This window comes from Nyctibius grandis, chromosome 2 (genome assembly GCF_013368605.1).
Source record: "Nyctibius grandis isolate bNycGra1 chromosome 2, bNycGra1.pri, whole genome shotgun sequence".
Lineage (NCBI taxonomy): Eukaryota > Metazoa > Chordata > Aves > Nyctibiiformes > Nyctibiidae > Nyctibius > Nyctibius grandis.
The window spans coordinates 23,041,093-23,157,782 of record NC_090659.1 but is presented as its reverse complement, the minus strand read 5'-3'; the positions used below and the strand labels follow the sequence as shown (position 1 = coordinate 23,157,782).

The 116,690-nt window shown below is 42.0% G+C and overlaps 2 protein-coding genes across 2 annotated transcripts; both read right to left on the bottom strand.

The window, feature by feature from the left end:
* Positions 1 to 4,088: 4,088 nt before the first annotated feature.
* On the bottom strand, positions 4,089 to 60,925 carry PCP4 (Purkinje cell protein 4). The gene is made up of 3 exons (XM_068395452.1): positions 60,837 to 60,925; positions 41,057 to 41,108; positions 4,089 to 4,489 (listed from the first exon to the last, which is right to left on the bottom strand). Exons 1-3 carry the CDS (start codon positions 60,843 to 60,845, stop codon positions 4,362 to 4,364), a joined length of 189 nt encoding a protein of 62 aa, XP_068251553.1. The 5' UTR covers positions 60,846 to 60,925; the 3' UTR covers positions 4,089 to 4,361.
* Positions 60,926 to 83,435: 22,510 nt separating this feature from the next.
* IGSF5 (immunoglobulin superfamily member 5) lies at positions 83,436 to 113,980 on the bottom strand. The gene is made up of 8 exons (XM_068395594.1): positions 113,923 to 113,980; positions 105,464 to 105,784; positions 104,123 to 104,431; positions 98,900 to 99,031; positions 98,361 to 98,385; positions 94,490 to 94,602; positions 92,455 to 92,531; positions 83,436 to 83,504 (listed from the first exon to the last, which is right to left on the bottom strand). Exons 1-8 carry the CDS (start codon positions 113,978 to 113,980, stop codon positions 83,436 to 83,438), a joined length of 1,104 nt encoding a protein of 367 aa, XP_068251695.1.
* Between the last annotated feature and the right edge of the window lie 2,710 nt (positions 113,981 to 116,690).

Sequence of the window (116,690 nt, the reverse complement as noted above, 5' to 3'; positions counted from 1 at the left end):
TCCTCTCCTTGTGGGTCTCAGTGAGCCTTCTGTAAAACTAAGGAGCAAAGAACAGGATTTTTCATATAGAAGCACTGATATAACAATTTGTCACCTCAGGTTTCGTCATCCCTCTCTTCAGGTGATTTTTAAGAACGTCGCACAACATAGATGCCATTTGAGTCCCACTGGCAACACCTCACTCCTGTGAGAACTGGAGATGCCATTCCACCCTTTCGGCTCCTGTCCCTTAACCAGTTGTTTTTCTGCAAGAGGACTTGACCATTTGTTCCCAAACCACTTAACTTCTCTAAGAGGCATTCACGAGAGTCCCATCAAAACTTCTTGAAAATCCAGGTGCACCTGGATTACCATTACCCACCTGTTCACTCCATCGGTGACCACCAGCAGATTTGTGAATCACAGCTGCTGTCAGGCTCGTGTTGGCATATCACAGTGTTATTACATCACATCATAGTTTCTCTCAAGCTACGTACTGAAGACAGTCTTTGTAAATCTCTGAATCCTCCCAGAGCCCTTTCTAAAATCTGTTATTAATTCATCATCACCTATTCCCCTGGAACCGAGGCCAGCATGAGCAATGGGTTGAACAAGGTGGCCACTGTGTATATGAGCCCCTCTACAAGACATGGGTGAACCTCATTCAGTCTTGGCGATCTGTTGCTACTAATTTTGCCAGGTTAATCCAAACTGTCTTCTATTGACATTTCAGCTTGGCGATGAATTCCTCAGGTTGATGTACTACAAAAAAGACCCCTGTTGTGGGAGCCTCCGCTCTGAGCGATAATGCAAGATTCATTTCTACTTTCTGGAAGACCTCCGCTTTTCCATATCCCCACAATTCTCCAGTAGGCTATCAGCCTGAGGAGTGTTTGAAAAAAGTTTTATTTATAACTCTGTACCTTCAGTGAGCCACAGGTTGGCTTTGGCTTGCCTTTCTGTGTTTAACTTAATAGAAATCACATCCTTTGCTGTTTTCCTCATTTGGGCATTCTTGTGCTTTCTGATGGAGTTTCCTTTGCTGTTTACCTCTACAGGCTATTTTACAGTTCAGGCAACAATGTGAACAAAGGATTTCTAAGGCTCAATTGTTCTGATCGTTCAACTGTAGGTTATTCTCTTTTGGGACAATGTGACAGCAATTTGGAGCAGAAGCGGTATGGATGTGTCTAGGGAGAGTGTGGGTGTATGTGGTGGGAGTGATAATTCTGTTTCCTGCCAAACCTACTGCTCTGAACGATCTTTCATGTTACCTATGGGAACTTTTGGTTTATCAGCAGAGACATCCACCTAATTTAAATTTTGCTTTCCATGACTTGGTTACTTTCAGCTAGGTAGCGCCAGTTAACTGCAGAGCTCAGTGGGTGTCTGGAAGTTAAAAAACCCATATAACACCTGGAATGTTTAAGTGTCCTCTTTCGCCCATCTTAGTGAAGTGCCTGGTTGAATCAAACTCCTTTCCTCACCTCAGCAATATTCAGATAGGTCTTTGAAAAGTATGAGTCAGTGGTAAGAAAGGAAATTAAAAACTGCCACCTTGGATATGAACAAAGGATCAATGAAAAGCAAGACCTAGGAGCGAGAAAGCTCTCCTCTCCTGGGAATATGAACTGAACCTATGATGCAAACACATTTTCATAAAAAGGAAATTGTCTGACAGGGGCAGCCACAATTAATCCAAATTTCATGCCAGTTCACTATTTCCTCATTATGTTTCACTGTATATTAAGCCTGTATTTGTAAGATGCACTCTGAACTCCACATTAAATAGCCCTGCTGCTGAAAGAGCCATAATTTATTTACTAACAGCCCTTGTTGCTGTGCTTCAATAATGTAATCGCTTTCTCTGTGTCCCAACCATAGGATTATTCCTGTTGTGTAGGAAATTTAAGTCCAAGGAATGTCAGATCGAATATAAAAGCCTAGTGCTTACCCATAGTTTTTATTCAATTAAGTAGCCATTACAGAGCTCATGCCATTTCAAACAACATAATGCAGAACACAAATGCAGTCCTTTATTACAGATATACGTTCATCTAAACAAAATGGCACCAACACAATCCAGACCCATTACAATTTTAAAATTATTATGCTAAGGTGATTATTATATGGTGAGCAGTCTCTGTGAAAGACAAGTGGGGAATCCGTGGCCTCCACAAACAACACTCTGAGCACAGCAGCAGTGCTACTTGAGGTTTATTTGTGAAATTCCTAAATGCAGAGAAACAGTGCTGTTAAAATATGCTCCTAGAGTGAAAGCAGTGAGCTGCAGCTTGGAGAACTCTGACTTTGCCACCGATGTGCAGGTAGGGTACGTTGTAAGGTAGGGTACATGTGCAGGTAGGTAAGACATGCGTAGGGTCAGGACCTGACACAGACAGAGGTGCCTAAGGCAGGGTCTGGGCAGCACCTAGATGTTTATCCCCAAACTAACACTTCAAAAGCCCTGTCCATTCCCACTCAGTCTTGCTGTGCTTATTAAGCACTTCACACATCATCTCTGCACATGCCTTTTTCATTACCCACAGGATCCATAAGGCTTCCTCTGCTCAGTATCTCTGGGGGTTCCTCCTAACCAGCACAGTCCCAGACCTCCTATCACCCACCATCAGGTTTGGGCTCCTCACTAAATTGTTGCCCAGCACCGTAAGTGCCTTAATCTGCCTAAGGCTGAGGGCTTTCCCTTTGCAGTCCCATAGCTTGCCTTTCAGGCACAGCTCTGCACCCCTTCAGTATTGCTGCTATGGTGGGCTCTCATGAGAAGCGATTGCCATCAGCGTGAGAGATCCTTCCTTTTCCTCTATTCCTACCCCTTGGTCACAGCTTTCTCTTTACCTGAGGGGACTAATGATATACGTGTCCTTTGCCCTGGTGATCAGAATACTCCTGCAGGAGGTGGGAGAGGAGGAAATGAATCACAGAGCTGGGAATTATACCTGGATCTCTCACACCTGAAGGAGCCCCAACTCCAGGCTGTTCAGTTAGAAGTAGGCAAGCTGTCACCATTTGGCACACCCACCTCTGTCAGCCTGGAGGTGAGGCTCACGCTGCCTTCTTGGAGAACCACTGCAAACACCAGTCCTTCAGAAAACGCTTCTGTCTCTGATTTCCCTAGAGACAAAGATGCCTACTGTAACCCCTAAATCTGTTGATGGAGCCAAGAAGAGGATGACATTTTTCTTACACACCTCTGTGTAGTGCGTATCCCACTTGCTCAGTCTAAATAGCTCCTTTTTCTGAGTACAAGGTACTTGTTTAAACCTTTTCTGAACCTTCCTCATGCACTATACAGGCAGCCAATTCCTGATCAGATCTGAAGGCAAGAAAGATCCTTACTTTGATCCAGCATGAAACAGGTCTGTTACTGTTTTACAACAGGGAGAAAATAAAAATACTTCCCAATTTAAGACAGATGTTGTGGCTGCTTTTTGTTAATCAAAAACTGGGTTAATACAGTGATAAAGTAAGGGGCTTATATAAAGTTGAATACAGAACAGTGCAAATGGAGACAGGGAGACTGTTATGATTTACTCACCAAATACTGAAAATAATATGAAAAGAGAGAGATGGCATAGAAATAGTTACTGATTATGTAGAGAGCGAAAAGCTGCATCAAAAAAAAAGAGCGTAGAGAGTCAGTTTCTATTTTTACAAATAATTTTTAAAAACCTTCCAAAGGTTTCTGGAATTTGTACTTTGTGTCTGATTTATTATTTTTTTTCATAACAGTCAATGTGGTCCAAGCTCAGTAATTCTGAACGTTATCAAGCAAAAAGGAAGGACGGGGGCAATTTCCCCACTTAAGCCACTTCATTGGCATAATTGCAAGACAAAAATAAACTACTCACTGCTTCTTACCCTCTTCCCCTCATGCCAGCTTCTATCTGCAACTTTTTACTTTCAGCTCATTACGAGAAAGTAATTTTATCGTCACATTTGGCTGGCAGCTGGAATTCACTAAATGAGGTAAGCAGGGTTGAGATGCATGCTGTCATGTCTCAGCAAAAACCTTGTAACATGGTGCTGTTATGTCTCTAAGCTTTACGTGAAGAGGAAAACAGGCATCTGGGCTGGGTTCATTTGTAACGCTGTGGTTGCTGGATTAATATGAAAAGACAGATGAAGTCAGACACTTTAATTACTTCACCCTAACTTTTTATTACAACATCAAGTAAAATGGTGAGTTACAGAGAATAATGGGCGTGAAACATCTGGGACAAAGTCACACACAAGCTCATGGTTTGTTATCTGCCAATGGGGTTTTAAATATTGATAATTTCTGTACATGCATCTTTGTGTTATTTTTGATTTTCTTGATAAATCATTTCAGCATTACTTTGTTTTAAGCTGTGAGGTAGCTACTAAGACTGAGACCCCGCTTTTTTCTTCTGGAATTTTCTGAACTGGGACTGTATCGCCACGGCCGCCCGCTCTGTCTCTGGAGCGTCCATGTCTATGTCAAATTCCTCTTGAACCTTCTTCTGCCCATCTGCTCAAAGAAAACAAAACAAAACATCAACAGCTTTTTCAAACAGTGATAATCACTGGACAGCACAGGTGAAAATCCCAGCCCCTCTCTCCTTCACAGACACAGCCAGGACGATGGAGAGCATATTCATAAAAAAACCTGGGACCAGTTTCGGCAAACATGGCTGATCAAATCCCCCACCCCCTCCCAACGACAGAGCCTGTGACAGCCCGTTGGTAGCTAGGCACCGAGGAGTGACATCCAAATGGTGCTCGGCAGTCACCGGGCATCACTCTGACGTCTGCGCAAGTCCCGTCCTGCCCGGGGAGCCAACAGCGAGGGGCAGAGGGACCCTCCTGTGCCACCCTGCAGGTAGAAGTTACTCATATCCCCATGTTTACTCTAAAACGAAGGCACCTTAAAATATCTTAAAGTAGGGATTAAGACCTTTTTCCTATCACACCTTGTTGCTATTATCTCTTCCTGCATTAGAGGAAGAGATAATACTTCCTAAGGCAAATTTCCATCCTTTTCATTTGTTTCTGGCCTCATCCCTTTCAACACATACCGCTCTTCCCCTTTGGATAATTTATGTTCAATCTCTCTGTCACTGTGCTGCTTCCCTCACATCTCTCTGAGCTCTCTGTTGTTGCCATTCAGCCTTGATCCTTGGCTTTTTGCCTTCCTTTATTCCCAGTCCTCAACTTTTGGTTCAACTGCATTCGGCCTCCGCATGGACAACCCAGCTGACTTGGCTGAATCTTGCTTCATCCACCTATGTGTTAAAAGTGCAGCCCTGGGAAAACTCCTGCCCCCATTGCAAAGATAACCCTAATCTGCCTGGACTAACAAAGTGAGAACACACATTCACTCCACTAACCTCATCATACCACTGAGTTTCTTTTCTCTATAAACTCGTTTGTTAAACTCCCTTATGCAATTGTTGTATCCCAGTCCTGCAGTGAACGTCATGACAGGAGTCTGCAGACAGCTCTACTTAAAACAGCTGTGGGAGTTCACCCATTTTGAACCACTTTGCTTTTTATTCTTGAGATTAATACCTCTGGGATGCTTATCCCCAAGTACTGTTAATGCAAATCAAGGGAAACATTTTCAATTTATTATTAAAATGAAAAGAAACTTATTCCCCACTCTCTCTCTCCTTTCCAGCAGAAAACAGGGATACCATTTCATGATTTTAGCATGAGTCTTGCAGTATTTCTTGCCTTTACTTCTTGTTCTTATTCAGAACTCAATTTTTGTGTCCATTTTCCATGACCAGAATCCACTCTAAACCGGGCAAATATTTAAAGGGAAGGTTTTGGCATATTCCATACTAATTTTATTTTAACTACAATAACCAAAGAAATGCAGCTATGTTAACATAAAAGAAGTGTTCACTTAATATTTTGTTTTACTTAGAAGAACATTTCAGAAGAAAGATGAAAATGTAAGAAGAAAGAGAAAGTCTGGGGAGGAAGAATAGCTTGAGAGCTTACCAAAACTTTGATTATACAGTATAATGAAAAGTTAGGTTATCAAAATGAAGATTTTATGGAAGAAAATGAATCATACTAACATTACATCACACTTCCACAGCCATTAAATACAAAAATCTGCACAGTTTGTGTAACTATTCAAGCAACACAACCACCTTAAGCACAGAAATACAATTATTGCCTTATTTTTCATGGGAAAAGGGAGGTGAAGGTCAGAAGTGACTTCCTTATGCTCACAGGTTGTTGACACAGCAAAGGAGAAACTGAACTCTCCCATTAAAGCCATGTTATACACTGAAACTTAGAGTGGCTCGTTAAAGAAACAGAAATGCCTGTACCAGTCCCTAAACTAACAACTATTAACACAACAACACGTTGTGAAAATTTTCCTGTTGCCAGATACCGTCTCCTCCACGTTGCTGTGTACACACCAGAGAAACAGATTATTTGTTTAATCAAATTTCAAAAGGAATTTTCATTTTCATAATGACTTAGTACCATTTTGTTGGTATTTTTGGGGGCTGTTTTTGATCTGGTATTTATGGGTTAAAGTGAACTAAGACAAGAAATCACAACATTTTATATGGAAACAAACCAAAAAAAGGACTTTAAATCATCCTGTAAAAACCTACGAATTTTCAGTCAGAACACGTAAATATAGACTTTTCATTTGAAATTTTTGAGTGAAAAAAAATCAATAGCCTGCTCAGCTAGCTCTAAGAGTAACCACTTTGTGATGTCAGTAATAAGAAAATAAAAACTGTTTTACTTGTCCATATATCAGAATCTCTCCTCTATTGATAGGGTCCTATTAACTTATTCTAAAGAGAAGAGTATCACTTATGAAGAAATACCCTTATTTCTTATGGAGAAATATTTTATCAAATTGTTTATACTAGTAATGTAATAAGCATTTAATCAGCTTTGAAATTGATGAGACTAATGTCTCCTTATTGCTTGATGGTTTTCATTTTTGTTGTAACATTCTGAGTTTTAGGTTCCTCCCTAGCCACTCACTAGACACAGCTGTCAGTCTCAACAGTAGAAAACAATAGTGGAGTTTAAGCATCGATTTTAGCTTTTCAGTATATAAATTACTGTCCCTTGGAAATGTCAATAGGGAAAGTTAGATAGATGGATGAGTAGACACAATTGGTTTCATACCTCCTGATGAAATCTGGCTCGTACAACTCATTTCCTACTTGCAGTAGTGACTCAGCAATCTTACATTAAGATTTTATAGACTTAAGAAAACACAGCATTTAGTATAATTTTTCTCTAGAATTTCCAGGCCAGTTAACCTTTGCTTGATGTATATCATCATCACTGCCTTAAAATCAATTGTACTACAATAATTTACCATACCTTAAGATCTGCCTGACTTCCTTTTATTTTTTGACCCATTCTTGTTGAAATCAAAACCAAAATTCCTTATGAACTCTTTCTGTATTTCTTTTTCCTACCACTAAGGAGAAACGGCAGGATGAGAAGTTTTCAGTCATGATTAGACTTGCAGATTAAGAAATTAGAAGTGTTCAAAAGGGCCAAGACATTTATATGAGTAATGAAGAAATTCACTGTTAGCTTACAGATGGTATAGAAATACATATATAAGGATTACACATATATGTATAATGTACATTATAAAACAAGTATATCATCTATATATAATGTATATGAGGTGTTTTCTTTCTCCCTATGCCCATCTTTCTCTTTCTATATACATATATGGTATATCCACATTTGAATATATAGAGAATATATGTAGAAATACACACACATATTTGCTTGAAGCGTTTTAAGTCCTGTGTTAAACTCAAAAGAGCTGGATGGGGTATTTCCTAAATTCTGGGAGTGGATTTTCTTGGAAATCTCCCCAAAATATTTTCTATTGATGACTGTCACAACACAGATACTTTAACAGATGGATTGTGAGTCTGGAGGGAGAATGAAGTGGTGTGCCTTCTCTGGCTTTGTCTATACTAAGGGAAAAAGATTATAGCTTTTACCTTGAGTTCCTTTACTAAAAGTAGCCTAATGATTTAAAATATATCACACCCCGCTAACTACACTGTTTTTGTTTTACTGGTTGGTTAAAGAGCTTGAGTTTCAACCCCCTGTGGCAGGGGGGTTGGAACTAGATGATCTTTAAGGTCCCTTCCAACCCAAACCATTCTATGATTCTATGAGTCTATGAATTAAGAATTGACCCTCTTAATTATAGTGAAAATCCAGCTTGTGTTCGGGACCTGCACAGACTAGAGATGACCTCACTGCACCAATATGAGTGACCGAAAGCGCTGAAAGCGTTTTTGTACCCTTCCTACTATATATGCACCACACTAGCTTTTACCTGTCAGTAGTTGCTCACATATCTCAAACATAGAATCTCAGAATCATAGAATCATTTTGGTTGGAAAAGACCTTTAAGATCATCAAGTCCAACTGTTAACCTAGCACTGCCAAGTCCACCACTAAACCATGTTCCTAAGCGTGACATCTACACGCCTTTTGAAATTTATGCTGAAAAGTGAAAGCAACCCCATAGAAATGTCCCTCTTTCATTGTCTCCCACTCCTACTTCTCCTTTCACACGGGATCACTAGCTTGGAAGCGATCTGAAAACCCAGGAAATTTTCACTCTCAACAGGCCAGAGCATAGATAAGCACTTGCACAGGCTTTACTCTTGGACTTGCCTTTTTCTTTCCTACTGGTGGGGGCCAACCATTCTGTTTGATAACAAGCCACCTCTTTCTAAGCTACTTTTATGTAGCAATAAAGGTAGATCTGGATTTCCTTCCCATCCTCACTCACACACACACACTTTTGTTGATATCTACACTTTCTAGAGTATGTAGATGTTTCTTCCACATGGATATGTGAGGACCCCTGGACTACCACAGGCCCACATGAGGAAACTAGAAGGAACAAGACTGTTATCAGTAGAATTCAATTCACAACCTACTTGTGATTTTGAGGGATCCAGAAACAAAAAAGGTGGCCTGCACTTTCTGCTTTCCGAGGGGATTTGGTTTCATTAGCACCATAAAAAAAATAAAATCCCTAACCTTTCTCACTACACTCAGCTGTTTCAAGGCTTTCCCTAAGAGATTTCTTCATACTCAGTCCAAATTCCCTCTCCTAGATCGTGACTCCCACACTCTTCTTCTGAACATGCCATAACAAGCCAGGGGAGTCAGTACGTGTCCCTGCTGAGTCCTGATCACCTTCAACAGGGGAGGTGAATGGAACAGTCCCATGCCAACAGTCATGGGTTGGCCATAACAGAAGTAGTACCTGATGAGTTTTTCAAAATCATGTGTTTAGTGTGGACTGACTCTGCTCATGTGTCAATTCAGGCAAATCTGAGTTGTGGTGAAACAAACTCCTTGGAGCACATCAAGTGCTTGATGAGTCCCACCATCATAAGGAGCACCCCATGTTCCAGCAGCAGTCTGGCACTACATACTACTTTGCAGGACTAAAGACTGAGTCAACTTGCAGGGTGCAGATTTTACTTCAGTATATGCAATAGTCATCCCAGCAGAAGAGCCTGAAACAGCATGTAATTTTCCAAATCTAACATCCTGAAAGCTCATTTCACATCCTTGCAATTGAAAAAGATCTATTTATTCCAGTTCCAAATGAAACATTAGAATGCTGTCTCCGTCATCTGCTACAGTGCCTCATAATCCATTGCAAACACTGGATGGATAATGAAGCTGCCTGTAGCAAGGAAAACAATCAAATCTTACACACAAATCTACCCAGCAAACTCAAGAAATATGGTGAAAGTGTAATTATTCACAAATATGCCTTCAGCTATTTCTTTCATTTACTTTTCAACTACAAAGCAAAATGAATTGTGACAACACTGGAAAAAGAAAACACTGCTTATTCCATAAAGCAGTCTTTTGAGACCTTTGAACACAGGCTAAAGAGACTAGTCTTTTCTAAAAGTGTACATGGAAGGGTAAATCTGGTGGGACGGACTTGGGGGAAGAGGGGACTCACTCTTTATTCTCAGAATTACTCCGTCCTCCAGATGAAATAGAGATTACTTGTCACCTTCTGGAAGAACATTCAGCACAAAAACTTGCATGGTCCGGAGCCTCTAACTGGCATTTCACATCTTAAGTGCTATCCTCCGCCTCTGCTGACCCAGCCCACATCCAACAGGAATTATATAGGACTATACTGAAGATGGAATACACTCATAAAAATACTGTATTTTTCAGGGGCTAAACTGCAGCATTTGGAAAAAGGCTAAATGAACTGTGGGACAGAATCACAGTGTCCCATAACATGCCAGAAGCTGTATTTTGCCTCAGGCAGCATCATTACCTCCCACTGCTCAAAAGATCATTCAAGCTGTGACAATCTTTATGCTACTCTGATCCCAAGCTATTACACCAGTCTGTCCAATGAGGCAGAACAGTCCCTAATTAAAGAGGAGCAAAATGGGCAGGAATCTCACGGATGTTGACATTCATGTGGAACATTATCTTTATGCGATGGGAAGAGTCATTTTATCTGACTAGACTCCACAAAGCAACCAGCCAGCAAAACAAAACATATGGGTGCTTAGGTCTACAGAGGACAGATTTAACTCCTTACAAGTACCAGTTTTGAAAGCCAAGAGTTTATGTGACCATTCTTCCCACTCTGTATTCAATTGAGGGGTGAGGAAGTGAAAGACTTCCTCACCCCTCACTAAGGAGAGGTGGTGGAGTTGCTCTTTATGTGAGTGAGCAGCTAGAATGTATTGAGTTCTGTCCAGGGGCGGATCAGGAGCGAGTTGAGAGTTTGTGGGTGCGAATTAAGGGGCAGGCTGGCAGGAGTGATACTGTTGTGGGTGTCTATTACAGGCCACAGATCAGGATGAGGAGGGTGAGGAGGCCTTCTACAGGCAGCTGAGAGCAGTCTCGCAATTACAGGGCCTGGTTGTTGTGGGGGATTTCAACTACCCTGATATTTGCTGGGAGGCCTACTCAGCCAGCCATCCTCAGTCCAGGAGGTTCCTCCAGTGCATTGATGATAACTTTCTGATGCAAATGGTGGATGAGCCAGCTAGGAGAGGAGCGCTGCTGGATCTTATCCTCACTAACAAGGAGGGTCTGGTTGAAGCGGTGAAGGTTGAGGGCAGCCTTGGTTGTAGTGACCATGAGATGGTAGAGTTCAGGATCTCATGTGGCAGGAACAGAATAGCTAGCAGAATCACAATCCTGGACTTCAGGAGGGCCAACTTTGGCCTTTTCAAGCAATTGCTAGGGGAAATCCCATGGGACAGGGTACTAGACGGTAAGGGGGCCCAAGATAGTTGGTTAGCATTCAAGGACTGCTTCTTCCGAGCTCAAGATCAGAGCATCCCAGCAGGTAGGAAGTCAAGGAAGAGTACCAGGAGACCTGCATGGTTAAACAGGGAACTGCTGGGCAAACTCAAGTGGAAGAAGAGGGTGTACAGATCGTGGAAGGAGGGGCTGGCCACTTGGGAGGAATAGAAGTCTGTTGTCAGAGGATGTAGGGAGGCAACTAGGAAAGCTAAGGCCTCCTTGGAATTAAACCTTGCAAGAGAGGTCAAGGACAACAGAAAGGGCTTCTTCAAATACATTGCAGGTAAAACCAACACTAGAGGCAATGTAGGCCCACTGATGAATGAGGTGGGGGCCCTGGAGACAGAGGATAAAAAGAAGGTAGAGTTACTGAATGCCTTCTTTGCCTCTGTCTATACTGCTGGAGGCTGTCCTGAGGAGCCCCGGACCCCTGAGGCCCCAGAAGAAGTCAGGATAGAGGAGGAATCTGTCTTGGTTGATGAGGGCTGGGTCAGGGACCAATTAAGCAATCTGGATGTCCATAAATCCATGGGCCCTGATGGGATGCACCCACGGGTGCTGAGGGAGCTGGCGGAAGTCATTGCTAGGCCACTCTCCATCATCTTTGCTAAGTTGTGGGCAACGGGAGAGGTGCCTGAGGACTGGAGGAAAGCGAATGTCACTCCAGTCTTCAAAAAGGGCAAGAAGGAGGACCCGCGTAACTATAGACCGGTCAGCCTCACCTCCATCCCCGGAAAGGTGATGGAACAACTTGTCCTTGGTGCTGTCTCTAGGCACATCAAGGATAGGAGGATAATTAGGGGCACTCAGCATGGCTTCACCAAGGGGAAGTCATGCTTAACCAACTTGATAGCCTTTTATGAGGACGTAACCCGGTGGATAGATGATGGTAAAGCTGTGGATGTGGTCTATCTCCATTTCAGTAAAGCGTTTGACACTGTCTCCCACAGCATCCTCGCAGCTAAACTGAGGAAGTGTGGTCTGGATGATCGGGTAGTGAGGTGGATTGTGAACTGGCTGAACGAAAGAAGCCAGAGGGTGGTGGTCAATGGGACAGAGTCCAGTTGGAGGCCTGTGTCTAGCGGAGTCCCTCAGGGGTCGGTACTGGGACCAGTTCTATTCAATACATTCATTAATGACTTGGATGAGGGAATAGAGTGCACTGTCAGCAAGTTCGCTGATGACACAAAACTGGGAGGAGTAGCTGACACACCGGAAGGCTGCACAGCCATTCAGAGAGACCTGGACAGGCTGGAGAGTTGGGCGGGGAGAAACTTAATGAAATATAACAAGGGCAAGTGTAGAGTCCTGCATCTGGGCAAGAACAACCCCATGTACCAGTACAAGTTGTGGACAGAGCTGTTGGAGAGCAGCGGAGGGGAAAGGGACCTGGGGGTCCTAGTGGACAGCAGGATGACCATGAGCCAGCAGTGTGCCCTTGTGGCCAAGAAGGCCAATGGCATCCTGGGGTGTATTAGAAGGGGTGTGGTCAGCAGGTCAAGAGAGGTTCTCCTCCCCCTCTACTCTGCCCTGGTGAGGCCGCATCTGGAGTATTGTGTCCAGTTCTGGGCCCCTCAGTTCAAGAAGGACAGGGAACTGCTAGAGAGCGTCCAGCGCAGAGCCATGAAGATGATTAAGGGAGTGGAACATCTCCCTTATGAGGAGAGGCTGAGGGAGCTGGGTCTCTTTAGCTTAGAGAAGAGGAGACTGAGGGGTGACCTCATTAATGTTTTTAAATATGTAAAGGGCAAGTGTCATGAGGATGGAGCCAGGCTCTTCTCAGTGACATCCCTTGACAGGACAAGGGGCAATGGGTGCAAGCTGGAACACAGGAGGTTCCACATAAATATGAGGAAAAACTTCTTTACGGTGAGGGTGACCGAACACTGGAACAGGCTGCACAGAGAGGTTGTGGAGTCTCCTTCTCTGGAGACATTCAAAACCCGTCTGGACGCGTTCCTGTGTGATATGGTCTAGGCAATCCTGCTCCGGCAGGGGGATTGGACTAGATGATCTTTCGAGGTCCCTTCCAATCCCTAACATTCTGTGATTCTGTGATTCTGTGTAAAGACAGGGTCTCATCTTCTTCTAGGGGAGTCAGTCTAGCCTTTTCCTTCTGAAGGAAGGCTGAAGAAAGAAGACAGTCTACTTCTCAACAACAAAAACTCTCCAGTCAGCTGCCAGCACCACATTACTCAGCAGGCTGGCTCTGAGCCTTTGTTCTGGTCACCCTGCTGCTCCCCAGCAGACTCTCACTTCAGAAGGCAGCTGAAAAGATGGCAGTGCTGGGGGAGTGGGCATTGCCCAAGCCCAAGAGAAGAAAGGAAGGTAATACTGGCATGCAGGAGAGAGCCTTAATCTGACCTTGCCTCCTTTTATTTATTTCCTAGCCTTTTATTTTGCTGAATGAAATGTCAAGTAGAGGCCTCTCTGAGATCACCAGCTCAGCAACTATAGTTTGTTGCTCTCTGTGGTATCAGGAACAAACAACTCGCAGAGCCTTGAGCATTGCACTGGTTTTGTGACCTCACTAGCTTAGTGTATATGGCTTGCACCTGTGGTCTGGGGAGACAGGCTGCTGTGAGGACTTTGCCTCAGCACCCCTCCAGTGATGGGATGATCCAAAGAGAATTATTTATATGAGGAGCCTGTTATAGCACAGTGGGCTGATGGAAGCTCATTAGCACAGTACCTGTGCATTTTGAGGGACAGACTCCATGGTACTGCTGGTGTGATGCAATATTCCCATTGTCTAGAATGAACTTACTGCATCAGGATATTATTGGCTTTTCTGTTAGCTCTGTCTGGCTCCTGAGTTAGTGTCTAGGCACAAACCTCTTGGAGATTACTTTTTTCACATGCATGTTCCTGATGTCACTACACAAAACTATGAAATTTTGGTCTAACTTTCCTAGATTGACGCACTAATTTAAAGCCATTGGTTCTTGTGATATTACTGGTTAATTTCCAGTTTGGTGGTCATCTGCAAAAGACCTGAATCCCTGGGAGCCTTGTAATTACTTGCTTTACCAACACGCTAGCATAATGTTAACGCAGTGTCAGGCCTGCATGGAATTACCTCAGTGTGACAGTCTTGTGGTCCTGTGACCTCCTCAGCCACAAGACGCACAATCCCTTCAGTCCTCTGAGCAGTGACCATGGGACTATGCAAGACAGAAGCTCTGTCTTCTTCCCCTTCCTATTCATATCTGCACAATGGGGTATCACTTATCTGACTGCTACATAGATAATCCAACTCAGCTACTTCCTTTTTAAGGACAGAAATTTTCTCTAATTAGCTTAGGAATAACACAATAATTTTTCTTCCTACTCGTTAAAAATGCTGCAGGGTGAAATACTCATTTTGTGACAAGGACTACATCATTACATTTGTTCTTGTTTCTTCACTCCATAATGAACTCAGACATTCAAGGGCCACCTTCCAAAGTCAAGGGCTGCCTGTTCTGTTTGAGTGTCAGTAGGTAGGCACTCAATGGTGGGGGAGGTTATGGGTTTATACAAGGGTGTTCATTTTCCATGATCAGTTATTTGAAAGTGGTAGGTGCTGGAGAAGTGTAATATCCACATGGCAACCATCTCTGAAACTGAAGAGTAAACCCTGGAGCTCCGCAGTCTTCTGTGACTTCAAAAGCAAAATGTGAAGGCAAATAAAGGTTATCATTAGTGATCAGATTAAAAGTGACAGCTATTTTTATCTGAACCACACCAACTGACCCCTTAATATCAGTCAAAACAAGCCAGAAAAGAATTAACAACTTTCGATTCCACTGTAAATTACAATTTGGTATAAAGAAGATGACTTCATTAGGCAACCAGAATCCTTTCTTCTTCAAATTGACCTTTACTTTTGTAATGCAGTGTTGTTATCTTGAATTTGAAAAATTAGTTTTGCTGTAGAAAATAGTGGTTGCTCTTTTATAATTTTAAAAATGCTATTTCAGAATGAGGCTTTTGAAGTGTCTGGTTAATCTTTTTTTTCCTGGTTGTAATAATGTCAGAGAGCAGCAGTACTATTTCTGACATAAGATAAATGAAGTAGCACAAAATTATGTATACTGCGGTAACATAATGAAACAGAAAGGAATAGTAATAAAATTCTGTTTACAAAAATTGTATTTTCAACTAATTCGTAGCCAACTACAGATGAATTGATTTTGCTCAACAATTAATACAGAGATAAATATTGGTTTTCTTTAAATGCTAATATTATTTAGGCAATCATTCTTCATCTTCAAAATAATTAATGTATCACTTACAGACTTTTAAAATGGCTTGCAATGCATAACATGCATAGACAGGTACGTAAGTGTTAATGGGGATCTACAAGGTATTCTGGGCATGAAACTAGAGGCCATAATTCACATCCTTACATGGAGACCAAACTTTGTGGAAATTTAACTAGGAACATAGCAAATTAAAATGGCTATCTGAGCTGTACAATCTCATCTCTTACTGAGGCATGCTAGACTGACTGGCAAATGCAAAGGAAGCCTCTGGGAGCTAAAACAAAGTGGTGCTGGTGATCAAGTGCTGGCAGAGCCATGTCCCTCTGTCACTGCAGAATGATGCCCCATCAGCAGGGATAATACACTTAGCCCTGAGTCCCCTTCTCCAGGAGAGAGTGCCATCATCCTCCTTACAAATTCAGTCCAAAGTTATGGGAGTCTCTTTCTGCAGCTGCAGTCATGTGATCTCCAATGTCGCAGCCAAGTTTTAAAGGGGAATTTTATGATGTGATCTTAATTTCCTGTGCAATTTCCAGTTCGCACTTCCTCAGTAAACACTGTGCCTTTAAACAGCCTTGCTGTTCAGCTGTGAAAAGAGCTGCATTTCAGCAGCGCGTGAAGCAAGCCGCCCTCTTGCCTTGCTAGTCAACTGCATGATTAATACATGATCAGTTACTTTCCTATTATGGTAGCATTCAGGCACTCCAAGTCACAGCTGGGAACCCTAATGTGGTTACAAATGCAGAACAATAAATTCTCCCTCCTTCGCCATCCCTCAGTGCTATGACCTTTGCAAAAGTGTCTTCAGCAATAAAGTTTAAAATAACAACAGGAGAACTTCCTCAAGGCTACCTCCTAGCCTGTGCTACACCAGCACATTACCCAAGGCCACTGTATGGCTCAGGCACCATCCACAGCTTCTCTAGAGCATGTAATACTCGGCGCAGCCACTGGCATGGCTGGGACTGTTCCTGCCTGGCTACTCTGGCCACATAGTATGGCTGGGACCCTACCTTGCAGGCATGGTTGATGAGAACACCCTGCATTTTTGAGTGAATAAAGCGAGTTTAGCCCTATTGATGCAAGCCATGCTGTGCCACTTTGCATCAAAGTCAGAGAAAAGGCTTTAGCGTATTTTATTTTCTAATAGAGATGTAGCCTCTAGCACTTCAAAACACTTTGTAGCTCTAGACTGCTGGGGAACTGACTCAAAAAAAGTTGGCACTTGCTATTAATTATATGATGACCAACAGTACCTGAGAGCCCTTGCAAGGAAAATGCAAAAGCGAGATGTTCATCTTCCAACGTGATACTGCCTCGCTTTCCAGGAATGCTTCCCCACCTGCCCCTCTCTCTTTATAGTTTACAAGAGTAGCTGGGGAATAGCTCAGAGAAATGGTAGTGATGCACAATATGCCACACAGAAGTAGCAGAAAAGGGGGCTCAAATTCATGCACTGACACAGAGAGATCAGCTGGGGAAGATGGCATAGGTTACAGAGGAAAACCTGTCAATTAGAAAAAGGAGGGCAATCAAAAGAACTGCGGTATGGAGTCAGAAGTTGTTTCTCTTCACACACAAAATGAAGAAAATGAAGAGTGAGATTTTGCCCTGCTCATCTTCAAAGTGAAAAATAAGGAAAAATAAGGGCAGTTTCTAGGCGTCATTGTATACCAGCAGATCTCTGTTACAACTAATGAGAGCACTATTTTAAGTTTTCACAGTAACTTTAATAAAAACTGTTACATGAGAGCTTGGAAAGTCACAGTGAGAAGACATTCTCCTCTTGTAAAATACATCACCAGGTTTTAATTACAAAGTATTTAACCACACACTCAGTAGTGGACAGAGTAAGGTACAGGAACTGAGCTTTGCCATTCAACATTACACTCTTAAGCAAAGGAGTCATTTCAGTATCTTCTATGCCTTAACACATGCTATCAAAAAACAACTTGTAAATAAGATTATCTGTAAGAAGCATTTACTTTCCTGCATAGATTACATGCAAAAAAGAAACAACTTAAATTATGTCCAAACACTGCCACTTTTATTTGCATGAACATGGGCACCGTTCTGTGCTGGTAATAGGATAATTATTTTGGCACAATCCCACCATGAGAAAGCCACTGCTTTAATACAGGTATGTACCATGTTTTCTTAACATCTTGCACTAAGTGCCAGCTTGGGGGTGCTTGTGGAGGCAGCTGGGCTATTCTCAAAGTCTTGCAGACAGAAGTGGAGCTTGTAAGGTTAAAGATGCCCAAGGAAGCATCTGGAGTCCTTTGAAGACAGAACAAAATTGTCACGGGGTACCTGATCCTGCCCACAGACTTAGTTGAACAATTGTGTTCTAAGAGATTCTTTTGGGAGTGCATTTGGCAAAAGAAAGTTTGTCATCCCTCCATAAAACCAAACATATCCCATCAGCAGAGCCCCAGAGATGCAATGGATATAAACCCTAAGTTTCTGGAGCAGCTCCAAGGTAGTTCAGTCACAGTCTGAGGAAAGACCAGCATACTCTGACAGACATCGATTTACCGTGAGACTTGGCCGGCCAGTAGATTTTACTGCATTAACTGGCTTTGTAACTTCTGCTCCAGCATCCACAAGTGCAACCAGATGTAGTGCTGGATTGATGCAGTCTGGCCAGTAGTTTTACTGAATGTTCTGGATAGTGAAATTCTCTCACAAAAGGTACAGAACTTTAATGTCCCTGACTCCTGAAAGCAGTTACCCAGCTGTAGTTTTCCACCAGAAGGCAAAGAAATTCTGGTGTAAGAGTGTTCTAGGAAATTTCCACTGTTTTTTTTTTTTTTGCTTGGGCTGTTATCCAAACAGAATCATTAATTTGAGTTTACCATGTCTCCATTGAACAGAAAAACCCACATTATATGTTTATTTCCCCTGCAGGCTGGTTTGCTTAACTTTCTTAGGAAAAGAGAGGCACCTCAGGAGAATGCACGATAGCACTGAAATAGCAGTAACGTGGAGACAAATGAAGATCCTGTGGCAATATGGCTCTGAAATGGTTTAGTGGTAGACTTGGCAGTGCTAGGTTAATGGTTGGATTTGATGATCTTAAAGGTCCTTTCCAACAAACACAATTCTATGATTCTATATGCTGGAGGGTGTTGTCAGTGTATTCCAGGCTGTCTTGCCCAACAGCCATTTGGAAAGCCATGTTAACACGTTGTGCAGAAGCTTGTTAGGCTGAACATTTAAAAACTGGGTTCTAGACAAAAAGCTATGTCCAATTCCTGAGAAAAAAATCACCTAACCTAACTTAGAATCATAGAATCATTTAGGCTGGAAAAGATCTTTAAAATCATCAAGTCCAACCATAGAAAAAAAAAAAACCACTTGCAGGTGTTTACATCGGAGCTCAGCAGCAGCTCACTTCAGAAAGAAACTAATGGAGAAAAACAGGCAATCTGAGGGTGCAATTCATCTGATGTACTTTAGGCAGACGTTTTAGGATAGCATGAATCTCACCCTTGAATCCCCTTCCTATATTGGCTAGTTTCCTATTAGCTATAACGGGACCTCAGGGTGACTAGTTCAGATGTAGATATTGATACTTAATCAAATGAATAACATCCCCTGAGCCTGAGTGGTGCCTGAACTACACATTGTAGAATTTCATATGAACACACTTATCTGCTATTTCATGTGAAATTCTTTCTCATCAATAAATTATTTAGCCCTTATGAAAGGCAGCTAAGAAATCTTGCTTGCTTCAGGAAGGAAGAAAATAAAATAAAGAGAGGCATACCTTCTCTCACTACTCCATCTGTGTGCTTCCATCCCATTGCTAGCAAGGAGAGAACAGCTCACCTTCAATAGATGGTCAAAATGAACATTTGTTCCCTCTGCTGATATTGCTAGTGAAGCCACCAGTTGTGCAGTTGATCTGGATCTTCTCATGTTCCCTCAGGAGCTGACTGAACAGTCTGCCTACATTCCTCTTTTTATAGATATATAATTGAACAGTCAAAAAACCTGTATCAGCACCTCTTGCTAACCTTTCAATTTATTTCAAGCATAGTGAGTTTTTGTGCATGCATGTGTGTCTGCATGCTATGGAGAGAATATTTCATGCTCAAAAGCATTTTTTTAAGTGTACATCAGTAAGACTTCTTATATTTCCCTAATAAGGGATTACAGTTAACACCATGACAAGCAATATCAAATGCTTCACACAAACAAGCAGCCAAATGACAGTTGCTGTGAGAACTATAATTGAATTTGCAAGCTATTGCAAACACCTAATCTCTGCTCTGCTATTTAGCTAATAATGAATCAGGTGATGGCTGCTGCCATTCTGCTGAAGAGTGGAGATGCTCAAAGGAACCTTGTTGCACCTAGCACGTGTCAAAGGCAGCCATTACTTGACTGCAGGACTGAGACTACATAAAAGAGAGAAAATAAAATGGGTAAGTCAGATGTACTGGATGTGCTGGAGAAGACAAGTACCTTTTAAAAGGTATTGCTAGCCATGCTTCTCATTGCTGATCCAAGCCAAGGAAGGACCCCACTGACATGAGATTATAGTCTGCATGAAGTGCACAGAAAACCATAGTGACCACCTCCTAGTACAGTTCCCCAGCACAAATCCCCTCTCCTTCCTTCCTGAGTCCTGTGAAGCACCTGTGGGTAAGGAGGAGGCACGGCTCCTGCACTGTAATCTTAGCTGATGTGCACTCAATAGAGAATTCTTATTTTACAGGACAAGTACACACACATGGTCTTTAAATGCCAAAGCACACAAGTTACTGCTTCATCATTCCTTAATGGAAGAAATACAAACCCCCCATATGTCCTTGTCATCATCTTTTTTTCTTTCCCCTCCTCTTCTAGAAACTGAAGCTAAGCTTAATATGACTATTGGCTCTGAGACAGAATGTGAGCACAGTTCTGCTCTTCCACAAATTTACTCTCATGGAGTAATAGAAAAGATCTTATTGGCACATAGGACAATTTACTGTTTGGCATAAGGGAGTAAAAAAAGGCAATGAATAGATTCTCTAAAAGAGTGGGGAATGAATCCAGAAGGGCAAGGTGTCCTTCTCAGCAGCTTGTTCATTACTTGAGGACAATTACTATATTTTGAGGCTAAAGCCTGGAATTCTAACAAGTCAATAGCAAAGCTCTGTGGGATTTCTCATCCCTGACTTTAGTATCTGTATTTATTGAGTGAGGACTGATGTATAGGGCAATGTAATTTTCTAAGCCTTTTCAAAGTAGCAGAGATTAATGAGCAAGGTCCGGCACCAAAGGCAGGAGACAATGCTTCAATTCCTGCTTCTACATTTTTTTTCCTTTTCCTCATCTCATAAAAAAATAAAATTCCAAACCTTCTAGATCCCAGGCACTGACTGAGCAACATCCTCTTTTGAACTTGATGCTATTTCAGATAAAGGGTGGAGGGGTTGTTCTCCCATAAGAATGCAGTTACATGTTCTGACAAGCATCTAACAAGCACCTGACTGAAGTATAGATCATTAAGGCTGGGTTGCAGTAGGCTTATTCTCAGGTGTGTAGCAAGGAGAAGGAGCATCGACCTTTTTATAGACTATGTATTGATTAATCACAGCTACATATCTTTTTTTTAAAAAATGTTGGTAAAAGCAAGCATGGTTTTCCAATAAAGTCTCAGTGAAAGGAAAAGGTAGGCCAATATTCCTAGCTCTTTATCTATATCAGGAGGTTATGGAGCAGGAAAATGAAAATGGTCTCATCATCCTGACAGATGGTGCACTTAACAGACCCACACAGCACACTGAGGACACACAGAAAGGTTGTACATGCTTGAAGCGCAGTGCATTTCTGAGCTGCCAATGAAAGTGGTGGCTATGAATCACAGAATCACAGAATGTTAGGGATTGGAAGGGACCTCGAAAGATCATCTAGTCCAATCCCCCTGCCGGAGCAGGATTACCTAGACCATATCACACAGGAACGCGTCCAGGCGGGTTTTGAATGTCTCCAGAGAAGGAGACTCCACAACCTCTCTGTGCAGCCTGTTCCAGTGTTCGGTCACCCTCACCGTAAAGAAGTTTTTCCTCATATTTATGCGGAACCTCCTGTGTTCCGGCTTGCACCCATTGCCCCTTGTCCTGTCAAGGGATGTCACTGAGAAGAGCCTGGCTCCATCCTCATGACACTTGCCCTTTACATATTTATAAACATTAATGAGGTCACCCCTCAGTCTCCTCTTCTCCAAGCTAAAGAGACCCAGCTCCCTCAGCCTCTCCTCATAAAGGAGATGTTCCACCCCTTAATCATCTTTGTGGCTCTGCGCTGGACTCTCTCTAGCAGTTCCCTGTCCTTCTTGAACTGAGGGGCCCAGAACTGGACACAATACTCCAGATGCGGCCTCTCCAGGGCAGAGTAGAGGGGGAGGAGAACCTCTCTTGACCTGCTAACCACACCCCTTCTAATACACCCCAGGATGCCATTGGCCTTCTTGGCCACAAGGGCACACTGCTGGCTCATGGTCATCCTGCTGTCCACTAGGACCCCCAGGTCCCTTTCCCCTACGCTGCTCTCCAACAGCTCTGTCCACAACTTGTACTGGTACATGGGGTTGTTCTTGCCCAGATGCAGGACTCTACACTTGCCCTTGTTATATTTCATTAAGTTTCTCCCCGCCCAACTCTCCAGCCTGTCCAGGTCTCTCTGAATGGCTGTGCAGCCTTCCGGCGCGTCAGCCACTCCTCCCAGTTTTGTGTCATCAGCGAACTTGCTGACAGTGCACTCTATTCCCTCATCCAAGTCATTAATGAATGTATTGAATAGAACTGGTCCCAGTACCGACCCTTGAGGGACTCCGCTAGACACAGGCCTCCAACTGGACTCTGTCCCATTGACCACCACTCTCTGGCTTCTTTCCTTCAGCCAGTTCACAATCCACCTCACTACCCGATCATCCAGACCACGCTTCCTCAGTTTAGCTGCGAGGATGCTGTGGGAGACAGTGTCAAACGCTTTACTGAAATCAAGATAGACCACATCCACAGCTTTACCATCATCTATCCACCGGGTTATGTCCTCATAAAAGTACCGCACTCATGAAGTACCACACTGGCCCACCACCCAAGCTACCTTTCAGCTCTCAGAGATGTAACAAATTATTTTTGTCACTTGGAGCATTCCCTGCCTCATTCCTCTCTGGAAGGGTCTGTCATCCCTTTTCTCCTTCCCATCCTGGTCCAGCAGCACCTCCTTTTGCTTGGCAATCCCACCTGACAGGGTTCACGCATGACCCCCCCTACTGAAGTATCCTTAGTGCAGCCCCATTCACCTTTAAAATATACATGGCTTCAAGATTGAGGAAAAGGACAGCAAGACAGCAACAGTGAGCCATATGCAGCATGTTCCTCTCTATGTCTGTGACTGGCTTTGTGCCCCTGTACATCTCTGCTCTGTGCTGAAAAAACTTAGTGACAGTGAAAGAGAGAGAAACAGCATTAAGCTGTGCAGGGATTTTGGCAGGTGGTCACTACACGTTCATTCATTTGTCAGTTGTTTTTTTATTTTGGATTTTTAATTAAAAAATTAGGAGTGGGTGTTGATCATTTATCTCAAGCACAACTACAAAAAAAAAAACCACACAACTTCCAGGCAATGAACTAGGAAGTGCTAGCACAGCAAACATCAGGAAGGTTCAAAAAGAAATTCTTTGCTATAAATATATGGTAAATGCTTTGTATCCTTGCAGATTCACAAGGTCTCCCTGAAACTCGGAAGCTGTTGCAGTGGTTTGCTCCATATAAAATGTTTTAAATACAAAAAATGTAAAAACATTTTAAAACAAAACACAAGCTTTATTGATGTGATGTTGTCTGGAAGAAAAGAAGAGTTCCTATTCATTCTATCTTCATTTTCACCTCACTAAGTTTTCACCTGGTGCCTTTTAACAACTGCTATTTAAAAACAATTTTATCAGGAAGGATGGGCATTGATTTAGCTAAGTGCTGCAATAGCAATTAGAGAGTTATTAAACCCTGTGCCAGATATTCTAATTGACATCAAAATCTAACTGAGGCCAGGGAATAAAGGTTTTCCTCCTGCTTCAGTTGTATGTTTATTGCACACGTAAAAGCTATCTTAAAAGAATATTAAGGTTGCAAAGTTGAGCATGAAAAACACGACAAACCACACTGATACCACTACGCAATTAATTCAGTTAATTTTGCATAGACAACTTTAATTCCAGAAAATCCTGTTTCAAATTCTTGGCTTTGCAACTTTCATAGTCTTAGGAGCATGTTGCGTTTCCTAGATTTAAAGAAAAAAAATTATTCTGCTACAACATATGGACACCCACATGGTTCCTCAGCATGACTGCTTGGAACTGTTAGATCCACCACATAGACCTCTTCTTTTAATGAAGAGACTGATAGTGGTAGTAGGCTGTTGTCCTCTACTTGAATCAGCAGGAAATGGCATGAGTTGCGTATTTTGCCAGTGGGTTTCATACAGCTGACAGGAAAGGAACAATGAGACAATGGAAGGTATGGGCTGCAGGCTTGGGGACTTCATCGTTCATTAGTGCCTTCAGATATGGTAGCTATTTCTGTTCCACCTCACCTGTATAAACTCAGGGCTAGCCCCATGTCTTCCCCAGCCTAGATCCTCATCATGGTTCCCAGTAGACCTCAGCAATGCTGTTTCTTTATTTGGCTAGTCCTAGTTCCCAAAACTGTACCAGGGCATTCCCCAACCTCAGAACTCCACCCCAGCCCCTTTCCACACTAGCTGGCTCCTGGCATCCTCCAGTTCTTGCATCCCAATTCATATTCCTCCCTCTCAGTCCCAGTTTCCATTCAAAAGTATCAAAACCTCCCTAATACTTTGGGGTTCTAGTTTCCTGATGAGACTTACTGAACTCCTCTGTCATTCCACCCTTTGACCTTCCTGCTCCAGCTTTTGTGACCATCTGGTTCCAAGGAAGGAGGTACACTTCCTCCTAAGCAACTGTGGTGTCTTGGAAACACAGAAGGGGCACCGCCATGCTCTTAGTTTCAGTTCCTGGCCAAAGTGTAGCTTACAGAAGCATGTAGCAGCAATTAGGGAAAACTGTAATTTCCTTAAGCCTTGCAAAGACAGTGTTGGTTTAGTTGTTCTAGTGCTTACTATTTGTCTCAGTGATGTTGAGTTTTCATCAAAGAAAATAATTAACTGCTTCACTGAACACATGCAAGTGTAAGACTTGTCTTTCTAAACATTTATAACTTGGCCAATTTGAAGACAGAAAAGTTGCATCCCAGATGGCAAATCTTACATTTCTGTTCAAAATGACAAAGGCTCAAAACAGTCAAAAAAAAGGCCACCAGAAGTTGTTTTTAATTGCTAGACATGTTAGCATTTTGTTCAAGCCTCATTTTTGGAAACAACTGGAATGACTTTACTGAACCCTTCCAAAATAATTCTGCTTGAGGCAAGCAATCAACATGACAAATTTCAGCCTAAGAAATTGGATTTTGGCAAGGCTACATACAACTGAAAAGGAAGCTTTTAACCAGCAGAGTTCAGCAGCTCTGTTAATTGGCCTTGTCACTAGTCCAGATTGTAATAAACAAAATATGAGTATATAATATGAGCAAAAGAATGTAAACTAAATGAAATAAAAGTTATGGATAGCTGGAAAATCTTTAAAAGGGGTCAAAAACAGAGTGTAAATATTCCTGTGCTGGTGTTTTGAGAGTTGCCAATAATTTCTTGAAGTTATAACCTCAGAAAAAAAAACAAAACAAAACAAAACCAGAAAATAGTTGAGCCACTTAAAATGATTATACAGAAGACAAAAATTAATCAAAGCTCTCCCTTATACAGTCTGTGCTTGGAGATTTCTCTAGCACTTAACTCTGCTACTCATTTAAAACTGCTCTAGAAAACATTTTCCCCTCTGTGAATTTAAGCTTTGACAGGAACATTTTAAGTTCTATTTGGATTTACAGACATGTCAGATTGTCAATAAAGCTGATCAGAAACAGCATCTTAGCTGACACACATGGCTGACCAACCTCAGATCATTACTCCAGCCCATGCCTTCTAATCTATATAGATTCATTTTTCCTTCCCCTGTTCCTGAGGATTACAAGCCTCATGAGCTTATAAGGTTAGCACTTAGAAGAAGGACTAGAAATTTCATGCATTTCCTCTGAATCAGAAAACACAAGCTGGGTTAGTGCAATGAAGGATTTAATTTAGCACTTAAATCCCTAACCAACACCACAAGTGTTGGCATATGCAAAATGCACAGTAGGTTCTGCACACCCCAGAACTAGTCCTTTTTGCACTAAAACTCACTTCATTTTCTTCACTGTTTGAATTCTAGACCTGAATGTAAACAGAACCAATTAAATATTTTTTCTTTATCTTTTGCTCAGGAAACTCAGTATTTACTCCTTTCTTCATTCCTAAGCAAATAAAGCAGACAGAGTGAACAATTAAAAGCCTTCCTGTTTCCAATCCCACTATTTTAAAGACTGCTTTGTCTCTTTCTTAAATGTGATGCTCTTCTTCCAGATGTTTCTTTGCTGCCTATTCACCTGGCCCTTGCTTAAATCTAGTCTAGGAAACAGTAAATGTTTTGTGAGACTGGAGAGAAATGAAAGACTTTGTGTGAGGGTCAACCATGACTCCAAATCAGAGCATTAGTCAGTAACCTTCTTTTGGTGAATGTGTACTACTAAAGACCCAGAACAAAACTGTGCCTGGGAAAATAAGAAGAAGGAAAATCAGGCAGTTAGAGGGAGAAGTAGCACTTGACCTAGCTGTGCTGAAGAGACATGAAGTTCTCTCAGGGAGGAGAAAGAATGAGGAATAAAACAGAAACACAGCATGAGGGAGACAGTAAGAAAGCAAGCCAGAGAAGAAACTACTTGTGGAAAAGATGAAAGGAAAACTTCAGGTTTTATGAAGATGGGAAGAAAGTAAGGAATAACTTACTTGACCCATTGCAGCAGCCTGGCCTGCCTGGCAGAGAGGACCACTAGCTTGGAATCACCTGGGAGCATCCCACTGCATCACGTGCTTCATCGCACTCTCATGGGCACACTCACTTGTTACCTGTGAGAATAAGGGGTCTCACTGGCAGAAAACTATCTACTTATACAAGACAATGACTGGTTAAAAGTTTCAGTATAGTGAACGCCTCTTGGGCCTTGCATAAACCGGCAGAAATCACTGCCAGAATAGCTATGGCAATTTGCACCAACTGAGGATCTAAGTCTCTCTTTTCTGGTGCTTGCCTTAATCTGTGCAACCTCTTCTGACTAGAAATAACCAGAACAATTTTTTTTTTTTTTTAACCAAATCAGACTTTCTCCTGAAACAAGCCACTGGGGGGGCGGAAGACCTTTTTTAGAACTGCCTGAACTGAAAGTCTACATTGTTTTTTGTTTTGTTTTGTTTTGCTTTCTGGCACACTTGGTCAAGCTTATCAACTGTTTAGTCACACTCAGACAGCATCACTTACAACAACAAAAGGTATCCCTGACACTGAAAGAGGAGGCTGGCAGCTCTAGGCTGGATCACTCACTATCTCAGCAATTATACTGAAATGTTAAGCTGTGACAAACAAAAGTGGAAGCTGTACTCAGCCTCTTGCTGTTAGGCCAAAAACCTCACAAACACACAGCAGAATAGAAGCAGCTGCTCTCTATCTCAGCTCAGGTTAATTAGACGCTAGTTTCTATTCTGCAAGTTCAGTCAAGAGATCTGCCCCTAAATATGATTCATGGTACTACATAATCCTGCAGAAAACTACTTACAGGCACAGAAAATTACTGTGATGTCCTAAGAGTTGTGTGAAGCTTGAAACTAGGGTCAGATTTATTGTAGTTATGAAACCTTTCCATGCCAAATTTCAAGTAAATTTGGATTTATTCATACTTTGGAGAAGAAAACAACAACTTCTTAGTGATCTTGCATAGTACCCACTCCAAAAATAATGGCAGTTGTTGATGCGCTTACATTTAGGTTCATTAAAACCTGAAACTTGGAACTAAATGGAGTGGGAGTTACAAGCTCACACAAACAGATATACAAGGGAGAAACTACAAAGAAGCACCAGTATCCCTTGATGCAGCTTTCTTCACTGATTTTTTTGTGTGCAGCATCTTCTACTGCAAGAAGAAAAAGAACTAATAAAAGGAAGAAAATAAGTATTCTAATTCCAACTCACTCTGGACCTCAGCCAGTCCACCATGTAATAGAGAAAATGCTAATGTTAGCAGCAGTAATCTCCTTAAGATGATGAATAAAGACCAAAAATCTACACTAATTCTGCTGCATCTGAGAACAGCCTCTAGATTGCATTGTTCACAAGGTCTGCCTGTGGCATAGGAGGAATGGAGGGAATAGCCAAAAATTACAGTTTCTTTTTGATGTTCTTCCATAATGGAATGGTTTTTAGCTGAGAGACCTCCAGAGTACTCCATCTTATGACTCAGTCTCACTTTTTATTTATGTAGTCCCTCATTTAAAAAACATAAATACTGAAACAACAGTTGTGATACTTTTCTCTGGCATAGGGCCACAGTTTCAAAGAGGTCCAACAGTCAGTGCAGACTAGGTCCATCAAACCTCCTGCACATGGACAGAACATCTCCAAGTCTTGCACCTGGTCCCACTGGGCATATGACACAGGCCTGTCTGCCGGTGTGCTAAGCATATATAGTATTGCTTATGGATCCTTAATCTCTAGATTTCTTTCCGCTGGAGTCTAGCAGAGCTATTTCTTTCTCTTGAGTTTGACAGAGAAAGGAACTTAATCCAAAGTCTTAAGTTTGTCTGAGATGAGACAAAGCAGTGTTGGTGGATAGAATGATGACTCATGACTGATTGGCAAAGCCTGTGTCTGTGCCCTCTGCTGACAGCATCTATCACCTCTTGATAAAAGGTCCAAAACCACACATCTTCCATTTGTCTTCTTATCTTCTTGGCTAAAAGAAGCCAGGAATGCTTTTTTTCCACCTTCTCCTAAGCAGTACAACCCAAGAGGCAGACCTCACAAGAGAGATGCAGAGTTCAGTTATGAATAGATTCATTGTAAAGGTCACCAAGAAATTTCTGCTAGTGAAAAATACAGCTGTCTGCTTTATGAACAAAATCATTAGATGAGATCATAATACACCTGTGCTTTGCACTGTCTGCTAGTAATTAGTCTGCTGGCTGCTAGACCAAGAAGTAGCTGCTTCAGGATGCCAAACAGCCTTGAATCCAGCTGCCTCAGCTCTGTCTAGATGTCCTTCCCTGTGTGGATTCTGGCTCCTGGTTATTTGAGGTGAAAAAAAGGGGGGGTATTTGATTCTCATCTGTGCTGTATAAATAGCCATCTGTACAAGCCAGGATGGGGATATATGCACTCCCATCATACCCCAAGATGGGGCCCAAACATAACAGTATTACGTGTGCACCCACATCTTTTCTCAAAGTTACCACACCTGATAACCTACACTCAACTCAGTGAAATCAGTAAGGCCAGAAGAATAAACATATCTTCAAGCTTTATTAATCTCCCCCCTCCTACCCTTCTGTTTAGCTGTACCACATCTGCCACAAACAAAGAATCAGCCCAGAATTTTCTCCATAGCTAATTCTTGCTTCCTGTCAGAAACAGGTTAGAAACTCCCTTCAGTGTCTATAGAGACAGCCCCAAATTCTTAAGGTGCTACCAATTTTAATGAAAAATTATTTTATGAACACTGAAATAGAAAATCATTAGTAAAAATCATTTACATACAATAGTGCAGCATTGTTTAGCTGGAAAAAACAGTGCTTACCTAGAGCAGACAGAACGAACAGAACAAGCCCTTAAAAAACCTACAGAAGTAAAGGAAAGGGCTGCTCAAGGCTAATTTAAGCTTCAAACTACAGCATATCAAGGTCACAATGCATTGGAAGTTAATACACCACCATTATGCAATAAATCTAAAGATGGTCAGGTGAGGGACTCTGTCCTATACGTTGTGTTTGAAAGAGAGAGAGAGATAGTTGTTGCAACACATTCTCAGAAAGGAGCATTTCCGGAAAACCTATGAAAGTAGAGTAAAAATGCCCTTAGCAATCCAAAAGGCTAACTCTCAGCTGTCTGGCTATCAGTATGAGATCTGGAACTCAGATTAGAAACTGCAGAGCCAGGATAGTTACTGTTGGATTAGTACAGACACATAATGAATTCCAAAATCCTACAACAATGTATTGTTTTTCTGGCTATTAGCCTGGATTTTAATTAGTTTGCGCTAAAGAATACATTTGTACATGTCCATTTTTTACTGGCAGCTTTTAGAGGAGCTAGTAAATTGGTCACTGTGAAGTGCCAGTTTTCACTAAAACCTAACAAATAATTAATGCTTTCCCCATCTAGAGTCAGCCAGCAGTCTTGGGGGTTTTTAGGTATAAGTTAGAATGAAAGATGAGATACTCAAAATGCAGTTAGACTACTCATTCATCAACCGCAATTAAATAATGTTACTGTGAGACCCTGGAGAATCGCTGAGAGCTGAGTTCCAGTCTCTGGACTACCCACAATATCTCCCAGGAGTTGACAGAGCACCCTGCCCTGTTTTCCACTGTGACTCTTGAAATGCCTTTTCCATATCTGGTGCTATCCAAGTTTCTTCTTTTCTTGAGAACTCCTCCTTGGAAAATATATATTTTTCTCAGTCCTTCCTATTCGTAACCCACTGTGGTCTACGGAAAAAAAATAAACCAATACTAAGTGTGCTTAATCAAAGCAAATGCTTTCATCAGATCGAGCATCCTAGCGAACAAAGATCTCAAGCCAGGAAACATCTGGAAGTTTTCACATCCAGATTTCCATTGAGAAAATGGCTGGAAGAGCTGACATGAGGTGGCCAGGCTCAGCCAGATCTAAATAAGGATGGAGTTGCTTGAGATGGGATTAAGGAGAAATTAAATGTCCAGGTCCAATTCCAACATTCTAAAAAACTCTGTTGAGCATCCACTTAACTCCAGAGATACACAGGCTCTATAGGACTTATTTTAGTATTACCCACAAATTCCTCAGCCTTGATAGAGTTGAGCAAATCAGAAGCCATTTTATACCTAAATCAAACTAGGAGCTATAAACACCAAGCTCTCCAGAGAAGCTCATTGTGATAGGTATCACGTCACAGAAGAATACATTTCTCTCTGTTGACAATAAATGAAGCTTTAGGTCTCTCATGCACGTGTACACTAATACAGCCAGGCAAGAGGAATTTCACCCCTAACCTATATAGAGAGACAGAGTTTACTATTATTAATCCTAATAGCTCCTGTTCAGCATAGGAACCCAAGACACACATGGGCTAAAGTCCCACTTTGAAACACCCTTCTCTTGCATTGTACGAGCAACCTAGGCACTTTACATACAGTCCTGAAATCCACTTTGAGCACCAAGACAGAAGGTGAGGTGTTGTGCTGGTTCACTCAGGAAAAAAAGGAGAGATGATGATCTTTGGAAGAACAGGCTACAAAGATGTCGTGAGGCTATGCAAGGAGAAAATTAAAAGAGCCAAAGCCCAACTAGAACTTAATCTGGCTACTGCCATAAAAGACAATAAAAAATGTTTCTATAAGTACATCAGCAACAAAAGGAGGACTAAGAAGAATCTCTATATTTTATTGGATGTGGGGGGAAACATAGTGACAAATGATGAGGAAAAGGCTGAGGTGCTTAATGCCTTCTTTGCCTCAGTCTTTAGTAGTAAAACCAGTAGTTCTCTGGGTATTCAGCCTCTTGAGCTGGAAGACAGGGAGCAGAATGAAGCCCCCATAATCCAAGGGGAAATGGTTAGCGACTTGCTATGCCACTTAGACACGTACAAGTCTATGGGGCCAGATGGGATCCATCCAAGGGTACTGAGGGAGCTGGAGGAAGTGCTCACCAAGCCACTTTCCATCATTTATCAGCAGTCCTGGCTAACCAGGGAGGTCCCAGATGACTGGAAATTAGCAAATGTGACACCCATCTACAAGAAGGGCCGGAAGGAGGATACAGGGAACTACAGGCCTGTCAGTCTGACCTCAGTGCCAGGCAAGGTTATGGAGCAGATCATCTTGAATGCCATCACGTGACACGTACAGGACAACCAGGTGATCAGGCTCAGTCAGCACGGCCTTATGAAAGGGAGGTCCTGCTTGACTAACCTGATCTCCTTCTATGACAAGGTGACCCGCTTCCTGGATGAGGGAAAGCCTGTGGATGTTGTGTACCTAGACTTTAGTAAAGCCTTTGACACCATTTCCAACAGCATTCTCCTAGACAAACTGGCTGCTCATGGCTTGGACGGCCATACGCTTCGCTGGGTAAAAAACCGGCTGGATGACCAAGCCCAAAGAGCTCTGTTGAATGGAGTTAAATCCAGTTGGTGGCCAGTCACAAGTGGTGTTCCCCAGGGTGCAGTATTGGGGCTAGTTCTCTTCAATATCTTTATCAATCATCTGGATGAGGTGATCAAGTGCACTCTCAGTAAGTTTGCAGATGACACCAAGTTGGGTGGGAGTGTTGATCTGCTTGAGGGTAGGAAGGCTCTGCAGAGGGATCTCGACAGGCTGTATCAATGGGCCAAGGCCAACTGAATGAGGTTCAACAAGGCCAAGTGTCGGATCCTCCACTTGGGTCACAACAACCCCATGCAATGCTACAGGCTTGAGGAAGAGTGGCTGGAAAGCTGCCTGGCAGAAAAGGACCTGGGGGTGTTTATTGATGGCCAGTTGAATATGAGCCAGCAGTGTGCCCAGGTGGCCAAGAAGGCCAACAGCATCCTGGCTTGTACCAGAAATAGTGTGGCCAGCAGGACTAGGGAAGTGTTTGTCCCCCTGTACTCTGCACTGGTGAGGCCGCACCTTGAATACTGTGTTCAGTTTTGGGTCCCTCACTACAAAAGACATTGAGATGCTGGAGTGTGTCCGAAGAAGGGCAATGAAGGTGGTGAAGGGTCTAGAGCACAAGTCTTGTGAGGAGCAGCTGAGGGAACTGGAGCTGTTTAGTCTGGAGAAAAGGAGGCTCAGGGGAGACCTTATCGCTCTCTACAACTACCTGAGAGGAGGTTGTAGTGGAGTGGGTGTCAGTCTCTTCTCCCACATAACAAGCAATAGAACAATATGGAATGGCCTCAATTTGCACCAGGGGAGGTTTATATTAGATATTAGGAAAATCATCTTCACCGAAACGGTTGTCAAGCATTGGAAGAGGCTGCCCAGGGAAGTGGTTGAGACACCATCCCTGGAGGTATTTAAAAGACGAGTAGATGTGGTACTTAGGGACATGGCTTAGTGGTGGACTTGGCAGTGTTAGGTTAATGGTTGGACTTGACGATCTTAAAGGTCTTCTACAATCAAAATGATTCTATGATTATTCTATGATTCATGTTGTAGCATCTCATTCCTTTTTACACTCTTAACTGCTTTTTGTTCTGGTCACTACTTCAGCTAAGGACCAAAATTTAATCATGTCTGTAACACTCCTGCTGTTCTAAATTCTTGTGCCTGCTTACACAAGCAAGCCTGGTAACACCAAATTACAAGCTAATTTTGGAGCATCGAGCTAAGTACATTAATACAGCTATGTGCTATAAACTAAAATCTTAAAAACCTTCAGAAAAAAATGATTAATCATTTACCAAATAACTAACAGACAAGGAACTCATAAGTGGAAGAGCATTTTCATTTCATTTACAAAACCAAGTCTTCTGGAAAAGAAGAATAACAGAACAAAACAAAAGTCTATCATACGAAGTAAGGCAGATAGTGTGTACAGTCAAAAAAAGCAATGTTTCTGCAACAGTAAATCCTGGTAACCACTGTGTGCATTGATTATGTTCCTTTTCATTTTTCACTTCCACTAAATTAAAAAACAGGCTGCTGAGCTATATCCACCTCTTGTAGACTTTTAATCATCTGTTGTTAGAGTCTGGGAACATGTAGAGATAGATCTGCAGCTTATGCAAGTCAGTCCAGCTCCATGGACTTCCAGTGTAAATATGCTAGCTTACATATGCCATTGACTCTAGTCCTGATACAGCCCCAAACCATCCTTGATGATGGAGGGACAGATTCATTTCAGAGGTAACATTATTGGTTTTACTAGGGTTATCTAGGGACTGGCTTGACCCAGGTCCTTCATTTGGGTTCCTACCAGCAGCAAAGCAGATCTAAATGTTCCTCTTCTCAGAGTATTGATGACAGCATGGTTTCAAGTGAGTGCACATTTGTGGAAGCAAGCCAGTGCATGTCAGCTATGTGCCAACCCTGGAAAGAAGTCTCATTCTCCCTCGTGCATAGTCAGGCAGCACATGAATAATTACAGACTGATTTCCAAAAGAAATATGGCACTTGTCAAAGGCATAATTTCAGTTCTGCCTTTCCTCATTAACACTTGACCAGAACCCCAGCATATTTGAGTCATCTAAATGCAAAAACCACCAATGTCATCAAAGCTTTATTATTATTTTTTTCTTAATTTACAATGACTTTTTTCCTAATAACCTAGCCTGATCTTGACAGACCAGCTTCTCAGAAAGGATTAGGGCTCCTATCACCTTTCAGGTGCTCAAACACCCACTGAATTATGCACCTCCTAAGTGCCAGGATCCCAGTGCTGCAAGAAGCTAGATCCCAGTCACATTGTTGTTGAAAGGACAAAGAAACTGAGACAAAATCTTACCAAATAGGGAAGTAGCAGCTGTCAACTAAGGGCAGAAACTAGGAGTCAGAAAGGCCAAACCCAGAGTGTAACAGGCCACAGTCAATGCAAATATCAAAAAACCCAAGGAGAAAGTAGCATGTCAAGATCCTCATGGGTATCGTGAAGAGGCTTGGGTCTCAGACTTAAATGGTGCTCTTTCTACTTTTAGTTTTACAGACTCCATTCTTTCAGGCAATTTCACTGCTCTTCCATGTTCTCACTGAAACTGGTTTGCCTCACAATACAGTAATTTTTTTTTTCTTTTTGGGGGGGGGGGTCAGGGGGGGCAAGTGTGCACCATCTAACACCACAGGGCTGTGATCCTCTATTAACTAGTGAAACTAAGTTACAAGTGAGCATAATTCATGATGATTTCCTTCTGCTGCTTCTAAACTTAACACTGCAGGAATGCTGCAGCTGTACTAATTTCTACCTCCTGCAAAGGAGCAGACTGTATGACTGACCATATGTAAGTATATATTACACACACACACGTGTTCTTTTCTCACATTTTATAAATGCAGCTGAATTTTTGGGCACACTCAGTTCGAGAGCATCACATGTAAGCAGTCACACAAGCCTCTCAAGCTGTACGCAGGCATTGTGTGCAAAACAAAGATCCCATAAATTAAGTTATTCCTGTAGCAAGTTGGAAAGAAAGAGATGGACTGGGGCAAAAATTGTTATTGTTATCTCTATTTTTAAATACTTGGAAGACACTCAGTTACTGTAGTGGTGAGGACCATATAAGTACCTAGACAGACACATTTGTAACAGGAGTGTTAAGCGTGAGGGTTTTTCCATCTCAAAGGTGCCAGCTAGCTGGGACCTTTTGCTCTAAGGGGAAAAAAAAAAAGGAGAAATATTTTGAAATCATTTCATATTTTTAAGTCCTTAAAAAAGCAAGTTTAAAAGCTGAAATAGTTTTTCTATGGTTGTGCTGTTTTGCTTTGTTTTTCCCCCTGTGTGACTTCTGCATTTAATTTGCTCTCCTGGTACTCTTCCATCAGATAGGAAACCATTTTTTTCCCCTCCAGTGCAGGCCCAGGGAGGAAAAAACCCCAAAACAACATGCAAGAAAAAGCTGCATAATTAACATTATCAACACACACACAGACACCCTTCATGTGCATATGCTATATTCTTTGTGTCAGTAGATGGACTTATTTGGTACTCATGGGAGTAGTTATAAGTGATAGCCAAAATGAAAGCTTGCAGGGAATTCCAAAGACAGTACATTGACCAGACTATATGAGCACTGCTGGCTCTGCTAATTCATGAAACTTTTAATAAAATGCCTTTTTTTAAAAAAAAAAAAAAGATGCTTCTGCCTAAACATTTAAAAAAGAAAGCATCTCATTACCAGAAGTGCAGCAGTAATGCACAGTATCAAACCTGACTTGTCAGGTAACAGAAGAACAGTATCTGCTCTCTTACAAGTAATACTTAAGTTTAAATTAGGTGTATTCATTACTTTAAACTCCATCAGAGGATCCTCTCCATGAAACCAGATGGCCACTGCACATGTACCCCCCCCACACACAGACATGCTTGGGGGTAGGTGAAGTTTCAGTACAGAAGGTCTACTTTATCTCAAACACACATAAAAATTGTTGCTTTAAAAGTTTTTGTTGCTAGATAAACATCAAAAGTTGTTAAGAAAATTTCTGTGAGCAATCCTTGTCATCATTGCCTCAAATGAATAAGCACACAGTATTCCTCTGGAGAGGACTTATACTTATCCCCAGCCTCAAGAAATGGAAATTCACCTAGGAGAGGAAGGGAAGTTCATGTACAATTCCTCTCTCTTCCTTTCAGCGTCCTCTCTAGGGAAGATCAGTGAACAATCTAAGAGCCTTGCTATTAAAGGCTCAATCTGTCTTTAGCTGAGACATGTTGGTTCCTGAAGAGATGAACAGACTCCTTGATAAACAGACCAGACTGGGCAAAGCATGAGATACAGGCCAGGAGAGGACCTGAGGCATATTTGGTTTGGTTCTGTGTAAGCTTTATGTGTAGCTGTCCCCAAGAAAGTGCCTGAAATGAAACTCAGCAGATAAGGTTGCCTGCAGTGTTTTTGCCATGCATAGCTATGCCTTGCGATGGGATTCTTCTAGAACTATTTATTTTGAATTTTTCTCTTAACTCTTACCTAAACCACTCTCAGCTACAGATCATGGTGTTAAGTTCACACAGGATTTTTACACCTTCCTCTGGGCCTGGGCGACCTGCTGCATCTGTACACAACCAAATGCAACTTATGTAATTATGCTGAGGGTTCACTCACTTTTGTACTTAGGCATTATGTTGTTTGATTGTTGCATATATGTCTAGGAATGCTGCTGAGACACAGACTTCCTATTTTAAGAGAGGGGGGATGAGGTACAGTAAATAATTCTCATCTCACTTCCTAAATCCCCACTAGTACCAGCTAGGTTGTATGAGATAGGACAGAATTTGGCTCTGGACATAGATTGAAAGAAGTGGAAGATAGAGACTGCATTACTGTCTGGGAGATCATATTCCCTGAAGGACCACTTTCAAGGGACAAGAGAATTTAAGTAGAACACCATAGTGAAAAGAGAAAAGAGGGTAAGGCCTTTTCCTCCCAACACTCAACCTAATACCCAGGAAAACTCAGTATTAATTAGTTTCATACAATACCCACTGTTCTAACTTCTGATTAGTGCTGTGGGGGTAAAATACCAGAGAAGCAGTCTGAAAGGGTAGCGTATTTTGTTACATTGATTCAGCAGTTGCTTGCCAGCCCTACTTCATCTTTTGCCACACAAGCAATGTTTTGTGGGAAAGACAAAATGTACAAGGCATTGTAATGCTACAGCTCAGTCACTGTCCTTCACTGTGACTAAAGAATGTGACCTCTAGACCTGGGCAGATACAGCAAACCATGTTCCATGAGATCCTTTGAATATTTATACAAAATAGCGTTGTGTTCCCTCCCTTTTCAAAATAATTTTTCCACAAGTTTATTTGTAGGGCTGTTCCCAAAACCAGTATATTTTTACATAGTCGTTGGAGAATTAGTGGAAAATTAATTTCAAGTTCTTAAACAAATATTTATATTAGACCATACTACAATAATGATCCTGGCCTCTAGCCAGGCATTAAAGCTCTATTAAGCTAAGCACTCTACATAAATAACTACGAGATGATTATTCACTCTGCCAGAACCTAGCAAGATTCTTTACTCCTGAGTGCAGTGTGCAGACTTTCCTGAATTCCTTGAGTAGATGAAGCGGATGAACGGATTGCTGATCACAGTGCAAGATGCATATCCCCCTACCATGAAAGCTTACTGAAGAGGTGTCTCTGTTCTACCATGCATGATTGTTTTACAATTCTTTACCGTTACTGTTAATGTTTCCTAGAAGCATTCAGATTTAAGTGAGTTTAGATGACTCCATTTTAGATGTAAGAGATAGCAATTTACTTTATTAACTCTACTGTTTCTTTATCCTTATGTAGAAGCATCCCACAGTGTATTGCACAGAGGAGGAAATGCAGAGCATTTATTCATTTATAGTTTTCTGACCACCTCAAAGCAGAGGTCATAACACTGACAAGACAAATGCTTGAGAATGAGTAAAAACTGAAAAGGGCTTCACTTCAGTTCAACTGACCATCTTGCTGTGATTGTGTAGGCCTAATCCACCATGACATCTACATTCAGGCAAAACCTATTCATTTTCTCTTCACTCAGACTCAGGAAGTTATAGAATTCATCACATTAAAACATGTATTTTGTTATTATAAATATTCACATTGCTGAATGATAAATCTGATATTCTGAGAAAATTATTAACAAATACCAATTAATAATCACATGCCTTATGTACTTTCAGAAGAAAGGGTGAGATCTATTAATAAGAAAGAGTGATTCTAAATTTGCAGATAGAAATAATTGGTTCTGACGCAATTACTTCCTTGCCAGTTGTGCTAGGCTGTAAAAACTAGATTGTATGATACCAGCTTGCAAATTACATAGCAAAAAGATGTAGGGTAATGTGAAACAATGAGAAGTGACAAGTGTTAACCTACAAAGGAACTTTGTGACATTGCCAAAGTAGTAATAGTAAGGTAGGAACATCCTCTTTTCATTTAAGATGTATTTGCAAACATGATAGGCCAGATTAATCAAACCAAGTGAGCAAAAAAGGAAATTACAGCTTCTTAGCCCACACTGACTATTAGACCAAGTCAGATTCATATAGGAGGGGGTGCATGGGTATACTACTGCTGTCTTCCCTTTGGATTTTATACCATAGAGAACAGCATTATATAATACAATTTATAAGTTCGTAATGGCATACACAAATATGTCTTGGCTTTCAGGTAGACTGAGGTCCTTCAAGACCCAATGAGGTTATGACAGCTACAGTTACATGGCTCTTATGTCCAACAACTTGTTTTTATACAGGTGCTTCTGTATGCATAGTATTACTGCTAACAAGGTGGTTTTTCTTTAAAGATAGTCCTTTGACCACTTTTCACCCAGGAAACAAGTTTATGTAATTTACTTCCAATAATATTTTTCTTCTTCCCACTCCAACAACAGAATGAAATTACATAGACTTCCTTCACAGCAATATAGTATGTTTTGGATGGAAAAGCTACTCAGCATTATGCAGTGCCCACTGAAGCTATCAGGAGCTCTTCCATTGACTTCACTAGCCACTGATGTACCATGAGAGCACATTGTAATAAAATAGTTACTCTCCCTTACAAAGACATGAATCACCATCTGAATTTGATCATAACCTGCTAAAGGACAAACTACAACTTGTTTAAAAGGTCAAGATAGACAAATGTCATCTAGGGCTTGACTAGCATCCAGTGAGATCATTGAAGGTTAACAGCAAAACTCTTAGTGTGAGTAAAAGTTACTTCAACACAAGTGATTATTCAGTTATTTGTAATACTGAACATAATTCTGCTTTATTTTCACACAAGCATGTGGACTGGGGAGATTAGAGGACTATTCCATCTCCCCCGCTGCTCTTCTATTTTACATAGGTAACAGTTTTTTGTTATAGTTTCATTACAACAAATAATTGGTATTTATTTGTCTAAGATTAACTGCGCATCTATCTGTTTACATTATACCTAAACCTATGCTACAACTAGAATCATATTTGTGAATTAATGATGCAGTCCTTTTTCCCCTCAAAATTCCCTTTGAGAAAAAAAGAATTTGCTTTTTAAAAGGTTGAGGGATCAGTAAATCTAAGCTGAACTTGATAACAGGACAATTTTACTTGGGAAGAATCAAGGCAAATGAGTTCAGTTCATAACATGCTCAAACAGTAAAGAGAAAAACATGCTTCTCGTGCTGCCCGAATGGCTGACAATTTTGCTTGCTTTCCTTTCCTGTTAAGTTGAGAATACAAATGGCTTTGCTGTCAAGGTACATTTGTTCCTACTAATTCAAGACACCATAACAAGCCAAAATATTTATTTCTTTTTTCCACTCTAATTTGTGTTTTATCGTATTGGGAACATCATCTATGGATTTCATTTACTGTAACATTATGCAAACAGCCCTTATGGGAAAGTCACCTCTCTGTAATACAAAAACTAAGCATAAAGAAGTCTCTTAATGTTTTAGGATGTGTTGCCTCAAAGGCCCCAAAAATCCTGTTCAGACCAACACATAAAGGCCAAAATGCATATCCAAAATAACTGCTCAAATATCCCATCTCTGAAAACCTTTGGCTTTTCAGAGAAGAGACTTATATTCTTCCTGCTTTTCAGTAGATGGGATGGACTACCAGAACATATTCTTTCAGTTAGAACTAGATGACCAAACAGAAGCAGACAGCATATTTATATAGTTCAATCCTCCTCCTGTCCATGAATGTCTACACACTGATTCTGCCTCATATTCAGCTGGGTATATAAAGCTGATCAAAATGTTTTCCTGTGAAAAACATTTCTGATGGTAACTGCATTTTAACCAGGTGATCATTTGTGTGTAAAGCATTTCTTCCTCCTATAGGAAATAAAATGAGATTTCAACTAAAAAACAATTGCTGTTTTCACTGAAAATTCAGTTTGACTGTCTTTGGGGGCAAAAAAAAAAATATAAAATCAACATTTTCCAATTAGAATTGTTTGTGCCACTTAAGAGGTTGAAACTTGTTCCTGCCAACCTCTTTGTTAAAGTTTGAAAAAAACAATGACTCACCCCTTAGAGCAGTGGAGCATGAGTCCAGATTTGCTCATGTACAGTGCTGAAGTTCAGAGCCTATTGTCATATGGTCCTTCCATGTGAGCTGCTCCATCCGTAGCCTATCTGTCTCTAGCAACACTCAAATGAGTTCTATGCAAGTGGCTTCTCACTTTGGTATCTTAAGTTATGGGCCTAAAATTAGGTGAGATGAACCAGACCACAGAAACTATGTTTATGAGCAAGTTCTTTGTAATTAGTTTATGTTTGTTCACCTTCCCCATTCACATAGCAGCCACTCATAATACTTAACTTAGTCTCTTGGTGTTCTTTTCACACATACTTAACACTGTCTTGTTCTAGCCTCATTTGTATTTGCACTGCCTTCTACAGAGTCCTTTGGTTTACCATAGTACGAGCTCAGAATCAGATCTCTACTGTAGCAGATGATTTGAACATACAAATATAAAGAAAACAATCCCACTGAAGCCCTTCCACTTTTCAAAACACATTCAAAAGATATGAAACCAAGGCCATTGCTACCTGACATTACAGTAAAAAATATTTTGGCTCAATTTGACTCAATAATCTCCATCAAGAAATACAGTCTACCCTTACCATTCTCACCAGATGTCTTGTCTTTTCCATTAGTAGCTCCGGTTCCCTGTCTCTGTTAGGGGAAAGAAAAAAAAGAAAAAGTGGTTAAAACAAACTTGAATGTGCATTTTCCCCTTGGAATTACTAGCAGTTACAGCCTGATTTCTCCTCAATATCTTGGACAGTCATTCACCCTCAAGCAATGTTGCTTTGAAACACTACCAGTCAGAAGAGGAATGCTCAGTACCGTTCAGGTACAGCTGTGTAACTATGTGTGCAACTGTATATAATTATGTTAGTGACAGGATATGTGTAATCAAGTTTCCAGCAGTGCAAGGGTATGAGCTACAGTAGGACCTCTCTTCAGGTCCCTGCTGTGCCTCTATTTCCATGATTCTTCTGACCTGACTTTGGCCAGAAGACTGACTCATCTTTCCACTTCGGCCACAAGCGTAGATGGAACTTCCCACTTCATTTCACTCTGTCCAAGGAATAGCCTCATGACTTTCCACGAAACAAACTGATTCAAGTCACTCTACTAAGTAACATGTGGCAAACACCAGTGCAGTCCAAATAAATATTCACAGTGGCAGAGCTGTATTAGTGTAGTTACACTGCTAGGTAACTTTCTAGCTTAAGAATGGTCACTTTATGAAAATTATGCTGCATCTCCCAGAGAAAGCATCTCACAGGTGGAATTAAGGTACTTTGGCAAGTATGGCAAAACTTGCATTTCTTATGTAAAATTATTCATACTTGTGTATATTACTGAAATAGACTAAACAATTCATCCTCTAGGGTTGTACACAAAAAACTAGGAGTATTAAATTCACTGAATAAATCCAGTTGCATTCAGCCAGAGGCAACACATCCTCATGCATCAGGAAAGTTAACAGCTGCAGTCACACTGCAAGCCAAATGGTTTGTACCAAAATATGGACAGTTATATCAATTCTCTTATGAAAATTCATACAGGCATACTTATCTGAAGGTATTTACTCTAGAATATCTGGTTAAAACCTTCTCTACTGCTCTGGTTTCTGTCCTTCATCTCCCATAGCGGTGGTATTTTCAGGGTATTCTGTGTATACAGAGCTAATCACAACCTAAGTACAAAACCTTCATGTGTACTCTTAGCTTTTATTATAGAAGACAAAGGGGCAAAGAAAGCTCTTCAAATCCCTCAGAAGAATACAAAAGAGCTACATATGGTCTATCATGCATCCACATGCCAGTGATGAGGTTTCTCACCCTCTTCTCCGTGGCAGACTTCAGTGCATATATCTCTGGTCTACTGGCTCTGCCTCATCTCTCACTCCATGCAATAAGACAGACAATCCCTAGAGAAAACGACTCAGTCTATAACCACCGCTACAGTCTCCCCATATGATGGAAATATATTTGTTTCTCCCTGGAACCTCAGAGCCAAGACAGGAGAGAAAACTTGGCCAATAATGTCAAAAAATGGGATTCTAAAGGGATAAACATCTTCTACAAAAGCATACGTTACCAACAGCCAGAAATCAATAAATCCACCCAACAACCTGTTTTGCTAGATATTAACCTTTATGCCTCCATTTAAAGGTTGGTTAATATTTCCATATTTCAATTTCAATCCACATTTGAAACTAGATTTTAGTGTTAATTTACTGGGACCTCCCAAAAAAACCCAAAGTACTGGATTTTTCTTATCTATAAAATGGTAGCTATATTGCTTTTTTCTCCCCTGTTTATTTTTAAATGCTTTTTCAAGTTGTCTTATTTCCTGAGTGTTTCAGGCTGTGCTACTTAGCTGTTATGAAACCTTTCTTTCCTCCCTAGGCTATACCTGTCAGGTTTGGTCTGCTATTGATGGAGTGCTGGAATATGGATCCACACATTTATTTCGTGTCTCAGGATTTCCCCTTAGGGAAAGGGGAAAGTTGTCAAGGAAAATGAATAAAAGCTTGGCTTTTGTGAATGAAGGTTTTTCTGTTCACGAGGTCAAGATTTTTCTTGAAGTCTAAAATCAGTCTAAGTATTCTACAGCCATTCATTTGATTGGTGACCACTGGGCATACACAGAATGAAGCCTGAAAGTCTGCCAAACAAGCTTCTGAGAGCCTTTCCTTCAGTTATATACATATTTTGATCTATAAGCACTGTGCTGTCTTCCAAGTGAGTGCAATGGATTTGAAAGTGAAAATCAGTTTCTTTAACTAGGCATTGAAACGTATGAAAAAGCCATACACAATGTGATCATCCACCTGCAAAGCCTTTAGCCTTTTATTTCAATACATTCAGTGGACTGATTTTTTAAAACATTTTCAAGATGCTGGTATTATTAGCAACTGGAGCTATTTGTTTTTTTCACCACCTTTCATAATGCTATCACAGGCTGCAAAACAAAGCTTAGCATTTTTGTGTCCTTCAGAACACAAAAAGACTAAACATGAGGAGGAGTTACAAGAGTATTTTCAAGAAGCAATGGATGAAAGCCCTCCAAAAGCTGGTATAACAGATATTGTCCTCAGATGCAACAAATCAAATTAAAATCAATGAAATACAAGAAAAACAATATTAACTTCTAGGGTTTGTTTTTAAACAGAAAATCCCCGAGTTGTTGACTATATTTTAAAAGATAAAAGCAGTCTAATGTTTTCTGTTTCCTATAACTTGTAGCCAGCTTCCTTCATTCAAAGATTACTTCTAAAACCCCCCAGCATTTTCTAAGGCAAGCACCAGGGCAGAAGCATTGAATAAGCTTTCCACTAGGCATTGAAGAAGAAACATCAGAGCCAAAGTGAACATGAGTGGAAAACTGTAATAACTACACAGTAAAACAGGATAAACAGTTTTGTTGCTATGTTGCATAGGAGGAAACATAGTTTATGACTGCTTGGGGCTATATTAATTTTTAACTCCGTAGTTTTAGAAAACAAAGGCACATCATTAAAAATGTCTCTAAAATCAAAGTCGCTCCCAATTTGTCAGAAGAGGAAGGAAAAAGGACTACTGCCATATGCCCAAAATCCCAGTAAGAAAAGAACAGGTTTACTTTTCTGTTAAATTCTCAGTGCTATACACAGCAGCTAGTTAATGTGGTATGAAAAACTGTACTAAATTAGTCCCCTAGGTGTACAAACTAAGGTCAAAAGTGAACTTAGAGCCCAGAGGACTTTTCAAGAAGAACAGAAAATCTGCTGCAGTAATTTAACACTCATTCTTCTAGCCCCTGCTGCACCGCAAGCCCAATTATTGCCTTGAATCTTACATTCTCTTGTCTTGAAATAGCCTGACCTTTTCAGTTATGCTTCCAATTAGCACCTCAGTGTTGGGGATTGTAGCCAGGTGTTGATTATAGAATTTTTGGGGGCAGAGGGGTTGTTTGGTTTTTGATGAGCCACAGAAAGCACAAGATCAGGGACATGAAACTGCCAGAAAGTTCTCTGACAAATGAGCCCTTACAGTAATAACATTGTTCCACTCGTTCATCTCAGTGCAGGGCCAACAAGGTACAGCAGGCTGTATCCCAGTAAAGCAGTGGCTGCAGATTTTCAAAAGTGCATTTTTTTTCTACATGAAAGAAAGAAAGAGCACCCAAGGGTAGAATTAAGAGAACAGAAACAGTGGGAAGTTTTTGTAAAGTGAATAGCAGAAAGTCAGTGTAGACTTGACTCCGGACAAAAAATAATTTAATTGACACATATGAAATGTTATTAGGATGTTCTGTACTCATTGACAAGAGAAACAGCAATGAAGTCTGGGCATATCCTAAGCTTTTCTTAAGCCTTGTTTTGCTACCTGGTTCACCCCTAACAAATGGCACTACATGTGTGACAGAAGGAAATACATGTGGCACAATGAAGCACAAAAATGGGTGTGGGTCAGCCAGCTGTGTGCCAAGCAAGCCTTTATTCTGCACTACCATCTGTTCTCCATAAAAAATTTTCTCTGTATGAGATAAATTGAATCAAACTATTTTTATCGTCCCTTATATTTTTCATAGCCTTCTGCTTTAATTAAAGAGTTCATCTGCTTTAGCCTTAAAATAAAAAAGTACTGAAAAAATACCTTTTACAAATTTATAATCTTCCTGCAAATAAAAATGTCACTGTAAATGTCTGCTTAAGGACTTTATGTTTTCCAAGTAAGGAAAGCTTCCTAGTCAACAGCAGAATGACCAGGATATACAGCAGTTTCTACCTGCTGCTTTTCAGGACTAAATACTTCCTGTACAGTTCCTCAAATTAGGACAATTAGGGTTGACTTTATCCAGGAACAACATAAGAAACAGTTCTTACAGGATGATCTTTACTTAGTGTTGGTTGATCTTTGAAGATACTGGCAGTTTTAGACTAGTGAAGTAAGCCCCAGTTGAAGTTCATTAGACTGTATACATAGGTAGATCCCAAAGCATACTTAGTACATAACCATTACTGCCTGAAGGTTCATAGTATGTTTTTTAGTTTCCCCTAGGTAGAATTTTGAGGACATTACATTAGCATGCACACTTCCTACACACTAAAGAATTAATTAGAGAAATCTGGATTAAAAACACAGAACAGAAGACCCTATCAAATGTAGAACCTACATACTTCACATAGCCTCCTCTTCCCTGTACCTCTTGTCCAGCCATATTATAGTCAAGTCCTCTGGTTCTAAGAATCCAGAGTTCTCCCTGCTTTTTAACACCAGGTATAAATTTGCTATTGAAAAACACCAGGAAGAAAACACATTCAATTTAAAAACAAGCAGTGGGCATTGAGGCAAACATCAGCTTTTGCCACTAGATCAATACACTATGCATACATGCCACTTGAAAATAATTATGTGATGAGGTGATATCCTGAACCTACTGCAATCAACAGGAGTTTTGCAATTGCTTTTCTTTCGTACTCTAGTAAAGAACACAAGCTGTATGTCAAATTAAATGAAGATCCAAAATCTAAGTAGGGGCAAGAATCAAGCATCTATGACCTGGAATGAGTGGATACACTCTCTAGAATTCAGGATTTGAATGTGATTAATCAGGTTAAACTCTTCTTTACTGGAGATTTCTGTTTCACTATGTTTGACAACCTCTTTCTAATGTCATGCATTGACTTGAAACTATATCACTGGTCATTTCACACATTTAGGTGTAAAAAACATTACTCTTGACCACAACAGTTAATTTGGTAATTAGAAAGACAAAAAATATTACCATATTTAAGATAAAAAGTTAAGAGCAGGAAAAATGATGTTGCTGTGACAGGAAGATTTTGTTTACTGAAGCTGCCAAGGGATACCTGGCCTCCAAATAATTGTGACTGGAATATTAGCACCACTGCATTTTTTGGAATTATGTATCAAAAGCTTGAAGATGGACAGTTGGGAGAGATAAGGTGTACCACTGGCAAGCCATGCACAAATTCTGACATTTCACTTGTTGTCTCCTATTATAAGTCTTCTCAAAACTGGTCTGCAATACAGCCAGATGGTAAATCCCAAACCAACTCCTGTAACGTACAGGTTCATTCCCATCAGTAACAGCTAGTCACCTAAAGAACATGTGCAGACAGAACTGAAGAATCCCAGAGAGAAGCTTGAATATAGTTATGAAAATTGCATTAGAAGCAACATAAGTAAACTTCCTCACTGGTCTATTTGTGCCTCCTTTACAAGTTCCTGTGTGTTCTTCCCCATGCTTTTATAGACGTGGTACTGAGTATTTATGAGATGAAAGTGTCCTTCAAAGCCCACATTTAAGGTAATTGCATCAAGTACAGACATCTAGCCACTATTTTGTCAGAGTGATGGGGAAATCTGACAATGTGTCTGTTACTTCTGTCTTACACATCGTTCTAAGAAATCACAGACCACATTTTCTGGGCACCTGACAGAAAGGAAAAATATTTATCAACATATACTTCAGTACAAAGCAGTTCACTCCTGGTTATCACCATACATTTCTGGTAGAAGTGACTTTATGGAGGCTACCACTTTTCCCTAGCTGCTCTCACCCTAGGATCTCAGTTCATTAGGATACAGCTTCTACCCTTGCCTATGCAGCACCTCCTCTGCATCCTTCTTTATGCAAGGGGAGTTTTCTATAGCCAGTTTTCTGGCTGTCTTGTGTTGCCAGGGCAGCATAATATTGCCAGAACAAGAGTGCCAGAATCTATCTTTCAATACCGGCTGTCAAAACTAAACGATCCCTGGCACTCCAATGATTTCTGTAATTACCTTCATGGGTCAAGCAGTGTTCTACTTGACTAGCTCTTGATTGTCCTTAATTTTATTAAGGCTCTCCTATAGCTATTTTAATAAATTAAGACTCCACAGGTGGGCTGAGATGAACAGATGGGATTCAAACTGCAACAGCTAAAAGTTGGCACAGTGACCAGCACTGGTTTTTCTATGTTTTTTGTACACTGAAGGCACATGAGTATGCGCACACATGCACATTGTCATCCTAGAAACCACAGTAATATTTGTCAGAAATTAACAAAAAGGCTGTGGATAACTACAGATTATTTTCCTTCTAGACACTGTGGACCAGTGCCTGGCTCCTGCTATTGCAATGATTCCGGAAAGATAGAATCTCTTCACAATTTCCTTTCATCTTTCTATAAAGGCCACAACCTGGACCTCAGCATTCATATCCTTACATCTTTGACAGCCATGTACACTGGTGGAAATTAAGTCTCAAACACTGCTTTCAAATACAGAAGGAAAACACTACATTCAGGGTATAGCAGTCCACAGAAGCTGCAGCCTGCATGAAAAGCAGACAATTTACCAAGTTGACTGCTGATGTACTAGTTGCTGCATTTCTCCAGGAAGGATGACACACAGGTTTAGGTACTGTTTACTGTGAACCCACAGCTCCCATGAGACAGCACAGGGAAGCATGCTGGTGGAAAGCCCTGGCTCTCCTGTTGATCCACTGGACAAGCAGGCACAGAAAGAGCAATCAGAACTGAAGGAGTAACCTTGAAGCTGGAGCTTCTCCAGATAGTTGAAAGACAGGGTTGCAGACCCTGTTCCTGGGTGATTTTGTTTGCAGTGTGGTCACTGTCCATGTAAAACACATTTTATTTACATGCCTATGCAAAATGCATACTCCACCAATGGGCAGAGTGCCTTAATCTGGATGTTAGCAGAGTTAGGGCACTTGCCATGATTTAAGAGGTGTGATTTGTTCATTTTCGTCCAGAGCTTTTGGCTTGAGGTAAATCCTCAGAACAGGCACTTCAGAATGTACACAGACAGAGCTTCAGTACCCAGCACACTTCCAGGTTAAATAAGGAGGCACCTGATGAAAATGGGCAGAGAGAATCACTGTCTGAGACATAAGAACCCACTTACAATACTGTTTTTAAATATTATAATAGAGAACTTTCACTGTGCCCCACTTTTGCCAATGCTGGGCTGTAACATAAATCAGCACAGTGATAACCTGCTGATTTTGTATTCAGATTCAATATAATGTTCTAAACAGAATATTTACACCAACACCAAATGTAATCAACATAATTAGCACAAACAGTAGCTTGCTTAATATTTAGGTTATTAGCATATTTCGAATTAAAACATTAAGCATATACTTCTCCAAAGACATTGTAATCAATTTTTTTTTTTCCTGAGGCAGGGATTAACGGAATCTTTGAAGTTAATTTTGAAAGCAGCTGCAAGAATGTATTTCCCAAATCCTGTTAATGACCATGCCAGCCATGAGAAGTAATCCTTTTTTCTGCAGGAGGATTTGATCCTGCAAGGCTTATTTACAGGGGTAACTCATATGTGGAAAACTAGTTGTCTTCAATTCAGCAAAATTACTCGCATGAGTAGAGTTGAAACATCAATGTGGTACTGTAGAATTTCTCTAAACTGCATGTTAGGTTTTGTTTAGCAAAGGGCAAAGAGGGTAAAATCAACTACAGAATAAGCCTTCTCACATCATTTGCCAAAAATTTACCTCAGCTCTCATTTGGAGATGGGTGATACAGCCCATATTCTAATTACACTGGAAACTGATAAAGAAGAAACATCAAGGTGACCATAGAGGAATATTTCAATTACATGAAAAACATTGATTAAGCTAGATGGTATAAATGAGAAATTACTGAGGTTCTTAAGGTGGTCTCTTTTCTCTCCTATTATTTCTTATTTATTGGTAGCATCAGACCTGGCACTACAGTTCCAAAAAGGGCATTTTTGGGCAGGAAACCTTCCTTAACAACTCCTACTTCCCAGTCTAGCCCAGTCCAGCCACACCTTCCCATCCCCAAGACCTTGTTTGTTTGGATACAATTGTTTGCAAGGACATACAGAAAACAGAAGTACTAAAATTATTCAAGTTAAAAATAATCCTTCGGCAGAGCCATGTTGAAGACAATCATTGAAGTGATCCAGCTAAAAAAAAAATACATATTTTAATTCTTTCTGTTGATCAGTAATGTAGTTGACATCTCTGATGCACAAACAGTTGTACAATGGCAATGGAACAGATAGCAGATGGTACCATGGGGAGAAGGCACTGCAATTTTGGGAACTGAAAATCTGAGCGAGACAGTGCTTCATACCACAAAACAAAGCATGCTTATCTCCCTGGGATGTTGCATTACCTCCTAGCAATCTTTACTCTGCAATGAGCAAAACATGGAGCAACACTGGTACATCCCTGCAGGCTAAATTATAAGCCTTGGCCACCTGCACAGGCAAAACAGACAGCTGATGGCAACTGAGTGTGGCATCAGATTAGGAGCAAATCAGAGCCTTGGGGATCTCGGAAAAGCATTTGGATTTATGTGGTGTCTTGGGTATCCTTTAATATTAGCATCCCCAGATAGGAAGAGTGCACTAAGCCAATTAAGGGGTTGGGATCCTTGCCTAGGCATGATATAACTGAATATGGATGGTGGTTTTGTAACAAATATTTACTTTATATTTCATTCTTCCAAACCCTTCTGAAGTTTAGAGTAATTTAATTTGCTGAGCTACAAAACCAGCTGTAATTGAGTTAGAGGCTGTCTTCAAGGGACAGCTTGGGTTATTAATGGCAAAAGTCTGCACTGACAAATTGCTTCATAGCTGATCATATTGGCTATCATTATTAAAACAGACTGCTTCTTCCCAGACTGCAAAAACTCTGGGATTTTTTCTGTTGGCTTTTTTGCTTATTTCTAGATGTAAAATTAAAAAAATTGTTCTCACTTTCTTCCTATTTCCCTACATATTTCAGAGGTAAATGGATGTTATTACAGTCTGTTAGACTGCACTAGTAACTGGCCAGCCAGGTTTTTAAAAGGTATTAATTATGTCAGTTTCAAGTTGCCATGCGAAGGAACTTTCTGCCTTCACCCTAAGGCAAAGCCTTCTGATTTTTAAGACAACAGCAACACGAAGCTGCAAGGATGTTTATGTGTCACTTACTTTACTCCTCAAATCCCCAGGCAGCCAGTCTGCTCACAGAGAGCAACTCCGAGCAGCCTCCCAGCCATCCGCAGTTATGACAGTAACTTCTTTAGGGCTATTCCAGTAGCAGGGGAATCACTGGATTGAGAGCACGCTGCATGCAGCCTTGGCAACACACCCTCCCCAGGGGCTGCACAGAGATGACGCAAACCTATTATCTCTGGCTCTGTGCCGCAAGGAGATTCATGCAAGGGGAACCCTGAATTGGCTGCTGAAGCTGCCTCAAAATGGGGTCTCACTTGACAGAGGATTTGTCCCACATTGTTCAAATCTGTATCAGAACTGACCCGCTGAGACTTTGAGGAGCTGCTGTGTTTGAAGAGTGATGCAGTTCAGAGGAAAGCTGTCTCCTGGTACCGTGAGTCTAAACAGCAGCCAAGCTGTTAAAAACAACCCTGCCATACTAAAAAGGAAAATGGACAGAGTGATGCACAAGGTCACCTTGATTGCCCCAGAAATCAGGGACAGCAATAAAATAACTCACATACAGCAAGCAGAAGGAAAGCCAGGTCACTAGCTCTGTCCAAGAGCTGAACAAAAAATAGGGTTTTCCACAAATCATAAGCTTCCAGGACCCTGCAGCTGCTCAGTAAAATTAATGCTGCTATCAGCTTCATTGTCACTAGCACCAGAGAAGAAAGCAATTTTCACTGAGCAGCTGCAGGTAGTTCCCAGGGGTCCCCAGCCCCAGGACAGACCCACCAGGTTACCTGCCCTAAGACTAAATGCTCTACAGTTCCTGCAGTGCTGTAGCCATGGAATAAATCCAGGGGATATGTGGTCAGGCAGATGTAGCAAAAGCTTCCCCACATTGTTTCAAACACTCTCCGTCCACAGAACTGTGTTTTTCAATTGAAGTTCAATGAAAACTTGCAAGTTTCTCCACTCCAAGTAGTCATTAGTCATTGCTTCCACCTTCAGTCTCCCATTATGTACTAGGCTCCATTCTGCACTTTGCACCTTGCATATGAAGCAAAAGAAAAAAGTTACTCAACTAGATTTTTCACCTTATTCAGACACGAACATGGCAAACCATCATTCAATGCCATTTAAAAAAACTCTATTGTGCTTCTCCAGAAAACAGTCATGCATTCATTTTGTTAATATTCCAACACACTCATCCCATGACTAGACAGAAAATAGGTTCCTTAGAAGTTTCATGCAGAGAGCAGGTAACATTTGCTTAGATACAGCTGTGTGCTGCCTGACACAGCACAGTCAGACAAAAACATCTATTAAAGGCTTAAATAGCATGACCGCAACAGATATTGCTAGAATTCAGATGATCTGCAACTTGGGGGTTTTTTTTTTTCAGTTTACAATATTAATGCTAGATCCTTTGCTACCAATGTTTCTGCATCTGCAGATCCATCCTGTAAATCCAGTTCCAGGATGGAAATGCACCAAGCTTTTAGTCCAAGCAAAGAATACAAGGCAGCACTCGGAATAAAAGCCCTGTGAAACACAGGGTCTCCTGTAATCTTACTTGAGAGGTTCATTTAGCTTGGCTTGGATGTTAGTGCTGTCCAGTAGCTTGCAAAATATGCTGAAGGAAAGAAGTGATAGCTAGCCAAGTCTGACTGGCAAATGAAAATTAGCATGAAGCTGGCATGCCTTAGGCATTTGGCTGCCCCACTTAAACTGTGGCACATGTGTGCTGGCACATGCATTTTAAAGTGTGCCAAGCCAACAGTGCGTTTGCTCTCTTTTCCAGTGGTAAGTGTGTATCTGTCAGATCTGAGTGGAGTAGTGATATGTATGAAGCAACTATGAAGCCACAGATTTTTCCACCATGTCATCTGTAGAAAGCTGCCTGCCTAGTCATCCCCTTTTGCCTTGTATGCTCTTTCTCCTCATCATTCCTACCAAGTTAATGCTTCTGATTTGTAGCAGTTTCCAACTTCTGTCTCCTTTTTACCTCACATTTTACTAATACATGTTTGGAATTCAAGGAACCAGATTTGAATGTTATTCTGATTTTTTTCCTGAACACCACATAGTATCTCTTAAGTTCAAATAAAAGGCATTCTTCAGAGTATTTTAAGCACATGATTTTAACACTGATTGAAAAAGTCAACATCCAGAGTATTCAGTATCTTAAAAACAAAAATAATTGAATTCTGGGGGTTTGAAAGAGAAGCATATTTTCTACAAGAGAAAATGAGAGACAGCAAGAATCCCATTACTCAAAACATTCAAGCTTGGGAATGAAAAGCCCTAGAATTCAAATGAAAGACATGCTCGTGATTTTTATGAGAATTATTTTTCTGTCTCTCTACCTCTCTCCTACAGCCCCACTCAAACTGGGACTTCAGCATTTTCAAATGTGTTTTCACATTTAGCTAGGCATTATACTCTGGTTCATCTCAGGCAGGCTTCTCTCCTTCACCAGATTATGTTGCATCTGTCTGATTAAGTCTGCACTTACCTTGTTTGGAATTGTTTGGTCCCTTTTAAAGAGAAGTCCACCTTGGACATCCAAAGCCCAACTCCCCCATCCCCTTGAAGAATAGGGCACACTCTCCTCTGATCAACCCAACCTCACCCTACTGCCTATTGAGGGCTTTGCTGAAACACACACAACTTCCTCATAGACAGGCGAAGCTACAGCAGTATGTGGGTAGCAGCACCAGTGAGGACAGATCGGTTGACTACATCTGGCTCAGAAATATCAGCTCACTAAAGCCAAACTATTTGTGGGAAAGTGTTATGATGTCTATGAAAACATCCCCACAAATCACTGGGCTTCCTTTGTATCCCAAGTGTTACTAGGAAAAGGTCCAATATTACCAAAATTCTTGAGAAATCAAAGATGTCTTCAGATCTATTCAGCTTTTCCTCATCTGCTTAGTTACCCACTTGCACCAGTTTAAGAGTTAGTTATGATCTTGATAGCCTTTTCCTTGAAATGTATCTTCTCCTGTAGTCAGAATGCTGCCAACTACTACTTCAATGCCTGGTAATCCCTCTAGTGTTAGATTTATAAAGAGCAAAGCATCACCAATGCAGATTGACTGCCAGGTGCCCTCACCAGTGGTACCTCCTGGGTAGCAATGCTTATTTTGTAGGTCAGAGATGCAAAGCATCCCTAGGCATTAGCAACAGGTGCTGTCCACTTTCTAGCACTCTGCCCGGTGATTCTGAAGCTGTGCAGATCCCTGATTTCCTTGAAAGCTCTCCTCCATCCCCTAAAAAAAACTAAGGCACTTTCTGTGAAAAACTGCTTCTCATGTATAATTCTACTAGTTCCTACTGGAGATGCTGACTTAACAGGACTGTTCCAGCTGTCTCACTGATTCACTCCAGAAAAGCCTGCTAACTCTCAAGATGAACAAGCTTTAGCATAACATGGAGTTGTCCCGTTTCCAAGGATAGCCCTAGTCAGTGCTAGCTTGAGCATTTCTGAACTGTGCTCCATCATTCCCAGAAAAGGTGCACCTAAAATCCCTACAAATACATCTACACCAGTGTGTACAGCTAGGCAGGATCCCTACAGGTCTCTCTTGTTCACTTTTAGGACACTCATGTTGTACTGTGATCCAACACAACCTTCCCCTGCTCAAGTGCACAGCAGTGCATGCCCCTTCAGAGTTTAAACCATTATAACCTGAAAATTTGGTTCAGGTTCCTCTGGTTCTACTATTGCAGCTTTCTAGTCCTGCTGGCACTAACCAGCAGCTGGCTCCACAGCATAGCTAGAATCAAACCTGCCAACCAAGAAGCAGCAAATAAGGCTGGTGACAGAACAGTTCAGACCTTTCTGTCAGGGATTTGGACACTAAGACTCTCTTAAGGACACTAAATACACGCATACATTTTGCCATAGTTATAGCTCTGTCTCTCCACACATTAGAAAACCTGAAGCCCTCATACCTGGTGCCACCCTTATCAGCTTGCTGTCTCAGTCCAGGAATCTTTGAAGTCTCCAAAGTCAGAAAAGGAGATCACCTTTCACAGTTTGATTTTTTTTTTTTTTTATTTTTTATTTTTCCCCCCTTACATTTCTTACTTTCAGCTCTAAGAAAAGAGATCTCTAACATCATTCTGTCTACTGGCACAGTACTCACAGTATCAGCTGCACCACCGTTTTGGGTCACATTTCATGCACTATATACTAATGTGATAATGTAAGAACATTCAGTGCCTGTAAAATAATACTTTTCTCTTTAAGAGGAAAGACAGTTCAGCTGTAACTAATATTCAAGGCATGTAGGCAGACAATTTTCATTACTTCTCTGACTAAACTTGTGTTTTTTCTTCCAAATCCCATGTTAGTGAATAAATAAGGCTATATCCCACTTGGTATGAATTGATCAGATGAGACAGGACAGGCCTTTGACTGGTGCTATGTAACACTTGCCCAATTTACCTACAAGTAGACTAGTCTGGTCTCAGAGGGAGCAGACATGGAGAGTGGGGATAAATTGCAACCTCAAATCCTATCAGTAATAAGTTTCCCAATTGCAACTCTTTTGCAGTTGCTTGCTCTGGGCTTATTCCATTAAGGTTGACATTCATTTCCTGTTAAGAGAAAGGTAGCCTATATAAGAGAAATAAATACTGTTTTTCTTAATTAAAAGTAGAAGGGGAAAAGGGTTTGTTAGTTATGATTTGATGTAGTTTTTACTTATCTACTATGTCTTTTTTTATTTAGAACCTCAATGTCCAAACAACTGCAAAAAAAAGAAACAGAACACCTTTTCTTAGAAAGGAGAATGTACGTTATTCATCTTCATTAGAAGATACTATGCTTTGCATGGCTCAGTGAATTCAAGGCTCTGTTGCAACTGACAGGCTGAAGAAAGGCATAGCTTTTCACTGATGCATGCAGCTGCCTTCTCCCAATCCTCTTCAGCCAAGAAGTGGGTGTCTCATGATTTGCATACCCAGTGTCTAGGCCTAGACACTCTATTACAAGTTCTTCTGTAGCAAAGTTACAGAAAACACAAACACTGAGACATTTTCCAAAGTCATCCCTAAAAAAAAAGCAAGAGAGACAATAGCAAATAGTAGCCTGGAAATAAAATATTTTATTCAAATCAATAAACAACCACACAGAAACCTTTGATGAAAAGAACACCACTGTTCCTGTTGAAGTTAACTGCTACTACACACTACATTTCATCATGAGCATGATCTAGTTAATGTGGAAACTGTTGGAAGATTACTCTTATAAACTTGCCAATGCATTATAAATTTAGGAATAGAAACTAATATGCCTTTACAACCCAAAATGATATTCTATTCTCAAGTACTGCAGTATGAAGGTTAGAGTTTTCCTGTTTTACAAATGCAAGAGGTTTTGCTTTAAGTTTCCTTTACAGGGAAACATGGTATCTGAAGCATACTACTAAAGTTAACTATCCTTTAATAAAAAGTGTTGTGTTGTTTGAATCCATTGGCATTCTATACATTGCAAGAGAAACAGTGTGCTTCCTTCTGAACTGAATGCCTGCCAGCTATACCAAATCAAGATCAGTTTCTTAAAAAAGCACTTAGAAGTGATGTTGGAAGATGCTTGATCCCACCAAAACCACACTGATCGAAGGAGTAGGCAAAGTGACAGATCTAAAACTTACTGTTCTCCCTTTTTCCTCCTATTTTGAGCTGCAATTTATCACTCAGCTAATAAATAGATTGAGTTAAAATTAAAAACTGATGTTCATGTGCCTTATGTGTCCCACTCCCATCCTATAACGGCTGCAGAATTTCCTCCTCCAACCTGCCATGTTCTTGCTGCACATTTTAGATTTATACAGTTTTGCACCTATTGTGATTATAACCTCAGCGAGGCCAATAGTTAACAGTTAGGGGTCATGGCAGTATCTGAAAAATGCATCCAGAAAGGCCCCCCCCTAAGACAACTGGCTGGCTCAGACACCTGCCAGGACTGCAAGCACCACAAGAGAACAGTAGCTCCTTTAAATAAACACTGCATGTTCCCCCCCTACAAACACCATCTCTTTGATTTACTACTATCAGGATGATTGGTCCTCACTTCAGTGTTTAAATACATGTAGTTCTAAGACCCTAAATACTATTTCAGTGGAACAGATTCAACTGAACTCAGGTGAGCAATCCATGAAAGAATCCCAGTTTTCCCATTTAACTACCTGAAGCAGGTACAGTATCAGGCAGAAGCCTCCACATACGCCTAATGTTTCACACTTGGCCATGGTGACCACACTCATCCAGAGTGAGAGAGACATATTCCAGGTTCTCCCTCAACCTGGAAGGAAGCAGACACCCTCTGTGACTCTGCCAGCTTAGGGGCATGCCCAGACCACCAGGCCAGGTGGTATTACCAGTTTTGAACATAGCCATAGCAGAGCCTGCCTTGGTGATCAGAGTTTTACACACGCACACCCCCCCAAAGGGCTGGTAAAGCTCAAATTTCAGAAAAGTCTTTCACCCCAGTGTCAGGCCATGTCACCTTTCCAGTGAAGCCTCCATCCTTGCTGAGTTGGCTGCCAGAGTACCTCCACTGAAGGTGATCTAACTCCAAAACAAAGTTTCAGGATGATTTGAGCTCCAAAACAAAGATGCAGTATTCCAGGCTGCAGAGGAGAACTGCCTGCAGCTCATGCCCATGAATGCCCTGCACACCCGTTACAGGACACATGGGCACCCTTCATGATCCTTTTGAAGGTAGACACAACATAGCAGTTGCTGCAGGATTCAAGAGCCCAGATGCAACATAAGGTAAAGGGAAAGAGCTTGCTGTAGCTCAAGGAAGAAAAAAGACCTGGTGTTCTTTGTATTCAAAGCCTGACAAAAAAACCCTACATTTACACAGAGATGAATTCCCCAGCTCTTAACCTCCCCAGCTAATAGACCCAAGCACTCTACACAGTCAATCCCCTAACAGCTCACCTCTTCTGTCTAATGAATTTTATGTGCCTGGTTGTTTGGTGCCCGTTACAAAAGGAAAGCTAGAATATTCTTGCTACTGTCTAGGCTGGTCCTCAAATATATAAAGCTGCTTGCTCAAATCCTTAGGTGGTGCTCATCAGCACCTTGGCAATCAGTACAGCACTTCACTTACATTGTGCAAGGCCCTTCCAAGGCAAGTTCTTAAATCACTGGTGCCTCAGGTATGTGGGCTGATTAGGTAGTTTTCCTGAACAACTCTCCTAAAGTCAGTCAAAGCTGAACTCCTCCCCTACTCCAGCAATACCACTCTGACCCTTTAATACCAAAAGGAAACAACTGCATCCAACAAGGCAATCTCTGCTACGGCTATTTTAAACTCTGACTCCTTACACATGTGCTTCATCCCTGAACCACCGGACCAGCGTCCAGGGCTGTAACACCATACTGTGTCCCTTCCCAAATCCAGACCCAATTCCTGATGACAGCCAGAATCATTCAACACAGGAACCAAGAGTGGCAGTGATTGTTGCAAACACGTTTGCGTGACAAAATGCTTCTTGTGAACCTTTATGCCAGGGGAATACTGTCACCATGACCAGACATCATCTGCAACATATCAGATAGTTAAACAACTGATAAGATGACAGGATTCCCTGTGGTGAATCAAGTTCATGCCCATTGTGAGTCTAGAGTCTCACTGGTAAAACTGCTGGCTGTGAGTAGCGATTGGGCATTAGTCTATAAGCCCATTACCCAAAGTTACCTCCCCCAGTTCATCCTATGTGAACAGAGACCTTTGATGGAAGAAGGGCAGCATCTCATGGGTGCTCACTGACAGTAGCTGATATTTTCCAGCATGGCCCTTCTCCCTAGGTTCATGAAAAATAACAGAACACAGCTACAGACCTCAGTTATTTGAGGACAGATTTTCAAAGCTACTTCAACACTTAAAAATGCATTTCAGTATATAGTGATGTTTCTGAGAAGTTCACCATACAGCACCTAAGTGATCTATCTGCCACCAAAACCAAGCAGCAGGAAGCACCAACCCATGTTTTGCAATGCTACTAGGTAAACTCTTATACCTCAGCTTCCCTGTAACTAGTTACAGGGCCAGACCTGGCCCAACAGACAGAGCATCTTAAGCACATTTTCAGACAAATACTGCAGAGGAAGAAGTGTAGAGTTTTTCTGTAGAAAAGTTCTTTATCCTTCCTGAAAAAAATAAGTTAGCTGCTAGAAAATAGAAAAGTACTGTAGTGAGATGAATGGCTGCTTCCTGTTCAGCTTTCTCCACCAGTATGTTGGTAATCACTGACCATAAACAGGGAATAAGTTAATTTTGCTTGAAGCAGTAAAATAAGAATCCATGCAAAGTCTCAGCAAACAACTTGAGGGATATGAAAGCTCCCTTCAGATTTCTGCAACTGCATTTCAAGCTCCACACAAATCCTGACAATTGTTAACATGAAGTAAAAAACCTTCCCACCCTCCCAACACCATTCTATTCAGGATAATCTTTTGGTAGCTCTAGATGAGCCTCTTTTCAATCACCCTGTCCTCAGATTTTCTAGCAGACTAAAACAAAGAAAATAAAAATATTTTTCAGTTACAGAGTTACAAGTGAAATCCACCAAGACCCCCATCCAAATACAGCAAACAGATGTCTAAGAGTTTGCTTTCTGCCTCAAGGGTTTTTAACAAGGGTCTTTTGCAATGAGGTGGTTTGGGGTGGTCCAGTCTGCATTTTGGAAGAAGAATCATCTTTTGAATAACAGCTGACAGGCAAGTAGCAGCAAGGAAGCTTCTCTTCATTGGAGCTCTGAGTGATAAACTCTCCAATATTGTTATACAAACAGGACTTAGTGCCACACCAGAGAGACATCATTTCCAGCTCAGGGGGTTTGCTAGGAATACTGTTCTGTGAAGGCACAAGGAAATGTATTATAAATAGACAACTCCTATGCTGGTGTTAGGGATGATCTTGGTGTTCATCGGGACTTAAAATCCACAAGGCAAGCAATCTAATTCAAACTATGAAGGAGTAATTACTAGGCAAATACAACCCAGCACAGGGCTTTAATAAGAGTGCCTTGCATAGTTACAGTAAGTACAGCAGTATCACCCAGTCGTTACTCCTCACAAGAAAATTTTTTTTTTCCCCCCAAAATGCTATCTTTAAGGAGTAGATTAGCATTGCTGCCTTTCACAGAACACTTCAGCCAGCCTGGGTGGCAAAGGGACAGTGACTGCAAAAAAAAAAACCCACACTGCATGAACTCTATCCAGTTGATACAAATACAGGCAGCAGCTGAGGAGAGGGCACAGACAGCCTGGTGCATTACACCTGAACTGCCTGATCTCTGCAAGCAGCAGAAAAGCACGATGAGGATTTCATCTGCTTTCCCCATTTAGCTTGATCTGCAAGCCAAGATGCAAGCTTTTGCTCATAAATCCCTGAGCCAGAGACCATGGTACTATATTACTCTGTCTCAGGTTTACACCTCATCTAAAGATACAGCAGAGTGCAACACCTGCACAACAACTAGTCAAAACTTATTTGGTGTCACTCTTAGTTTTACTCTTGCTGCTATGAAGGGAACACCCATTTGTTAATGAAGCAGGAGGTCTTTTATAATAGGAAACAGCCTCCAAAAATAGGTACTGGGTAAGGCATAAGTTCAGGTATCTCTACTGATACCCAGAGAACAAGTTGCACTAGAGAACATGGCATCTGTCAGCTGACCCTGCCCAGCATTTGACTGACTACACTATCAGTCATCATGCCTGACAACACAACAAAAATACTAGTTTGCCCCAGAGAACTTTTCCACTGCAAAAAAAAAAAAAGTGAAAATATTCAGCTTATTTATTTACAAGGGTACAAGTGATCCTTACAGGTTTGGCAATATTTACATTTTTTCCTTAATTGTAATCCTTCCCAGGGCACTATTTATAAAGTTTACATCAGCAACCAACTACAAACAGGGCATTTTTTTCCATGAGCTCCAGCAGATAACTTTCACACAACTCATTAAATCTGCAGGACAAAGCATTAAATACATCTTTAAATAATAAGGTTTTTTAAACAAGTGATTCTCCACTGCTGCACAAAGTCCTTCAAAGGGCAAAATACTGCCTTGTTTTATGTCTTGAAGGAGCACACACACCTGTGGAGAGCTATTCATCGGAAGAGCAGGGTTTGACAGAGGCTGTATGTTTCAGACTCCCCACCCAGCAAAGGGACACCTCTCCGGGCCACCACCTCTGCCGGGAAGCACAGCAGAGCCTCACCAGGTTCCCAGCCCGGGAATCACCCGGCCCTGCCCAGCTGCCCTTCGGAAAGCGACAGGCTACGCTCGACGCCAAGTGCTGCCCACGCTCCAGCCTCCCGGGGCCGCTTCCCGAGGGGCTGCGGCCGTTCCCCCCTCCCCAAGCCCCCGCTGGCGCTCCCCCAGAGCCCGCCGCCGCCCCAACGGCCGCTCACCTCGCTCATGTCGCGCGGCAGCCCGGCTCACAGCAGCCCGGCTCGCGGCAGCCCGCCCGGCACAGCGCTCCCGCCACCCCGCGCCGCCCGTTAAGAAGCGGCGCCCCGCGCCCAGCCCGGCCCGCGCCAACCAATGAGCGCCGCGCCCGCGCCGAGCCCTCCGCGCCCCCATCCGAGAGGGCGCGGCGCCCCCTGGCGGCGGTGGCGGCGGCTCACGCGCGGCAGCGGGTTGCACGGTCCCCGGGGGTCCCTGTCCCCCGCACCCGCCGGGAACCCGCCCCCGCCTCCTTCTCCTTCTTCTCCTCCTCGGTGGAGCGGGTGGGGCGGAGGTCCTGCTGCAGGAGCCCCGGGGCACGCTCCTCCTCAGACAACACGGTACCGGGACTGCTGCTTTCCCCAAATGCCCGGCGCAAGGAGCGCTCCCCGGAGGGGGGGTGGTGTCCCGGGGCACCGCTGCAGAGAAAAGAGACCATCACGGAGGGAGGCAAACGCTTCAGCTCGGGACCTGGGGACGGGCTGCCGCCCGGTTCGGGGTGAGAGCGGCCCCTCCAGCGGTACGTGCCGGAGGGAGCCTGAGAACGCGAATTACCGCGCACGACTGGGGTGACACAGTCGGAGTTTCACGGCTCTCCCTGGCTGTGCTCTGCCTTGCTCAGCGAGTCATCATGATGTGGGGCTCACTGCCGTTTCTGTTAAAATATACAGCATTCCTTCATTTAGCTGCTTTCACATGTATCCTTTTGATAATTTTTCTGAATGAATAATTAAAACTTTGGAAAGTATGCTGTTACACTCCCACATCCATCTTTTGATGGAGCACAATTACTATATTTGGCAATTCAGATGCTCTGACTCATGTATCTGTGAAGAAATATAGATTCAATTTGCTCTGGGAACGCATTTAACTCCCTCAAATTTTTCTCAGATCAGTAAAAAAGTTAATGCATTATTTTGGAGAGCCCAAGAAGCTTGCCAAACCTTTCCACTTCCAGGGACTACCTTGCAGAAGGCTCTTCATCAAAATCTATGTCCAGGGCCAGCCTTAATAGAGACAGTGAAATAAATTTTGTGAGACCTTTCTGGAAAACGCCTTTCCCCTCATGAGTTGCAGAGGCCCAGGCACTGCAGCTTCACCTTTCTATGCCACCCATCAGTAGATGCACTGTGGCGGAGGGGCACATGGAGCCTTCCTACTGCAGTCACTGCTGCCACGGCTTTCAGTCTGCTCCTGCCTGAATGCCTGCCTGGCCCATGCCTGGCTGTCTGCGCCTTCCAGCGCTCTTCCCCAGCAGGAGTGGGCTGGGCTCTTCCACCTGAGGATGAGGAGGCTCCACAGGCAGTGGAACGAGTCCAGCGCAGAGCCACGAAGATGATTAAGGGAGTGGAACATCTCCCTTATGAGGAGAGGCTGAGGGAGCTGGGTCTCTTTAGCTTGGAGAAGAGGAGACTGAGGGGTGACCTCATTAATGTTTTTAAATATGTAAAGGGCAAGTGTCATGAGGATGGAGCCAGGCTCTTCTCAGTGACATCCCTTGACAGGACAAGGGGCAATGGGTGCAAGCTGGAACACAGGAGGTTCCACATAAATATGAGGAAAAACTTCTTTACGGTGAGGGTGACCGAACACTGGAACAAGCTGCCCAGAGAGGTTGTGGAGTCGTCTTCTCTGGAGACATTCAAAACCCGCCTGGACGGGTTCCTGTGTGATATGGTCTAGGCAATCCTGCTCCGGCAGGGGGATTGGACTAGATGATCTTTTGAGGTCCCTTCCAATCCCTAACATTCTGTGATTCTGTGATTCTGTGAACCAGGGATGTGTATCCTGGGAACAATATAGGGACACTGCCCAGATGTGTAGGGATGAGATCAGGAAAGCTAAGACACAGCTGGAGCTGAATTTGGTAAGGGATGCAAAGAATAATAAGGGCTTCTACACATGTGTTGGCCAGAAAAAGAAGATTAAAGAAAATGTTTCGCCCGGTAAGTAAAACGGGAGAGCTGTTGACAACCAACAAAATGGGAGAGCCAGTGACAACCAACATGGAGAAGGCTGAGGTACTCAACAAATTATTTGCCTCAGTTTTCAATGGTAATCTCTCTTCCCGCATCTCTCAAGCCCCTGAACCTCAAGGCAGGGACTAGTGGAATGAAGTCCCTTGCATCAAAAGTAAAGATCAGGTTCGAGAGCCCCTGAAGAACCTGAACATACACAAGTCCACGGGACCTGACAAGATGCATCCCCGGTCCTGAGGGAATTGGCTGATGTAGTTGCCAAGCCACTCTCCATCATATTTGAAAAGTCATGGCAGTCAGGCGAAGTCCCCGGTGACTGGAGAAGGAGAAACATTCCACCCATTTCTAAAAAGGGTAAAAAAGAGGACCCTGGGAACTACCAACCAGTAAGCCTTACCTCTGTACCCAGTAAGATCATGGACCAAATCCTCCTGGAAGGCATGACAAAATATGTGGAACACAGGGAGATGATTAGACAGCCAACATGGCTTCACCAAGGGCAAATCATGCCCGACTAATCTAGTGGCCTTCTACAACAGAGTGGCTGCATCAGTGGACAAGGGAAGAGCTACAGATGTCATCTATCTAGACTTGTGTAAGGCCTTTGATATGGTCCCTCACAACATTCTTGCTGCGAAATCGGAGAAACATGGGTTTGATGGATGGACTCTTAGATGGATAAGGAGTTGGCTGGATGTCTGCATCTAAAGACTTACAGTCAATGGCTCAATGTCCAGGTGGAAACCAGTAATGAGTGGTGTCCCTTGGGAGTCTGTACTGGGACCCGTGCGGCGGGCGGCAAGGAAGGCACAGACTCTGAGATCAAGGATGCAAGGGCCTGAAGCCGAAAGGCCTAAGGCTTTTTATTGTTATGCTACTACCCTATTTAACTGCTACAATGCAGGAGCCAGACTAGGCGGTTCAAGATAACATCAACATTCACATGCTAAGCACTCATCACCCATTCTGACAAGAGCCACAGTGTCCTGGGCTCAAAACATCAACAACCATTCCTTGTTTTCAGCTCTGTGTTCAGAACTGACCTTCAACACATGTTTAGTTCTTTCATGCCTCAAAAAGCCCTGTGAACTGGTCTCGGCTCCTTTATCTTAGAAGCGAGCAAAAACTATTCTCAGTGCAGTGTTCCCAAGCAAATCTTATGCTCCCCAAGTAAAGCACAGCTCTTTGCAGGCTGAGGGTCTTCCACAGACCAGTACTATTTAATATCTTTATCAATGACATAGTGGGATTGAGGGCACCCTCAGCAAGTTTGCAGATGACACCAAGCTGAGTGGTGCAGTTGATTTGATGAAGAAGGGTTGCCAATCAGAGGGGCCTTGACAGGCTTGAGGAGCAGTCCCATGTGAACCTCATGAAGTCCAACAAGGCCAAATGCAAGGTCCTGCACCTGAGTCAGGGCAACCCCTGGTATCAATACAGGCTGGGCAATGGATTGAAAGCAGTCCTGTGGAGAAGGACTTGAGAGTACTGGTGGATGAAAAATTGGATGTGAGCCAGCAATGTGCACTCGCAGCCCAGAAAGCAAACCATATCCTGGGCTGCATAAAAAATGCGTGGCCAGCAGATCAAGGGAGGTGATTCTCCCCCTCTACTCTGCTGTCATGAGACCACACCTGGAGTACTGCATCCTGTTCTGGGGTCCCCAGCACGAGAAAGTCATGGACCTGTTGGAGCGGGTCCAGAGGAGGGCCACGAAGATGATCAGAGGCCTGGAGCACCTCTCCTATGAAGACAGGCTGAGAGAGTTGGACTTCTTCAGCCTGGAGAAGAGAAGGCTCCGGGGAGACTTTATAGCAGCCTCCCAGTACCTGGAGGAGGCCTACAGGAGAGCTGGAGAGGGACTTTTTACAAGGACATGTAGTGATAGGATGAGGGGTAACAGTTTTAAATTGAAAGATGGTAGAATTAGATTAGATCTTAGGAAGAATTTCTTGACTGTGAGGGTAGTGAGACACTGGACCGGGTTGCCCAGAGAAGTTGTGGATGCCCCTTCCCTGGAAGTGCCCAAGGCCAGGTTGGATGGGGCTTTGAGCAAGCTGGTCTGGTGGAAGGTTTCCCTGCCGATAGCAGGGGGTTGGACTAGATGATCTTTAAGGTCCCTTCCAACACAAACCATTCTATGATTCTATGATTTTATTTTCACTTGGGCTCCCAGGATGGCAAGACCTGACCTGCCTACCTTTGTAAATCCATTCGTATCCATTTACTTGGACTGATAAATATGTTATTGTATCAGCTCAGAAACTTGCTGCCCGGACTTCTGGGCAGGAATATAATGCTACATCATGATTTATCCTTGTTCTGGAGAAACTTGCTGGCTCCTGACAAGGTAAGAGCCAGTGCGGTTCTTCTCAGTCGCTGATGTGACTACTAGTCTAAGCCAGACACTAGGATTTTCACAGTCTTGATTTTCACCAAGGATATCTGGGATCCCAGTCTTGCAGGAAGTACAGAGGTGGCAGCGTTATGTGAACCCATGCAGCGTTCAATCAGCAGCAGCAGGAGGACTTTGTTTTACCCTGTTAAACACAGCGGCATATTTGCAGTTTGTGACATTATTCAACTAGTATTTGATCTTATTTACCCTGAGCCAGTGCCATGTTTGCTGATATGCATAGTCTCTTTAAAAAAGAGTACACAGCATGAGGTTGTTGAAGAAGAATCATCTCACAAAATGCATGGATTGCATGGATGTATGATTTAAAAGTGTAGATTAAGTATGAATCCTACCATTCACAACTGGGGATCTCAACACTGCAGGGACTCTATTTTTTATGAATTTGAAGCTTTTTTTTTTTTTGAGGCTTCTCCAGGTTACTAGTGATAACAAAAGAGGGGGAAGACTCCATTTAAAATATCATCTTTGGTCCCCTTTCATTATATCAATATTCCCAGGACCTCCACCGGCATCTGGCATTTTATTAAATTGACATTAGTTGTCCCAGATCTTGTTGTGAGTGGACCAAGTGGGCAATAAGCACAGTAGGAGTTCATTGCATGAGTAGCAGTTTGTTCTGCAGCTGCAGGAGTGTCAGTACACTGTAAGGACCAAAAGTAACTATGATGAAGTTCAGCCCCTGAAGAAGCTTTGTATTATGTGACAACATTTTCCAGTGAAAAGTAGTTGTGGGTACATTGCATTAGAATTCATATTCTGACAGGAGTGCCATTGGTCTGTCAGCTTATGGGTACAAAGAACAATGCTAACACAAATCATTAAAGGGGTATTTCTGACCAAAGGGCTCACAATCACATGGTAAGTGATACAGACTGCTAAGAGAAAATCTTTTCGGTTCCTATTGACACTGATAGGAGTCCTATTGGTCTCGCTCTTCATCATCAAAATAAATGTGTCAAATTCAAGCAGAAAATCTCCTGATGATAATTCAGGCTGTACTCCACTGTGCACAGAGAAGCATGTTAGCAGAGAGGGCTCTTTGTGCTAGATTCAGCAGGGGAACAGATAATGTTTTCATTTTCTGACCTGTTTTGAGGAGTTCACAGCTTTCAAGAGAGGCACACTGGAGAGCACACTGAGCTGCATCTGGGGAGTCCAGAGGTCCCATGGTGCTCAGCCCCATGCACTCACTGCAGTGCTCACCCGCTGCAGGACATCCCTGAAGTCCTGGTTCAATATCTGTGCACAGGATTGATGTGAGATGGCGTTTTGAGGAATGAGCTGCCCAGATTAGCTAGTGGGAGAGGTAGAGGAGGGTGGAAATCTCTCCCTTTTTGAGGCCCTATGTTAAATTCAAGTTCATAGCCAGGTGCCACTCTTTTCAAATACGGTATGGTCTCTTCTTCCAAAGCAGTGATGCTGATGGTGATGGCAGTGCCCTCCGTGCAATGACTCTCTGCTCTGGGGACAACTTCCATGTATTGCAGTATGTAGTCGCAGTATAAGATGCATAAGCTGCCCTCAGGGAGGTTCCTGAGTGAGAACAGGACTCCCCTCTCCCCAGTGAAAGCCCTTGACCTGCAGAGACACATCTGTTCCCTCTCTCCCTCTCCCTCTGAACAAAACTTGTTACCTGCTTCCCAGGTTTGCATATCATACACTGGAGAAAACTTTCATAGCCGACCAAAGCAATGTAGACATAAACCAGGGACTGAAATGTCTATGTGCCTCTCCCACTTCTTTGTGTGGTCCTACTGAACTTAATAACTCTTGAATATAAACACACAGAGACACACAGATATATCCTAGTCTTGGGTGCAACCTGAGCTTTGACATTTTAATTTATGAGCCAGATTAGTTTGATATATCTTGAGTTCTGGAAATGCAGCAGCAACTTGAATTTTTCAGAAGAAACTTAGAATAAAGGTAACCCTAATATTTGTTTTATTTGTATTCTGTCATTTATGCTGTCTGATGGCACCAGGTTTTAGTTTTGAGGTATGCCTTTGCTGGCAGACTTTCTAACCTATGGCAGTTCTGTAACTTAAAGACGCCCTAAAGCTCAGATTTTACTTAAGTGCACAGCTAAGTAGTGACACTTCTAAATAGAGAAAATGTTCTAAGCTAATCTATTTTCAAGAGCTGTTATATTCTGAAAATTGACTATTAAAATACCACCTTCTTATTCATCATGTCTACACTTGGTGTGTGTTCAATCTTGTCTGCTGATATATGACTGCAATTTTACTGCCTTTTACTCCCACTTACCTGAAAGACTCAGCAGAGAGGAGAATATCTGAGCTGGATCCTGAAGCAGAAAGCACCATGGACTTCCAAGGAGTTTCACCTGTGCAAGGGGACTGAAGATGGCTCTTCTCTGCAAAACTGAGCAGTGCATTATTGGAGAACCATGTGTTGCAGATGTGTAATGAAAGAACTAATTGTATAGTCACTCTGTAGCTGGCAATGACACACAACTGCACAGTCTTGCTTCACTTTAAATCCCGCCATTGAAGGCATCTACTAAGCAAAGTGGTTTTATTAGAAGTATGGTTAGCTGCAGAATCGCTCCAGAAGAGACAGTAACACAGAGTATAGGGAAGATGACAGCTTAAGCTGCTATATTTTTCAGTCAAAATTTGATTCAAATAAAATCAAACCCAAAAAAATCAAAATGAAAATGTGACTGTGCCTTGAAAGGTGTTCCATATTCCATCAGAGCAGAGACACTCTGTTGTAGAATATATTTGAATTTTCACTATGACTGCAAAAACTGAAGTTTCCCAGCACTTGAGATCAGTACACTGAAGTGAACCCTACACCTCTTCCTGGTTTTACAGTCTGTGAATCTTTAAAGAGAAGGAACAATTTCACACCAACTTTCTGGAAAAAAAAAGTCCATGTTGCAGCTGAAATCAAGGATGTTGATTTCAAACAGGAAGCTTTTGTTTCAGAAAGATGTGTGCCTTTGAACACTGGAAAACAGAAGAGGATCTGGAACATGACCTTAATTGCAGACAACGTCGTAATTATAGACTTTGGTTTGCTCCTTGATAGTAATAGATTTAACAAGCATAGCCCTGGACACTGTGTGATGTGTGACTGGTCATTCATACATATCAGCTAATTTGCCCAAGTGAAAAATTTAAAATATAGAAAAAATGCAGTTTCCACAGGCTTAACTCCCATTAGTGTACATTTTTATTTGTAATTAAGAAGCTAATGGCTGTGGGTAGTTAAGCAACAAAATACCTTTGAAGATCTGGGCTTTAGGGTCTCTGTTACAATCTAACCTTTGTTCCCATGCAAGAGGAATGAGTTACGGGTTCCAAGAAGATCTTATTGCTGTCTATGTCACAAAAATATCAAATATAATTTGGAAAAATTTAGTCTTTTCTCCAGAGAGTTGCATGACATGACTTACTGTACAGTGTGAGTCATCTTCTATCTTAAAAAAAAAAACCCACCCAAATATAAATGTTAATTCCTGCCCATGGCAGGGGGGTTGGAACTAGATGATCTTTAAGGTCCTTTCCAACCCAAACCATCCTATGATTCTATGATTCTTCAGTCTGGCCAAAGAATTTTGAAGGATGTCTTTCACAGATGCGTCCTTAACTTTGGTGTGAAGAAAGCCATTCTCAGTTTAAGCCAAATTCCCTAAACCTTTCAAAGCCTGAAGAGTGTTACGGGTTTTGACTCTTTGATTGGCTCTGTTTTGCAGAAGCCAGAGGATGTGAAAATGTATAGCATTCATATGTTACTTGGCACTTACCCATGGCAGTTAACTTTTTAATTAAAAGGTAAAAAGACATAATAATTATCAGTTAACAATTTTCAATCTCTGTACAGACAAAGAAATTAATGTGATTAAAAAGATTCACAACAATTACAACTTGCAGTATGGAGAAATAAGGAAGTTTGAAGTATACTCCTTCCCTTATTTTACTTCAGTAACTTTGGGGAAATTAACATTAAGGGCGAATTCTCCATGCTCAGCATCTCTTTCTGCGCCCTTTGGATTAAACAAGCAAAGGAAAAATCAAACTCTTTTTCCCCAAAAATTCTCAGTGACATCTTACAGAAATAAAGAATTTATTTCCAGTACAAGCTGAGAGGATTAGGTGCTGCATATATATGTATGTGTGTGTATTTATGTATATATGTATGGTGCGTATGTCAGGGTGAAATAAGACTTCTAGGAGGCCCTCATTGGGTCTTGACCATTGCAGAGGAGTCAGGGGTCAAGGAGCCTTTTCCCCTTTGTGTGCTCCCTAAATCCTTATTCAGCTCAGAGGACGGATCTAGAAGGCTCCCAGCATCAAAAGGGCTGAAGTGTATTGCAAAGGTAACATCACTGCCAGTATTCACCTCTGCATGAAGCTCATGGATCATAGTGTTCTCTCCTACTCCAGCTGCAGAAAGCTGGTTTGACCAAAAATGAAGGGTAGTGCTACAAGACCCCTTCCACTGTGCACCACCCAGCACTGCTGCTGTGACTGCTGGAGCTGCTAGATTTTTTTTTCTTGATCTCTATAACAGCATAAAACTGAAGTTCAGAAGGGTTTCTGCCCTGTTTGGTTTTCATCTTTAGACAGAGCAGAGGCTTCAAAAAAACCTCTGATCTTTGTGTTGTAACACTCCCAAATTTTGCTAGACATTTTACAGGAAAAAAAGAAAAAGTCAAGGCATTCAAACCCTCTCTTTCCACTTACCCTCAAAACATTTTTAGCGCTCTATTGGTAGTAATTGCACATAACATATTCCAGTAAAAGGAAGTTAAAGTTGCCAGGTCAAGTGATCCATAATTAGCAGCTGCCAAAACGAGGATACCAGTGCAAACGTACTTCACCTCTGCTCTTCCCTCATGCAAATGCATATTGGGGTTCTTCACTTTCTCAGAGGGCAGGAGACTGCCTCTGCTGCACAGGGTGGATGGATCAAGACCAAGCAGTTAGCTGGAGAGGGAGAACTTTATTAATGCTAGGACTCACACATAGGAAGGTCAATAAAAAGAAGAAGAATTTGTCTCTATTGCTAAGCGTCTTTTTGAAATATATTTGCGGATCGATATGTGAAGCTTTGGAGTTCTCAGCCTCAGCTTCTGGGGCCTTTTGACCCTTACATACCTGGGTTTTAAATGGAGGTGGTTGACATCAACGTTGTATATAACGTTGGCTGGAGGTAGGAAGCACGATATGGACTTGATGCTTCAAGAGGTCCCTTCTAGGCCTATTTCCTACATTCAGTTTATTCACAAAACGGGATCTGTTCCACTTATCATTGTAAAGATGTTTACTTAACATTCAGAAATTGAGTTAGTCAAAGAAAATGTAAGATCAGCACTTTTTAGTTTCTGAGCCATGAAGCGCAACAACAGACTGAAACAGAGTGTGCTGGTTTGTAGAAATACCAATTTGTGATGGGCATGCTCAGAGACCCAAAACCAGGCACTTTAACACAGCGTGTTCTGTGCCACTGAGTTAAATCTCTCCTTTTAGCAATGGTTAGTTTGCTGAGAGGAGTATGAGGTGTGGAAAGGCAAAGAGACATAAAGTATGGAAGAAAAAAACAGCTATGTGTGTTCAGTATCTAAAGACCTAAGCTGATGAATAGGTATAGCTAATTTGGCTGAATCTTTTTTAATGACATTATTTGCATTTTTTCTGTTAAGAAATTATAAAATGGAGATGGAAATAAAAGCAACTCCCAGCTGACTGATGGGAATGGATGACACCTCACTAAAAGCATCTACTTTTAACAGAGAAGAAATGCTTAGTTCTGTTTCCTTCATCTTTCTTCTACAATGTCTGTGTTACCAAAAATAACACCTCATTTAGCCATTTTCTATGCGCTTATGGTGACATTTCAGTTTAATGGTTGATGACTTTTCCGAGGACCCTGTCCACCTTCTGTCCTTGCTAGAAAGTGCTCTCTCTCTGACCCAGTATCTTTAATTGAGGTGGTATTAAGTAAAGGTTCTTGTAAAGGTCAACATAACTCTAAAACAGATTCATGAACACAAGAGATGTGATTCTCTGTCCTGACTCACTGCATTGCCATTTTATTCATCACAAGAGTTTTCCTTGGTGGTATTTCCAAAGCACCCTCAGAAGGTGAGCTTGGAGGGGCTGGACTCTTGGGGATCTCTCTGCGGACCACGAAAGGACAAGTTTCCCTTGAGGGAATTTCAGGACATCACTGACCACCCTGATTTGTGTCCTGGCAGAACATCTCCCTCTATCTCTTTCTCTCCCCGCCACCCCACCTTTAATTTTCTAGTGAGGTGAGGGGGAGGAAGGTAGGAAGGCACCCTAGGCTGTTTTTTAGCCATTGTGAATATACCCGTAAGGGCTGGTGCAGAAACCCTTCCCCTAAAAGATGGCAATTTCTATGGATGGCAATGGGGGAGGGTGAGAACAAGGCCAAGCCGCGGGATCACTCAATTCCAGCCTCACAGTCTGTGTGTCTGGCACTGTGCAGCTATTACAAATTTTTCTTCTTATCCTCTTTCTTTAAAATGCAAGCTAGGTCACATGGAGCTTATTTAACGCTGCTGCGCAGAAAATAAAAATAGCTGCATCATGTTACTTGGGACTAGAAAAAAAGCACAGTTAGATTTAATGCATTCTTGTGTAGTTGGTTTGTCCCTGTGCAGCTCTAGTGCAATGAAGCATGGAGGGGCCTAGCATTTACCCTGGTGCACTATGACTTGACTAAAACAAAAGTCCAGTACTCCCTCAAATGATCAGAAAGAAAATCTTCTTCAGACAGTTAGAAGCAGTTCAAGCACTACAGTGGACTTGGCAGCATGATGAAGTACTGGCTATGGCCCTAACAGACTAGCTCTGCTCTCAGCTGCAAAATTCAGTAGCAGTCCTGGATCTACATTTTTTCAGGCATTTTGTTTTTATGAATAATAAGTAGGTTCATTTATATAAATTACTCGAAGGAGTTTGTGAAGGTCAGTGGAATCTAATCCCAGGTTCTCTTAAGTATTTAGTTTATCATCTCTTTGTATTTAAAGTTTCAGAAGCTGAAACTTTAATGATGTTATGCAACTGTAAACTGATGAGTTTACCTGATATTTAGAAAGGGAAGGGTATTAAATAACATACCTCTTATCCAGGAAAGGCCAAAAACTTGCTGATTTCTTTTACAGAGGACATTGCCATTTTGATGAGTATTTATCTACCTTGTTTCAAAGATATTCATAGAATCAAAGAATAATTTAGGTCAAAAGGGGTCTCTGGAGGTCATCAGGTTCCCCAGTTCAGTGCAGGCTGAGCATCAGTGGGAGCCTTATGCTGCCCCAGGAGCAGCTATGAAATACAGCCCACATGAGGAAGCATAGTGCAAGCATTTGATATACATTTCTGGACACCATGTGCAAGAGATCTGACTTAGACCCTGGAGTTTTTTTTAATGTGTGTGTATTATCTTTGTCAATAATGCATTCTTATTTTGCCAGGTGGCATGGAATTAGATATGTAAAAATATTTGTGTACAAATTTCAGTTGAGTAAATAGGGCTTCCATGTATACAATAAACTCACTGTAGTTCCTATCCCCAGCACATTTTCTGTCTCTGCAGGAATATCTCAGCAGTCCTAATGCACATTATCAGGGTCCCTGCTGCGATCTGGTCACAAGTTGTTCCTTGGGTGGAGAAGTAGCCTGTGTAGTTACTTGGTTGTGGAGTTATATCAGAACATGTCTGTGACAATCTCCCCCTGCATGTGCCTCTTAGTGGTGCACCTCTAGAGGCCTCAGCACTTCTTGAGCTTTGAAGGATGCCCAAGTTCTATGGGAGGCAGAAAATCTTCAAATCCAGGGCCTGAGGGCGAGGCCTGCCTAAAGTTGGACCTCTCTTACCCTGGTGCAGGAGGAAAACCCTGCCAGTCTTGCACTAGCCTGTATGGGTGCCTCAGGATCTTTAATGAATTCTGAAGTTTTACTTGTTCTTGAGAGCTCAATTTGATGAGGCACTGATCAGGGCAAGGACTGAGAAGTAGGTGAAAGCATATTTTTATACATATCCTCAGGCTCTTGGGTGATACCCACTAATACCTCATTAAGCAGTATGGTTAATTATACTTTCAGTTCTTCATCTGTAAACAGTTTGCTACTTATCTGCTTAGACCACATTTAAATGCCGTATTAAAAAGCAGTGGCAAAATACTATCGCTAACATATGCACCGTATATCAGCAATATATGGGGTTCAGTGGGAAAATGCAATTATGATTAGTATAAAACTGGAAAACAAGTAATGCATTATTGACTCTTGGGAAAGCTGTTAGCAGAATAGGCCAGTATTTTGTCTCAGTCACTCCAGAGGATCTTCAGTGTAGTCTCTCTGAACAAAATCGTTTCAAATGAATGAGATTTGGTTTACAACAGCAGAGAAGACATGAGAGTCACCTTCTTTCTGCTGCTGAAATGTGCCTTTCCCTCCCTGTCCCTGTTCTCCTTCCTCCATCACTGCTGCAAAAGAGGGGAAACTGTTTGGGGACTGTGACCAAGAGCATTGCCAGAATATGTTTCTTGCTAGTTTCAATTAATATCACGCAAAAGGAATTGCAAGCACATAAACATTCCAACTCAAGTCCATTTCCATATTAGATGTTTATTCCCCTTGTTCCATTATACACATTGTTAATTTAAAGAAGGACATGACTGATGCCTAGAGAACAAAGTAACCATTATGTCCTTTGGAGTTCTTGTGTTATAAATTATCTTGGCCATAAAGTACATTTAAAAATGTACCTGGCTTTTGAGAATCGCCATGCTCTGTACACTGAAATGCCAATTCCAACCCAGGTGAAGGAATCATTAATTGCATAATGGAATTGAAATCTTGATAATAGATTTATTACTTAAATTGTTGATTATGCCAATTGACCTTTTAGTTAGATCTTTAAGCCTTCATAAAATCCTCTTGCTCCCTGAGAGGAAAAAGACAACAACCCTGTGCTAGCAATTATATTCATTTGACAACTGTGTCTGTGAAGCAGAAAACACAGCAAAAGGAGCAAACTGAGTTCAATGAACTCTTACCTATGAGGTCTCCAGCATAACATCAACTTAGGCAGCCTGAGCTAAACACTCTGCACTGCGCACCTGTGGTAGGAAAAACAGTATAGTTACAGCCTAGCACTTACATGTGAATCGGTGCAATTACAGGCCATTTAGTTGATGTTTTGAATTAACTTGGTCAATGACCCTCGAGCGTGTCTGAAGGCAGTGCTTCCCTGGGAGATAAACACACAGAAAATGAGAGGTGGCTGTGCTGTCACTCACTCGCCCACTGCGAACTTTTATCATTAAGCAGCTACAAAGGGCACAAAGGACATAGATGTCTGCTAAGCAAATCTTACCCAGAGGCAAAATTAACAAATACAAGCAAAGGAGTGACTTAAGCAATGTGACATTGGTAACCATAGCTCCTTGGCTCTTCTTACAGTTTCCATTTCAGAGCACCGTCAATGACTTCATATTCACCTGACATTAATTGTGTCTACCTCTGCCTTATCAAAAGGGATTAGCAGCTGAAATTAGGGAAAGTAAGGCTTTGTAACTGCTTAGCTGTGAAGCTGCTGAGTGTAGCAATACTGTAAGAGAAGAAAGAAAACCTCCCTGGTTTGGTGGATGATCTTCCCAACATGCATTAGAAAGTCTTCATTAATTACTTCTGATTGGCTTCATTGCAATAATTGTATCACATCTGCAATGCAGGGCAGATTTTGTCAGCAGTCTGGCCACTGAGGGTAAAGGGTTATAGATTTCCTTCCTTATTATTTCTGCAGTGCCACGTGGCTGCTCACAGAGCTTCACAGCCAGCTGAGGAGTCAAGGCTCCTTCTCTGAGGCATTTGGGTTCCTGATTAAACAAGTAAAACTATGAGAGGTGACAACAAACTGAGGGCAGAGGGGGAGAAAAGAAGCATCTGCAAAGAAGGGGAAAAAGAAAACTTTTCTGGAGGGAATGAAACTTTATTTGCAGTAGTGCAGCTTAGGTATGCATAGCTCAGACGTGACTTTGTTGCAGCTGCTCAGCAGGAAAGCACTTGTACCAAAAACGTTTCTGGACACAGAGAAAATTTTCTTTAGGCATCTGCTTAGGGGCAGTACCATGGTGCAACAGGAGTGAGTGGCTCTGGCCTTCTTGTACTGATGTGCACAGATTAATAAATAAAAATGGCTTTTCTCACTCTTCCCTGTATGACCACTTGGTGGGCTGTTTGGGCTCCCGTGTTATGTGACAAAGTGAGCGGCTGCCCGGCTTCTCCGTTTGGGAAAGGATGCTCCCACCTGTGTCCTGGGAGTGATGCAGGGCAGCAGCCGCCCTGTGGTAGTTGCAGAAAAAGCCCCTGTGGCAGGACTGCTCAAGGGCGATGCTGTGCCTCCTGCCTCATGGTGGGACTGCGCTTAAATCTGGAAGTAACTCTGTTCCTAAATGGGTGGACGGAGGCTACTTCTTGTAATGTGCAGCCAGTGGGAAACTACAGAAGGCGTTCTAGCCGCTTAGTTTGTGTCGTCTGTAAAAATAACTTTTAAATCTGCCCTCAAAATAATCTTTCTTGCAACCTGAGGAGACCCTACAGCTGTTTGCCAGGAAACTGAAGGCTTCTACGCGGCCCAGAATGGGCCCGGCATCAGCACACGGTGTCAGGAGCAGCAGTGTGGGGCTGCTCCACCAGGCAGGCAGGCTGCGAGCTGCCGGGGACAGCGGGGCAGGCAGGGGCCAGGTCCTCACAAGGAGGGGCACAGCCCTGTGGGACCCAGGGAAAAAGCGCAGAGCAGCTCCAGCAGCCATCACCGGGTCAGCCAAAAGCCCAGGTGACCACACAACTCCGTAGCGACAGGCTGGTTCGAGGTTCAGCCAGCAAGGGAGGCCCGGGCAGGGCCAGCGAGGTGCGAGGGCTGGGCAGCGTGCCTGCCTGCCTGCCTGCGGGGCGATGCTGCAGCTCCCGGGCCAGGGAGCACGGGGTGCACGAGCACAGGCCCTGATGAGGCTTCTTGGGGCTCTGTCTCACAACTCGGCTGTTTACACAGAAGCGTGATTGATGGTTACGCAGCATCATCGTATTGGAGGAGAACACAAACACAGGCAGCTAAACCCTTAGATGTGTGGGGTGGAAGAGGCTGCAGAGGAGGATTGCAGAGAAAGATAGCTACAGAGTCTGTATGTAGTGGACATACTCAGGGCCCTGACAAGTTTCTTATGAATGCTATCAAAATTGCATATGAAAGCTGTTGTTTCATTAGATGTCCCAAGACTGCAGCTATTAGGTATCAGCTCAGAGCAATGGAAATAGATGTGTGCTACCACAGCCTCCTCCTCCTTTACCTTGTACTTTCCAGCCCTTGCACCTCCCAATGTTCCATCATCTTTAGTACATGCATCTTGTAAACACGTTTAATACCCACAGCTGATCTTTATACGTTGAGGAAAAAAAAAAGTAAAATATGGAAGCTTTGGATGGACTGTGTTTATTTGTAACTCTGGATAGTCCTACCCAATAAGAAAGGTCCTTTAATTTTAAAATAGACTTACCCCACTGAAATCGGCAAAGATTTTGCATGAACAAAGGGAACAGAATCCTGACTTGTGATTTAATACAAAGTTATAAAATTTCCTCAAATTTGGTTGCAGAACACAACATAGAATGTCACAATTCTTTTTGGGATCTTAAGGTGAAAGGTAATCAATAATTAGGTTTTATGTTCATATTGCTGATATTTCAGTAGATGACACTCAGGTGATGTTTCTTCACCAAAACACTATGATACCATGCCACAGGAGCACAGTGCCATAGTAAAACCTTGCCTCATGCTTTTAAGCATTGCACTATTCAGCTATAGCCCCATTATGACAGAATCCATGATGTAACCATCACATATAATTTTAGGTGAAAAAAAGGGGTTAATTTTACTTTAACCTGTTTTGCAGTTACCACTATTCTTCAAAGTATATTGCTTCGTTCTGTTTGGGGAGCAGCACACTGCCCCCCACCCAGCGGTCCCATCCTTGTCACTCCTCTGTGTTTGTCCCTTGCTCTGGCAATGGATAAAAGGAATAGGGGAAAGTAACTGTTCCTCTGCCAGCTCAGATATCTCCCAATGAATTTTGATGGCTTGGCATAGACACTGCATCTCTCTTCGTCCTCTTGAGTGAGTTGGTCATTTCGCAAATGGAGTCTATGAAGCCTTAATCAAATGTAAAGTCGTTTCTGAGCTCAGGCTGAGGTACCGCCTCCTCACAGGCAGCATGGAATGGCTTGGCTGATCATGTAGATCTTAATGAGGATGTCTTTAGAGGATCAGGGAGCAGCCTTGCAAATTTCCAAGACGCAGATCTCCACAAAAATGGCTGCTAAATTTACTTGTATTTTAACACAACAGTCTCTGGTTTGCATGGTTTGAGTGTGTCTGACTGCTCTGTACTGAAAATTAATGCAATCCAGAGTACATAAAGCTAATTTTCAAGGAGGAATTGCTGTCCCACCACTCTTTCAGTGTGGACCAGCAATCATCATGAAAATTACTGGCTTCTGCATACGTGCTGCAACATGCAAAAGAAGTGCTGAGACAAACCTAAAGGGCATAATGTTCATTTTAACAAATTGTATGCCTTTGTAGTAAAACCAAATAAATGTATTGCCTCATCAAGGGGGATTCATTGCCTGTCCTTTGGAAGGACAGTAAGGTAACAACTAAATGAAACTCTATATCTCTGAAGAGTGGTATGGAAGAGTCCCAGCATCTTGGCAGCTCGTAGCACTTTGTGAATCCTTACTCTGCTGGGAAAAAAAAAATACAATCTGCCACCATCTCTGAAAGACAGTCAGCTGTGGGGAAGGAGGTCTGACCCATGAGTCTCCCTTCATCCTTTCACAGTAGGTCTAAAATGCGTGGTAGCCACACTGGTGTTTGCCACAGAGAGACCCAGGGTGCATGAACACATGGTCCAAGAGAGCAGAGCTGAGACCACAGCATCAGCATCTGACTGGAAGGTGATTAGGACTGAGCAGATCAATAGCACAGATGAGCTAATCCAAGGTCAGAGCAACCCCTCATCTTTTTGTGATGGGAAGCTAATGAGTTGGAAGCAGAGCTGAGATGAATCTGATTGGCTTCTCTAATAAAAACATCTCAGTATTGTTTTCCCTGGATTTTGGCATTCTTTCCCCAAAACAAAAAACAAACAGAGAGTTTTGCTGGAACATGATTTAAAAAAAGAAAGCACTTAGTGTAAGCCTCATTTGAGGGAGTGATCATACCACAGTAGAAAATAAACAATGTAGATAACATCTGTGTGACGTGTGTTCTGCTATGAGAGCTAATGCCAAATGATGCTGGAAGCTCCCAGACATTAATTCTCTGAGCTGAAAAGGAATAGCCTATTGCAATATTCCTCTGAGCCAGCAAATATGTATATTAATTTAAATAACTATCTGTGCTAATCTAGCATAAGTAATCCATGTTTTCTGGGATAATGTAAAGGATTTGTTACCAACCTGCACCTCCCAAAGAACAGAGAGCAGGGTGGGAGAAAGCTGAATTCCCCAGGGCAGAAGGGCAGCAGCCTCATTCAGAGCTACAGACTGCAGCAATGCAGAGCACTCCTATCCAATCCCACCTTCACAATGACACGGCTAACTTTTCCACTGTCGCAGGATGTTTGGTGCAGACATGTTAGTGTGGACTTGGCTCAGCTTCTCTTCCTTTCTCCAATTTTTCCCAACAGCAGTTCAGGAAGGTCAGCTGAGATTTGCACAGTGTCCTCCTGAAGTCCCGGTGGGTGGGATGGTCGAAATAAGCAGCCATCAGTGTGTGTGCATAAGCCGGAGAAAGTTTGCAGGTGGAGGTAGTATGTTTTATTGGATCAGCTGGTATTGCTGGAAATATTAGGCAAACTTTCAGGTATGCAAGCCCTTATTCAGGTCTGAAATAGAAGCAGCAATTTTCAGAGCTAAATGCAAGCTGAGAACTAATGCTCAGATATTAATTAGGTATGTATCAATTAGGCCCTTGTTTAAAGAAAGATATTTGGTAGCTGTGGAGAAGAAAGGATGGTAAAGTGGAAGGAAAGCAAGAGACAGAAAAAGTTAGTTAAATGAAGCTGCTTGTCACCTAGGGGGAAGAAGAGACAGGTAGTTTATAGCCTGGGGAACAAGAGTCGATCGTGGTGAGTAGGAGGAGAGTCTAATCATAAAAGTCAGCTCCTCCATATCAAGTGGCTTTGTGAATTTCAATTCCAACCTCATCTTTAGAAAGGGTTTTTAGAGGTTGTTCTGAAAAAAAGTATTAAGATGCCAAAGGTGTTTTGGGAGAAATGTTCCACTATTGGCAACTAGGGTTTTTTTTTTATAATAGCTTGACCATATGAGACCATTTTGATGCATACTGATTGCTTCGTTTTAATTACACAGTTACCATGAGGCCACAGGATTAATTTTATTGTATTTCTGGGAATGTAGGTGTGGGATTTAGAGAAATTCAGGGGGTAGAGTTGGGTGTGGGCCCCATTTTAGATGGGTAGAATCTATTTGGGTGGAGAGGAAAGGATAATGAGTTATCTGCAACACTTTGAGGGGACCATCATCTGGTTTTACAGGACTTTCTGCTGGAGAAGCTTGTAGGAATCTGTGTCCTTCCTGCCTCATGCAGGAATCTTTTGAGGAAAGAGGTAGTGAGGCCAGTAACCAAGAAGTTCCCATCTCTGTCACTGGGAGACCCAAATACTTGAGAATGGTGTATTTTAGGTTAGCAGCACCACGTATTATATATTCTACCAAATAAATATTGAAAATAGAGTTTCTGTTTAATCAAATCAGTAAGAAACCAAACGTTTAGTCAATATTGTGAGTACCTTTCAGTAAGCATTCATCTGTTGATTCTAATGTGCTTTTTTACTGTAAAAAGAAACATCCACATGAAGCCAGTGTTATTTTTAAGTGGCTTTGTATTAAAGGTAGACTGAAATTTTCTGTGAAATATAAAACTGGTGAGACAACTTTAGGAAATGTTACTGTAGAACGAAATACTGTTTATCTCCAATGCATTTTTCCCACATATACATATATGGAATTCAAATCAGAACATTTTGTAAGGAAACATGGAAGGGTTTTATAATATCAAACTGTGCACAGCCTGTGAGTAGTAAACAACTAGATACTTCTAGATTACTAAAATGTCCCTCAAGTCATAATTATAAATCAATATGCATGTGTACAGAAGACTGGTGTCTCCATAAAGTGCCTGAAATTCAATATTTTTAGTCTACTGTGTCTTCTGAAAGTGCCTGCATATTTTATATTCCCTGTGTGCTAAAAGTTGTCTCTGTGTTTTATGTATTGTTGTTTGTGGAACTCTATTTGCAAACGTAAGTAACAGCTAGTATGGAGATGATATACAGGCTGTATAACATGACTGAGGAAAACAAATCTGGAAGCATACAAATGCCCCCAACTATAAATTTCAAGGACATGATAAGAATTTTTAATCTCATGCTAATGCTGTTAAGAGAATACCATAGCTGTGTGGGATGCATTCTTGTAGCTGATAGGAAGGAAAATAGCTCCAGACTCTGGTTAATGTACACGTTTACATGGTTGTGGTACCTATTTGTGCAAAAAACCCTTTGTTTGTTTGAGGCAGTGGGGTGTGCAGTCAGTGGGGTGTAATTCCTATTGCTCCTCTGTGTTGTTCACTGGCAATCATCTGCTGGCAAATGGTCCCTGAGGTAAGTGTGGCATGCTGGAGCACTTTCCTGCTCCCAGGCAAAGTGCACAGCTGGAGAGTGACCTGGCTCAGGCCCCTGATGTTTGACCGCTACAGCTGTCAGCAGGGAAGCGGACTCCCACACCATTCTCAGATTAGGGGTCTCACATCAGCTCATTCATTTAACAGCAGTGCTGGGAGGTGCTTTTGCCCAACCACAGCCTGAAAGCCAATTTGGGAAGCACTGCTGGTGTCCTCTGAAGAGCCTCAAGCACCAGGTAGCACAGGGTGGAAATCTCAGTGGGGACTCCCCAGCATGGAAGGTGCTATATTGCTGACACCAGGAGTCCGTCTTTTGGCTCAGAACATGCGTCCTCTTGCCCATGGCCTCAACACAACAATGTTTTTGATTAATGTGGAAGGATGTAGATTAACTGGAGAAAAGGTTTTCTTCAGTTCTAGGTTGTCTGCTTCAATATGATACCAAATAATATCGAAGCTAAGCTCAAAATCAAGGGCTTTGAGATAAACACCACAGTATAGTTTGATTCCTTTTTAAAATACAATCTAATGAATCAGCATTTTCTGTTGGGAAGCTACTGCCTACATGCAGTTTTCATTTTTGTACTGCAGGGTTACTTTTCTGACAACCAGAAGGCCTGCTAACCACGCACGTACACAGAAAGCCAAAGGTCCATGGTTTTGATCCCCAAGTCCCAGGCTGGTGTTACCCTGGGCCTCTCTCTCTCATGCAGTGGACATTCCTCTAATAAGGTGGATGTTTGTTTGTGTTTAGATTGCAATAGGCTACAGTCGCTACTAGGAGATGTCAGCAATAGCAACACTTGTATCAGAATACGGCAGACGTTTCTCTCAGTGCATGGTTATTTCAAGGAAAAAACATAGATATTCCACAATGTAAATTGCTTATATTTTCTCTGTATAACACTATAGCTATTTACATACCATGCTGTTGGTACAATTGCATTCAATGGGAATGCATTTCAAAGCTCCTCCTTAACCAAACAAGACAGAAAGAGTGTAGATGGTCAGAATTTGAAACAGCTTTGTATACAATTGCACATGGCAGGCGTGAATTGGTCTCAGCATTTGTTCTGACAGACTGACTGGAAATGCAACTAGCAGTGTAAAATCTGTCACAATTTAATGAGATGCCAAATGCTAAACATGCAAAACAACTTTTTCCTGAGATCAGGTTTCAAATTTCTTATTTTTGTTGCACAGATTATCACTGAAAGTAATAATCTATGTAGCGGCTTCTTTCAGCACTCAAAGAGTACCTGCGTTGGTTTAGACAAAAGATTAACATGAAAAACACTGAATAATTCAGAATGCTTTGAGTGAGTAGAAAGACGAGTACACTGAAAATAGCTTGTTTTTCTGGAAGAAATTTGCCTTTTTTATAAAAAACTAATAAGCTTGAACTTCTTATCATGAAATGCAAAATTTCAGACAAAACATTTCAGCTAGAAATCATAGTTTTTAGATTCTGAAGGCACATATAGGGTCCATGTGCCAGGACTGCTCTACTGACAAGATTGCCTAGCTAAAGTGCATTTCCCATGGTCATTATCAATCAGCTCTATCCTTGAAGAAACAACAGGGTCCAGCAGGAATACCATCAGCCACCATTTGCTGTGACTCAAGTAATTTGACTGCCAAACTTGGCCCACAAGTAGAACAGAGAGATAAAGCATTCAAGCAACAACTCTTAAAAGTCATGAATTTCAAATCCATGTTTTTTAGCTTAAGATTTTTGCATTTCAATCAAAACAGGATTCTTTTTGGCACAGTTTTTTTATTTGAAACTAGAACATCGGATTTAAGACAAATACCTTTAACAAAGGAATGTATTGAAATGAAACAAATTCATTTGTGATCCAAAGATAATTTTGTTATAAATTTTGAAACGGTCCTCATGAAAACTTCCCTTCATTTTATTACAGAGCAGAAATTGAAAAATGTTGTTGATCTGTAAGCTCAAGATGATCAGCTGTACATAAAGTACATACAAAAAGCAGTGGATATCGTATTAACCGGTACTATTATTAAGCAGTTCTTCTGAACTAATAAATCTCTTGCAGTTCCAGTCCTTGATCTTGCTGTGGATAACGTAATATTCCGTCTGATAGGAGTTTTGCTGATTTCCTTGGGACCCAAAGCACAGATTCTTGTTCTTGTAGAGTCCCATCAAATGCATTGTCTCTGAAGTTAAGGCTGTCATTTATGTCTATTATTTTGCTGAGATATTATATGCTACATTATAAAGATTGCAATTTTATTTCATTACATGAGGAAAAAAAGAAAAATAACTTATAGCTTAAACTGAGAGAACTGGTGTTAACCTTTCTCTGTTGCAGGAAGCCATCCAAACATGTAAAATGCAACTGATATAGACAAATTTCCTGGAGAAGTACATCCTAAACAAGTGTCACATTTCTAATTTTCTTCGGGCTGATCAGATAATCTGTACGTCTTTGAGGTCGCACCTATGGGAGAGTCAAAGCAGTTAGAGAATTGAAAGAAATCCTAGAAAAGCCATCCCGCAAGGGTCCTCGGCAGGTTACCTGTCAAACCCTCACCCCAAAGCATTATACCAAAATGAAATCTATCATCATCAGCAACACACTCAAAATCTGAATACAAAAGAAAGGATGAACAGCAGAACAAAACAAAGGCTTCACATGCAACACACTGATGGCAGTTCTGGGAATTCATTAACTGATCTTATGCTATCTGAGAACTTCTTGTGGACTCTGCAGTCTGTATTCTTTTAAGCAAAACATGATGTTGGGCGTTTCTCCCCTGGTTCTCTTAAAAAAACTACCCATTAAGCTGTAAGAAAAACTTAACATCTGACATTGCTTTCCAAATACGTTAGAAATTGCAACAATAAGCATGCCAGTATTTCATGTATCTGAAAGACCACTCTCAACATCTCAGTGTTTATTCAAGGAAGGCTTTTTTTAAAGTTCCCAAGACTGGTATGATTCCCCTTCCACCAACAGCAGCCTGTTTTCAAACTGACCCCAGTAGTATCACTGCAGGGCAAATGCTCAGCAGTTTTGAAAACCCTGTCCTCATTTGAAATCAGTGCAGTGGATTTCCAGTTCTAATTACTTATGCGCTTTTACAAAATATCGTTGCAGAGGAAAAGACAAATTCATTCTCAAATGCATTCAAGAAACATACACTTTGGATATTTAAATGTAGTAGTGAGACCTCACATAGATAATTACAAAATAACTCTAAGGAATGAAATTTCTTCCAAAGTATAAACATATATCTTCATGTAGCTTCCTAAATGAAACACTACAGTGGAATGGTTTGCTGTGGCCAGCCCCAGTGTTGGTTTTATCTGTCTCCAAGTAGATGGCATCTGCTGGTTACTGTTCCTTGCAACTTCTCCACCTGGTCTCAAGCCCCTGGAAATTTCACTGTTCTTCCCAGTGGAATTTTTTATCAAGCCCAACTTGGTTCCTAACTATTGAACAATCTTCTTATGGTTTGTTTCTGGAGCGTTAGTCATGTACAGTCTGTATTGCCTTGGTATTCTTCCAGTATTAAACATCTTAAATAATGCATTTGGTACATATACATTATTGAACAAGCCATAGAGGAAAATGTTAGATAACAAATGTGGACAACATTTCTCTGGTATTTAATAAGTCCCAGCACCTCAAGGAAAACCATGGGACAAATATAACTATCCTAGAAACATTTCATAAGACAGCTGCCTTCTGTTTTAAACACAGCTCTCTTTCTTCCCCCCTCCCCCTCCCTTTTTGTTGCTAGAACATACTGCTGTTTTCTAAATTTACCCTTCTTTACTGTTTATTTCTGCAGAGAGGAGAAGTGCTCTGGGAAGTAACAGCATTGCCTGTCTCTGCTTAAGAGACCTTTTCCAAGACCTCTCTGCTGCACTTAATTTCTTGCAGTTCAGCCCAAAGACCTACTGGTTCTCAACAGAGACATCACTCATTCATTTCCAGAGCACATCAGGGGTTTCCTCTGGTCTGTGTTACCCTGGAGATTAATATATGATAAGATTTGCTCCATTTATGGCAGAACAGTTATTTGGTATTTCCTGATCATTCAATTACAGGTTTGTTATAGCAGGCTTTCTCACTCGTACAGAGGTCTTGAGAAGCTCTCTACTATTGCTCCCCCCAAAAATAGCAAATTTACAAGTAGAATGGAAAGAAACATCTGAAAAAAGCTGAAGGCAAGCGTTATATTTGTGGAAAGCAAGTGTTCCCAGATATTGTGGACTATCCTTTGAGTATAAAGTATACTGAACTAGTTAGCATGCTGAGTAACCAGAAAGTTTCAGAGGGGGTCCAAGAGCACGTCACTGAACACTGTCTCTGAAACTTCCTGAAATAGGTCATTATTTGAATCCCATGTTTAGCAAAATACTGGGGTGGGAATATTTCCCAGAATTTGTTGCACAAAAATACTGTAATACACCCAGATTTACTAGAGGAAAAAAGGCATTAGTCAGAAAGTTCATCAAGTAATGTTGTCAAAAGAGGCAGTGTTTATGGCCATTAGTAGGCAATACTACAGAAGATTTTGGGTTGCGTGTGATTTTTAATAGGAGACAGACAGAGGACTCGCACCATCTGGATGCGGACTGTCCCATTCTTCCCTGACAGCACTGGGGAAAATGTAACCCAAGCATGCCTCTTTGCCTTAAAAATCTCAACTGCAAGAATGAGCCATCCAGTCCCTACCTCATCATGCCATTTCTCCTCACCACCAAAGGAGGAATCAAGAAGCAAATTTCCTCCTGGGGTGGGGACTGTGCCCATGATGGTTCGCCTCTGCCCTGCTACGTCTTTCATATTTATTTGCTTTAGAGCAAATGCTCTGGGTTACTAATATTTTATTCTCACTGTGCTCTGATATCAATTAATGAATAATTTCAATCAACTCATGCTATGTATTGGCCCATTTTCTGTGGAGATTTCTCTGAAGTACCATAGCCTCACTGAGGTTGCAGTTCACTGGGTATAACTTCACTGAAATGGAGGTTGCTGGCTGCTGGTCAGTGACCTAAAACTAATTTTCTGATGCTACAGAAGATCTCATACAACACATTACAAATACAAAATGCAGAGGAGTAGGACCACAACAACTATTTCATATTTAAACCCTGATACGCTACAGCTGCTAGAGCCTCTGCTTGGTTTTGATTTCAAAGTTGTTTCTTCTTCAGATTAATTCCATAGTCCACTAGTCCTGTCAGTCCTAGTCTGAGAAAAAAAAGGTTTCATTATTTATTACATCCTACACATTGAAGGGAAATAAGACAGCGCTAGTGGTTTGCTGCACAGCCCAACATTACAGGAGCGAGTTTCTAAGGTGGTCCCCTCTATCAGTAAGGATGCAATATTGTCAGCATTTATTTTACATAGTTTTAAATCTCTTTGTACTGTCCGCTTGGCATCTAGTTAACCATGGATATTTGACAGTCACATGTTTCAAAGCCTGCCTGTTGACTTATCATCTGCCCTGGATGCCTTTTCATAGATATTACTATAAAGAGACTATTATACTGGGAAAAGCTTTGCATAGTTTGTTGGTTTGGTTGGAGAAACAGATGGCCAAATCTTTCCAACTCTTCCAGCTCTTCAGCCAGACAAAAAGAGAGCTAGCAATACATGGATGAATCAGAAGGTAAAATGACTGTATCAGCTGATTTCAGGGTTGAATCCTTCAGTGATGTTTTGAATACTGATCTTCAGTCAGTGACAGAAGGACTTCTGCTATTACAAGCATGTTGTAGTCATTTCTGCAACCCATACGACATCAATGATATGAATGATGAACACGCATCTGGCATTATGAAACAGGGCTCTGATCTTTAAATTGATTTGGCAGACGGCAGCTTCTCAGACACTGACGCTGTGGAAATGTGTGATAAACTGAAGGCTTTGTCTGCTATTAGCCAGCCAAAAACACCCAAGTCTAACTGCATTAGAAGAATTTGCTGAAATTAATGTGGTAGGAGTACTTCCAAATGTGTCTGCATGCATCACACATTTGGCTAACTTAGAACAAAAAATCAGGGAGTCACAGCTTTCTGTTTTTGAAGGTTATTTCTCGCCCTGCCCTCAGTTTTTAATTTTCACTTCAAATTCACTTCATTTAAGGGAAAACACCCACCTAAGAGTTCTAGATACCCTCAAAATAATTCAGATACACTATTGCTCCAAAGAGCAAACCAGTTCCATCATGTCAACTTTTTGTACACTCAGCACATTTCCCTGTCCATCAATAGACATACAGCCTGGAAATTCCTTCTCATTTCTTCATGGGTTAATCCCACGCACAAAACTTCACTCCTCTCCTCCTTCCACAGACAGTTGGAAAAATTATACTGTGAACTGCACCTGCCTTTTCTATATCTGTATCATCAATATTTATTACTCTCTCAATCAAGATATGCTGACCAATGAATGTCATAACATGACATGCTCTATAGTACATTTCATCAGTGAGGGTAAAATTATTTGCTGTCATTGGTTTATATTTTAACTTTATTGACCTTTTAATTCCATTTTGATAGCTTGAATTTTCTTTTCAAACAAACCTCAGAGTCAGAGCAGTTATATACAGTGCAATAAGTGGAGCTACAAATCATCATTCATTTCCTTCCCAGTATAAAACCACAACCACAACTAAATAATATTTCCAGTTTATAGAGTGTCATTTGGAGTAGTTAAGAAGAAAAATAGATCCTTCCCCATTAATGGAGCCATGACTCACTCTGGATTGGAGAGGAGGAGTGTGGCTGTGGTGGCAAGTGCAAGCCTCCTGTAGCTGTGCTGAAGTCAACTGAATTACACCAGGGATGAATCTGGCCTACTATAAATGAGCACTCACTCCCTCTTATGAAATGATCTTCTGATTTATCATAGAGACATTTATGGCACATTAAGGGACTAATTATGAAGCTTGTGTAGGAGACTGTCCAGTCTTGCAAGATGCTGAGCCCTTAGAGCTCCTATTGTACCAGTGAGACTTGAAAAAATGCAGTTCCTTGGAGGTGGCACTCGGGACCTGGTAGAACTGGCCCTGTGGCCCTTGTTCAGGCTAACCTGTCTGTGGGACTGCCCCAAAATCTGCTAGAGCCAAGGTAAGGGATCCCTCTCATTGCACTTGGGTTTTGAAAGGAGCTCTGAGCAATGGGTCAGGGCACGAGAAATAGCCCCTCAGATGGGACCCTGGTCCCTAACACCCATTTGGCTTGCAGCTCAGCTCCGGGAGTAGGAGCAAGGATCACTCTCCTCCTGTAGCTGACAGTAACAAAATATGCAATTAAACAGAAGCCTGTAACTCTACTCTCCATTTGACCTTTTCTTGGCTAATGTAATCAGAATGAAGACCTTCCAGCACCTCTGACTGATGCTTCTGGCCTCCTCTTCCAGCAGCTGGTAATTTTTTCCTCAGCTCAATAATTTAGTTCGATATTCATCATTTTTTAAATGTCTCGCCTTTTTTTCGCCCTCCTTCTTCGCTGAGGTATCACCTCTCCCTAAGATGATTTGCCAAATCTTTTGTTCATGTTGTGAATTGATCAGTGCAATTGCTGGGCAACATTTATCTTCTGTGAAAGTTTTGCATTAGTTTCTAATTCAAAGAGTTTGAATAGCCAATAGCTGACCTAAGTGATTTTCTGTGGTCACCTTTTACAATGAGACCCACCAGGTGTTTCAGGCTTTGTACCTGGTAGAGTCCAAGGGCAAGGACTTCCAAGGAAACAAAACCTGTGATACAAAGTCTCCCTTAATTTCTCAAATCATTTAAAATTGTAACTTTTTACATACAGAACAGAAGGGATCAAATTTGAAGCTGATACCCTTGGAGATGCAGGGAGACTGCCTAATGCCTCTGACTTGTGCTGAAACTTTCTGTCTAGTTTTCTCCTGGGAGTGGGAGGAATGGGCTGTGCAGCAGGTACAATCGCCTCTGTCCAGCCAAAATGCTAACTTGAAAAATCTTCATTCACTGCAATTGCCCTGCTTTTCATCTTGTCCCCACGTCCATGAGCTTCTTTTAATTTTAAAACTCTCTGTTCAAACTTTGCCCATATGGACCTATTTTCCAGCCTTGTTGCTGTGGTTAATCCTGATCCCATAAGATGACAAGGAAGCCAACCACAGAAATCTTAACTTTGTTCACCTTGCAGAGGTTGAGAGACAAGGCTTTAGGTCTTCAGTCTCTGCGGCTCTTTCCACCAGTGGATCGACTTCTCGTTTCTTCTCCACCCTGCTCCTGAGGGAGGACTTGGTTTCTTCACTCCTTCTTCTTGACCTCTGTAGAAGCACTGCAAGGACATTTGCTCATTTTTCTTGATTATCCAGGGAGAGAGAGGCAATTTGCTGGAGTCCACCCCTTTATGGCCTCCTTCACTATGGAAAAAATCTCTGGATAACTTCTCTTCCTCCTGTTTCCTACCCCCTATTTATAATTAAAAAGTCCAGAAGAATAAAGATGAAAAACCTTTGGGAATGTTTCCAGTATCCAGGTAGGGAAAGCCAACTGAGAAACATGACTTTCTGTGCTTACAAAATGCAGTGGCAGGAAGGCAGGTGGTTTCTGAAGAAATTATTGGATTCAGCACTAACCAGCAAACAGTTAAATGGCTTGCAATCTGATTTCTCCCGCTTGACAAGAAATATATTACAGTGAAAGAGCACCACAATGTTTATTGTGCAATATATTGGCAACAGTGGTGATTGAACTTTATTAGGATGTATCCATTAACACTTTTTGTCAGAAAACCTCTATTATGCTGTTAACAGGGAAGGTTATGAATGTAAGAAAACCACTTTTTTTGTCTGGGAAATGTTTTACTATGTTTGTGTACAATGCTATAAATTTAAATCACAGTCTGCAAATCCACAGTTTAAGATAAAGTTTCATCAACCTTTATCAGCTCCTGTATATACAAGATGGGGCCATCACAATATACTGAGAAGCCCTGTTCAAACTGGGAAATAGTTTGTCTTCACAAGCTGTTTTTAGATTGTTAAATATTCCTCCAACATATGGAAAATAATTATAAATAATTTTCACCTCTAGATTATGTCTTGATGTTTTTCAAAAATGTGTATGCAGTTACTGACGCAGCTAGAGGCCACCATAACAAACGTGTACCAAATATTGTCCAGGGACAACTGGTTTAACAGAAACGGTTCAACTTTATGCTGTGTACCTGTGATGGATTTCAATGTCTCCTTAGCCAGTGGGCTGCAAGGGACCTCCTAGGCCGTCTAGCATTTGACATGGAGGGCCACGCCTACATTTCGTGTCTGAATCAGGAGCATGAACCCAGTGCTTGTGAACCCAGTCTCTTGATGGTCCCCACTCACAACACGACCATTCTCACTGTGCAGCTGTCTGAGAGCACCCAAATTGGATACCTTTCAGATGACACCACACGGCTTAATGCCCCTGCAGTGCACAATCAGTGCACATCAACCATCAATGAGCACCCAGTCACTGGCAAATGGCTACAGCTAACTGAAGTTATCGCCTCCCCATGAAATGTGTATGGGGTGGGTACGGGGTCCTCAGCACAAGCTCTTTTGCTTCTCAGAGCAGACCATGCCACATACCTTGTCCATGTAAACATAGCCAGTGCTTTACAATCCTGTTCATAAGCATATCAAACACTGTCTGAAACTGTTGCTCAGGGTTATAGATCCACACTGAAGCCTCAGCTGTTTTGTACACGCTTTTCAGCTTTGCTTTTATAGTATTTTGTTTGATAAGTAATTTATGTCAAACATAATAACTACCAGCCACAAATGCATCAGTATCATTGCTATTATTTTTACTGTTACTGTTTTGATCATTGTTTTGATTATTGATTGAGTACTTACTAAATTTCATTGTGTGCCAAAAGAACTAGACACACTCTGCTCTGATTTATATGCAGTGTCATCCCAAGACAGATTTCTGCATTGTACATGTTGAAACAGCTCTTTAAAAATAAATGAGTTTTATCACTGTGTTGAAGAGTGAACTCAGTACCACTTCACTGCCACTTTCCCAAGAGAAAATTGGCAAAAACCATCATGGAGGTGCTAAAAGTGTTTTACAAATATATGGCATAAATTAAGATCCACTTTGCTGTTGTGCTAGAAGCTAAGAGAGTCCAGCACCACCCTTCAGAATGGAGGCAGCTGAGAACGGAACAAGTAGAGGAATAAACACTGAGCCCTACTTCTTTACATGTTAGCCACGTGGAAAGCAGATAAAGCTCTAGGGTGGACTGGGTGTTAGCTGCATGCTTTCCCTTTCATCGTTTACTGCTGAGATACCAAAGGTCTCTAAGATCAGTGTAAAGTTCCTGACTGAAGCAACTTCTGCAATGTGGAAGTGTAATTGGGAAATACAATCAAGAAATGATCCAGAGCAAATGCACATTTATTTACTCTATCTGCACTGGATTTTGTTTGCAAAGGAACCTCAAACCTCACCTTCAACAGTGCCTCCATCTTATATCCACATTTCCTCCAGTCTGGCAACTGGGAGAACAACAAAAATATTGCAGACCTCCACTTTGGCAAAGACACCTCTATAACAGCTATCCAGAATTATTACATGCCCAGAGCAAAGCAAACTTCCACATTATAATGGTTTAATGTATAATATACACAGAGGTGATTTCTCAAAAGCCAAACCAGAGTTACTCCAGCTGGCAAGGCTGAAAGAATTAATTAATGGTAATAATTGGGCTTGTGGAGAGAGAGAAGGAGACTTTTTAATTCCAGGAATGATGAAAAGACAATTGGCTTTACATATGGGAAGTCTGTCCCAGCCAGCACTACCCACCATGCTGGCCAGCAGAAAGGCCTAGCTGATATTTGGAGGAGGAAAGAAAAGCAATGGAAAGGAAAAAGCAGACACTGACTGAATGCCTGTCAGCGTTCAAGGAGCATCTGGATGATGCTCTTAGTCATATGGTTTAGTTTTAGGTAGACCTGTGAGGAGCAGGGAGTTGGACTCGGTGATCCTTATGGGTCCCTTCCAACTTGAGATATTCTATGATTCTATGATTCTATGAGGGGAAGTCTGTGACTTCCTAACTGTAGCTTGGGAAGAGGGGAGGAAGATGGAGCAGGGTGCTGAGGGGAACAGATGTGACAAAACATATTAGACATTTCTTCTGAATATCAGGGGTGGTTGTTTCTCCCTCATCTCCCATCCTCCCCCAAAATCAATCTAAATCCGAGGCTAACACCCAGAGCACTTATGCTTATAAATCAAACATTCAGGAATGCTGAAGGGACATTCCACTTACCCAGTTACAGCTGTAATTCACTTATAAATATCTACCTCTGCTCAAAAACTATGTTTGGATATAGTACGATACACACTGTGTGAAAAAAAAAAAGGCCAAGATATCAGCATTACAATTACCTTTGGTGCAGAACTGGTATGTAAATCTGCAGCAGGGACAGTGAACTTTGAAGACATTGGGGGAAGAGAGGTAATTCCTGTAACAAGAATACACAAGATTACTGTTATTTCATCTCCACCATGGCATGAACCACAAGTCATTCAGAAATACAGCTAGATGTGATCTAATATTGTGAGCCAAACTCTAGCTAACTTGTTAGGCTAACGTGGCAAGGTTTTTGTAGTGGGGGAGAGCTTGTAGGGATGACTTCTGTGAGAAGACACTGGGAGCTGCCCCCATGTCGGACAGAACCAGTTCCAGCTGGCTCCAAGATGGTCCTGCTGCTGGCCAAAGCTGAGCCCATCAGTGACACTGGTGGCACCTCTGTGACAACATATTTAAGAAGAGGTAAAAATTGCTGCACAACAGGAGCTGTGAAGGAGGAATGAGAAAATGTGAGAGAAACAGCCCTGCAGACACCAAGGTTAGTGAAGAAGGGAGATGAAGACATGCTCCAGGTGCCAGAGCAGAGATTCCCCCGCAGCCTGTGGAGAAGACCATGGTGATGTAGGTTGTCATCCTGCAGCCTATGGAGGACCATGGTGGAGCAGATATCAGCCTGCAGCCCATGGAGGATCCCATGCCACAGCAGCTGGATGTGCCCTGAGGGAAGCTACAGCCTGTGGAGAGCCCACACTGGAGCAGGCTCCCGGCAGGAGCTGTGGTCCCACGGAAAGGAGCCCATACAGGAGCAGGTTTTCAGGCAGGAACTGTGACCCCATAGGGGACCCACACTGGAGCACTCCATTCCTGAAGGACTGTACCATGGAAAGAATTCATGCTGGAGCAGTTCTTGAAGAACTGCAGCCCATGGGAAGGACCCACATTGGAACAGGGGAAGAGTGTGAGGAGGAACAAGTGGCAGAGACAATGTGTTATGGATTGACCACAGCCCCTATTCCCCATCCCTCTGTGCTGCTTGTAGGGAGGAGGTAGATGAGCTAGGAGGGAAGCTGAGCCTTGGAAGAAGTGGGGATGGGGGAGATGTTTTTAGTCTTGTTTTTCTTTCTCACTATCCTACTCTGTTATGAATTGGCAATAAATTAAATTAATCTTTCCCAAGTGGAGTCTGCTTTGCCCGTGACAGTAATTGGTGAGTGATCTGCCCCTCCTTGTCTTGACCCATAAGCTTTTCCATCTTATTTTCTTCCCCTTAGGGAAGGGGGAGTGATAGAGCGACTTGGTGAGCACTTGCTGGCCAGCCAAGGTCAACCCAGCACACTAACAAATATGAAAGGAGCTCATCTAGGACCCAGTAGAATCAATTTGTCCAGGTTTCCTTAGTTTTCCTTTTATTTTTTAATAATTGCTACATTTTACAATACCACATGCTCTTGAAATCTTTCCACTGCACTTATTTCTTCACAATTTATTCGTTAGAGTGAAAAGGATATATGCATGGATTATAGATTCTGCATAATAATTTTATGTCATTAAGTGTTTGATTAAACGTTTTGATAATAATGTCATTATAAATGCAAGTGGTGGGTAATGATTTGGTGGAGATTTACATTTGCTTTTGAAGAGTCTTTGTGCTTAAGGCCCAGAATTTATAATGCCTTAGTCATTTATCAGTAAAATCATAGTTCACTAACTGCTTTTTTTTTTTCCTTTTTTTTTTTTGTTCCTTTTTGGTGGTGGTGGTGGATTTTTTTGTTTTTACAGACCAACTGGAAAATATTGCCTAAATTGACTATTGTATGGGAATCCAGTACTCCCACCTCTGGCCCCAGAAGATATTTGGAAGAACAAAGGTATTTAAAAAGCAAACCCAGGACTAAAACTAAATTCAACTGCAAAGAACCTTGATGTTTTCTCAATACTTTTGAAGGACCATACTCTAGAAAATCCAAAATGTTCTGAAGAGGTTCAGGCCACGCACAAGTCCTTCACAAAGTATTGTGAAATCTTGTAATGTAATTGCTTGACATGTTGTCCAAAATACCTATGTTGAGAAGTAGTTTGACAATATGTGATTCACCAGCTTAGACTCACTTGGGATTGGTTCTATGTTCCACAGTTCCTCTGGAATGTATCCCTGATTTTCGCTACCATGCCTTTGTCTGTTTTCCAAATTGCCGTCTTTTTTCTTCTCAGATGAAACTTTTCTAGAAACAAAAAGGCCTGTCATTAGAACTTCATTATGATATGAGAACTCTTGGGTAGTAGGCAACAGAGAAAAACTTATAGGTCTTTCTTCTGAAAAAATAGGTGCAAAACATATCTGGGCCTTCCAAGTAATTAGCTAGTACAAATCTTGTCCCCTGTAAGTATTACCTGTGAATTTCTTTTTTAGAAAGTTTCCGTTAGCTGCATTATCAGAAAGCAGGAAAATAAAGTGGGCAGTCTTCAAAGAGTAACGACTCTGTTTCAGATCATAGGTTTTGCAGGAAATTAATTTTATCTCTAATTCTGAATTACAGGATATTCAGTAGCCCAATAACGGAACATCAGCTGGGTTACTTATGACAGCTCATCATTGTTGTGATTTGAGCTCCCCCCAACTGCAAAAACAAAGCATGTTATCTCACATCACCACAGTTAGCTCCCAACTGATTCATCTGTCCACTCCAAAGTTAATCTTTCACTTTGAAATTTACTTTACAAGTGAGCGTAGCCACAGTGAAGCTGACAGAACTTCCTTGGTTAAAGTTACACATCTCTGAATTTGCAGAATGGTGACCTACATAGCTGCAGAGAAAGAAAAGGGTGCCTTTTTACTCAAAACTCTTAAGCTAAAAGAGATGCTACTATTCATCTGTTCCTACCATGGACTCCTCTCCAGCATAGTCCCAGGTCCATCTTTGCCTAGGTTTCTGGTTCAGCAAGCGCAAATTGATGTCAGGACTACGACAATCCAGGGATTTGTAGGGGAAGGGGGAAATATTCTCGGTTAGAAATATTTGTGGAAACTGCTGCATTTTCTTTTTTATGTTTAGTAGGAATTACTTTGCAGGCCCATAGAGCTTCAGATGAGCATTACTGATGCACACATAAATAAGATGAGCCAGCTATGACTACGTGTCTTTTTTAGGAGATGAACATGTTAGATACCACTAAGAAACTTGTCATGGTTGCTAGAAGACAAGAGCAGTTGTTTAGGAATAGCACCTCCACATGTTACTTGATACTGTACTGTCTATTTTATCTGATCCTTCGATCTCGACAAACTCAGTGTAGTAGACAAATTGAAAGCAGCTACAAAAAAAGTGTAGGACGTACAGAAAGATAGCCAGTCAAGTTAAAAATTAATGTGGAAAGTAAAACAATATGTCTTTGGTCTCACCACTTCTTCACTACTACTACAACACAGCTTCCAAAATCTAGACAATCATCATTCTTTTTACTGCAGGTAGGTTCCCTTCAAGAAAAAAAAACACCAAACCTACAAAATCTGTAAGTGATTATAAATAATTCCTGTCATTTCACTGTCATTGCTTACACATGCTAAAACTTTGCAGAACTGTCAACACTGAGTTTCTAAGTCCAAGCTGAGCCATAGAGTCTGGAATCATCCCAGTGCTTAAGCATTTCCTTAAGCCTTTGCTTAACTTTCAAAGTGTAAGCAACATTTATGAAGTCAGTGTGACAACTCGTGTTTAAAGTTAATGGGAAAATAGGAACTTTACTGTACTGAGATATGAAAACACACATTCTGTCATGAAGATAGAATTGTATACGCCCAGACCAGATTCAAAGACACAGGGGAAAGGCAATGTTATGCCCTATTCTGGCCCTGTTCAGGTTGTCTGAAAGAAAGCACTGTGCAGACCCACATCAGTGAGGTAGGGTCCTGGGAAGGACATGGACCCAGCCGTACCAGTCCCCACTGATGGGTAGATGCTTCCCTGCATGTTCAGTTGACTTTGCCTTAGAAGAGTTGACCCTTGCAGAATTTTTTTGGCAGAAGCAAGTCAGAATCCAAGCAAAAAGGCTTTGTAGGACTTTATCATAGCAAAACCCGTGTGCAATTTGTACCTGCTTTTGGCCTCCCATTCCCTGCTGATTTAGTCCTGCCCTATTTATACAGCTACACTTGGTAAAATGATCAATTTAGCATCACAAACTAAGAAATCATGTGGAAGTTTACTGGTATGGCATGGCATAATTAGCATCATTTCCTCAGGAGAAAATAGTGTTTACCTAATTTCCTTATTTTGTTTCATATCAATAAAGTGCTCCATAAATGGAAATCTGTCAACAGGCCTTCACAAAATTTCCCCACAAGGGGCCATTAATGAAGCTAGGTATTACTGAAGTGCGAGGCAACGTGGTGTAATGTTTTGTAAACTCATTAAGAGACGGCGAGTTAAAAGCCCCACAAGCGTAGGCAGAGTATGAATTCACAGTGCTCCCTACATGCTTAGAAAAAATAACTCCAAATAACCCCATTGATGTTGCTGTCACAGCCGCACGGGCACCGATAAATAGGATCTTAATGCTGATGACCATCAGATCACGATTTCTAAGGTTTTCCAACTCAATGCAATAATGCACCAACAGCTTTGTACTCAAGCGCGTCTGATAATCACTTGATTTAATGTTAACACTGATCATCTGGGCAGCTTTATTTATTTATTTATTTATTTCATAGAATCAGAGAATGTCCTGAGTTGGAAGGGACCCACAAGGACCGTCGAGTCCAACTCCTGTCCCAGCATAGGACAACCCCAGAATTCACACAGTGTGTTTGGGGGCATTGTCCAAATGCTTCTTGAATGCTGTCAGGCTTGGCGCTGTGACTGCTTCCCTGGGGAGCCTGTACCAGTGCCCCAGCACCTTCTGTGTGAAGAACCTTTTCCTGATATCTAACCTAAACCTCCCCTGGCATATATTCCTGCCATTCCCTCGAGTTCTGTCACTGGTCGCCAGGATGAAGAGGTCAGCGCCTACTCCTCCACTTTCCCTTGTGAGGACCGCAATGAGGTCTCTTCTCCAAGCTGAACAGATCTAGTGACTTCAGTCGCTCCTCATACGGCTTCCCCTCCAAACCCTTCACCATCTTTGTGGCTCTCCTCTGGACCCTCTCTAGTATCTTTACATCCTTTTTATACTGTGGCGCCCAAAAGTGCACACAGTACTCAAGGTGAGGCCGCACCAGTGCAGAGTAGAGTAGGACGATCACCTCCCTCGACCGGTTAGCGATACTATGCTTGGTGCACCCCAGGACACGGTTTATTTATTTGTCTTATTTATTATCAGTCTAACGCTAACGAACCTTAAAAGAGCCGGAGACACCATCTAATTTGCCTGCCAATCTATCCCAATTAGCTTGCAGCAAGGCTTTCCGCCGGGAGGCGGCGGGACCCCCCTCCCGCCCCACCTGCAGCCGCAGCCTCGGCCGCGGCCCCGGCCCCGGCCCCGGCCCCGGCGGCGCTGCCGGGCCGGCAGTGACCTCCTGTGGCGGCGCGGGCGAACGCCCGGCTCGCTGCCGGTAGCCAGGCGGGTGCGGGCAGGGCTCCTCCCCTGCCTTCCCCCGGGGCACACGGGGGTACAGCCAATTTTTAAGGACTTGCATTGCCCGTCAGCTTCAGCAGGGGTGTATTTGCAGTTTGGAATTTCCGCTGAATCAGAAAGGGAGCGTTTGCAGGATTTCGTTTCTTTTCACGCAGTTTACTGTGGGAACAGAGTTCACAAGCTACTGCGAGCTGTGGCTGACCCTGAGATCAGTCCCTTTCCCTGCATACTGCCCGCCCTACCCCTGCAGTGCACGCCTATGGGCCGGGTCACACAGCAGGGCAGCACCCACACGTCCCGGGAGCGCTGGGCGCTGGGACATGGAAACTGGCACATCCCTCTCACCATCCTGCAGCAGCCTGAAAGAGTTCAGTTAAAAGGAAAAATTCTCCCACCTCATCCAGCTTACCTTATTTCATTTTGATACGTAGATCCTGAGAAAGAAAAAAAAAAAAAAAAAGGAATATGTTTAAAATGCAGGAGATTAAAATGTGACCTACTATAGAGCTCCTCTTAGAGCGTGCACTGTGTTCCAGCTGTCACTTGGGCACCTCTCCTCCCTGTTTACCAAATTGTGTAAGGTCCCTGTAGAGTAGCTTACACACAAATTGGAAATTAGGCACACAGTGGTGAAGGTATGCTTCAACAAAGAACCTCAGCACAGGAACAAAACGTCATTGAAAGCTAATGTACTCCTGAAAAACACAACCCCCTTGTAGTTAGTGTGAGTGGCTGACACTGATCACTCTGGAACCAGTTTATAAGAGAAACAGCAAGGTGACAATAAGGAGCATCTTAACCAGGCCATGGTTAAGAGCAGGGTCTGTCTGCTCACACTTCTGCTTAGAGGTCTTTGCACAGCACCAGAGCTGACACAACTAGGAGATTTACACCTAATTGAAGATACTTTTTAATGTACAGACCAATTGTGAAGGTCCACTTACTTACCTTTCTTCTTTAGGCAGCAGCAGCGTACAACAACCACAATAATAACGATCAGAAGAATAACACCAACAACTGAAAGCACAACTGCAAGTACAATAACCCACGTGCTTCTGCTGTCTTCACTGTAGTCATTTTCTGTTGAATTAAATGGAGAAACATTGTACTATCAGAGCCTCAAAACATCCTTTTCAGAATATTTACCTTTTCTGCGAGAAGGTATGAACTGCTTGTTGACTGTTTAACAAGGAGTCTGTGTTTTCCAAATGATGGACTCCATATTGATGGATAGTGCCCAAGAATTTAGAATGCGTCCAAATGCAAATTCTTTATTGCAATTGTAACTTTCCCCACAGCTACTTCTCTTCTGAAAAACACAGGGTTGCAATCTTCCAGCATAAACTTTATTTTGTAGATATGCTGGGCCTCCCAACATCCTTTGGAAAAATCCCGGGTTGGGGAGAGAGGTTAAGATTAAATTGAGGTGTCTATACTGCAGATATTAAGTGTCTTGCCTAGCTGTTCTTGTCCCTGCAGAGAAAATAGGTATTGTGGGTTACAATTCATTTGGCCAAATCTGTATGTGTCCCTTTGGACAAGATGGACAGCTCTGAAGAAATGTCCTTTTCTCCCCACAGACCAGAGCAATAGTCTTAGGTGACTAGCACAGATGGAGATCTCTAGCCTGCAGATATGATTTTCTGATGAATCTTATCTTGGGATTTCTCTCACTCATTTCAGCAAGTGTTTGATTTTGGGACATACTTGGTAGGGCATCTGTTATCCACTTAAAAAGCAGCGAAGAGCAAAACCTGGAAAGAGTAGCACCGTTTGGGAATATGCAGCTACTAACCTATTATCTTCACTACTGACTTTCTCACAACTTTAACTTACTCCTTTGTCTTTGCTGTAATCTGCAGAGTTAAATGAGATGATTTCAAGATAGTTCAGTATCATGCTGAAATCGGTTGCTATGACCAGTTTTCCTACAGAGCTCCCACATGTGCAGAATTTTAAAAATACCCTGTATTTCTCACGCATCTGGATGCACAAGGAAGATGTTGGTTCTGACTGTCACATCATCCTGCCCTTTGGTTTTAAGCAAATAATTCAGAAGCATCTCTAATTTGGCTACCTGTTGAAAAGCAGCCTCAAAGTCATTTTGGCAGATGTTTAGAAACAAACTTCCAATCCAAATTACAGGTGTGACACACATCCAAACTTGACAAAACCCGTTCTGTTGCACTGGCTTTATGGTTGCCATTTCCTCATTAGAGCTCCCAGTTAATGACTGCATGACCACATTTAGCAGACAGCGTCTGGAAAAGGTACCACAGCAATGTAGCTGACCGGTAGCTGTGCAGTGTCAAGGCTATGCCCCTGATGTGTGAACCAGAGTATCTGCTGGTTTACCTATGGCAGAGAATAAAGAAGTAAACCCTCTCTATCTACAAATTTGCATGGGCACATGTTTGGGGTTTGGAGGTTTCACACTGTAAAGATACAGGACCAGAGCCTCCTACAAAGCTTCAGCCTCTGTTAGGAGTCTGCATTCTCCAAAGCTCAGGTCATTATGATTAAGCAATTTATTCCAGTCTTCTCTAATTCTAATGCCCAGTCAGCATGTTTTGAATTCTTCTGACTGTTAGAGAAAACAAGCACTCATTAACCTGCAAACCAGTAGTTAATTTAGTAGGTTGTAATCAGCTGTGATTAAAATTGATGTTAAACTTGTTCATCATATTTTTATCTAGAAGTACTGCAACAAATACCTATATTTTATCATATTTTATTCCATAAAGCATGCCACAGGGATTTCAAGATGCCTAAAACATGAAAGACAGCTATTTAGCTATAGGGGAAAGCTTAACCTTAGTGTGAAGGGAAGAGCTAAACACACTTGCACTGGCCCGTACCTCCAGGCTGGTTGCCCCACTAAGGTATTTTTCTCCCTGTCAGGTTCAGGTTACATGCCAAAAGAGGATCTACAGAGCAGAAGCGAGAAGGGCAGGATACAACACAAACACTCCTGGCACTTCAGCATTGTAGTTTCTCCCCATTTTTGGAGGAATCAGAAAGAAACCGGAGCTAGGACCAGCAGGCATGAATGCAGGAGCTGCCAGCTCAACAATCGAGTAGGGGTGAAAGAGAGGGGCACTAAGGCATGAGGGCATTAAACCCCTTTTAGCCCCATTAGTAAATCCACACCAAGTTACATGAGGTGCTTTGTGTAGACAAAGCCACTTCCTCATTCTATAGGACCCATCTTCTGCTGCTATCCTGACTGCTGGCTCCTCCCCAAACTGGCCAAAAATTTACTTGGGCAAACTATCTGCAGAAAAGGCGATTTTCCCTGGCACATGCTGGTGACAAAGGAGAAATGAGAGACCGGAAAAAGATGCACATCACTTCTTGAACACTTTGGAGCTTTCTGGCTAACTTAAAAAGCAAAGGAAGATCAGGCTCAAGGCAGATTCCCTGTCTTCATCTTCTGCTCATCAAAGGCCAGATGAAGTCGGCACTGGCACCAAAGGGAGCTTGGACCCAGCTAAGGCACTCTGCCATGGACCCCATTTCCCAATAACAGCTCTGTGAATGCATCTGCCAGGATAACGCCATAGGAGTTCCCAAATCTGGGGCTCAGCCAAGCACCACTGTGAGTGAGGTAACTCTGGAGGAGGAGTTACTGACATAAAAATGCATCACCTTGTACGGAAAGGTTTGAGATTAAGACTGCAGGAAGGTAGGACATTTGTTGACCAGGAGATGGCTGGCTGAAGAGGGCTCAGATTTTTGGTTGCAGTTCTTGTGAACGGACAGGTATTGCTTGTGAGGAACATGGAGGAATATGATTCCTCAAGCTTTTAAGTGAAGGCTGAAATTGATAGTATAGTAGTTTTGGGGAGGACTCCTTAGATGTTTGAAGCTAGTTGTATTCTTTCCTGACAACAGCTAGCTAAGGCTGAGTCTTTATATAAAAAGTCAGACAAACTCTGAGATTGCAAGTGTAATATATACATTATGTATCTTCCTCTGTCATAAATGCCATGTCTTTATTTCATTTTAATAATTTAAAGACTTCATATTCTCATATCCTGAAAAATTTTGAGTGTCTGCTGCTGCACAATTATTTTTCCAAAGAGAAATGAATGATGGTCCTATACAATCACTAATTATACACTAATTGTGCTTCATGACATCTGTTTTTCTCCTCTTCTGATTTACAATGAGTAGCTATGGAAACTGAGGGTGGATATCCTCAGGATAGTTCTATATTGCTTAGTCAGTAATTAGGAGCAATCTGACTACAAAAAAAAAACATATTAAGAATGGTGAAATGACCTTTTTCAACTGCATTACAAAGCAAGTACTTCTGAAAAAGGCTTGCTAATAATGACTCATATTTAAAATAAAAGGAACAGTTACTCAGCCTCCTCAGTTGTTTATATGTCGAAATTTCTATACCAAACCCCTCATCAATCCACTATAAGAATGTTTTTGTACGTGCCATGTTCACCCATTGCAGAATAAGAATCAGTTCATCAAGAGAAGCTGTCAGCATGATTATAGAAGTTCATAATGCTCACCACATCATGAAAAGAAGCGTAGATTCAAGGCCCTCCTCTGTACAGTAGACAGCTGGGGATGCATAGACCCACTGCAAAAAAACTCCATATAACCTATGTATTTCCCATACCACAGGATAAGGCTAATAAAAGGGATGTCATTGTAGGGTAGACTATGTCACCATAGGTGGCAGTGTACCTTTATCCAGCAACCTGAGCTCCCTGCCATGCAATTACTGCTTCAAGTTTAGTTTGTCTTGAGACTTCTTTACCTTACAGTTGAGAAGCTTGACTAGTCCCAACAGATAAATTGTCTGGTATTGTCTCCCCCATCTGCATTAAGCACTGCTAACCCACAGGGAGATATTTTGTCTTACTTGCTCTTATTGTGTTATGGTTTGGAAAAGAAAACATTTTTTGTAGGATTCTGTTAGATTATAGGGCAGCTCTGTAGTGATAGTCCCATTTGCTTTGTTCCACGCTGGCAGCACAGATCAGAAAAAATCACCCTTTTCCTGATAAGCCTCCGAATACTGTGAATGTATTATATTATGGAATTTATTTTCATAGTATGTCAGTGAGGCCAAAGATTAGCAGCATTACAAAAATGCTGATGTTAGCGAAAATATTTAGGGTTATCAAAGGTCTAACTGTTCTTGAGAGATTTGGTAAACTTCCATGCTTGGATTAAAGTGACGGGTATTTCCGTAAATAAAAGGCAATAAAAAGCAACCAAATGCACTACTCAAAGAATCCCACATATGTTGATGCAGGACAAATTTTACCTTCATCTAAGATGTGCAAGAGACCATACCAGGAAGAGGAAAGCAGGCCCAACGGCTCTTTGATCTGAGTAGACTTTGGGATAAAGCCCATGATACACAGCTTCTCTTGATGACCTGATTCTTGCTCTGTAATGGGTGAATACGCCACATACAAACACGTTCTTATAGTAGATTGATGATAGGTATATGGTATAGAAGTTCCTACATATAAATGCTACCATCTGCAATTAGGTGTCAGCCTCCACGCAGCCCTGGGGATGTTACCACCACACTACAACAGCTCCATCACATCTGATCACAGCTCATATTGAGAACTTTCTGTTTGCATCTGAAGTCCTAGTACAAATCGCTTCTGGGCTGTGTGTGGAAACTGGGAGTAAAATCCAGGACTTTTTTCCAAGTCTGTAGTAAAACTGGTATTGAATATTATGGAGAACAATTTCACTTGAGGGTTTGGCTTTGAGTTAATGAGGTCTAACAAATTATGTTCATACGGCAGGCATGGCCTAATCAAATATATTTAACATCTAAATTCATTAGCTGTTTACTTGGTCAAGGAGCAAAGGCCGGTTTTCTTAGAAGTGAATCCATAGTAGGAGTCAGTAGCGGGTGTATGGCTTCGTTTGTCTTGCTCAGTCCTAAGCTGGACTTTGTGGTTCATTAGGCTTGTACCAGTCCTCTCACGGATGTGAATTTAACCCTACCTATGCATCAGGTTGTGACTATTGGGTCTTTGCACATCTATCTATCACCTTTGCACATCTCATAGTATTTCATTTGCAAATAAAAGACTTTTCAAAATAAAACAAAGCAAAACAAAACAAAAAGCACAGTTCTGAGAAAATAGTATAGGCGAAGTACAAAAAACATTCACTTACCTATAGCAGAGCTGACAAAAATAACAGTTACGGTTGCATTCTGAGGGTTAGGGAGTGCTTCTATGTCAGCTAAACAAGTCAAGATCTCAGTGTCCATCGGAGTCAAAGTTAGGATGCTCAGGGCATTGTGGAGGTCATTAGATCCTTGACTTTGCTGGGTAACATACCTCGACTTATCAATGAAAGAGTCATTTGTCATCCAGGTAATGTCTGGAGCTGGAGCCCATCCTAAGGCTTCACAAACAATTTCAACTGTTTTGTTCTCTTTTACTGTTAAGGTGCTATTTTTGATGAATAAAGATCCATTAACTGTAGGAGGGAAAAGATGTTTTGTTCCTTCAGAATATATGGCTGCATTGCTTTCCTGCTGATAGTTTTAAATCTTATATTGCTACCCAGAATTAGCTATGCCTTGAGATATGAATTTTAAAACAATCATTACACATATACCATATTCATGATATAAACATGCAGATATTGCAACTTCACGGGCATGTTGTCCAATATGTCTAAAGCACAAGTCTCAGCTTTCAGTAACTTTCCAATAAAAAGCAGCAAATTATACTTTTTAGCCGTCCTGATATATTTCCAGCTGAAGGAGAACATAATGAAATAAGTGTTTCTCTCTAAATTTTAAGTATACTTGGGTTTTGTCTGGAAAGGTTTACAGGTAGATGATGAGATGTTCTCATTGCATGAAGCATCTCTGACAAATGCATAGTGTCTGGTGGTTAGATCTTGCTTTACTGGCTGCACTTTGTCACTACTGATGCTTCAGAGAGGAGGAAGAGGTGTTGCACAGGGGCTTGATACACAGGAACTTTTTGTTCCTTGGAAATGGTAGCTTGCAGCAGCAATCACATGAAGAGTATCGCCTTGTGTCTCAAGGGCTTTACTTGAGACACACCGTTAAATCAAACTCAAATAAGCTGGATACAGGCTGATTCCTGTCAGAAATCAGGAGGGACATCTGCCTAAAGGCAGCAGAAGTTTCATGTACAAAGATGCGCATAGGGGGTAATCCATGCTGTTTCTATCCAGAAGATCATTTTTGACTGACTGCTGGTGGGCCTGATGCAGCCTTCAGGCACTTTAATGCAATCCAATAAAGAATAAGAGATGTAACAGGAAAAAACAAGGGCAGTTCAAACCTTTGTTAATGGCACTCTAGATGTGACTCTGAAACCTGCTTTGACAGTAAAATTAAGACAAGGAGGACAGGAGGCAAAGGATGGTAAATGAGAGTGTGTACTCCTTCTCAGGGATAATTTGAGCAATCCATCAGAGGATTCCTTTAAGTGCAGTATAATAAAATAGCTTTCTATTGATGGCTATACGCACCTTGAACAGAAAGAAATGCAAAGCTGCTCTCACTAGGTTGCTGGGTGCTGCATTCAATTTTTCCAGAGTCACTCAACTGTGTGTTGTGGATGATCAGCTCCGAGGTAAACCCATCGCTACTGGTATAATTTTGAGAGGTGTAGCGGTCTGATGTTTCAACAGCGCCTTGAGAATTGATGACAGTGAGGACAGGATTTCCATTGGACAGCCAAATGAGTATTACCCATCCTACTGACACAGTGCAGTTAAAGCGGGCTTCTGAACCAGCAAGGACCGTTGCATTAGTAGGGCCATTTATTATAGAGTAACAAAAGCCAAGACCTGGAAGGAAGAAAAAAACCACAGTCTGTAAATACATATACAACATCACCACCAAAGGCCTTTGACTTTATTTTTGCTGCCAGCAATTTAAGGCTAAAAAGCCAGGTGCCCTGGTTCAAATAGCATTATTCACTAGGAGCACTGGGGTATTAAGCACTTAGTTGTGTATGAGGAAAGGCTGTTGATTCAACTGAGCTGGCACTTCACCTCTGACAGTCGTCAGTACTGGATACTGTCAGGAAAAGATTATTGTCTAATTTTCTGTAATGCCTGTCAGTAAGTAGTTAAAAGATATGAATGGTGAATTGAAATTGCAGCTGAGTAATGTTAATCCCACAGCAGTAAACAGTGGTCAAAATGCTGCATTGTTATAGTGGATCCCCAAGCCAATCAGTGGATCCCCAAGCCAATCATTACAAACCCAAGAAGTACAGGTTTATACAGATTAAAAGATCTTAACCAGTTCAGAAATGGAGATGTACAATCTAATCATTCAGCTCCATCTTAGATTAAATGGTTTTCTTCAAAGATGCATATGATTTTGGGTCTCTCCTCCTCCCACTCCAAAATTACCTAAGTTTCCTCTTCAGTAATTCACTAAAAAGCTGACTTATCATTTTACTGAAAGAAAAAAGTTTCACATTTAAATAGGAAAATACAGGAGTTCTCTAGACTTTAAATAAGTAAAGGAATGTGTAACTGGTCCCTTTTACATATCTCAGATTGCCACTCATTTTGCAGCCCCAGCATATATCCTTCCATGCTCTTTCCTCTATCCATCTGCCTCTCCCTTATTTCTCATGCATGCATCACACACATCCTTCCCCACATTCTCAGGCTTTCTATTAGCCAGAGCTGCTGTAATACATGAGTTTTTCTCCTTAAAAGGTAGCACGAATTTTGGGTGCTATTTTTCAGAACTGAAAGCTCATTTCTAATGAAGGCATTCTGTTTTCCTTTCCTCCTCAACAGAGCCAGGGCCTCCCGTTGCCCTCAGAGGAATGAATGTGCAGCTGTTGCCTAGGCAGATGGTGGATCTCCTGTGTGTGGGAAGGAAGAAGCAATTGCTTCTACCAAGCAGAAAGTGAACGAAGAATAAGGCAGAGACTTTTTTTCAAAGCAGCAGCTGTGACTTCAGTCCCTGAAATAGCTAGGGGAAATGGGTGCGATTTTGAAGGTGGGCAAATCTTAAAAGTATTTCTGAGAGACAGAACATCATATACCCTAGTCTTCATGAGAGACAAAACTTCAAACTCAGATTATTTGGTTGATGTCTTAGGGAACAGGACTTGAGAGAGCAGTGTTGTGTGAAATTAGGAACCTGCTTCTCTGGTCTTTGTTCTTTGTGAATCCCTTTGGGTTTTTTGGCTCGGTTCCCCAGAGCATGCTACGTCCATGTGCAGTAGAGCAAAGGCAGAGGTACTATCGACACCTTTCAAGGAGCAGTAGCTGACCAAATGGCCATAGAGTAAGTCATGTCAGAAGTGACCTCAGGAGGTCTCCAGCCCAGCTCCCCTGATAAAGCAGGATCAGTTCTGAGGCTGGACCTGGTTGCTCATGGCTTTATCCAGTCAGGGCTTGAAAATCTCCAAGGATGGAGACTGCATAGCTTTTCTGGGCAACCTGCTCCACCACCTGACTGTCCTCGTGGGGAAAAAGCTTTTCTTTTTGTCCACTCTCAACCTCTCTTGTTTCAACATATGCGTGTTGTCTCTTGTCCTCTTGCCATTCACCACTGTGAAGAGCCTGGCTCCATTTTCTTGACAACCTCCTTACAGGTACTGGCAGGCTGCCATTAGAGACCCTGCTGCCGTCTCTTCTTCAGGCTGAATAAGCCCTGCTCCATCAGCTGCTCCTCACAGGGCCAGTGCTCCAGCCCATTACCATCTTGGTGGCCCTCTACTGAACTCACTCCAGCCTTTCAGGACATTTCCAATATTTCCTGACTTTCCTGTCAGGAAAGACAGGAATGTCTTTGCTGTACTGGGGACCCCAAAATAGTACACTCTCAATAGCCAGTCACTTTACTAAGTCACTGCCAGCCACATCCCTACTGGTTGCAGGTGGAGTGAAGGGGGAAGGAGAGGACTGCCATTGCAGGCTCTTCTGTCACCAAGGAGAGACATCTTAGGTGCTCTGCACATATCCCACTAGGCACAGATCTTTCTCATCCCACACAGATGTTATCCTCTCTTCACCTGCCTCTTAGCTCAGGTTTGCTCCCTTTTGGCCTAGTGCTCATCTGCACCTCACTTTTTGATGGGGGCATTGAAAGGTTTCAGCGACAAAGAACCTCAGGAAATTTCTAGCCTAACCCTCTGCTCCAAGCAGAGCTAACTTCACAGTTAGGCCTTTTGCACAGGGTCTTGTCAAGTAAAATTTTGGATATCTCCAAGGATGGAGATTTCACAAGCTCTCTGCAGACCAATCAGTCCTGCCAGTGAGATCTACCTCATCAGTGAGTTTTTCATCACTTACTGGGAAACACTCATGGTGAGGAAGCACCAGGACTGCCAGTGGTACCCCTAACGATTCAGGCTGCAGTCTGCATAATTACAGCAATTAGATTCTACAGTCCATAGCAGTCTAATTAAAACCCTGTGTCTGTAAATTTGGCCTGAGCATAAGTGTTCAATTATTATCCAGGAGAAAGAAAGTCTGAAGTGGACATTATTCCCTTGCTAAGAGTATTCAGGACAATTAAGTGATTTTTAAAGGTTTCATTCAACCCAGGTTTTGTACATATTAGGTAGTTTACTCATTAATGGATTAATTATAAATTATTGAAAAGTTCATTTTTCATTCTGTCAATAGCTGACGTGAGTAGGGGAGAATATGCTGTATTGTTTCACACAAAAGAGATGTTTGATAGTTGTATAAATGGAACCAGAGCCCAATCTCAGTTACGACATTGCAACCAGAGCCTCGGTGAATGTACCCAGGGCATAGGGTCTGTAACCTCATTGCTCCAATGTCATCATAATTTTCTAATTCCCAGATCACATTTAATCCTAGGCAGTGTATATCTAACCAGTTTTGTGCCAAGAATTGTTCTTTAATATAAATAGCTCCTCTCTTCCCTCCCACCCACTCCGTGTATTTACAGACAAGAGCCTTTTCATTCTTTGTTTTGCGGGACTATACAAACCTAACTCTCCCCGGTTCTTTGTATGATTGACTCTGAGTTCTCTCATGTTTACAGAAACCTTTACAAAAATTTTCCACCTTCCTGGGTTATGTTACCATGCACCTCATTCTCCCAAGTATATCTGTGTGCGCGCAATAAAACATTAAATGAAAAGCAAACTTCACTTTCACTGATAGTTAATAAAGCCAGATAAGATACAGTAATACATATTTCTTTTCAACTTAAATGGCTCATTTTTTCCAGTAGCATTTATCCAAAGCTCTTTTCAGACCTGCAAATGTGATCCAAAACGCTTTAACATCTGAAACAGCTTGAAGATGAACTCAGCAATCAAATCTACGCGGATGCCTTAACGCATTGCTTTATAAACAGTTAACCAAACAAAATGCCTAAAAGCCGGTTCCTCTCTTTTCTCTTTGTCACTTTCTGAATATTAGGGATTGGCCAACATGGCTGTGGATGGCATCATTTACAGAGCTACGGATTTTCTAATGAACGTGCACTGATGAAGTGCATTCTAGTGAGACCACTTGTCACGTAATATGGCCCTTTTCCCTGATACTCAACATACAGTTGTCTTGATTTCTATTCATAACTTATATTACCAGGGTCCTAAGCTCAAACATGTCTTTGAATTATCTACTTTTTCTTGACTCATATTGTAGCCAGCCTTTACAATACTACTCTCTGTGCATCTATGGTGTCTATAACATGTTCACGTGCTGAGGTTTTTTGATTTTTACATTTTGTTTGAGCTCTTCCTGACTGATTGAAGTGGACATAAACAGCTACCATGACAGACACAGCCATGAACAAACTTCCTTAGACTTAACACCAAAATGCATTTAGTTGCTCATGAAACAGGAGCTGCAGTACTTGTCCACACTGCTCCTCTTAATGCAAACTGATCTCTGTGTATTTGTAATTTATTTCTATGCCTGTGCTGCTTTCAGTACACTGCTAGCTGTTAATTAATCATTTGCTATGAGATCATGTCTGTGAGTTCCATTATAGTCTTGAAATTTGTCCCTCAACATGAATAATCAGTGGTCATAGGCTCTAAAAATACATGGCTAATACTGCTTTTGTTTTCTTCAGTCAGCACAGTGTAGGCAGTTGGGTATGAGTTATTCCTTCATTAATATAATATAATATAATATAATATAATATAATATAATATAATAATTTTTTGTCAGTCCATGGGTATGGTAGGATCTATATCTTCTTCCACCAACCATATCTGCTGGAGCAATAAATGGTCTTTCACTGACTTTTGTGAGCTAGGGAACAGGTCCATAAGCCCTGTACGGGGATCCTATGGGTGGCAGGAGGACTGAGGAGTGGGACATAGCTCAACCTTGCTCCATTTAGATCTCAGTAAAGCCCCAGCACAAGCAAAAAAGGAGCTTCATGAGCCTTTCCACCTGCTGCCAAAATATTTTCAGTGTTTTTAACTTTTCCTCTTTATCTTTTTGCTTTTCTTTTTTTACCTTACAATAGCACGTGGACTCCTGAACCAACAGTGCGTTCCATTGTCCAACCCATGTACAAACACTGATAAAGTAACTCGTGTAAGGTCAAAGAGGACATTCATGACAGAAATGCATTCTAAACCCCGTTACTAGTGCTTTAAGCTAGTGTTATAAGTCCTTTTGCTGGGCCTTGCTTCTTGCACTAAGGAGAAAATTTTAGTTCTGGTTTCATTTACATACTTCTTAAAAAAATACCTTGCAGATGGTTGCTTTTAGACAAATTAAGGCCTCAGGCTGGCTTGTCATTGCACTTTACAGGAATTACGTGTTCGGCTCTTAACAGCTGGTGTAACATCTGCTTCCTCACACACAACCAATGAGAAATCCCACCCAGGCAAATATCATCTTTGCAACAGGGAAAGGTTAGGCTGTCTTCATGATATTGCATTACCCCTTGATTTTTGAAGAACAAAGCTGAGTTAGGGCACCTTTGAGGCACATCACTAAATGTTTATAAAGCAGTCACCAGTGGTGAAAGTTTGCTTAAATTGATAAATATTTATGGTATTTCAGTTGCTCAGTCCTTCCTAGCAGCATGCAGAGTATATACCAACCCCTTTATGAGCTGTTTATTCCCTCCTCTGTCACACATTCATTCTCACTTCACTGGGCGTTTTGAAGAAACAAAAATGCATCTCATTCCCTGGGTGACGCCTGCACTGAGGGAACCACATTTGCCAAAGAACCACCCTTGCCCTTCATCACCACAGTTTTTCCTTCCCTGCCTGAATGGACTCTAAAGGATCACTTTTTCATGCTGAAGGTTTCAGCAACAAGGGCATGGAGACGTGGCTTTTCCTTCCCTCCTCTCCTCTGCTGACTCTGTCTTTCATCTTTTGTAAGCGACCTCCTTGGATGCAGCACAGTGAAGGACAGGATGGACTTATCCTTTTGCCATAATTATTGCTTTTTTTAAGCCTCATTATTGTATTTCAAAATAATCTCCTCCTCTATAACCCTATCTCCTTTCCACAAACCTTACCTTTTATCCTCCAGTTTTTATGTCTAGTCTCTGTCTTCCTCCCTTCCTTCTCTGGTATTTCTATTTGGGTTCCTACACTTTTTCCTTCCAGTCTGTTTTAAATTCCTTTTTATTTTCACTCTTTAGTGTCTTGCTCACCTCACCTTGTCTTCTGCCTTTCCTGCCTCATCACTGGCCCACTGTTCCACCAACAGCTCTGCAATAAATTGTTTTGAATTTGGTAAGATTTTTCTTCAGCACATCTCAAGTTTATTTCAAAAACCAACAACCCTGAAGTTGAGCTTTTTGGAAACCAAAATTTCCACCCACCTGCATACAAACCTTTCCACAGCCCCCAAGTGTATCTTCCCATCTCTTCTGTTACTCACTGTTTGACAGTTGTCCCTTGCAGCCTCTCCTGGCTCTGCTGCTGGACTACTCCTCTCCTCCTGCACTGTCTCTTCTCTCCAGCGGTGAGGGTCCCCAGGCTGGGAGCACCGCAGCACTGCCACCGATATCCTGGCAGCAGGCTGGGACCCTGCACTGCATGTCGGCCCCGTGGTCTGCAATGCTATCGCTGCCGAAGGGCACGCAGTGCCCGCCCAGGGGGATGCTCAAACCAGCTGTGCCATGCAGCCATCTCGGCAGTCTAGCCACACCACCCAGCCTTGCGACTGCCGACATCCCAAGAACAGCAATACTTCTTTCAGGAGCAACACTTGTCTCTCCGCAATACACTTTTTTTCTCTGCTTTGGGGGTGTTCTCCTGTGGCTGCACCACACTGTGGGCAACGTCTGCTACCCCAGTACAGTTTGCAAGTGGGGCAATAAAACATCCATTGCAGGCATGTTTGACTAAAAGCGTTAGCGAAGAGTAATAGAAATCCTCTAAAACACGTAGTGCTCTGCTCTGGATGCTTAGGAAGACAGTATAAGAAACAGAACAAAAAAAAATAAGGCTTCCTTGTTATGACTTCTCACTGTCCAAAAAATAAGAGATCTAGGGGCTGCCTGAGATGATGATTGTATCTGCACCTATGGGTCTATTCTCCATGATATTTGTTTCTTTTTTTCAGCCTATTTATAATTTGGTATCCCCCATATCCAGTAACCATGAGCTTTACTGTTTAGTTACATACTGTGAGGAGAAGTACATTCTTTGGTTTGCCTTAAAGCTTCTTTCTTATAGTTTTACTGGTTGCCACTAGTTCTTTTTGTTATGAGAAACTGCGAATAACCATTTCACAATTCACGTCCATATAATTATTTTAATAAATCTTTACTATTTCTTCTTTTTCACAAGCAGAAAAATATCCCAGTCTAATGAAGGTCGCCTCATACCTGTGATCACCTCTGTCACACTTTATACCTTTCTCAGACCTAGTGAGTCCTTTTTGAAATGGAAGATCTAACAAGACATCCAGTATTCAAGAAACAAACTTTCTGCAGATTTATATAATGCCATGTTTCATTGTATTTCCCTTGCTGAAGACACTAAGTGGTGAAATTTTCTCTCTTTTTCAGCAATTTACTCTCTTTCCAAGATATCTATTCTTTTCCTCCACTAGACATCTTCATTTAAGTGATGCTTTGCATTGAATGTTTTCTGCTCTTTTGTTACTTACTCATTTGGCATTGTGACATTTTCTGGAAAATCTTCCTAGCCTCTTTTTGGATTTGGCTGCCCTAAGTAATTCTACACCACCTGCAAAGTCTGCCACCTCACTGTTCACTCCTCTTCACTAAGTTGTTTAAGAGCTTGTTGAATACCACACATCCCTATGCAACTCCCCCGGGAACACCACTCTGCTCAGAAAACTCAATGTTTATTCCTGCATTGTGTTTCCTTTCACCAATTTTTAAGCCATGACAATACCTTCCCTCTCATCCCACTGCAGCTCCCTCCTTTCAGAGCCTGTTAAAATCCCAGCTAGACTATAAAAAAAAAAAAATCAGCCTTGTCTCCGTTACCCAACGAGTCACTTTATATTCACATTTTCTTTAAAGCTCTGCCACCGGGATGCCTTTTATCTGAATTCGTTTTGAAACTCGGGCGTGTGAAAAGTAAATTGGAGGCAAACTAGCAAAACAATACTTTGCACATATTTCTGGAAGAAAAATCAGCTGCCGATACGGACTTCTTTACAGATACCCCCTCAAGAGCAGGACAGGAGGAACAGACAGGAGGAGGATGAGCACAAGGAGAGGGAGGAATAAGTGGGACACCCCTGATCATTTCCTGATCACTGGAAGTGAGAGAGGGCAGCCTCCCCACCCCATCCGCTGCTCGCTCCTGCATACTGAAACCCACTCTAAGCCATCAGATCATTCAGGCTTGAAATGCAAACGTAACCATTTCAAATAACTTTAAATAGTTCCCTTCTAGGATTGACTGTTCAATCTGATATTGCCAGTAGCTGCCATTTACACAGCTTTAAAATTAGTTCACACATTTTGTCAACTGTGGCTTATTTCACAGGTTATGAATGTGTCCTACCTGTTAGTGAGGCAGTTAGGATGAGAGGAAGTAAAATGAATTTCTGGAACCTCTCCATTGGAGCATTCTGTCCTGGCCCCTAAGGTAGAAAGCCACCAGCGGTCACTGCATACTTGAGAAGAAGCTGAAGGACAGAACTTATCGAGAAACTTCGTAATGAGCTGCTGCTTTGCGTCCTGTGATAAAATGTGACTTTATGTGACCTGTATTACCAACAAAGGGAGAAGATTAAATGAGGGAGGGCTTGGAAGGAGAGCAGTATCTTTTCTCGAAACAACTGTTTCAAAAGAAGCAGAGGAGCTTTCTTCAGCACAGAAACCTCCCCCTATGGACCATGCATCTCTCACACCCTTAGTCCCTCCTGGCTGTTACAGCACTATGCGATTGACTGTGTCAGGGAAGCTCCATCTGCATCATTAAAGTTAATCATGAGCTGCTAGGAAAAATAATTCTCTAAGCTGCCCACAATTGCATGTGTATTGTGGGTGCACCGTCTGTGCCGCCAGAGGCATCCTGGCAGACTAATGAACCCTGTGCTCCACCACTTACTCTCATGCCGGGCAACTGTGCAGGGCACCAGCTGCTCCCCTGGGGTCAGAGGGGAGCAGATCTCTATTTGGAGGGGTTGTTACTACCACCCAGGAAACTGATGCCTCCTGCGCCACGCAGCCTTGGGAGTGGAAGCAGGAATATATCCCAATGTGCTGCTACACCCAAAAAGTTTGTTTTGATGTTTTTCTGTGTGCATCACTCCAAAACTAGGATTCCTATTCATACATTAGCAGGCAGAGCCTTGTGCCATCATTGCTGCAGCAGTCCCGTCAGGCCCTCGCTGCACAGGAGCCACCCCGGCTGGGAGGAATGACTCCTGCCACCCTGGTCTCTCTGTTACCCACTTGGGGTAAGGATGAGAAACACGAAATCTCCTCCCAGCTCTCCAAACTGAGCACTCAGAAAGGCTTTGCTAGTGCAAAGAGGGTCCCCAGTATTATTTCTCTGAACCTGAGAGTGTCTCTTACACCCCAAGATAAAGCACCACCAGCTCTCCACCATGGTCAGGGATAAGATACAGAGCTTGGGTGGGAGTCATCACCTTACTTCTTCATTTTCTGCTTTTCCAGCATTTGTGATTCACTTGTGTGATGTTATTCTCCTCCCCCTCAAAATATGTGGGAGAGAGTTTGACTGCACTGCTTGGTTTACAGACTTCTCAGCTGGGAAATTGAAGCTTGGCTTCATGAAAGGGGCACAGGCGGGAGGATGTGGTTTTGTGGCCAGCCCAAATTTATTGTCAGGAAAGTGGTTTTTATTTCAGTGGTGTTTTTTGTGGCAGCTCTGTGCAATGCATAAATATTATTTTTTAACCATCCTTTTGCTAAAACCCAAACCACACCAAAGCCCTGGCCCAGTGGCTTTGTTGCCCTTAAGCAAGCAGTTCATTTTAGAGTTTTGTGCAAAGACCTTGCATTAATTCCCAGCAGGGCTTTTGTGAAAGCAGTGGCGGTGGGATGGCACAAGGGTGGGTGGCAGTGACTCTCACATGTGGGAGGAATGCCCCACGCCCAGACCTTCCCTGCCTGCTGTACCACTGCAACCAACCATTTTTGCTGTCTTTCCAAACACGTTCAGCTGCAGCATCAAGATATACTGGAGCTCTGTTCACTGCTCGGTGCTCTAAGCAGAGGATCTCACTGAGTTTACTGCAGCAGTTGTGACCTGACCAGCTGGCAGCTTGCTCTGCATTTTCCCGTTTTGCAAGATTTCAGTTTACCTTGTGAAATTAAGGGACATCCCTGTCAACTAATCAGCATTTTAAGCCAACCATGTGGGCTGATTTCTTCACGTGTGTGTTAGGAGAGGGGCTAGTTTGCAGACTGGTTTGGGTTTGCCTGGCACATTTTGAAAGCTTTTGGGTTTTTTCTTGACTTCATGCTTGCTTGCACATTTTGTGTGCTGAGGAGTCCCCAGCAAGCAGCTGGGGCGGGAGGGTCACCGTGCATGGCTCAGAGGGATTTCTCTGCTCTGTCACTGAGATGGCTCTCAGCATGTACACAAACCAGTCAGTATTTTTTAAGAGTTAGTATTATCTGTCATATGAAGGGAAACAGCCCAAGTAAAGCACCAGGAAATAAATCGAAAAGTCAGTGCCGTGTCCTTTTCCAGGAAGCTGCGATCCCAGGCAGGATCTAGAGGCCCGGAGAGGATCCCTGCCAGCCGGGGCAGCAGCCTTCATACCTCCACTTATGAATCCCACTGAACCAATACAAGCTGAGCTGAGAAAAATTTTACGGAGCAGAATAAACTTGCTAGAATCTTATGCCCAAATATAGGCCAAAATCAGTAAATAACTTGGGGTGAAGTAAAGCGAGAAGGGAAATGAAGGGATCTATAATGTTTTGTTTTGCTTCGTTTCAAAATGGACCTTCAAAGGGACAGGAAATATTAACCCGATCCCCAGATGAAACAGGATATTTTGGCTGATGATGAATTAAATACCTGGGGTTTGGCCTGAGCTGCTTTTTACCTTCTCCATAGGTCGCAGGGCGACTCGCATCACCAGCGCTGCTGTGCACGGCTTTAAGCCTACTCCCTCCCGCATCCACACCAGAGGCAAGGGGATGATATCAATAATATCGCCCTAAAGGAGCGGCAGCCGGATCCAGCCTGGCATAGATGGGGGCTCAGATGCTTTGGGCACCCCGCGATGTGGGGAACACTGCAGATGAGGGTTGCAAAATGCCCCTGCTCACCCCACTGCCAGCAGCCCA

Excerpts from the sequence above, each read along its gene's own strand:
- PCP4 (XM_068395452.1), bottom strand. Across the intron at positions 4,490-41,056 it reads CAAGACATCTGGTGAGAATG|ATGGGCAGAAGAAGGTTCAA; the intron begins GTAAGGGTAGAC and ends TTCTTTGAGCAG.
- IGSF5 (XM_068395594.1), bottom strand. The coding sequence starts at position 113,980 with ATGGAGAGGTTCCAGAAATTCATTTTACTTCCTCTCATCCTAACTGCC. Across the intron at positions 105,785-113,922 it reads CCTAACTGCCTCACTAACAG|GTCTTGGCTTTTGTTACTCT; the intron begins GTAGGACACATT and ends TCTTCCTTCCAG. Across the intron at positions 104,432-105,463 it reads TGCATTTCTTTCTGTTCAAG|TTAATGGATCTTTATTCATC; the intron begins GTGCGTATAGCC and ends TCCCTCCTACAG.